Genomic DNA, 144,179 nt, shown 5'->3' with positions numbered 1-144,179 from the left:
TCCCCTTTCCCTAAGTGAATAAACAGGGCAAATCATTTAATTTACTTCTTGCTTTGGAACAAAATTTTCCTGCTTAAGAATTATCCCTTCCTGCCATTTTTACTCATTACCTGAAGTCATACGTTTCTGTTTGACATCTCTTAATTGGTTTTGGAAATAATTATGTCACAGATGGAGACATCTGTGACTTCAGCTCTGAAGCAGAGAGTAGGACAAATGGAATTCTGAGTCATATAGACTAGCAACTCATGTAGATGGCCTCTAGTTCCAGTGTCTTTCAGAAAAACAAACTACTGCTTTTGATAGCCATGAAAGTTGGCAGTGTTGACCTCATATTTATACTCCCCAGCAGCATATGGTCATTTGCAAATGTTAAATTGGTCCCCCTTTTTAAGTTTGCATCTCATTTTGAAACCAACAATACTGTAAAATAAAGCCAGGAACTAAAGAGGCTTGTTGATAATCAAAGAAGTTCTGGAATATAGACATCAAAAGTAAACCTGACAACAGATTTACGACCTAACTTTTTAAAAATGTAGTACCTGCAAGATACATTCACAGTGGTTAACAGGACGTTTAATTTAAGTCAATGGACTTTGCTCCAATTTGCATAGTCGTTGAGAACCAGTTAGACTGAAAAATGAATTAAAGTACTACTCTACTTAACGATGGTATAAATAAATATTGAATGTCATAAGTTCAGTTGTTTTAAAGACTTGTAAAGGTTTTATAGTACAGTTTAAGATTAATGTACATCTTTAACTATTTTCATGAGTGATTTCCTTGATGGTATATGTGTGTTCTCTAACCTAGTTGAGAAAAGCTATTTCTGTGTGTGTGTGTGTGTGTGTGTGTGTGTGTGTGTGTGTGTGTGTGTGTGTGCACCTGTCCATGGGATTTTTCAGGCAAGAATACTGGAGTGGGTTGCCATTCCCTATACCAGAGGATCTTCCTGACCCAGGGATGGAACTCGCATTTCCTTGCAGGCAGATTCTTTGTTGCTGAACCATTGGGGAAGCCTCTTTTTTTTGTTGTACACTCTGTCAAAAAATATTTAAGCTAATAATCTCAATATGTGAATATTTATGAATAATATATATGCTGATATACTATACATTTTTAAAACATGTAAACAGTTTAAAAGGATGAGTTAAGATGGAAATTGGAGTGTTTTGATTTTTTTTCCTGCACTCCAGTGACTTCTTGTACCCTGTTTTGGCTATTACTGAGCTAGACCTCCTTAGAAATTTTTTTTCTTTATTCAGCTACTCTGTTTCCACTGATCCCCACCGATTGTATATATTTCCACTTTTAAAAACAGACAATATGACACATTGTTTTAGGTTGTCTTAAATACATCCTTGGGAAAATTTTCCCCAGTTTCCTAGGGTGGAACAAGTTTTCAGGTTCTAAAAAGAGAAAGTTTGGTATTGTACATAAATTCCCTGTTTAAGAAGAAATATCTATTTCATGAGGAGAAATAGTTTCAGAATAATGCTAAAGCACAGTGTCTTTTTCTTTTAGGGGGAGAGTTGTTGGCATTCCCTCTTCCAGGTACTATATTACCTGCCATTTAACTCTGGTAGGTGGTTATCCCCATTTTACAGACATAGAAACTGAGGTGCTAATAGATACCTTGCTCAGGTAGTGGAACTTGGCGGTTAGACCAATTGTTTGATAATGGGGATAAAGTTCTCAATTCTACATTGCTACCTCAGTAAGCATCTTGCTCAGGAAGAATATTTTGGGTCAATTTCAGTCCTAAACGTGATTTAGGATACTGTGTTTCTAATATGCATAGCTTAAAATATCACTGTCCAAATTAATTTACTTAATAAGATTTTGGTGTCCAGAAGGCACAGCATTGTTCTAACATTCTATTATGTCTAACTAGAAATTCGCTATCATTTATAATTCAGAAAGTTAATTTGTTGTATATACATGCTAGCTTTAAAAATTAAACATTGTCATTTTTTTAGACTTTAAGATCCAAATAATAGTTTGTATTAGCTTTGGAACCTTAATTGTTTTACAGATGGGTGGGGAATCCACTGCCTTTTCTTCCTGCCGTATTCAGCTAATGAACTATTTTCATTCACTAAGGAGGAAATGGAAAATAAAGTGGTAATTCAAGGGTGTGTTTTCTGCCCCCTGGTAGAAAATGCTAGTGACCTAAAACTGATGCAGGGAGTCAAGTATTTGAGACCTATAGAGATTTCCTCAAGGGAGATTTCCAGCAATGTCTATGGGTTGGAATTCTAGACCTTAAATCTTACATTTTCAAGGAAAGGTGGAATTTAGTTATAAGATCGTGCTTAGTATTTTGTGGATCTCGTTTTGAATTAATCTAATATTTGCACAGATGGAAAAATTTGTTGCTTGTGTCTTAAACTGAAGACAAAAATTATTTTAGAATATATGTTTTGCTATAAAAATATATGTTGAAAGCTGTCCCAAATTGCCCTTAGCAGTCCTTGCTCAGCTGTGATGTATTGGAAAGAGACAGCAATCAGAAGTTAAACTTCCTAAATTCTGATTACTCTGTGCCAGTAAGTCACTGTGTGGCCTTGGACAAATCACTCCCTAGGATTCAGATTCCTCTTCTTCAGCTGGGTATAGGCGTTATCTACAGTACCTCTAGGGACTGTGAATTGTACACAAATACATTGACATATATGAAACTAAGTGATAAGCACATACTACTGTTCTTAAGTTAAATCTGAAATTAATTGTTAATCTCGTTCACCTTTTCTCTGCTTTAGCAGACAGTTTCACACATTACTGTATCCTTCTAATGTGACAGAACTGAAAGGAACTGATATCTAAATGCCTGTTAAACACATGGCACTTCTATCCAGATAGGCATAAATGATTCTGTAATAACAAAGAACCCCAACATCTCAGTATTAAAATGACCAGTGACTTATTTCTTTTTCACAGGGGCTCTGCTCATTTTGGTCATTCAGGGTCTTAGACCAACAAAGCAGCCACCATCTCAAGTATGGCTGGTCTTCCTCTCTGTGCCTGAAGGATGAGACGGTGGCGTAGCATACACCGGTCTTTAAATGTTAGACCTGAAGTAGCATGGTGATCACATCCACTCATATTTCATTAATCAGAACAAGTTATCTGGCCACTCCTAACTTCAAGTGGGTGAGAAATTGCATTACAATCATGTGTCCACAGGAGAGAGCCAGAATATTCATGAACAGCCATGATGACTATCACAGTATTAAAGTCTATGGGATTGTGGCCAAATTTTTTTAGTGTAATTTCTGCCTTAATAGCATTTGTAATTTGAAATGAAATTACAAAATGAAAAAAAAAGAGATAAAAATGTTCATAAGATACTAAATAGGAAAGGGTGTTTGCAATTTAAAACTCCTTGAGGAACTTCCCTGGCAGACCACTGGTTAAGACTCTGGGCTCCCACTACAGAGGGCTCATCTGATCACACAACCCACATGCTGTGGTCAAAAAAAAAGAAAAAAAACAAACTCCTTTAGGAAACTCCAAAGAGATTATGAATAATCTGTTTTAAAACCTCATTGATCTTCAGGTGATTCTAAAATGATATGTTTAATCAAACTGCATCTTAATCCTTCCCAAATGGCTTATATACCATGATGCATGTTTAGTCTTTAACTCTTCTCCCCATACTACCATTAGGTACTTTATAGACATTTATAGTGATTACATCTGATATTTAAGCTTTTTAAATGATTTTCTAACATTAGTAATACCAAGCCAAACTATACTAAATTGAATATGTACAGCGCAGTGTTATTTTTAATCCTTTTGAGTCTTTATTTCAGTGGTTGATTCTGAGAATTCTAAGTTGCACTGCATAGTTGTACCGCCTCTTTCATGCCAGGGTTCAGGATTTAAGAACAATTCATGTGGGCATGGCTTGTTGCCTTTGTCCAATAAGCAGAAACTGCAGTTCATTGTATGCAGGGAAGCCTGGTTTGACCATAAGTAAAGTGGTAGGTATCATGCAATAAAATAAGACTAGGCCTTAAAATAATAAAGAAAATTATTTAATGAACTGCAGATAGAGTTGAAGATAAGCATAAAGCTTCATCTTAAACACAGTTAGAGAAGAGTGGGGAGGGAATAGTTCCAAACTTCTAGAAGGTTACCAGTGTAAAATGGCCTTTGGGCTGACCTTCTTTCTATACCACTGTCCCCTCGCCTTTGGCTTGCAGTAAGGACATTGAACTTAGAGTTAAACTTGTTAGAGACATGGTTTTACCATTTGTTGCCTGTGACCATGGACAAATCCCTTAACCTCACTGAGTCTCAGTTTCCTCTTGGGGGAAAAACTTGATCCATCCAGTCTATAGTCTGAAAGAGAATCATTTACAGATGAATCTGATTCCATTATATGGTTCCCAAATAGAAGTAATTCTAAGTTTCTATTAACATCCTCTAATGGACATGAACATAATTTTAAAATCCCCAGTTAGGAAAATTGTTCTACCTCTCATCTCTAACACCCACCTCTGGGTGTCACAGGTTTAGTGAAAGGCCAAATGGGGACCCTTTTTTGTTGCGTATGTGGATCCTCTTGTCTAAATTAAGTCAAAAAGGAGGGGGGGGGATTTAAAATTTAGTTTAATCTCTGCTTTTAAAAATACATCATATATTTTGGGAATTCTCCACTTCTAAGAATCAACTGGAAAAAGAAGGCAGGTTGAGAAAGTGGCGTGTTTAGGGAATTGAGGCATTTCAGAGTCGTTAGTTTATAACTTTGGGCAATTATTGGCTTGAGTTTTATCCACAAATAAAGTGAGATTGGACTAGATTATATCACTTGTAACCCTTATATTATCTTTGCCCAAGAAGAGTTCCTAAAATCATGTAAAAGTAAACCAGATTTAAAATTACCAATTAGAATGACTTCAACATATCTCTTCCCAGTTTTGTAAAATTAATATCTTAAACATATTTTTCATAATCTAAATATAAGTTTTATCTTTAGGACTTAAGGGTTTTTTAATGTTTTTAACTTCTAGAGAAAATTGACTCATTTGAGTTTTTCTTTAAAAATAATAACATTTAAATGTGTCAAATAGTATGTCATCTCATTTGATCCATTCTTATTGCAACCATACAGATAAGGAAACAAGTCTATGGAGATGTAAGTAACTTACCCAGGGTCTCAAGCTAATGGAATTAGAGACTTCAGTGCTCCCAACTCTAAGTGGTAGAACAAGCAGACAAAGCAGCAAGGATATAAAAGACTTGAACACCGCCACCAGCCAGTGGTATAAGAAAAGAAAATGATTGATCACTATCTGTACATGAACACCTATAGACAACAAATCCTTTTGATGCTTGAAGTTGGGTACAGGTCAGTGAGGGCAGAACTGAATCTCAGTCTTAATCTTGGTTAAATTACCTGAAACGTAGCAGATACTTGCTGTTTATTTTATTGAACTGAACTGTTGGACTAGAGACTTGCCATTTTAGTATTTATCATTATAGTTTTTATATTGTGAGGTTTTCTTCCCTCTTGCCTTTATCTCTAACCCTTTACCTGAGGAGTCAGTCAACCAAAAGTTGTTTGGATCTGTTTGTTCTAGATGCTACTTGATTTAGGATATTATATGTCTGTATGAATACTGGTAATAAGCAAAACTAAAAAGTCACATAAATGAAACTGTTTGAAGTGTTGACGAAGTGATGTCTAATGTGAAACCATATTCTTAACAAAATTTCAGCGATTTTTGACTGGAGCTGCAAGAAGGACCCTTGAGCAGGGAAAGGAAAGCTATTTCTGTATTGTACATTTAAGAATCTATTACATTGTTAATCTAAACAGTTTATTTAAATGTTGAGTTAAGTTGTGTGTGTGTGAAAAACACTCTTACTGGGTTTATCTGATATTCACCAGTCTTTGAAGCTAATAATACTGAAAAATTGAGTCCCTATAAAATTGTAGGAACTTTTGAATAGTCTGTCGAGATTATTCCAAGAGGAAAGGGTCTTATTTATATGTACAATTATTAAAGAATATGATCCCCCCCTTGTTAATTCTAATATATCATGAAATATACATATAAAATAATGTGTTTCTCTAATGCTTTTAGAGAAAAATAGTATGGAGTAGTGAAAGGAGTGTGGAGACAGCTTGTGTTTGAGGTCGGGCTTTCTAGCTGGGAGACCTTTCCAACCTCTTTCAGTTTGTTTCTTATCCTTCCTAAAGCTGTTAAGCTAGTCACCACTCTGTTACAATGATTAAATGAAAATATAGGAGAGTTTTGAAAACTGAAAAATGCACTACAAGTTTATTATTTCAAAGGCAAGCCTATTGGCTCAGTTTACTTATGAAATACTTGCAGTGGTGGGGGTGGAGTGGGGAGAGGGGCTAGAGAGCTTAAAAAGCTCCTCTTTACTGAGCACCTACTTGAATAACAGGCACTGTGATGAGTATTTTTAAGATGTTATTTCATTTAATCTTTGCAACAACCAAGTGAGAGAAGTAACTTTCATTATAGTTTCTGGGCTTCCCAGGTGACACCCAGGTGGGCTTCAGGGCAGGTGGTAAAGAAAACCCGCCTGCCAATGCAGGAAAGCGTAAGAGATGTAGATTCAATCCTTAGGTCAGAAAGATCCCCTGGAGGAGGGCAGGGCAACCCACTCCAGTACTCTTGCTTGGGACATCCCATGGGCAGAGGTGCCTGGCCTGCTATGGTACATAGGATTGCCAAGAATCAGACATGACTGAAGCAACTCAGCACACACCCTCAAGAAGGAGAGAGAGAGGTTTAGTGACCTGTTCACAAAGGTCACAAAGATGTTCACAAAGATGGTTAGTGATGGTCTGTTCGAAGTCTTGTGCTTCCAGCTGTTATTCAACCTGCTCTTCTTGAGCAAAGGAAGAATAGATGTGTATACATGTGAGATTGTCCCATGTGCTTTGTAGTTTTCAGAAATAAGTGATTTTGTATGTCCCAGGAGAAGAGAGACTTGGTCAAAAATAAAAGCATTGGAAAGGACCTAAAGGTTGAATGACCTAACATTAAAACCACAAGCAAACTGGTGGTAGATTAGAGCCCAGTCCAGCAAATAACTGGTTTTTTGATCCTTATGTTTCCTTTAAACTAGACCTTGGAATAGAATTAGTAAGCTGTAGCTGTGATAATAATAGTCATATCTATATTTGTATTACTCTTGGGTTCATAGAGCCTTCAACACACAGTCTCATCTTTTCCAAATGACTATGTTTATTACTCAGAAGATATGGGGTGAGGGGGCAGCGCTAGGAGGATTTTCCAGGTTATTTAGGGAAATATCTGAGTAGAGACAGGAGGAACCAGGCATGTTTAGGAGATGATGAAGTCTGGGAGAAGGTAAGTGATGGCCATTTAATTAGGAGAAGGATGGGGAAAGGGAGGTGGGATGGGGAGGTAATTTTTAATATCAAGCCCAGCATTCTAATTTTCTTAAAGATAAAAAGAACTACTTCACTCCCCTCCCTGTTTTTATTAAAGCAGGTGTGTTTGTGTATGTGCATGTACACTAACTTCTCTTTGAAAATAAAACCTCTTGGAAGGAATTTCTGAAGAAAGATATACCTGAAGATGACCCAAAGTAAAAATATACAGACCTTAGTTTTGGTGTGTTTATAAGGGTTTTAGCTTTCTTAAATCACCTTATATTTGTAGCTAGTTTATGAAATGAGTGGAAAATATAATGAATTTGATTTCTGGAAAACAAAACCCTCTGTCGAAAATCAGCAATACTTCACATAGCATTTGGGGTTCCTTTCTTTAAAAAACAAAACAAGTTCTTTGCACCTCCCAGATAGAATTTAAACTTCCCTGCCTTTGTTAAACTAAATCATCCCCCACCTGACCTGCTCCCCTGGCATTCTGCCCTCCAGTTACTTAAAGCTCCTGTAGCACTGAGCCAGGTGTGGTATCCAGGCTGCCATCTTGGGCTCTTGATTCCTGCTTTGGCACTTCCAGTTCTCTTGACTCTCCTTTCCACCTGGCAGAACTACTTTCTTCAAACCTAAGTTCAAATGCATCTGAAGCCTTCTTTCACCTTCTGTAAGCAGTAAAGCCCTGCCCTTTTCTGTGCTCCCACTGCTTTGTACGCCTGTTTTCATTAAAGCAGTTACCTTATATCAGTATTGTTTTCATGACTTTCCTTTCTACACTGTCAGCTCCTGGAGAGCAGAAATTATTGTAGTTTCTGTATCACCTGGAATTAGCCACCTGCACCTTTATAGGGAACTCGATACTTGAATTGGTAAGTTGACGCATCAGGCTGGTGGATGTTCTGGGCCGAAGGAGGAGTGGTTTAGCTAGGAACACTTAGTCACATCCCACAGGACAAGTGGAGGCCAGGTTCACTTGTCCATTTCTTACCAAATCACTCATCTCTCGACATAAACACCCTGTCTTCATCAACACCCTGGCTTATATATTTCTTTTCGACCTATTTTGATTTTTATCGCTGGTTTATCCCTTCACCCTACTTCAGTGCCCGTGATCCCCAAACTTTTCTTGTTCTTGTATCTCGCTACTGTTCTGGACAGTGGGTCACTATTCTTGGGTTAGGGTTTAAGATTTTTCTGAATCCAATACTTTCCTTTGCTCAAAAGCCCAGGGGCCTGGAAGAATGGAGAAATAATTGGAGGAGCGGGACATTGGTGTTGTGGTAGGCAGAATAAACCCCCTTTCCCTGAAGATGCCTACACCCTATATCCCCGGACACTCTGACTATGTAGATGTAGAGTATGGACCTTGAGGTGAAAAGGTTATCTGATATCAGCTGGGTGGGTCTGGTGTAATCACATGAATCCTTCAGCGCAGAACAACTTTCCCAGCTGGGTCACATACGAGATTGGGAGGTATTTGAAGTACAAGAAGGGTTCAGTCCCCATTGCTGACTCTGAAGATGGAGAGACAGGGCCACAAGCTATGTTGGAGGCCTCCTGAGGCAGAGAATGGCCTTGAGCGGACAGTCAGCGAGAACACAGGGAGCTCAGTCTTGTGATGATAAGCAACTCAACTCTACCAGTAAGCCAAGTGAGCAGGCTCTTCCCTGAAGCTTCCAGAGAGGAACACAGTCCTGCAAACACCTTGATTTTAGCCCTGTTGAAACCCATGTCAGAACCCATGTCAGAAGTGTAAAATAAAAAATTTGTGACATTGAAAGCACTGTATGAGGTAACTTGTTATGGCAGCATTAGAAAACTAAAGCAGATAATAAAAGTAAAGAACAGAACAAGGTTTCTGGATTGAGGCCTCCATTTTCCTCCTAGCTCTCAGCTCCCAAAGGCCACCTACAGTTCCTTGCCATGAGGCCTCCACAGGCAGGTCAAGCATAGGTTGCTTTCTTCCAGAAAAGCCAGAGCACATCTGACGACTTCTGAAGCCCACCGGAGAAAGCTCTTCCAAAGAACTTGTGATCAGGTCAGGCCCACCCCTGTGATCTGGATAATCTTCCTGTTTTAAGGTGAATTGATTTGGACTGTAATTATATCTACATTGCAGACTGTAATTCTGTATCTGATTCTTCTAAGTATATCATTCCACATTTCATGGAATTAAAAAGCAGCCTTAAAGGTCTGGTCTAGTGCCTTTACGCTTTTCTGTGACACCCCCCCCTTCCCCATCAAAAGAACATTTTATTTTGCAGTCAATGTCCACATATTTCGTCAAAACATTTGGAGCCTATTAAATTGATACTGCAAACCATGGTTTGAGAAACACTGAAGACCATTTCAATTCCTTTTCTTTAAACTCCTCTCCCAGCAACAGAGGCCCTCTCCCTTTTAACTGCTCAGGCAGCTGGTGGGAGAGACTCTTTACCCCGGAGAAGCCAGACCCAACCTTTTACTATACCAGGAAGTGAGAAGACCAGAATTCTGGCTGCAACTAAAGAGTTTTAAGGTGAATCACAGCCCTAGCCATAGTGATACAGAAAGGGGAAATGGGTTCCTACAGGAGGGAGGTAAGTTAGAGACTTTATTGGGGGAATTTACTTCCAAATCAAAATGGTAACCATGAAAGTCATTAGTGCTGTCCTGGTTCTTAATCTCTACACAGTCTGGTATACAGCTTGCCATATATTTATTTGTAGCTATGAGAAAACAATTGCTAGTCCCTACCTCTTAGACTTAAAATGCTTTATTCAACTTTGAGGTTATGAAATCATTTACCCTGCTGTTCATAATTTTTTTTCTTCTAAATCTCACAACTAGTCAAAAGTCTGATTGATGTACTTAATCTAGTAAAATCTGTCACTTCTTCATCTCTAATTTTTAAAATTTTCTAATTTAACAACATTTCTTTAAAAAAATAAATAATGCATTTGTATGGTTCCAAAATTTGTAAGAATTTAAAAGTACCAGGGAAATTAAGTCACCCTCCTACGTATCTCCCTAAGTCTTCCAGTTTTGTGACTGCAGAGTATTCCCTTACATTGCTGTACCAACTCCCACTAATACAGACAGGAATACAGTGGTTATTCGTGCCTGGGCAAGTATTCCTACAGACTTGATTCTGTGAGTGGGATGGCAGGGGCAGAAGGATACAGGAAGTTGTAATTTTGATGGATAGTGCAAACTGCCCTCGAGCAGTTTGTACTCTGCAGCTAAATATGAGGGCTTTCCCCCCATTCTTACTAGCACTGTTTGTTTTTGATATTTGACAGTCTTATAGGTGGGAGATGATAGATGGGAGATGACACCTAAATTCTTGTTCAGAGCTATTTATATGTTTCCTTTTCTATGAGCTATTTTACCTATTTTTTCTGTGGTTTTTGGTGTTTTGAGATATAAGGGCAAGTATATGGGTACCTGCGGAGAAGGCAGTGGCACCCACTCCAGTACACTTGCCTGGAAAATCCCATGGATGGAGGAGCCTGGTGGGCTGCAGTCCATGGGGTCGCTAGGAGTCGGACACGACTGAGCGACTTCACTTTCTCTTTTCACTTTCATGCATTGGAGAAGGAAATGGCAACCAACTCCAGTGTTCTTGCCTGGAGAATCCCAGGGACAGGGGAGCCTGATGTGCTGCCATCTCTGGGGTCACACAGAGTCGGACACGACTGAAGTGACTTAGCATAGCATAGCATATGGGTACCTGTATAAGAGAAATTAGCCATTTGTGATGTGAATTGTAAATAATTTGTTTTTTTAGCTTGTTTTTGGTAAGTAGGCCTTTTGGGCAGGGTAGGCTATCTTACATCCCTATCTCAGAGGTAGTCCACATTCTGTCTTCTCTGTCTTCCTAATGAGACTATCAAACACATACTCATTAGTAACAACCATAGGCTCAGTAGTATCTGATTTAGGCATGTGCATATTTGTCGCTCAGTTGTGTCCAACTCTCTGCAACTCCATGGACTGTAGCCTGCCAGGCTCCTCTGTCCTTAGGGGTTCTCCAGGCAAGAATACTGGAGTGGGTTGCCATGCCCTCCTCCAATATTATATTCTACTGAGGTTCATCTGACAGCTGCTTATTGTCTCAGAAGCATTTTGAGAAGTTTCTTAATTTAGCTTTCTAATGTTCACTATAGTAAGGGTTGAGAAGGGCCAGCCCTAGACCCTCAAGCTAACTCTCCCTTCGTCCTTAACAGAGTTTGCCAAGTGTTTTTCTCTAGGGTGATCAGGACCTTCTCTGTTAGAAATGTGTGATTCTAGCAGACTGCCTTCTTGTTAGGTTATAGTGCAGAGAAGAAGCTCATGTATCCGGATAATGATAGTAACTCTTCTGAGGATGCAATAGGAAGAATTAGACGTTCTCACCACCCCTTCAGACTGTCCTAGGAGTCTCTTCGTCAGTCAGACACTGGCCAATGGAAATGATTGTAGTTCTCAGCCTCAAGCAACACCTCCTCTGCTGCATGAGGGAGTTTCCTAGATTCAGCCTGTGTGAATGATAAGTGGATGTGGAAGATTTATGGTCTTCCAAGTCACTTTCTGTGGTGGAGCAGAGTAGGAATAGATTTTCCTATATTCAGAAGTCACACTGTCAATTTAATCTTGTAGTTCATTGTAGATATAAACTTACAGCAGCACTCTGTAGTAACTTTGTGTTTTACAGTAGCATAAATTAGACTAATTGTAGTAATTTCTTGATAGCCCCCAACCCACCCTGTCACTCTGCCCTTCTCAGCTCCTCCAGTTCCTCCACTGAGTGCATTCCTTGCGGTTTTGCTTTTAGCTGGACCACCCGACCCACCCCCACCCCCCTGGTCTTCTCAGATATAACCTTCAGGTTAAAGTAAACCTGACTCGGAAAGGAACAGAAGCTTCACAGAGAATAAGGCACCTAATAAACTAAGATCTGCAGGGCCATCAGGAATTACGCAGAGCTGGTAGCAGAGGGGCATGGTTAAAGGAACGTTCTGATCGTGGAAGCAAGGAGCATGGAGAGGCGATGAATGTGGTGGAAGCACCCCACAGAGTTTAAGGAGTGAGGAAGAGGAAAGGGAGGGGTATGAGATAAGGCTAGAGAGAGGTAGGTCCAGGCACTGGGCCAGCTTCTGCGTGCAGCACTGTCTGGATTTTATCCTTATGGTAAGAGGGAGTCGTCAAAGCCTTACGTAAAGAGGTGAGCCTTCGATCGGTGCTTTTTTAGAAAGCATCATCTACCTAAAGTGGAGGTAGAGAGCTGATTGGAGGAGGCAAGAATGGAGGAAAGGAGACCTATTTTGTGTGGGGTAGAGGGTACTAGTGCAGTCACACAGGTTAGGAATGATGTCCAGAAAGAATTCGTTTTTGTACATTATGAATTTGTTGAGGGCAGGGAAAAAAAGTTGTAAGAAAATGATCGGCTCAGGTTGTGGCGTGTGTTTTTCAGTAGCATCTAACTGCTTTATTTTGAGAAACTAGGAATAGCACGATACAGTCACGAGAAGAAATCTGTTCTGGCAAGCTTCACATTAAGATCTTTGAAAAGCATAACCCTAGAGTCTTATGCCTTAGCGTATATCTGGCATCTTTACTGTTCGAAACCCTCCAATGTTACACAGTTGGCACTGGTAATGGCTGATTACTCCAAAAAGTAATCTTTGGGTAGTTATACATATGTATCTTAGATATTTTATTTAACTTAAATATACTTAGGATTTAGAACCAAAGCCTTTTATTTGAGAATGGGACTGCCAGCCATTATAGTCCTTCAGTAAAACCATATCCAATGACCATACTCCATACAATTTCCAATATATTTCTTTTGAATTTAGCAAGAACTTCACAATGAATACAAAATTACTCTGGGTTAGTTTGTTTACCCCAGGGTTTTACAGTTGTCTCACCCATAGTTCAACAGCATCTTTTTTTTTTCTTTAAGGTACTCATCATTATTGAAATTTTAAAAAATAATCAATTTTGATACAAGTTCCATGTCTTGGATTTATATATAACTGCTTTATGTAATTATTAATTTAGTTAATGCATGAGTTCAGTTAGCATAAACAGATGGGGATAAAGGCAACTGATTCGTAGTTAAGCCTGAAATCCAACTGATGGAACAGAAATGAGATGATGTGCTAACTTTGAGCACTTTGCTATTGTCATGGAGTTTTACAGAGGAGAGAATGATGTTGAGGTAAAATGACAAGACAGCTAAGTGGAAGTCAGTTGAAGAACTTTTCTCATGCAGTATAGTTCTGTGGAATTTGAGGTTCTAGGACCAACAAAAAAGACCACAGACTACGAAGTCAGCCTAGGTTTAACTCTGGCTCTGCCTCTTACTTGCTGTGTGAACTTAGGCATGTGACACAATATTTCTGCGCTTTGTTTCCCTTAGCAATAAAAGGAGTGTAATAGTCTCGTCCTTAGGGTTGTTAGGTAGATTAAATAAGATGATAGGTATCGTCTCACATTGTACATTCTTTTTCTTTGTCACCAACACCCTGCAAGGTAGTAAACTATTAGTGTTTTGAAAGTCAAATCCACTTATAGTATAGCTGGCCTATTTCATGCATCGTTTGCAATGACTAATAACAAGAGGAAGAAAACTATAAGCCTGTCCTCTGAGTTAAAGGCCTTCAGTGGAGGCGTCACCTCTTTGCTGAGAATGAGAGATCACCAGGAAAGTACCTCTCAGGATCCAGGAGTCATAGTGGAACTAGGAAAGCTTTATCAGCATTTAGTGATAAGTTTTTATGATAAAGAAATACTCTCAAACTTAAAGAGGGAAAGAAAAACTGCCCAAAAACAGACTGTTATCTTGAAAGGAGCTTTCTATAATTTGTCTTTATCAGTATTGTTGAAGTAGATGTTGATACTTAAGAAATATTTTCTTTCTAACAGGTTGTAAAATTAAAGCGCTGAGAGCCAAGACGAACACGTATATCAAAACACCGGTTCGTGGTGAAGAGCCCATTTTTGTTGTCACTGGACGGAAGGAAGATGTTGCCATGGCCAAACGAGAAATCCTGTCAGCTGCAGAGCACTTCTCCATGATTCGTGCATCTCGAAACAAAAATGGCCCTGCCCTGGGAGGGCTGTCATGCAGTCCTAATCTGCCGGGTCAGACCACCGTTCAAGTCCGAGTGCCCTATCGCGTGGTAGGGCTGGTAGTTGGACCCAAAGGAGCGACCATCAAAAGAATCCAGCAGCAGACCCACACGTACATAGTAACTCCGAGCAGAGACAAGGAGCCCGTCTTTGAAGTGACAGGGATGCCCGAGAATGTTGACCGAGCACGAGAAGAAATTGAAATGCATATTGCCATGCGCACGGGAAACTACATTGAGCTCAACGAAGAGAATGACTTCCATTACAACGGTACCGACGTCAGCTTTGAAGGCGGCACTCTGGGCTCTGCGTGGCTCTCCTCCAATCCCGTTCCTCCTAGCCGCGCCAGAATGATCTCCAATTATCGAAATGATAGTTCCAGTTCCCTGGGAAGCGGTTCCACAGATTCCTACTTTGGAAGCAATAGGCTGGCTGACTTTAGTCCAACAAGCCCATTTAGCACAGGAAACTTTTGGTTTGGAGATACACTACCTTCTGTAGGCTCAGAAGACCTTGCAGTTGATTCTCCTGCCTTTGACTCTCTACCAACATCCGCTCAAACTATCTGGACTCCGTTTGAACCAGTTAACCCACTCTCTGGCTTTGGGAGTGATCCTCCTGGTAACATGAAGACTCAGCGTAGAGGAAGTCAGCCATCTACTCCTCGTCTGTCTCCTACCTTTCCTGAGAGCATTGAACACCCACTTGCTCGGAGGGTTAGGAGCGACCCACCTAGTACAGGCAACCATGTTGGCCTTCCAATATACATCCCTGCTTTTTCTAATGGTACCAATAGTTACTCCTCTTCCAATGGTGGTTCCACCTCTAGCTCACCTCCAGAATCAAGACGAAAGCACGACTGTGTGATTTGCTTTGAGAATGAAGTTATTGCTGCCCTAGTTCCATGTGGCCACAACCTCTTCTGCATGGAATGTGCCAACAAGATCTGTGAAAAGAGAACGCCATCATGTCCAGTTTGCCAGACAGCTGTTACTCAGGCAATCCAAATTCACTCTTAACTATATATATATACATAAATACTATATCTCTATATGGACTCGTAAAGGCATGGGTATAATGGTACCCCCAGTAAACTTCCTAATGAATTCTTATGACTGTTATCAGGCTTTATTGGGATTAGGCTAAAGTTGTTAGTAAACTTATAAAAGGCTGCTATGGTAACACTAAACCTAAGTGGTCTCTTGTCTTAGTTTGGTTTGAATTATTAATCTTATCCTGTAGACCCAGAGACATAGCTTGTGTAAGAATTGCTAAAGCTGACGTTCAACTCGGCTGAGTGAAGATAATCATAGGTTGTGTGAACCTATGAGAAAAGTGTATACGTCTAAGATTTCCAAATGATGGGTCCCAAAGCCTAACCACGTTAAGAGTTTATGGAGGGTACGCGGCATTACAGATGACTCAGACACTTCCAGGGCTGCCTTCTTTACACTGCCAGTTTTGACAAAACAGGTCCGTTTGTTTTTTTATTTTACAACAACTTATGCCTAATTCTGCAGGATTGCAAGTAACTTTTTAATGCATTGTGGTTGCTTATTGGTAATAATAGGGCTGATGGCGGTTTACTCAATCACTGGTTATAATTTGGGACAAAAACTGCTACACTGACCTTCATCTCGCCCAGAGTGCTCCCGGCTGGTCTGATCAGTGGAGCAGGAATGCAGTTGTGTTGATCGTGAATTCCTACCCATTGCCTCCCTCAGTGAATGTGGAAATGGCCACCTGGGTTTTTCCATTCCAGGAAAGGCTTTGGGGTGCACCTGCATTGGCTAATAATTGAGGATACGAACATTCCATTCATTAGTCTGATCAAGCTATTGATTAATTTTTAGACTATAGATCAAAATGTGAAACATTTTATGTTCAATCCATATTTGTCTTGCACATTATAAATGTATTTTTATTTTTTAGTCATTTAGGGGAGGGGGAGGGAGAGAGGGGTAACAATGCCCTTAGCATATTTACAGAAGCAGCTGTGACGACCTCCAATCAGTTTACTTCATTTCAAAACCTGTTTCCAATCACAAGGAAAGATTTCTTTACGATACACTTTTTACATTTCACCTGTGGATGTCTGTGACTTTTCATCCTCAGTATGTTCCCAAATCTGCTGGCATTGAACGGATAAAACATTATATTGGTGGGTTTTTCTACTAATTATTTTTTGAAGCATTATTTTCCCAACACAAAAGAGCTTTTTTTCTCAGTATAACAAAAATTGAAATCCTATGTGTATTGAATAGTAAATAGACAAATTTTATTTTTTATTTCCACTTGAAGAGTTACATTTCGTATAAAAGTTTACAAATAACGGTTTTTATTTTGATTTTTTCAGTATAAAAAATTGCCTTGATGGCATATTATGATGTAATGCTAATTGCTTGTAGAATAGTTAAATGTCAGTATTGAAACCTAATCTCTAGCTGCCGTCTTGTAGATACAAACGAATGTTCACCAAGCATGTATTTTGTATTTCGTTGCATTGTACACTGCAACTAATAAGCCAAGGAATCGACATATATTAGGTGCGTGTACTGTTTCTAAAAACCACAAACTAAGAATGATAAATTATCAATATAGTTTAGTATTTGCTAATTTTACTACACTCTTTTGTTATGTATATGTAGGGAAGTCATAGGGATTATAAATTCAATTTGAGTAAAGTTTAAAACCATATATTTTATGATAAAGGGCCTTTAACTTAAGATGGCCAAAGCACTGATATTATATATTTGCTGTAAAGAGAATTATAAGAGTTTTATTTTTCTGATATTAAAAGTTACTTAATAAAGACTTGTTTCCATTAACTTGAATGTATTCTCCTTGGTGTTTTTCATGTATTCATTAGTTTACACCGGAAGACTGCTACTTGCCAGAATTGAAAACGTCCTTTAGCAAGAGTTTCCCCTCTCCCTAGCTAGTGTTCCGTGTTCTAGGTGTGGAATGTGTTGCTTATGCTCCTCCTCTCCAAATGTAGCTTTTTTCTTTAAATAAGTGTCACATTATAGTACATCTAGAGATTTGGCTAGTTTTAGATTATATAATTGCATGTTTATATAGTTGACCACATAGTCACAGTTAATCTAATATGAATAAAATAGTGATTTACACATATTAATGTTAACTAACATCCTGAACTCAACTTAGACTTAGTTTTTATCCTTTGTTACAGATTGTCCTTTTATCACCAAAACTATAAAACTAATTTTTTCTAGTATGAAGGTGCGAGTTTTTAACTTTTAATTCTGAAGTACCTTCTGAAAGACTTTGTGGTTGATTAAAAAAAAAATATATTGCTCCATTAATGAAAATGACTTTGCTGACTAGAATAAATTGTTGCTGTTTGGTAAAAAGCAAGAATAAAGACACTTCTAGATTGTTTTACTAAAACCAAAATTCTGTCCTTAATACTTAGAGGTATTACACAGCCATAGGAAATCTTTCCATTATAAGTTTTGAACAAATTCCCAGGCTGTGCTAGATAACTCTGGAATGTATAGATTTGGTGATGGGCAGGATCATTGCCCTGTGGAATTATTTCACTCATTTTAGGATTAGCCTCCAGAAGTATGAAAGTCAAATTATTCGACTCTGTTGTAGTTTTACAATTCCAGCATAGACTGAGAGGTGAATATGAATTTTAACTTGCACATAGTATAAGGTCAAGATCTTTCAGAGGACCTTGAAAATAATCTCCAAGGCTTTCCTTGCCAGAGGAAGCCAAGACTTTGTCTGAAATTAATATTAGCAAAACTGATAAACACACATCCAAGGTCTCCATCTGAACCTGCCTTCCCTCATATGCCTACATCCGTTTTCTTGTTTAAGGAAGTACCAGGAGAGGGGCTCCATGAACCCCGTGGACCAGTGTTACCAGGGAATTGTTGCACCATACTGGATAATCTGCAGTGTGGATAATCAAGGATTAGACAAACCTGTTGAAAACTTGACATTATTCATTTACACGGCCTTAGAGGCTAGATGCTAAGCTGCAAATGTGAGGATCAGATAGCAGCTTAGTTATAATGATATGTGACTCTTTCTATAAAGGAATTTATCAAAAGTATCCCCTTGCAAAATAGGTTTTTAGCAAGAGTGAGAAAGGCTAGAAGAGTTAGGTTTAGAAAATAGGTACAGGAATGTTATTACACTTCAAATTATTCTTATCAGTGGATGTGTTAGCATAAAAAGACACATTCTCAATCTGCTACCAACCTCCCCTCAAATATTCTCCCTTTCTCGTTCCAAAACTCTGTACAAATAATGCAGGATAGTGATATTTATAATACAGGCATAGCTCTGATATACCGTGAGTTCAGTTCAAGGCCACCACATATAAAAGTTATTTATACTGGACTGTAGTCTGTTCAGCCTGCAATTGCTATTGTATCAAAGGAACAGTGTACATACCTTAATTTTAAAATACTTCATTGCTAAAAAATACTAACCAGTACCTGAGCCTTCAGTGGGTCATTATCTCTTTGCTGGAGGGTCTTGCCTCGATGTGAATAGCTGCTGACCAAGGTGGTGGTTGCTGAAGGTTGTGTCATTTTCTAAAAATACAATAGAGTTTGCCACATCAATTAACTCTTCCTTTCACAAAAGATTTTTCTGTAGCATGTAAGGCTGTTTAGTAGCATTTTACCCCCAGTAGAACTTCCTTCAAATTTGGAGTCAATCTTCTCAAATCCCATGCTGCTCCATCAACTAAATTTATGCCCTATTCTTAATCCTTTGTCGTCATTTCACCAGCCTTAACGTTATCTTCGCCAGGAGTAGGTTCCATCTGAAGAGACCTTTTTATTTGCTCATCCATAAGCATCTCCTGCACTCAAGTCTTTATCATGAGGTTTCAGCAACTGAGTCACATCTCGAGGCTTAACTTCTGATTCTACCCATCTTGCTGTTTCTACCACATCTGCAGGCAGTTCCATCACTAAAATCTTGAACCCCTCAAAATCATCTATGAGGGTTGGATTCACCTGCTTCCAATTTCTTAATGTTGGTGTGTTGACCTGTTCCCATGAATCATGAATGTTTTTGATGGCATCAGGAACTCTTTCTAGGTTTTCAGTCGACTTTGCCCAGATCCATCAGAGAACACACTATCCATGGCAGCTATAGTCCTAATACGTTTGTCAAAAAATTAGACTTGAAAGTCGAAACTCCTTGACATGTGGGCTGCAGAGTGAATGTTGTGTTCATCTCATTGTACAGCTTCCATCAGAGTTCTTGGTTGACCAGATGCGTTTTCAATGAGCAGTAATATTTTGAAAGGAAACCTTTTTTTTTTTTCCCCCTGTCAGTCTCAGTGATGGGCTTAAAATATTTAGTAAACCATGCTGTAAATAGATGTGCTACCATTAGACAGCACAGGCAGAGTAGATGTAGATGATTCTTAAGGACCCTACAATTTTTGGAATGGTAAATGAGTGTTGGCTTCAACTTAAAAGTCACCAACGACATTAGTACCTGAGAGAGTCAGCTTGTCCTTTGAAAATTTTTGAGACCAGGCATTCATTGACTTCTCTTTAGCTAGGAAAGTCCTAGATGGCATCTTCTTCCAATATAGGGCTGTTTACATTGAAAGTCTGTTCAGTATAGCCACCCACATTGGTTACCTTAGCTAGATTTTCTGGATAAACTTGCTATTTAGCTTCTACATCAGCACTTGCTGATCCACCTTGCACTTTCATGTTATGGAGACAGATTCTTTCCTTAAACCCCATGAGCCTACCTTGGCTAGCTTCAGAGTTTTTTTCTGTAACTTTCTTAACCCTCATAGAATTGAAGAAAGTTAGGGCCTTGCTCTGGATTAGGCTTTTTGACTTAAGGAAATGTGACTGGTTGGTTTTCCTTCAAGAACTTTTCGCTCGGAATCACATTTGACTAACTGGCACAAGAGAGCCAGCTTTCAGCCCATCTCTGCTCTTGACGTGCCTTCCGCACTACATCATTTCTAGCTTTTTATGTAAAGTTCAAGTGACTTCCTTTCACTTCAACACTTAAGAGGCCACTGTAGTGATTAATTGGCACAATTTCAAAATTATGTCTCCAGGAACAGGGAGGCCCAAAGAGTGGGAGAGATGGAAGCATTCTTAGTGGTGGAGCAGTCAAAACACATTCATGAGTTAAGTTTGCCATCTGTTATAGGCACAGGCCATGGCACCCCAAAACAATTAGAATAGTAACATCAAGGATTGCAGATCATCATAACGGATAAAATAATGAAACAAATACCACAAGAACTACCAAAAGGAGACATGCAAAGTGAGCAACTGCTGTTGGAAAAATGGTGCTGACAGACAACGCAGGATTGCTACCAACCCTGAACTTATTTTTTAAAAGTGCAGAGAAGTGAGACACAATACAACAAGGTCTGCCTGCATCTTGTGAGCCTCTTTTCCATTGTCAGTATACTTTCATAGCATAGTTTAGTGGTTGCAGTAATACTGTTTTATGGCTATTCCATACCTGAACCATTTTCTATTAGCGGGTAAGTAACTATAGGCAGTGGAGCACTGATGAAATAGGAAAGGACATTGAGAAACCTAATAAGGAGATTCCATGGAATAAAATTAAAAATTGTCCTCTTTAAACTGCCGGCCTTCCTACTTGAGTGTCACAGAGTAATTACTCCCAGTAAGTGTCTTCAGCTGACCACATGAAATAATTGAAAGTTATGAACGTTACATTTTCTTGCCATTTGGGGATTTTCTATACTGTTTCCATATTAATGTTTTATCTGGTTTATAAGAAGCATTTGCACACGAGTGCAAGAGTCCTTCCGTATCTCTTGGCTAGGTATCTTTAACAGTAAACAGAGCTCAGTGATCAGAGCTCAGGATTGGAAGGCAAAAGGGGAAAACAGTTGGAGAGGAACTACTACATTTTTAGGCCCTCGAGGTGTTTTTAGAGGGCTCATGGGAAACGGAGATGTTTGTCACCTGACACCTGAGGGAGTCCTTGCTGCCTTTGTGATTAAAATTATAAATCTTCAATTTTGCAAGAGCGTATGCAAAAATACTTTATTAAGTATGAAAATCTTAAGAGCTATGATACTCAGCTGAAAACACAGCAGTGAAAAGCCGCAAAGAACTGGCTTAATAATCTTGCTCTTTTAAGAAGAGACAGTAACAATACTGTAAATCAACATACTTCAATATTTCAATAAACTAAAAAAAACAGACAGCAAAGGCCAAGAATATATAAATCTTTGTTCAGTGCCTACCAGCAACATTTCAATATTTACCTAAAGCATCTAGCAGTGTCATGCGTAATTTACTGCATGTATTAACTTTGAACACCAAGATGGGAAAAATCACCATCTTAAAGGATGCACAAAACCTCAAAACACAGAGATGACCTATGCCGAGACAGATGAGTTCTGTTAAAGTGGAATATTCTCCTTGGTATATGTGCTGCTGAAGCAACCACAGGATGTTCTTGGAGAAGTCAACAATAGCCTCTATTCAAAATGAAAATATGAGGGTTTTTTTTTAATGTGATCCTGGAACTATATGAATATAACGATTATTTAAAATGAAAATAAATTATAGGTATTTCCCTATTTTAAAACACCGAGGTTCATATCTATTCCATGACATTACGGTGGAATTTTTTACAGGATCTGTTACTGTAATTTCAAGGGAATTACCAAAGGCATTTTAACAAGAGAGCTGAGTAGTGTAGAGGTTTCAAGTCTACTTGAGTCATAGACGGAAAATGCTAACATATGGAAATTAGGCATTGTACTTTAAAGATAAATCTAAAACTGAGAGCTAAGATTTCTACAAAGGTTGAGGGAATACTTGATAGCTTATGGACTTCACTAATGTTAAATATTTGTAAATTACCTAGATATAAAGCCTCTGAGGTTTACTATTGGGTGACAATTTTTAAAATATGAGTAATAAAACTAGTAAAGAGCCAAACCAACTACTCTTAAGAAATTGTTATTGGAATTCTTGGTAAAGTAAGATTTTCTGAAAGCAAGATCACAGAGAAAAACTGGAGACACGGACTGTTTCATTTCTTCCACATTGGTGGAGTCTACTATAAGACCTTACTGTAAATTTTAAAAATTTTGGTGTGAAAGTAATTATGTGGGTTTTCTTTTAAAGTGGCTCTTAAAACTACTTTCTTGCTAGTGGTAAAGAACCCATCAGCCAATGAAGGAGACATAAAAGACAGGGGTTCAACGGGATGATCCCCTGAAGGAGGAAATGGCAACCACCCGCCCACACACTCCAGTATTCTTGCCTGAAAAACCCCACAGGCAGAGGAAGCTGGTGGGCTACAGTCCATGGGGTGGTCCCCAAGAGTCGACGTGACGGAAGCGACTTAGCACACTTAACACCTCAGTTAAGGACTTTTTTCCCTCCTATACTGAGAAAAACCAAGAATGGACTGTGAATGGGTTTTTGGTTGTATATGGATTAAAAAGCAACTTCCCTTTGTTATTCTATACATTGCTGAATGTGAACTTGGAAACTACACATTGTCACCCAATGGCATGGCTGAGAATGTTTCTTTTTAATTCTGGTAGTTGCAGTTATCTTGAAGCCGGACATACCTTCCCAAGTCTGTCTTTTCAGTACACAGATGAAAGTTCTCAGAGAGCCACCATCTCACTGGAAGTGAAAAGAACAAACTCCAAACGTGTCTAATTTTCCTGGCCTGTTCCCTGTGGCTTTTCGTGAGCCACAAGAGAACCAGTGAGATCTTATTTTCATGTGACTGTGGTGAGCACTCTTGAGTCAGAATCATATTTTATGTGTTCTCTTCCCAAGCAAGCGATGTCTAGTGCTTTGGGGAAAATATGCCCTCACTCAAAGATTCTATTTGTGGTCAAGGATGACAGAAATGTTTCCTTTACTTTTACTCTCTTTACTAGTAGACAAGTCTTTCTAAAGGTTCTATTCCATTTTCCTCAACCTTTTCAGTCACCTCCTGTCAGCCCTCGCACCTCCCTTTTTTAACCTTCCCCCAGGAAACGGCATCCTTCTGCGATCCTTTCCACTGCACCTGCCATCTGGGCACCTGTAGGCAAACCCTGCCCAGGTGGCTCAGTAGTGAAGAGTCCGCCTGCCAGTCCCGGAGACCTGGGAAATTCGCTTTCAATCCCAGGGTCGGGAAGATCCTGTGGAGGAGGAAATGGCAACCCGCTCCAGTATTCTTGCCTGGAAAAAAAGTCCCATGAACAGAGGAGCCTGGTGGGCTATAGACCATGGAGTCACAAGAGTTGGATATGACTGAGCGCGCGCGCACACACACACACACACACACAGGTAAACCCTTCCGGCTAAAACATGGAATCAATTGAACTGCGAGTTTCTCTCAGAGGCCTTTAAATCCAAGTTAAAGGACAGAAGGGAATTGGGTGTGCCCCCTTTTAGGGGTGATTTTTGACTGATCATGGCTGATTTTCAGTCATTTCCCATGTTTTCCTGGTCCGTGGGGAATTGCTCCTGGACTGGGCCTACACAGCCTATTTTCCAGCTTTGGACTCTATTTCAATTCCAGTTCTCTTATTTTCTGGCTTCGATAAAGGCCATCTACTGCTATGCTTGACAGATTATGTACTTTGAATCTCATTTTCCTTGTTTCCGTAAAATGGAAATGATTTACCTGTATGAAATTCAAGTAAGAAACTAAGACCTGGAGACACTGCGAAATCATGTTCCCTCCTTGGCAGCATCCTTCTTGTTCTTTCGGCTCTTTGTAACACCCAGCATGACCCTGAAAGAAGATGTTGAGGTGCTGCTGAGAGCAACGTGAAGTAAAAGTAAAGAACCTTCGGATTTGAAAGCTCAACCTTTAATTGAGTGACCCAGTTAATACAGAGTGAACTCAGGTGCGTAATCTTAGTTAATCTTGACCACAGCCCTAGGGGTAGGAACTATTATCTCCATTTTGCAGAAGGAAAAAAAAGCTGAAGCTTAGGAATCTAAGTAACTGACTTAAGATAAAGATAAAAAACCCCAAATCTAAAAGCATTTTCAGGAAGATTTCGTGGGAAATGTCTCATGAGTTTCTTACAACTGCAGCATGAGCATTCTTCACAGAACACAATGGTCCTCTAATTCCTGGGCATGCCAATCAAGAAATTTCAGCAGCACTTCTTAATATAATTGCGTTCATTTGTAAATATTCTCAAACTATCATGAGCATGAAGGACTTGGACTGGATTAAGGCTCCACATTTTCTTTTTTTAATTTTATTTATGGATTTTTTGGCTGTGCTGGGTCTTTGTTGGTACCTGGACTTTCCTCTCACCAGCAAGCAGGGTCTACTTTCTAGATGTGGGGTGAGGGCTGCTCGTGGCAGTGGCTTCGCTTTAGAACATGGGCTCCGGGCTGCATGGGCTTCAGTCATCGTGGCACGTGGGTTCAGTAGTTCCTGGGCTCTAGAACACAGGCTTAGTTGCTCCGCAGCATGTGGGACCTTCCCGGACCAGGGATCGAACCTGTGTCTCCTACGCTGGGGATTCGTCACCACTGAGCCACCAGGGAAGCCCACCGTGTCTTCTTTCAAAACTGATCTGTGGACTCAGGCTGGGCACTAAAGTGCTCTGACAAGCACGTGGAATGTCAAAATTGGCTGAAACTGTAGTCAAACCCAGGGATGGGGGAGCCTGGTGGGCTGCCGTCTGTGGGGTCACACAGAGTCGGACACGACTGAAGTGACTTAGCAGCAGCAGCAGTAGTCAAACCAGGATTTACACTTTAGGTTTTTAATTTCTTCTTTAAGACCATAGCCATGAGCAGATACTGGCCCAATCAGACAACTGTTGACCTTCTGAGGAATTAGTCTTTCCAGAATCATGGAAACTTTCCTTTACTTACAGTCTCTTAGTATGTAATTTGTTTTGTCCTAGAAAGAAAATTTTTAAAAATGGGAGAGAGGTCTCATCTATTTGACTACTGTGTGATGCCTTTTTTTTTTTCCTGGACCACATTTCAATGCCCAGTTGCTTTCCCTTTCTGACCCTCTAATTTTTACTGCTTTTTCACAATTTTCAGCTTCCCAAAAAGCTATTTGAATCAGTCCACTGAGTTTTAATTCTGAATCCAGTTTCTCTGACTTAACCCTGTGAGTGTTAACCACTAAAAGTGTCCTAATTGAGAAGAGGGTTCCATTTTCAGGGATGTGTTCAAGAGATTTCATCTGCTGCCAAATCCGAGACTTGGGGGTCCCATTTGCTTCCCCCACTCCACTCGTCTGAGTGGGCTAGCCTCAGCTTCACCCTTTACATCAGGGGCTTTCAACCTCAGCACTGTTGATATTTGGGGCTGGGTAACTGGGACCAGGGGGTGGGGGTGGGGGTGCTGTCCTGTGTGTTGTTGAGTAGCAGCCCTGCCCCCCGCCAGTCAGATGTCAGTTGTACACACACACACACACACACACACACACACACACAGTTGTGACAATCCAAAATGCAGTCACACATTGCCAGTGGTACTCTGGGGTGCAAAATTGCCCCTGATTGAGAACCACTGCTTTTTGTTGTTGTTGTTGATAATTTGTTCTATTGGAGTATAGTTGATTTACAACACTGAGTTAGTTTCAGGCGTACAGCAAAGTGAGAACCACTACTTTAGGAAAATATTTGAGTTTATTAAACATTCAACCAAGCCCTCATTTAGCCAGTCAACTTGAGCATGACATTCTATGGGCAAGTGACAAAAAAACATTTTTAAATGGCTAAAATACCCACTGAGTTCCATAGGGTAAGCGTGCTACCAAATGTCCCAGGCCAGAATACTAGAGTGGGTAGCCATGCCCTCCTCCAGGGGACTTTCCCAACCCAGGGATTGAACCCAGATCTCCTGCACTGCAGGCGGATTCATTACTGTCTGAGCCACCAGGGAAGCCCCATTTTGTATACAGTCACATTTAATCCTTATACTCTGTCCGGGAAGAAACACCCTCCCCCTTACAGAGAAGACCACCTCAGATGGATGTACTTGCCAAGATCACACGGCGAGGGCCAGAACTGGCATTTGGCCCAGGTTGGTGGGACTCTGACGCCCGCGGTCTTCACCCCTCTCTGTTCTGCGCCCTTGCTGACATTCTAATTGAGACGCCACAGTTGGCCAGCCTTCCTGAGCCTCAGGCCCCCTTCTTACAGGGCTGTCTCCCCCTTTCCCAGTCCTCTGGAGGCCTCTCTGCAGCCAGGCCCCAGACGACTATTCCCTAAGGGCTGGCTTGAGAGCTAACCAGGTCGGCCCTGGACCGCCCTCACCACCGAGCACACGCTGACCATCAACCTGGCAGCTTTGTCAGAAAACTGCCTCAGAAATCTGATGAAAGACACTATATTCTTTGTGGAACAAACAATGAAGAGCTAAGCTGCCTACCTAAGAATCCATGTTCTGGGTGCCAAGAATTTTTTTTGAAAACTTAGGACCTGCACCTCTCTGGGAAATCTCATTTTTCTGTGGTTTTTCCATCTATCCCTGGTCCCGTGAAGGAAGCATCACCTCCAGGCCTCAGTGGGGGACGTAGGGGGGGACTTTGGGAGATGCTGTCTTACCTTTCTTTACCAGGGTTTTGAGAGGTATCCTTAGATCACTCGCTCCCCATTATCGAAAGATGGAAAAAGCCACCCAGGCGTGAGCCCTGGGTCCTCTTCGGCAGACCTGTACCCAGCGTCTTGGGCATGCTGTGCAGCTTCGAGGCCATCTGGAGCTGACCCCGCAGGACATCCTCACCCTCAAGGGTGTGATGTTCACACCGCTTTGATCCGGCAAAGCTTCCCAGTAGACTTGTCAGTGTATCAGTGAGATCTTGAAGAAATCACTAGCTCGTCTGCAAAGAGACCAGAAACTACCACTGAGGGAGTACCTTCCAGACCTTTCCATCGAAGAACAAACACCCTTGAGCTGGCATTGCTAATTCTATCTGAACCTTAAAGCCACCTGAGAGCCCTTTTAGACACACCTCCCCCTTAAAGTCCCGATTCAGTGGCTATGGGGTGGGCCAGGTGAGGCTGCATGGAGTCGACGGAGTCGGGGTGTTCCCCAGGGGTGGGGGTGTTCCACATACTCTCCCATGCCAGCCTTGTTAAACCGCAAGTCCGAAACCTCCCTGAAGCTTTGTTCACAGATCAAGCTTTACTCTTGATCTGTGAACAATCTGCATTTTACAAACATCTTTATTTGATAACTGAGGCTTAGTTGCTCAGTTATGTCCGACTCTTTGCGACCCCATGGACTGTAGCCCCACCAGGCTCCTCTGACCACGGGATTTTCCACGCAAGAATACAGGAGTGGGTTGCCATTTCCTTCTCCAGATATTTGATATTAAAATATCTTAAATTACTAAACTTCTTGCATACACTTCCAAGAGTAAAATCGATGAGCCTGGAAGCTGTTTTATCGCGTATCACATACCTTCCTCTGAGGCAGGTGGGATCCAGGTCTTTACGATCCCTTCACGCTCTTACCATGTGAGAAGTTGCATCATGAGATAAGTGAATGACTGTTGGCCCCCTTCCTTGGGCCTCTGGGAACCCCTTTCCTCATTTGAACCAGTGCCTGGACTTCCCCAGGGCCAGGTTCTTGATTCTTGAGGGCTTCTGAGGCTGCACAGGTAAAAGAGGAACAAGAAGTTCTGCTTGGGTGACAAAAAACATATTTTGACCAAGAAAGATGACACAGATGGGGAAAACCCTGACCGTACAGCAAGGGACACTGAGCCCCAAGCCAGGGAGAGAGGCTTCCTGCTCCATAGTCCACACACGCGGAGCTTCTAGCACCTCATTCAATGCCTCACTTTCCATTCATTCCAGAACGAGTTCCTTATATATTATCTCTGACCCTTCTGCCGGTCCCAGAGGCAGGGTGGAGACCCGGTTCTGCAGAGAAGGAAATGAGACTCAGCGAAGCTTCCAGAACTGGAGAGCTGGAGGCTCCGAGGCCAGAAGCAAAGCTTGGGGAAGCCAAGACCAGGCTGTACATTTGATTGGAACAATCTCGCATGATGCCAACCCAGAGCCTCCCTCTCCTCCGGACATTTGCAGTGTCCAAACACTCTCTGGATTCACAGCTTATATTAATTATGGTAAAACAGAGCCCCTGGGTGGGAAATGTTTTCTTCATTAAAAAAAAATACCTGTCTGTTCTGCAGTGTTCATAGCAATAGACTCTCCTGGACATCCGGACATCCAGACATCGTCACTCCGTGTCACTGGGCCCTGCAGGGACGGGGCGTGTCACACAGGACAGGACGGTCTGTCACCTGCTGGGTTGGGCTGGCCCCCTGGGCAGGTTCAAGCACTAGAGGAGACCCAGGTTTGATCCCTGGGTGGGGAAGAGCCCCTGGAGAAGGAAATGGAGGCTCAGGGCAGACTCCATTCTACACCACAGCCTTCCCACCAGCCCCACGAGAGACCCTGTGCTTTTTGACATCCTGGAGGGCCTGGTGGGGACCCCCCTGTCCTGCCTAGATGCAGTACTGTTCAGAGCTGGGAGGCAGGCTGGGCAGGGTCCTCTGCCCCCAAAATGAAGTGGTGCAGGGGGCTGGGCACGTGGAGCTGTCAGCACACAGGGAGCTTGGCCAGCCCAAGCCCTGTGTGAGTGCAGAGCGGGACTCACACACCATTTCACAAAAGGGGGAGGCCATGAGGAGAGGAAAAATGTATCCATTCTGAGACTCCCCAGGCAGAGACGTCAGAGAAAAAGCCGTCAGAAAAAAGCCGACCTTCAGCGCCACAGTCCAGTTACTTGATGGAAAGAAAGTGCAACTGTTACATGTACCCCAGTGTTCATCACAGCACTGTTTACAATAGCCAGGACATGGAAGCAACCTAGATGTCCATCAGCATGATGGACATCTAGGTTGATGAATGGATGAATGGATATGAAAGACGAATGGATAAGAAAGCTGTGGTACATATACACAATGGAGTATTACTCAGCCATTAAAAAAATGCATTTGAATCAGTTCTAATGAGGTGGATGAAACTGGAGCCTATTATACAGAGTGAAGTAAGTCAGAAAGAAAAACACCAATACAGTATATTAACACATATGTATGGAATTTAGAAAGATGGTAACGATGACCTATATGTGACACAGCAAAAGAGACACAGATGTAAAGAACAGACTTTTGGACTCTGTGGGAGAAGGCAAGAGTGGGATGATTTGCAAGAATAGCATTGAAACATGTATATTACCATATGTGAAATAGATCACCAGTCCAAGTTCGATGCATGAAACCAAGCGCTCAAAGCCGGTGCACTGGGACAACCCTGAGGGATGGGAAGGGAGGGAGGTGGGAGGGGGGTTCAGGATGGAGACACATGTACACCCGTGGCGGATTCATGTCAATGGGCAAAAACCACTACAATATTGTAAAGTAATTAGCCTCCAATTAAACTAATAAATTAGACTTCCCTGGTGGCTCAGATGGTAAAGCATCTGCCTACAATGCAGGAGACCTGCGTTCAATCCCCGGGTCGGGAAGATCTCCTGGAGAAGGAAATGGCAACCCACTCCAGTATTCTTGCCTGGAAAATCCCATGGACAGAGGAGCCTGGTATACTGCAGTCCATGGGGTCGCAAAGAGTCGGACATGACTGAGCAACTTCACCTTCACCTTCAAACTAATAAATTAATTTTTTTAAAAAAGAAAGTGCAAGTGTTAGTCACTTCAGTCCTGTCTGACTCTTTGCAACACTATGGCCCGTAGCCCGCCAGGCTCCTCCGTCCATGGGATTCTCTGGGCAAGAATACTGGAGTGGGTTGCCATTTCCTTCTCCAGGGGATCTTCCCTACCCAGGGATCGAACCTGGGTCTCCTCTATTGCAGGCAGATTCTTTACCATCTGAGCCACCAGGGATCTTGATGGAGGGTCAGATAAAGAGAGCAGCTCAGTTCGATCAGGTTGACCCGGGCTGGGGGGTTCTGGTTAGGGGAGGGGATGACAGGTCCCACCTGCAGCCATGCTCTCAGGGCCCACTGGACAAGGCCAGGCAGACGGACAGGGCTGTGCAGGTGGCAGCTGAAAACTCTGGGCAGGATGAGTCCTCAGGAAGAATGCCTCCACCCACTCCCCGTGCCCACGGCCCTCCCACTAATGTGTGTCAGCTGGGCCTGGCCTTTGGCCTGGGGGAAAGTCACAGAAAACAAACCGTGTCCTACTAGCTGGGTCTTCCCCTCCCGCTCAGGTCTCCCCTAGAATTCAGGAAACAGGACTTCAGTGCATTCTTCTGATGCTGATTGAATTCCTTCCTTCCGGGCAGCTTGGTGCCCCCTCTTGGCACAACGGGAAAAGGAGTAGGAAGGCTTCAAAATAGCACACAACTCGCCAACGGGCCCTGCCAACATGGGCTAACTATTCCAAACCAAAAAATCCAGGTGATACAATTTGTTGCAGCTGTCTCTGGCACAGACTCAGGTGAGGCCTGCATTTTTAAGAGCGCACATGTTCACCGGGTAGAATGGAAAGAAACCAGTGCAAATGCTGCTACAGGCTCTGGGGTCATCGCAGCGTGCGGTTGCAAGTCAGACTGCAACCCCCTTTGGTGTCCAAGGAAAATGTGGCTGTCACCCACTCCTGGCCTCAGGTCCCCTCGGGTGACGTGTGGTCATCGGGTACCATTGGAATCAGCTGTTTCTGGGAACCGGAAACTATGACAGCCATAAAAGGAAGCCTCTTCCTGGGGCTGTTCTTCAAGGCGTGTTGGGCAGCTTCTAGAGATGGCTGTCACAGGCCAGTCTCCTGGTTGCAAACAGTGTACTGGAGACACATGTTCCTCATGAATAATCTCTCCTGAGACTTTTGAGAGGGCCAGTGTCATGAATACAGAACACTTATTTACAAAGAACAGTTTTTAATCACTTTATTAGTTACTCTCTCTGTTATAACAAGAGAATAGTGAGCCATCCTGGACTAGGTCGCCGGACCGTCCACTAGATTCACTCCATAGCAAGTGAGTAACTCAGATCTGTGCCCCTGCAAAATGGCAAATACACCAGTTGAGGACCAGTTGAGGACCTTCCAGGAATGGCTACAAGGCCAGCTGTACAAATGCCAAGGATCTACAACAGTCTTGTCATCAAACCAAGGGTCTCAGTCTGGGATGAGAATAGTGTGGCTACATCTGCACACAATCTGCCTGCAACGCAGGAGGTGCGGGTGCAATCCCTGGGTCAGGAAGATGCCCCTGGAGGAGGAAACGGCAACCCGCTTCAGTATTTTTGTCTGGGAAATATCTTGGATGGAGGAGCTTGGTGGGCTATAACTCAAAGGGCTGCAAAAGAATCGGACGTGACTTAGCAACTTAACAACAACACCTGCACACACCTTCGCTCCCCTTGCCTTGGAGGGAAGCAATGTACCTTCTCAGGATGCACCGGAATTGGCCAATCTTCGTATTTGAGTGACGCCCTCGAAACATTTCACAGCTATTACCTTCCTGCGTGAGGTGGAGAGGGCAGATCTTGGATGGATGAGAAAAGCACCAGAACGTGAAAAGCCTTTTTGCTCAAAATCACATAATTAGGAGTTAGCTGGAGCTGGAATTAGAAGTTCCAGTCTGCTGTCTGACACCCTGCTGCCTCTGCCTTTGTGTTGTGTGGAAGTGTTAGTCTCCCAGTCGTGTCTGACTCTCTGCACCTGGCTCTAATCCCCCTGACACACCCTCCCCTGGAAAGTCCAGCCACAGGAAGCCACCTGTCAGAGAGATGCCTAAATTGCATCATTAGCGCTTCATTTCTTTTGCTTAAGGCATGAGTGTGAATTAAAGTGCAAATGCTCCCGGAAGGAAGGGGTCTCAGGTATCATCAAACACTTTCTGTGAAAGGGCCAGAGTATAAATATTTGAGGTTTTGCAAGCCACACAGTCTTGGTCACAACTTTTCCACTCTGCCACAGCAGCACGGAAAGCGGCTGCAGACTACAGAACAAATGAACAAATTACTATTTATGGACACTAATGTTTGAATTTCATAGGATTATCACATGTCAGAGAACGCTATTCTTCTTTTGAGAAGCATTTTACACTGTTTAAAAATGTGAAAACCATTCTTAGCTCACAAGCATGCAAAAAATAGAGCCAGACCTTTGCTCTAAGGTGTCCCCCAGTCAGGGCTGTGCTTTGTGGGTCAAGGTTCTGCAGAAAGGACTGAGGGCTAGGGGGGCGGGTAGTGAGCAGGAGACCCCCGAGTGCCTCAGGCAAGGAAGGGGGAGGTGTGGACAGGCCGCCGCCGTCTGCAGTCCTGGTGCAGCCCCCTGGGCCCATCTAGAAGGAGGCGGCTGCCCACCAGGCTGGCTGAGCAAGCCCTGCATCTTGATCACCGCTGAAGCTGCGGGGAGCTGACGAGAGTGGTGGTTTTGATGCTGGGGTTGGCTGGCCACCGAGGGGGAGCTGGCTGTTCCTGTCTCTGGCGCACAGCTGCACAGATATTTGGGTTTTTTTTTTTTTCCTCTCCCCACATCCACCTGTAGGATCCGTGCCCCACCAGGAGGAGGCTGAAAGGTCAGATTGCTTCATGGTACTGTTACATTTGAGGGCTTTTGTTACTGATTAAAAAATAATAATAATACAGAAGTCCATCGGAGATCACTGCTGTGGGCTGACACTCTGTCATGCCACCTGGTAGACATTAACTATGAGATGCCATCGTCCTGCAAGCGCTTCCTCTTACAATCCCATCTGGTTCTCCTAAGTGGAACGAACAACGAGATGTAATTACCACCATTTTACAGATGGAAACGCTGAGGCCCAGAGCTCTAAACTGACGTTCCCCAGGCAGAGCAGGGGCGCATGGTTTGCATCCAGGTCTGAGTCCAAAGCCCTGACCCAGTTTCCAGGATGACTTGAGGAGGGATGCGTGCAGACCGGCAGCCTCAACCTGACCCAGAGCAAGGAGGTGCCATTCCAGCCTCCTTGAGTACAGCCTCCAGCCTCGGCCTGCCTCTCACTTGGGCCCCTCTGTGGTTCTTCTGTGGCCTGGGTGCTTCCATCCACCTAGAGGGCCCGCTGCCTGCCTCGACCCCACCCCACCCCACCCAGCACCACAGTCTCCAGGGAGGCCCACGAGAGCCCCAAGACCTGTCTGCCATAGATCCCTTTCACTGCATTTTCTTCTTATATGTTTACTATTTTATTGCCTGACATGCAACCAGCGCTCAATATTGATTTGTGCATGGAGGAGTGAATGAGTTAATACCTCTTACCTTCAGATACCCCAGGAACACCAGGATAAGATTCTCCATGATTAGCTCTCAGTGGAATGATCCACAGGAATTTTCTTTAATTTACTTATTCTGGATCAGCACATAATAAGTATTCAAGGGAGCGGTCGAAAGACCCGGCACTTCACACACATTCGCTTCATCCCCATGGCCATCCGCACTATGCACCCTCATCACCCCACTTCACAGATCAAGGAACTGAGGCTCAGCGTGGGGCCCGAGGGTCTAGACCCTGGTCTCACTGTCTGTCTCCACACTGGTGATTCTGGGCACCAAGCGTGTAGGTCAAGGAGGCTCCATAATCCACCCTGAAGTTCAGGCCCCAAGAGGAAGAGGGCTGGGGAAGGGAGGATCCCGGGGTCCCCATGACCCCATCCCTCTCAGCCCCCCTACCCCCTCACCCAAGCAGGGCAGCACCTGCACAGGTGTGCCGGGGCTGGGCAGGAGCCCAGGGCAGCCTGTTCCCTTCCTTACAGCCTGGGTACCTGAGGCTGGGATGTTAACACTTCTCACTGGCAGCCCATGTAGATGGGTGCAGAAAAGTGACAGCACAGTGAGCTTCCCTCACAAGCAAATGGCATGACTGGGATCCAGTGTCAAAGACCCTGACTCCTAACTGCCCAGCCTGTGCTAGAAATCCTGCCCTGGGTGTGTGACTGCTTCCGACTTCCAAGCATAGAGAAATGGTGTGGGGGAAAAAATGTGGGGGAGAAAAAAGAAAAGAAAGCTGGATGTGAGTATGAGCGGGAGGGGGCAGGTGCTGGGCAGAGGGCTGGGAGGGCTCCACCTTGGGCCGGCCATGGCCGCGGGTGCAGGACCAGCCTCCTGTCCCTGATCCTAGTGCTAACTAAGGGTGTGCAGGGGACACGGAGCAGCGAGTGGCCCGCCCCCCGGCCCCCGGCCCCCGGCCCCCAGGCCCCCTTCTCCCCGCTCCCCCACACTGTCGGGCGCTCCCTCCTCCCGTCCCCCACTCCCTGCCGCCTCCGCCCCGGCCCCTGCCCCGGCCCCCTCCTCATGGGTCAGCTCAGCCCCTCGGGACTCACCAGCCCCCTCCTCACAGGTCAGCTCGGCCCATCGAGCCTTCAGCCAGCGAGACCCACTGTTCTGAGAAGGCAGCCGCAGAAGGAGGTAGGTAGGATGTTTGGGTCCTGTGAAGATCTGAGGTCAAAAGCTAGTGCGAGGCCTCACAGAACCCATCACGTCTCTCTGACAGCAAAGCCCCCAGGCCGGGTCCTCAGGATGAGGCCAGTAGGTGGGCTACAGGGCCCTGCTCCCCCAGGGCCCCAGGCAGCCAGGCGGTCCTCCCCCACTGTTCTTGCCCAGGTCCTCCCCTCCTAGGGTGTGCTCAGTTGCTCAATTGTGTCCAACTCTCTGCGACCCCATGGACTGTAGCCCGCCAGGCTCCTCTGTCCATGGGGATTCTCCAGGCAAGAATACTGGAGTGGGTTGCCATGTCCTTTCTCCAGGAGAACTCCCTGACCCAGGAATTGAACCCACATCTCCTGCATTGGCAGAATTATTTACCGCGGCACCCCCTGGGAAGCCCTTTCTAGAGGCAGCTCCAAAACCTCAGGTGAGGGGATTCTCCTCTGAGGGGGACGTCTGGGCAGTCAGGGGTGTGGCAGGGGGAACGGGGGTGTCACTGGTCTTCGGTGGGCCTTCAGAATGTGTCCCGTCAGGCGGTGGTCATTTCTACAGAACAGAGGGCCCCAGGCCAGGGGCATCATGTGGGAACCTGTAAATTCTCACATCCCACCCCAGACCTCCCCAACCAGACCTTCTGGGGTCTGTGTCTTTTCAAGCCACCCCGTGACTCTGAGGCTCGTGAAGTCTGAGGTCAGCTGTCCTCAAACTCCTGTGTGACCCACTCTTCCCTGGGGGCAAAAAGCTGTTTACAAGTTCTGATTGCCTTATTTTATCAATGATGGTGAGGTACTGTTCTATCATATTACATGTTACATATTACATAGTACAAAGTTAAGCATCCAAAAAAGACTATGTGTGCTCAGTTGAAATTACAGCTGAAATTAACAGAATCTCATGATGCAATATACACTGCAGGCAACATTCTCCATGAACCGTTACGGATGTAAAGTCTTTTAGTCTTCTGGATAATTTCAATTTTGTCCAGCTGTTGGTCAGATCTGCTTAGAGCACGTGGCTGACCATGAACTCCTCCAGGGCTTGGGGATGGGTCAGCTCAACTCTGCCCCCCGGAGCTGTTCCCTGTGATTTCCATGTTAGTGTCAGCTCCAGTCCAAGGTTCCTTTCAACAATGTTTAAAAGGGCTTAGCCACTCAGTCGTGTCTGACTCTTTGCGACCCCATGGACTATAGCTCCTCTGTCCATGGGGATTCTCCAGGCCAGAATACTGGAGTGGGTCGCCATGCCCTCCTCCAGGGGATCTTCCCAACCCAGGGATCGAACCCGGGTCTCTGGCATTGCAGGCAGATTCTTTACCGTCTAAGCCACCAGGGAAGCCCCAGAATACTGGAGTGGGTAGCCTATCCCTTCTCCAGGGGAACTTTCCGACCCAGGAATCAAACTGGGGTCTCCTGCATTACAGGCGGGTTCTTCATCAGCTGAGCTGCCCGGAAAGAGGCCACATGTTATTTTCATGAGAGTTTGTTTACTCCAAAAGAAATAACAGGATCTCTCAGTACCCCTTGGTGGACACATGTAAGTTACAATGTGCTGAGTTACCCCCTTCCCACACAGGGCCCCCTCCTCCCTCCTCCAGGACCTCCTCCCTGCCCCCAATGACAACCCAGGAGGCCACAGTTCATCAGCACTCAGCCTTCCTACTGTTGCCAAACTTTCTCTTTCGCTTTTGACGTAAACCATCAGTCCAAATAAGAGGGACCGTTCTTTTCTTTCCTCCACCCCATAAATCATTTTCCACGCCCTCTGGAGTGCATGTACCCCACTTTGGAGACCCCAGACTGAATATACCAGTCTCCACTTCCCCCCAAAGACTGTGGATGCCCCTAACGAGGCATCGTCTGTCAAGAGAGCCTGCCAGGAGCTGCCCAGGCCCCCAAGGGCAGGTCGGTCGGGTGGTCTCAGGGCCACACACCCCCTTCCCTCCAGCACCCTGTTACCTTCCCGGAGCCGGGAGTCTCCCCGGGACCAGCCTGGCTAGACCGGTTGCTGGCCAGCCTGGTTGGGCACCACTTTCCCCAGAGGGACTACCGCCCAAAGCAGGGGAGACACAAAGGAGGGGCCGCTGCCCCCACCCACCACGGCCCGCCGTGGCATTTCTGAAATCTCATTTCCTGTCACAACTCGGAGGCAGGTGTTTCTGTTTTTAAATCCTTCTCCAGTTGCTATTCTGGTCTGTGTGAGTCGCTCGTTTTTGGTTTTGTTTTTTTTCAGGGACCGAAGTGCTACTTTTTCCCCCTGGGGGAGGCACAGTGAGCAGCCAGCCCCCCACCTTCAACCACCCACCCCCTGGCAGGGTCAGTTGTGTGGAAAAAGCCTCTCCCAGAGACCTGAGGACCCTCCAGGGAGTGCTGGGGGCCCAGCAGAGCGGAGCGGGAGCCAGTCCGACCGGGGTGGTTAAGAGCCATTTGCGTTTTGGTTGAATTTCAGATGTGCAAGCCGTCTGGCTCCAGCCAGGGAAGGCAAAACAAAAACAAGCCGGGCCTGCACCTTAGGGGGAAGCCGGGTCCCACAGGACTCGAGAGAAGCTGGGGACAGTGACAAGAGAGCTTCTCACATGACGTCCAGATCCTCAAATCCAGGAGTTTTCAAACTGGGGTCTGCAAACGACCCGAGAAGCACCCGCCCCATTCAGGGGTTTCCATGACCCCCACTATGAGAATTTTGACTTTCATCTGGATGAAAATCTTAAAAATTAATGTCAACATGTTCCATGTCACATGAAAGATGATTTCATGGCTAAATATTTCTGGAGACTTCAGGACCAATTACTATTTCTAAAAAGAACAGAGAGGCTTTTCCTCATGAACATCATGGCATCCTACCCAAGGGAAAGGTGTGTGGTGAAGACTTCACCTTCCAATGCAGGGGGTAACAGGTTCGATCCCTGGTCGGGAAGCTAAGATCCCAAGGCCCAAAAACCAACACTTAAAACAGAAGTAATACTGTTACAAATTCAATAAAGACTTCAAAAAAAAAAGTGAGCTAAGAGGAATTTCAGCGGCAGCCTCATAGGGACTTTCTGTATTTCATTTGCATGCTGGCTTGGGTTTGAGAGTCATGTAAGAGCTCTTAAGCATACAGAGTTTAAATAATTCTGTGTCCACACTTATTTAAGTAATATTATAAGCAAAATCATTTAAATCAGCCCTGGGGGAGCGTAAGACTTTTGGTTTCATTTGTTTGAAAGAAGTTTGTACCTGACTCAGAATTTAAAATCACCACTTTGGCGTTCGAATCAGATATCCAGAATTACCTAAAGCAAGGGTTTATGCTGGGAGAATTCCGGAACAGTCTCTTAGGGTTTAGGACCGACCAAGAAAATGAGCCTGCAGGAGGTATGTGATCACCTGTGCGTTTCCTGGGTTTAAGCAGGAGCTGTTTATTGCCATCATCATTACTCAGGCCTGAAATCTTAGTTTCTAGCGCTTTGTGGTTAATGAGTAAAGAGTGAATTTTGTGTGTGTGTTGTTGCCAAATGAAGCATGTGCAATGCGATTTGAACACTCACAAATCTCTGGAGAGCAGTTGCAGGCAGGTGAGGTCACCACCCAGGGGTGAAGCCAGCGCCTTGCCTCCGCCCTGGGAACTGAAACCTCAAGGGCTCCCTCCGCCTTCTCCGCTGCTGGGTCGAGGGTTACCAGGTCAGGTCTGGTTGTCAGGGCCAGGAGAGCCAGGGCCACAGCTTGGTTCGGTTCATTCTCAGACTTCCCAAGGGTCCCGGGGTTCACAAGAGCAAAACGAGAAATGCAGCTGTGCAGGGGGTGCTCACGAAGGAGCCCACGAGGCAGCGTGTCACCCCCACTGCGGTGTGGCAACCCCAAGGGCGTCCAACCAGCGGCCCTGCTGGTGCTCCCCGCACAGCCAGGATCTCAGATCCCAGGTCCCCTGGGGGTCGGAAACTCCAGCGATCGGGGCTCTTGGCCCCTGAGACAAGAACTTGATAGAATCTCCTCACTGGGAAGCGGGTGATTGGTAAAGGAAGATGAAATAAGTAGAGGGAAGGAAGCCCAGGACCGCAGGACCAGGTAGGGGTGGGGGTGTTTCCCAGGAGGACAGAGGTTCTCAGCATCACCTTCCCATCAACCAAGAGAGGCTGTGACCCCAAGAATATTTGTTGGCTAAGGCCGCCATATCAAAGACCCACAGCCTGGGGGCTTGTTAGGAATTTGTTCCCAGTCCTGGGGGCTGGAAGTCCAAGATCGAGGCGTGGGCAGGTTTGGGTCTGAGGCCCCTCCCCTTGGCTTGCAGGTGGCTGTCAGCTTGCCTTTCCTCTGTGCATCTGCATCTCTGCTGTCTCTCCACCTTCTCATATGGACCCCAGTCCTACTGGATGAGGGACCACCCATCCGACCCCGTTCACTTAATTACACCTTATCTCCAAATATAATCGCATTCTCGGGTATTGGAGTTCAGACTTCAACATGCAAACTTTGGGGGGACACCATTCAGTTCGTGGGCTTCCCAGATGGTGCTAGTAGTAAAGAACCCTCCTGACAAGGCAGGAGATATAAGAGACACAGCTTCGATCCCTGGGTTGGGAAGATGCCCTGGAGGAGGGCATGGCAACCCGCTCCAGTATTCTTGCCTGGGAAATCCACGGACAGTGGAGCCTGGCGGGCTTCAGTCCATAGGGTCGCAAAGCTTTGGACACGATTCAAGTGACTTAGCATGGACAGATTCAGTTCACACCACCAGGAAATGGCTTTGTGTGAGGTGTGGAGTCAGACCCGAGCTGTGCCCTTGCCAGCAAGAATCCTGCAGAGCGCCCAGATTCATTCAGTCCCGAGAAGATGATGCCAGAGCTCCAGGAATGGCCAGTCCCTCACCTTGCCTCAGCCCCGGCAAGGACGGCCTGACTCTCACCCTCGGCCCAGGTCTTTTAACATGTGCTGAGCGCTCGCTGTTTCCATCTTTGTGAAAGTGGAACAAAGAGTCTATTTTCGTAGTGACCTGTAGAGGCCAGGGAGGCCCCCGTGGCACCGGGCCCTGGGCTCTGAGCCCAAATCTGCTCAGGAGCGCGCTGGCCACCTCGGGTGCCCTTTTGGATTGTGTTTATTCAGGGAGATAAGCATTACGTGCAGCTCCCAGGACCGGCAGACACACACCCCCGCCCCGGAACAGCGTCCCCTGCTGGGCCTGTGAGTCACCTTTTCCAGACACCACAGGTGTCTAAAGCTGCTCTGCAGCCAGTGTGCTGTGCGCTTAGTCAATCAGTCATGTCCGACTCTTGTGACCCCATGGACTTTAGCCCCGCCAGCCTCCTCTGACCATGGGATTCACCCAGGCAAGAATCCTGGGGTGGACTGCCGTGCCCTCCTCTCTATAGGCAACAGATGCCCTCATACTTGCCCAGTGGGTCTTCCTTGAGTACAGTATACTTAACAGCACCACCTCCATGGCCGTTAAGGACAAAACATGTAAATCAGACCAGTTGTTTCATCAAGGACAACTAGAAAAGCAGGATTAGATATAAAAATCAATGAAGGCATCAGAGAGCTAACATGAGAGTGAAAAATTACTGGGCCAAGAGCTCACGGAGACCAGAAACTCCCTGGGTGAGAAGCGTCCAGAGCCTGGGTGCATCTGCTGATCCACAGAGAGCAGATGAGAGACTGAACAAAGCTTTTCAAAACGTATAGGCTGTTGGGCGGGCCACCCTGGTGGCTCAGACAGTAAAGAAACTGCCTGCAGTGCAGGAGACCCAGGCTCAATCCCTGTGCCGGGGGATCCCCTGGAAGAGGGCATGGCAACCCACTCCAGGATTCTTGCCTGGAGAATCCCATGGACAGAGGAATGTGGTGGGCTACAGTCCATGGGGTCACACAGAGTGGGACAGGACTGGAGCGACTTGAACAGCACAGAACAAACTGAAGAGCAGGGATCCATAAAAATAGTGAGTCTCAGAAACGGAATAACTGGAATTAAGGTTTTTCTAAGGTATTTATATTGTCTAAAAAAGGTAAAAGTACTAATTTCTTTTAGAATTTGATAACGCAAAAAAGGTATTGTAATCTCTAAGTTTGACCACTAAAAACCATGTATTATTTTAAAGAACTATACCAAACTAAGAAACGAACAAAAAAATAATAATTTATAAAAAACTAAAGAAGTCAAGAAAGTCAAAGGAAACAGAGACTAACTGGGACAAAGCAAGAGCAAATAATAACATTTAAGCCCAAGTGAATTAGTAATTATATTAAATGGAAATGGACTAAATGCTCCAATTAAAAGGTAGTCTGACTTGATAAAAACAAAACCCAGTTAAAAGCTGCTAATAAGAAGCACACCTAAAATAAAAAATACAGAAAGGTTAAAAGTTAAAGTACTATAAGAGATAGAGCAATCAAAAAACCTAAAGAAAGTCAGAGTACCCATATCAATATCAGAAAAAACAGATTTAAAATCAAGTGACCCAGTGTTTCATAATAATAAAAATGCTGACTCACCAGAAAGATCTATCAGTAACAAATCTAAATTTGTATGTATATGATAAAATAGCCTCAAAATGTAGAAAGAAAATTTGACAAGTTAAAAAAAAAAAGGCAAATCCAAAATTGTAACTACAGTTAGGAGATGGTAACATATTTCTCCCAAAAATTTTGGAGAAGTCTGAAAGGAATTAAAAGGATAACCACTTAAGTGACCCCAAATAACCAATACCAAGACATATTCTAGTAAAATATTGGACTTTAAAAGTAGAAAGGAGAAAATAAAAGGAGTATAATATGTATTAACTATTTGTCGTTGTTGTTCAGTTGCTAAGTTGTGTCCAACTGTTTGCTACCCCCTAGATGGTAACACACCAGGCTCCTCTGTCCTCCACTGTCTCCCAGAGTTTGCTCAAATTCATGTCTATTGAGTCAGGCCAATGATGCTATCTTGTCATATGGGATGGAAAAGAAGCTGCAAAGACTCAGGAGCTTAGTAGAATTCCAAATGGCCAAATATAGGACAATGTGAGCATTCAGGATAATTAATGGATGAAACACATCAACTAGATTTTATTCTCTGAATAGCACTAATCTGATTTATACCTAAATGGTCTAGTGGTTTTCCCTACTTTCTTCTATTTAAGTCTGAATTTGGTAATCAGGAGTTCATGATCTGAGCCACAGTCAGCTCCCGGTCTTGTTTTTGTTGACTGTATAGAGCTTCTCCATCTTTGGCTGCAAAGAATGTAATCAATCTGATTTCGGTGTTGACCATCTGGTGATGTCCGTGTGTAGAGTCTTCTCTTGTGTTGTTGGAAGAGGGTGTTTGCTATGACCAGTGCGTTCTCTTGGCAAAACTCTATTAGTCTGTGCCCCGCTTATTCCGTATTCCAAGGCCAAATTTGCCTGTTACTCCAGGTGTTTCTTGATTTCCTACTTTTGCATTCCAGTCCCCTATAATGAAAAGGACATCTTTTTTGGGTGTTCATTCTAAAAGGTCTTGTAGGTCTTCATAGAACCATTCAACTTCAGCTTCTTCAGCGTTACTGGTTGGGGCATAGACTTGGATTACTGTGATATTGAATGGTTTGCCTTGGAAACGAACAGAGATCATTCTGTTGTTTTTGAGATTGCATCCAAGTACTGCATTTCGGACTCTTTTGTTAGAAATGCAAAAAAGCAAAATGGCTGTCTGGGGAGGCCTTACAAATAGCTGTGAAAAGAAGAGAAGCGAAAAGCAAAGGAGAAAAGGAAAGATATAAGCATCTGAATGCAGAGTTCCAAAGAATAGCAAGAAGAAATAAGAAAGCCTTCCTCAGTGATCAATGCAAAGAAATAGAGGAAAACAACAGAATGGGAAAGACTAGAGATCTCTTCAAGAAAATTAGAGATACCAAGGGAACATTTCATGCAAAGATGGGCTCGATAAAGGACAGAAATGGTATGGACCTAACAGAAGCAGAAGATATTAAGAAGAGGTGGCAAGAATACACAGAAGAATTATACAAAAAAGATCTTCACGACCCAGATAATCATGATGGTGTGATCACTGACCTAGAGCCAGACATCCTGGAATGTGAAGTCAAGTGGGCCTTAGGAAGCATCACTACGAACAAAGCTAGTAGAGGTGATGGAATTCCAGTTGAAAGATGATGCTGTGAAAGTGCTGCACTCAATATGCCAGCAAATTTGGAAAACTCAGCAGTGGCCACAGGACTGGAAAAGGTCAGTTTTCATTCCAATCCCAAGGAAAGGCAATGCCAAAGAATGCTCAAACTACCACACAATTGCACTCATCTCACATGCTAGTAAAGTAATGCTCAAAATTCTCCAAGCCAGGCTTCAGCAATATGTGAACCGTGAACTTCCAGAAGTTCAAGCTGGTTTTAGAAAAGGCAGAGGAACCAGAGACCAAATTGCCAACATCTGCTGGATCATGGAAAAAGTAAGAGAGTTCCAGAAAAACATCTATTTCTGCTTTATTGACTATGCCAAAGCCTTTGTGTGGATCACAATAAACTGTGGAAAATTCTGAAAGAGATGGGAATACCAGACCACCTGACCTGCCTCTTGAGAAATCTGTATGCAGGTCAGGAAGCAACAGTTAGAACTGGACATGGAACAACAGACTGGTTCCAAATCAAGAAAGGAGTACGTCAAGGCTGTATATTGTCACCCTGCTTATTTAACTTCTATGCAGAGTACATCATGAGAAACACTGGACTGGAAGAAGCACAAGCTGGAATCTAGATTGCCAGGAGAAATATCAATAACCTCAGATACGCAGATGACACCACCCTTATGGCAGTAAGTGAAGAAGAACTAAAAGCCTCTTGATGAAAGTGAAAGTGGAGAGTGAAAAAGTTGGCTTAAAGTTCAGCATTCAGAAAACGAAGATCATGGCATCCGGTCCCATCATTTCATGGGAAATAGATGGAGAAACAGTGGAAACAGTGTCAGACTTTATTTTGGGGGGCTCCAAAATCACTGCAGATGGTGACTGCAGCCATGAGATTAAAAGACGCTTACTCCTTGGAAGGAAAGTTATGACCAACCTAGACAGCATATTCAAAAGCAGAGACATTACTTTGCCAACAAAGGTCCGTCTAGTCAAGGGTCTGGTTTTTCCTGTGGTCATGTATGGATGTGAGAGTTGGACTGTGAAGAAGGCTAAGCGCCCAAGAATTGATGCTTTTGAACTGTGGTGTTGGAGAAGACTCTTGAGAGTCCCTTGGACTGCAAGGAGATCCAACCAGTCCATTCTGAAGGAGATCAGCCCTGGGATTTCTTTGGAGGGAATGATGCTGAAGCTGAAACTCCAGTACTTTGGCCACCTCATGCGAAGAGTTGACTCATTGGAAAAGACTCTGATGCTGGGAGGGATTGGGGGCAGGAGGAGAAGGGGCCGACAGAGGATGAGATGGCTGGATGGCATCTCTGACTCGATGGACGTGAGTCTGGGTGAACTCCGGGAGTTGGTGATGGACAGGGAGGCCTGGCGTGCTGCGATTCATGGGGTTGCAAAGAGTCAGACACAACTGAGTGACTGAACTGAACTGAGCACTAATTTATATACACAAATGAGCAACCCCAATATGTGGGGAGCTCTTAATGAGCAAGTCCACATGAGGCACCAGTGAGAAGGAGTTTTTGGAAACGGAAACCTTAGCCTAGACCCCTCCCTAACTGTTAGGGGAGGAGTGGGTGCAAGGGAGTAGCAGGAATTAGGAGATTTAAGGAAAGGTCCTGCCCAGGGACAAGATATACTTTCTGGTTTGGGGGGCTCTGCCTGCTCGCCATGTTCTATTAGTTTGTTTGTTTTATAATATGTTGAGCTGATTCAAAGGGCTCTGAGTTCAGCTGGGGATTATGTTTGTGAATAACGATCTAACAATTCCTCAGTGACAGGTGAATCTTAAACAGACACTAGTGGCAGTAGAATTAGAGAGGATGGGTGACTGGAGTGGAAAGACTCTGGACTCAGACAATTCAGGTTCACATCCTGCTCTGTGGGACCTCGGAGAAGTGCATTCCTCTCTTCTGCATCATCAGCAGGTTGGCAAAGCAAGACTTGGAGGTTTGCATTGAAGGTCCAGGTGAACAGGAAAGCAGGCCCCTGAGAGAGGACTGCCAAGTTTCCAAGAAGCTGGCAGCGGGCAGGGGAAGGCCAGAGGCCATGGGGACCCAGCAGAGGAGGAGAAGAAAGGCCAAAGAACCAAAAGCTCCAAGAAACAAGAAAGCAGCAGATAGGGCTTCCTGCCTCTTGAAAGGGGGCGTCTCTTTGCCCCGGGCTCCCACTGGGAGCCAAGATAATCTTGTGGCTGGCAAGTCACAAGCCCTCCCCACTCCACCCAACTCCCCACTCCACCTACTTCCCCACTTTGATCTTCCTCAGCCTCTAAAGAAGGAGGCCGCAATGAATTCTGTGTTCCTGTGATGGATCTAAGTATTCCAAGAAAATTCCAATTTAATTAGCTCTAAATTATCATCCAGCTGGGCATTGTCTGCCTTTATTGAAATCTGGACCTGGAAGCCTGCTCATCCAGATGGATGCTTGCACAGTCCGATGAATCCAGCTCTCACGCTGGCTTCATTCTCCAAAGTGAGTGACAATAAAGAGTTTTGTGTACTCATCGGCAAGAAGGCCTGGGAGGAGAGGGAAGGTGTATGCTTGACCAGAAACCCTGAAGACACACAGGGCGGTTGTACACAATCCCTTCAGTCTGGCATCTCCTTTCCCATTCCTTTTTCTTCTTTTTTAAACTGGAAAGTCTGATTTTGAATTTGTGGTTTGAGTCCTGGCTATGCTGCCAGGCAGGAACTCTGGCCACCACAGGCTTCTGCTTCCTAATCTCTCTAGAGGGTCTGAAAGGCTGTATCATGGAGAGAGAGGCAAGACAGTGTTAGAAAGCATTTTGTAAACTCAAAAACTGTTAGACATTCTTAGTTCACATATCAGACTTTACGTTATTGGCCTCCAAAATCACTGAACGGTGACTGAAGCCATGAAATTAAAAGCCAAGTGCCCCTTGGAAGAAAAGCTATGACAAACCTAGACAGCATCACTTTGCCAACAAAGGTCCCCATAGTCAAAGCTACGGTTTTTCCAGTAGTTACGTACGGCTGTGAGAGTTGGTCCATAAAGAAAGCTGATTGCTAAAGAATTGATGCTTTTGAACTGTAGTATGCTGGAGAAGATGCTTGAGAATTTATTGAACAGCAAGTAGATCAAACCAGTCAATCCGAAAGGAAATCAACCTTGAATATTTACTGGAAGGACTGAGGCTGAAGTTGAAGCTCCAGTACTTTGGCCACCTGATGCGAAGAGCGATTCACTGGAAAAGACCCTCATGCTGGGAAAATTGAAGGTGAAAGGAGAAGGGGACGACAGAGGATGAGATGGCTGGATGGCATCACCGACTCAGTGGACATGAGTTTGAGCAAACTCCGGGAGATAGTCAACGACAGGGAAGCCTGGCGTGCTGCAGTCCATGGGGTCACAAAGAGTCAGATGGGACTCAGTGACTGAACAACAACAAAGCTCATGTCTCTGATGGACTCTGCAGGGCCACCGAAGGAAAGGTTTGCTAAGCCAACGAAGGGTGTGGCCTCATGGGCCGGGAGGAGAGACGGGTTACACAGAAAAACATCCTCTCCCACTTTGAAAGATATGACCTCATCACAAGTCGTTCTTACTTAGGGCTTCCCTGGAGGTCCAGTGGTTAAAAAATCCACCTGCCAAAAATCCCACATGCTACGGGGCAACTAAGCCCACACGCAACAATTGCTGAGCTGGAGCTCCCTGGGGTCCAGGCTCCACAGCAAAAGAAGCCACTGCTACACTCCTACTATAGAGAAGGGCACATGCAGCAACGAAGAGCTGGCACAGCCAGAAATAAAGAACCAATTTTAAAAAGCAATTAATTAATCCTTAATCAATTCTTCTCTCAGGTCACCCAAGAATCCCTGATTGGCAGGGGTCACACGTCACCGGACATGTATTGGAATGTCCTGTAAGAAACGCCCTGCGACTAAACTCTTCCACAACCTCAGCTGGGAGCCTCACCCCAGAGTCTTCCCACGCATCCGGCACTTTTTGGTTTGTCTGTGTAATGAGCCTGGTTTCCTGACGCTCCCTGGAAGGCGGGCTTCCACAGTGGTTGCTGGGCTGTGTGGTCACAACTCACTCCCTTTTTGTCCTGGGACAAGTCACTCACCAGAAACCTCTGGACGCTCCTATTGGTCATCTATGCAGCGTGCGTGCATGCAAAGTCACTTCAGTCGTGTCTGACTCTTTCTGACCCCAGGGACTGTAGCCAGCCTGGCTCCTCTATCCATGTGATTCTCCAGGCAAGGATCCTGGAGTGGGTTGCCATGCCCTTCTCCAGGGGATCTTCCCGACCCGGGGATCAAACCCGAGGTTTTCACATCTCCTGCATTGGCAGGTGGGTTCTTTACCACTAGTGCCGCCTGGGAAGCAGGGAAATGATAATCCCCTCCTCACAGTGTTCCTCTGCAGATGAAATAATTCACACAAAGCATTGGACAAGGCCTAACACTCAGGATGTCTTCATAAAGTATTAGCTATAACATTCAGGAACAAAAGTCAAACGCTAAGTAAATGGCTTCCTTCTCAGAGAGGCGGAGAAGTCCACAGAGGCCCAGGCTTTGGGTTTCAGGGACAGGGGCTCCAAACGGAGGGAGCTTTGTGTACCAGGCTGCTCACTTTACACGAATTTAGACATTTTCTCAAGTGCTCCAGAGCACTTCAGCTGACCTCTAGCCACCACCTCCCTGCTCCAGGCGTGATTCGGTGTTTGAGCTTATTTATGGGAGAGCGTTGAGTTCATTTCAAAATGTCAAATGCTCCCTGGTGACTAATGGTCCCTGCTGTGCTCAATATCTTCACAGGGGTTGTCCTTCCGTGACCCAAGGGCCTCTGCACTTCAGGAACATCCATCTGAGTGTCTGCCACAGGAACTACTGTGTCACAAAACCATCCAAAATATTGGGGAGCCCAGGCCAGCTGGGGTGAGCACTCAGGGAGTCAGCCAGAAGGCACAACCTCAGGAGTGGGGATGGTTGGAGGGCGAGGACCTATAAATTCCACCAGCCCACTGGACAAGTGGATCTCATGAGATGTGCCCAGAAAACAATTTTATTATTTTACAATTCTGGCTAATGTTTTTCACCCATTGAAACCTGCTCTGATCCGACCCCATTAAGTGAGTCTCCAGTAGATTCTGTGCCTATCCTGTTCATTCCCAATTTCAAAAAGTCCTCTGATCACCTCTAAAAATTTATATTATGGAGGGACTCCCCTGGTGGCCCAGTGATTGAGAATCTGCCTTGCAAGGCAGGGGACTCGGGTTCGATCGCGGCTCAGGGAACTAAGATCCCACATGCTTCAGGGCAATGACGCCCAAGTGTGGCAAGTCCAGAGTCTGTGAGTCACAATGAAAGGATCCCTCATTAGCGCAACTAAGACCCGATACAACCAAATAAATAAATACTTTTTAAAAAATTGTATTTTGGAAATTTTCACACACCTCCCAAACTAAGGAAAATGGTCTTACGAATCCCCATATACCCAATTACCCTGCTTCAACAATTATCAACAGTCCTACTTGCTTTATCAATCCCCATTTCCCTACCGCTCCCCTCCCACTGCCAACGCACACACTTTGTCTTTGCTGAAATATTTAAAGCAAATCCTCTGATTACTTTCAGAAACACAAGTAGCCTTAATTCAAGAAAGAGTACCCCGTGCAGTGGAACAATCAAGGACTTCAAAACTCCATTTCAATTTCAAGCTCACTCTCCTATCCAGTCAATCCTAAGGGAATATCAGTCCTGAATATTCATTGGAAAGACTGATGCTGAAGCTGAAACTCCAGTACTTTGGCCACCTGATGCGAAGAACTGACTCCTTGGAAAAGACCCTGATGCTGGGAAAGATTGAAGGCAGGAGGAGAAGGGGATGACAGAGGATAAGATGGTTGGATGGCATCACCGACTTGATGGACATGAGTTTGAGCAAGCTCTGGGAGTTGGTGATGGACAGGGAGGCCTGGTGTGCTGCAGTCCGTGGGGTCGCAAAGAGTCAGACACAACTGAGCGATTGAATTGAACTGAACTGGACTCCCATCCAGGGTTGCTGCTGGCTGGGAGACTGGTTTTGGGAAGGAGGTGTGGTGGGGGTCTCCTCTGTTCCCCATCTCAAGTTTCTTCTCCTCCCACTCGGAGCTGCCTCTGGCTCCTTCAGGGTTCACATTGGTGGGGTAAGGGCTGGGGGAGAGGTTCCCAGTGGCTCTCAAGGCTAGAGGCGGTGGAAGGCTAAACACCCTGAAGTGGACACTCTCCTCTGCAGGGCTTGCCTTCCCAGAACTAGTCCCAGAGCTGATGGACAGATGGTGGAAACAGACCCCTGCCTGGGTTGCAGAGAACTGCATGCTGGGTAGACTGAACATAGTGTGTCTGCCCGGCACTGTGGAGACTGTTTTTCATTGGGAAGGAAAAATCTTGTCAGAGGAGGGGAGGGTATGCACTGTCTTCCCCCTCCCTTAGGTGACCTGGCATCTCACTTGGGAATGGGGATGAATACTTGGCATGTCTTGCCTCAAAGCCTCACTGTCCAGTATGGCAGCCACTGGTCACGTGTGGCTACCAGGCACATGAGACGTGCCCTAAGCATGAAACACGTACTGGCTCTCCACGACTCAGTATGAAAAAGAATGCAAAATATCTCATTAACAATGTAAAATGACAAAAAATATCTTATTTTCTATATTAATTACATGTTGAACTGACAATATTTTTATATTGCATTAAGTAAAATGTATTATTAAAATTGATTTCAACTCTTTCTTTTTATTTTTTAATGTGGTTATTCAGTTCAGTTCAGTCGCTCAGTCATGTCTGACTCTTTGTGACCCCATGGGCTACAGCCCGCCAGGCTTCCCTATCCATCACCAACTCCAGGAGTTTACTCAAATTCAAGTCCATTGAGTCAGTGATGCTATTAGAAAATGTTAAATTATATCCATGGTTCACCTTATATTTCTGTTAGACGTAGCAGCCTCAAGGACTCAGCTAAAACCGTGAGTGAGATTTGTTGCATTTTAATTTTGTTACTAAAACTCCTACTCCTCCCCCGCCGCACCAAAAAAATTGGTCCTAAAGTGCACAGAGAGGTTTGATCTGGATAAGTCTCTAGGGGAGGGTCTGTCCTTCATTCTGCAGATGGTGAGACTGGGGCCTAGAGGGAAAGACAGGCCTAGCTTGAGGTCACCAAGTGTCACTGCAGAGCACATCTGCCATTTCAAGCGGCTCCTGTGAAACCGTGGGAAAGACAGGCACCAGCCTTCCAGAAAATCCTTTAAACATGTGTGCCTCAAAGGGCTTTCCCCAATGACTCAGCAGGGAAGAGTCTGCCTCCCATGCAGGGGACACAGGAGACTCGGGCTCGATCCCTGGGTTGGGAAGATCCCCTGGAGGAGAGCATGGCAGCCCACTCCAGAATCCTTGCCTGAAAAATCCCATGGACAGAGGAGCCCAGCAGGCTATAGTCTACAGGGTCGCAAAGAGTTGGACACAGCTGAAGTCACTTAGCGCACACGCCTCAGAATGGAGTGTTTCATAAGTCAGACTGAGAAGCACAAACCCTGGGTGATAGTATTTATATGTGGAATCTAAAAATACAACAATTTGGGAATATAACAAATATAACCAAAAAAAAGAGGCAGACTCACAGATACGGAGAATTAATGGTTACCTGCAGGGAGACGGAAGTGGGGAGGGGCAATGCAGTGGTCGGGGATTGAGCAGTACAAACTGTCAGGTGTAACATAAGCCACAGAGAATATTGCCAATACTTTATAATAACTATAAATGGAGCATAGCCTTTAAAAAGTACGAATCACTGTGAAGACCTCACTGTATTGTACACCTGTAGCTTATATAATACTGTACAGCAGCTAGACTTCAACAAAAGTAAATAAATTTTTTTAATAGTAATAAATAAATAAAATGCAATATTTCAGTGTCTCATAGCTCAGAGTGGGGAGCACTAGGCCGCGGACCTTTGCCCACTGCTGGGGGGAGAAGGCTGGGTTCCTGCCCACAGACACGCAGAGCCTGAAGAGGTCTGGGTCTGAGGTCGATGAACTGGCGGCCTGAGGCCTAAATCTGGCCCTCTGACCTGTTTTGATTGGCCTGCAATTTTTGACAATTTTTTAAATCATTTGCCAACGTTCCAACTTTAGGAAACATTAACAGAAATGTGGGTTCCAACGTCACCTAAAAACTTAGATCTGGCGACAGTGGGCTCGTGGTCCTGCTTAGCAGCCGCCTAACCCTTCGGGTGTGGGGTCATACGCTCCGTTCCCCATAGTCTTCATGCCCCCCGGAGGCCCAGCTGTAATCACTGTGACCTCTACTTTCCTGAGGGCAGAGGTAAGAGGCAAGTGGGGCTCCCCAGTAAAGGACTCGCCTGCCAATCCAGGAGACCTAAGAACTGCGGGTTCGATCCCTGGGTTGGGAAGATTCCCTGGAGAAGGGAGTGGCAACCCATGCCAGTATTCTTGCCTGGAGAATCCCATGAACAGAGGAGCCTGATGGGCTCCCGTCCATGGAGTCACACGGAGCCTCACATGACTGAAATGACTTAGCACACCCGCACACAAGACGAAAGTGCTGTGCTGTGCTTAGTCACTCAGTCACGTCCGACTCTTTGTGACCCCATGGACTATAGACCTCCAGGCTCCTCTGTCCATGGGATTCTCCAGACAAGAATACTGGAGTGGGTTGCCATGCCTTCCTCCAGGAAATCTCCCCCAACCCAGGGATCAAACCCAGGTCTCCTACTTTGCAGGTGGATTCTTTACCATCTGAGCCACAGAGGAAGAAATAAAAGCCAGTTCAAGACGGCGTCATGTTTCAGAGGGGAAAATATCTTTTTTTACGGGCTGTTGCCCAATTTGCATCACCTCCCTCCTCAGCGGGAACACATGAGTTTGCCGTCTGATCTGATCTACTTCTGCTGCGCCCCAGGACAAAAGGGAAGGCGACTGTTTCACCCACTTTCCAGGAGGAAACAGAGGAACCATCCACTGAATACGAGGAGCTGGCTGCAGAGCCCAGCCCCTGAGGGGCTTCTTTCCAGCTCGCCAGCATTCCGAGGCCAAGTTATCCGGGTCTACAGCCCCGGGCCGCAGGTGCCTCCTGTCCTGAGAACATATAATGTACCTCTAGGGGCAAATTCTGTATAGTCAGCCTCCCCAGGGCTCCTCCCCAGAGCCAGATCCCGGCACAGGAAAGAGAAAGACACAGCGGAGCTGAGGTCGGGAAACAACAGAGAGGCTGTCCCTGCTGGCATTTCTGCTGCTTTTGGGCAGCAGTATTCTTGCCCGGAGAATCCCCATAGACAGAGGAGCCTGGAGGGCTACAATCCGCGGGGTCGCAAAGAGTCGGACACGATTGAGCGACTAACACCATTCCTGGTATCAGGCCGCCTCCCTCCATTCCTGATGGCATCCTGCCGTAGGTATCGTGGAGCCCACACCTGTCCCAGGGTGTGGGACCAGCCACGCCCAGACTCCCCCAGCGTTCAGAACCTAGATCCAGACAAGGCTTGCGCTGGGGGGGTTGGCACCCTGACCGGAACGGGGCGGCCAGGGGTGCCTCTCAGCTTCCCCACCAGAGGGCTTGGAAGCCCTTACGTGTCCCAGGAGACTGATGGATGGGGATCATTTCCTTACCATGGGCACAGGCAGGAGGGGGCAGGCTGCCTTGGTAGGAGAGGAGAAGCGGGAGAGAAGGGGGTACTAGCTGTAATTAAGGCCGCTTTTGTGGTTCAAAATTTGGGGGGATGGGGGCAAGACAGTAATGACAAGGCCACAGCAGAGAGATGCCCCGGCAGCTGGCAGAAACCCATTCACGTCTGTCCCCAAACCTCACAAACCAACATGGCCACAGTACCTGCCCAGCTCTGTGGACTGGGGCCCAAACCTCCAGGTAAATGGGAGAGAATGGGAGTCCTTCGTTTCCCTAGGAAAGGAGGGGGAGAAAGATGGGGAGTGGAGGGAGGTGGCCTGGACTCTGCCAACCAAGGCGGCCCCTAAGGGCCTGATCCAAGTCTGCTTGCTGTGTTAGCAGTCACAGCAGTGACACTTGTATGCTTGTTTGGGTTTTCCCCTTTGTTCGTTTGTTTGTTTTGAAAAAAAGGTAACATGCAGGGATTCAGAAAGATTGCTAAGTGGAAAAAAAAAAACAGAAACAATTGATTTAGCTCCATTTCTACAGCAGAGGGTAGAAAAATAAGACTCTTCCTCAGGCTTGCTTGGACTGACCCCAGGAAAACATGCAAGGAGACACTAGAAGCAGACAAAAGTGGCTACTGGGGGGGAGGTGCAAGGAATATATCTCAAATCGTATGTTTAGAAAATAAAATGAAATTTAAAATGAATACCACCACAAACAACTTCAGAGTTTAAAAAGCAGATGAAGGACGCGTGCCCTTAATTCACTGCCATCAAAGCACAGACGCATGCGTTCATTTGTGCCTGTCTCCTTCCTGCTGTTATCCACATGCTTTTACGTTTTACGTAAAAGACACAACCACAAGACCCAGAAATTTGTCTCCTAATTATCTCATTGTCCATCATCAGTGTTTTCCAGGTTGCCGGGTAGGATTCATTTGGGTTGGACACGGGAAATTCCATCACCTTGGGACTTCCCTGGCAGTTCAGAGGTTAAGACTCAGGCTTCCACTGGAAGGGGCTTGGGTTCGATCCCTGGTTGGGGAACTAAGAGCCCACACACCTAGTGGTGTGGCAAAAAAAATTATTTTTATTAAAAAAAAAGAAAATTCCATCACCATTCTTGCTTCTAAAGACCCACGGTGTCTATTTCTCTATTTCTACAGCTCGCCAGGTTGATTGGCTGAAGTTCATCACCCGGCACAATTATGGCTGCAAGTAATGGAGCTAGTGGTGAAGAACCCGTCTTCCAATGCAGGAGACATAAAAGACGTAGGTTCGATCCTTGAGTCAGGAGGGTCCCTTGGAGGAGGGCATGTCAACCCTCTCCAATATTCTTGCCTGGAGAATCCCATGGACAGAGGGGTCTGGCGGGCTATAGTCCACATGGTAGCAAAGAGTCAGAAACAACTAAAGCGACAGCATATAATGTTGATGGGAGAGCAAAACAGACACTTCCTTCTCCCAGGACACAGGCAGGAAAACACAGCCAGGACCCATGCCTCCCCCTCAAGGCAACGATGACTGTTCACTGACTTAACACCGGAGGCCCCACAAAGACTGCTTTTGTCCTCTCAAAGCAAAGAGCTCTTTAAGATCTGCTTACTCTTTATTTTGAAATAATTACAGACTCACAGGAAGCTGGAAAAATAAGACAGAGAGGTCCCAGGTACACTTCACCCAGTTCCCCCCAATGGTGATGTCTTACGTAACTACGTGCTAAGTCGCTTCAGTCCTTTCTGACTCTTTGCTACCCAATGGACCATAGCCCACCAGGCTTCACTGTCCATGGGATTCTCCAGGCAAGAATACTGGAGTGGGTTGCCATTTCCTTCTCCAGTGGATCTTCCCAACCCAGGCATTGAACCTGCATCTCTTATGTCTCCTGCATTGGCAGGCGGGTTCTTTACCATGAGCGCCACCTGGGAAGCCCTATACATATCCATACATAGCTATCAGTCAGTTCACTTCAGTTCAGTCGCTCAGTCGTGTCTGACTCTTTTCGACCCCATGGACTGCAGCACGCCAGGCTTCCCTGTCCATCACCAACTCCCAGAGCTTGCTTAAACTCATGTCCATCGAGTCGGTGATGCCATCCAACCATCTCATCCTCTGTTGTCCCCTTCTCCTCCTGCCTTCAATCTTTCCCAACATCAGGGTCTTTTCCAAGGAGTCAGTTCTTCATATCAGGTGGCCAAAGTATTGGAGTTTCAGCTTCCACATCAGTCTTTCCAATGAATATTCAGGACTGATTTCCTTTAGGATGGACTGGTTGGATCTCCTTGCAGTCCAAAGGACTCTCAACAGTCTTCTCCAACACCACAGTTCAAAAGCATCAATTCTTCGGTGCTCAGCTTTCTTTATAGTCCAACTCTCATGTCCATACATGTCTACAGGAAAAGTCATAGCTTTGACTAGGTGGACATTTGTCAGCAAAGGTAATGTCTCTGCTTTTTAATATGTTGTCTAGGTTGGTTATAGCTTTTCTTCCAATGAACAAACATCTTTAAATTTCATGGCTGCAGTCACCATCTGCAGTGATTTCGGAGCCCAAGAAAATAAAGTCTGTGCTATAGCTATAGCAGACCAAATGCATAGCTACAGAAGATCAAATACATCAACGCCAGGAAACTGACATTGAGACAACATGTGTGTAGTGCGATTCCGTTCACCATGTGGACTGGTTCCCATAACCACCACCCCATCAAGATAATGACTCCAGCATCACCGAGGTTTCCCTCGTGGTACCACTCCCACCCACCTTCATCCCTAACCCCAGGCAACCAGCAATCTCTTCTCTATCTCCCTAATTTTCTCATCCAAGAATGTTGTATAAATTGAACAGTCTGTATTTGAGACTGGCTTTTGGGGACTATTCCAAATAAACTGTTGTGAATATTCATGTACAGGTTTGTGTGTGGGCATACACCTTCATTTCTCTAGGATAAATGTCCCTTTGCTGGGTCATAGGCTAAGTGCTTACTTATATGCGTGCTCAGTCATGTCCAACTCTTTGTGACCCCATGGAGCCTGCCAGGCTCTTCTGTCCATGGGATTCTCCAGGCAAGAATTTTAGAATGGGTTGCCATTTACTTCTCCAGGGGATCTTCCCAAACCAGGGTTTGAACCCACGGTTCTTACATCTCCTGCATTGGCAGGCAGATTCTTTACCATTGAACCAACCTGGGAAGCTTAAGTGCTTAGTGTTTTGAGAAATTGCCAAACCATTTTCAGAGCTTCTGTACTATTTTGTATTCCCATCAAGAAAGAATGAGAAACCCAGGTTTTCCATGTCCTTCCCATGCTGTGGGTCTAAGCGCATCACAAGAGTGGGCCAATCAGAAACCCTCCCAGATGCCAGTCAATGATGTTGAGAGAGGCAAGTCCTTTGTGGGGCGGCTAGCTGTCAGCTGTACTCATTAGTTTTTTTTCCTTAACTTTTCATATTTCTGATGCTTTGACATCCGGGGCCTTGCTGACCCTGACATGACTGCCTCTCCCAGGGCTAGCCAGTTCCAAGAGATGGTAAACCGGTGTGCCTTTCATATGCAAATTAACCAGAGCCCACCCCACCCCCACCTCCTTCACTGGCTCTTACACTCCGGGGCCTTGTGGTCCCTCTTTTAATCATCCCAAGGAGAGGCGTCAGACACCAGGGGCAGCCCCTCTGAAGTTATTCAAACTAGCCAGTGCTTGCTTAGCCTGCTCACCCCAGTTACCCATTCGTTCCCACCGACACCGGAATACAGGCTCTTGTTCTCACGTTTGTTTTCCGGCTACAAACAGGGTAGACGCTGCACAGGTGTCTTCCTGACCCACCGTGATTCTTCCCAGGTGGTCCTATATGGCGCAGGAAGCTCCTCTCGGGAGCTGTGAGAAACAGCGTATCTTTTCAACGGTGATTGTGGCGGGATCTGTTGCCTCCCCATATCCAATAATAAATCCTACATAAATCCTATTAAATCCTAAATAAAAATCCTTTATTTTTCTTATTGGCGTATATCTGCTCTACAATGTTGTGTTAGCTTCTGCTGTACATTGAAGTGAATCAGCTCTGTGTATACATACACCCCTTCCCTCCCACGCATACCGCCCTCTCCAGCCCTCTAGGTCACCGCAGAGCATCGAGCTGAGCTTCCTGGGCTTTATGGCAGGTTCCCACTAGCTAGCTATTTTATACACAGGAGTGTATATGTTCAGTCCTAATATCCCAATCCGTCCCACCCTCCCCCACGTCCATGGGTCTGTTGTCTAAAGCTGCATCTCTGTTCCTGCAAATACCTTCATCTGTTCCATTCTTCTAGATTCCACATATATGTGTTAATAGACATGAATGGACCCAGAGTCTGTCATACAGAGTGAAGTAAGTCAGAAAGAAAAAAACAAAGCCTACCTTTTAAACGCAAGGACAATGTGAGATTAGAGTTGCAGGTGGTCCCCCATACCTCCCACATGGAGAGCCCCCTGAGGAGGAAGCCCCCCTGAGGAGAGAGCCCCCCTACAGAAACACAAAGGACAGACAGCGGCCGATGGGATCTCTTCACACCTGGATCCCCCTGTGCCTGAAAGGTACCTCAGACTCCTTGGTACAGGAGCAATCATTTCTTTTTTTTTCCTTAACCTATTTTGAGTTGGATTGTCCATCCCAAGTCTTCCCAGCTGGCTCTAGTGGTAAAGAACCTGCCTGCCAATGCAGGAGATCTAAGAGACTCTTGATTTGAAAACTGGATCAGGAAGACCCCCTAGAGGGGGAAATGGCAACCCACTCCAGTATTCTTGCCTGGAGAATCCCATGGACAGGGTGTCCATCATAAGCAACGTGACTGATTCACAGCAGGCCACGGTGACCCTGCCCAGGTGCTGCGTTTCAGCAAGACCCAGTCCCCCAGAGTGCTGTGGAGGCGAACCTAGCGGTTCAGCAAAGAAGGAGCTGGTGGTGGGCGTGAGGCTGGAGCATCCACACAGGGGCCATGGGGAGAGCAGCTCTCTGGGCTCAGATTGCTCACCTGTAGAAGAGATGGTTAGGCTCGGAGTCTCTGTGGCCACTCTGTTCATGTTCCCTAATTCTCTAAGTTTTCATTCCAAAGGAAAGATAACACTAGATAGTGCTCACAGAGCCCTCAGCACAAGTCAGGCACTGCTCGGCGATTCACACACATGAACTCATTTCATCCTTGTAACAGCTCTCCAAGGGGTATGACCATCCCCAGATGAAGAAACTGAGGCACAGATGCTTGAAGGCCAAGCTTGTAAGTGCAAGAGCTGGGATGAGACCTGGGTTTCCTGATGGCTCAAGAGGTAAAGAATCTGCCCTCAATGCAAGAGACTCAGGAGACTCGGGTTCGATACCTGGAAGATGTCCTGGAGGAGGAATTGGCAACCCACTCCAGTATTCTTGCCTGGGAAATCCCATGGACAGAGGAGCTTAAAAAAAAGTAAAATAGTGGCAAAATATACATAAAATTTAGGGACTTCCCTGGTTGTCCAGGGCTTCCAGGTGGCACTAGTGGTAAAGAACCCACCTGCCAATGCTGGAGACCTAAGAGATGCAGGTTCTATCCCCGTATGGGGAAAATCCCCTGGAGGCGGGCACGGCAACCCACTCTAGTATTCTTGACTGTAGCTTGGTGAGGGCTACAGTCCATAGGGTCACAGAGTCAGACAGGACTGAAGTGACTTAGCACGCACGCACTGGTGGTCCAGTGGTTAAAAGACTTCACCTTAAAAAAATGGTCCACATCAAAATACATATTAAAAAAAAAAAAAAGAGCTGGGATGAGATCCAAGCAGTCTGGCTGCAGAGCTCTTGCTGATGACCACTGCCGAGCGCCTTGACCCCCTCCTCTGATGCTTCGATTCACAGGAAATTCTCCTGTGTCTGACTTGATCTCTCAGTCTCTTTCTTCAGTTCTTCCTAGTCTTTTCCTCCCCAGTCTTAACTGTCTGACTTTTTTTAGATTTCCATCAACTATGTGAGCTGTCATTACTTTAAAATCTTCTTTTCCCTCTAAATTGCCTCCCACGCGGCCCCCTGTGTAAATCCCATACAGCTGAGGGCCTTTGTTCTGGAACCAGGTCAGGCGGAGGCCTGCGGCAATGGGGTATCACAGAGTGTTTCCAAGACCAAAAGCCCTGCAGGGGAGGGGGCTGTTAGGGGGCAGAATCCGAAATCCTGCGGGAGACACCATCCCTGAAGACTCGGACACTTGGATTGCCCCCATCTCCTGTTTGCAAAATCCCACCATGGGTGTTCATTTCATCTTCTCAACGTTCCGTTAGACAGTTTTCATTGCCCCCCATCACCACTGCCACTATTTATAGATGAGGAAACTTGCTCTGATATTCTAGCTGATAAACAGTAAGATTTACAATCACATCTGACTTCAAAGCTCACGCTCTTTCGACTAGGTTACAAATAGACATTTTCAAATACCACCCAGTGCTGGACACTGCACGGCTGATGACTAGCTTCGAGGGTGGGAACTGGCCCCAAACAAGGCAGCTTCTTTGGGCACAAGCTGAAGTCAACATGTGGTGGGTGAGAACCATACCAGGTGGTCTGAATAGAGATTCCCCAACCATTAGGGCAGCAGCATGAGACGGGACCCCTGTGCCCCGGAGCTGGCAATCATACTAGGGGGCCTGCTCTTCTGTAACAACAGCCTTGAACGTCCCTTCATCCTACCACGGGGATACGTCAGTCTCGAGGGCAAGTGCTTGTTGTTTAGTCGTCCGGTTGTGTCCAACTCTTTGTGACCCCATGGACTGCAGCATGCCAGCCCTCCCTGTCCCTCACCATCTCCCGAAGTTTGCCCAAGTTCATGTCCATTGCATTTGTGATGCCGTCCAGTCATCTCACCCTCTGATGCCCTCTTCTCCTTCCGCCCTCAATCTTTCCCGGTAAGTGGACCCAACAGCTCTTTGACAGGGGTGTGAGGACTCCTGAAACAATGCTCCCACGGCCACACCCAAGGCAGGAGCTGGGGAGGGTTTGAGCTCTCACTACAGAGGCAGCTCTGAAACAGGTCAGCACCCCTCTCCGGCTGTCCCAGGGGTCCCCCCAGCCGCACCCTAGAAGGTATCCAATGAGCTCATCCCTCCTGGGGCATTAGATGCCCTCTCTGGGGAAGCAGGGCTCTGGGCCTGCGAGGCAGTTTCTGGGAGGCAAGCCTTGTCTCAGCACCGGGAAGAATTTTCTAGGTTCAAAGGGGGGCAAAATTGGGACCCAGCCTTGTGCCACCTCCAGGGCTGGAGCTTCTGACAGCATTAGCAGCTCTGGGACGGCTGTGGAGCTTCAAGCCGCTGCTTACCACCCCTTCCAGGTCCAGCTCTGCAGGGACATGGCCTCTGCCACATGGTTCACACGCCTCAAATAAGGGGCCCAGTCCTCCGTTCAGCCCCGAGCTGGTTGTCTGTAGCTGCTCCCTCTCAATGGGCCATCAGTCAGCATGGTGACTCAGTGACCGTCCCCTCCAGCTTCACGTCAGCCTGCCCTTTGCCCACACCGGGAGGCTCTCACACTCGGGCAAAACTGGTTACTTCCATCAACATCCCCTCAAGGGCCGACCTCCAAGGAACCTTGTCAAGGTGGTGGCCTTGCCCGCCTTTTTCACCAGGTGGTTGCCTTAAGAGAGAAATTCAGGGGCGGCTCATTTCCAAGCCGTTTCTCCTCTGGGTCCTTCAGCAATTTTTCTAGCCCCATTGTCCCCCAGCAGCGGGTTCAGAAAACACATTCTCCTGGTCTCACCCCTACACTTTGCCACTTACCATGGATTGGCTGCTATTTCAGTAAAAATAATTGATGACTAACCTGGTGGGCCACTTTGTTTCATAAGTGTTGAAGTTTCAGGAAACTGAGACCCAGAGAGATTGAAGATTCAGGGCCTCACTTTCCCCATCTGTAAACCAGTGATGATACTCCCTTGGAAAATGCTTGTCAGGATGAAATGAGTAACTGCAGGTAAGGAGCTCAGAACTTTGCCTGGCATGTAGTAAGTGCTGACTCAGTGTCATTAGCTATTACTATTATTACTGTTGCTGTTATGTTCATGCCTCTGGGGCCTGGCCCTAGAATTTCCTCTTTGGCTCCCTGGGCTGGGGGCAGGGTGGCGGAGGTGGGGGGAGGGGGTGGTGGTTGTGGCGGTCCCTAACCTTTCAGTAACGGGAACGTTTTGGGGGGTGGCGAGTACCAACTTTCCTTCCGATGTCCAAGAGTCCAGCAAGCCATCAGCATGGGGGATGGTGGGGGGTGGGCTCCATTCGGGAAGGGACCGGGGAAGGGAAGGGGCTCAGCCCTCCAAGGTGGCCCGTGCCCTGCGCGCTCAGACCGCAGCTTCCCAGCGAACCAGGGCCTGGTCCAAGCAAGCCCAGCAAGACCAAGGCTCCGGCGGAGGAAAACGAGAGCCATCCCACGCTGGCTCCCACGCTGGCTCCCGGAGTCCCTGCGCCATCGAATTAAAGATTCCTAATACCCGAAACCTAGGGGCGGGCGCGCCGGGGTTCGTCCGGTTCCCGGCTCCGTCGTCGGGCTCGGGTATCGGGCGAGCGGCTCGGGACTGGGACGGGCGCGTCCTCCCCGCGTTCCGCCCGGGAGGAGCCGGGAGGAGCCGGGGCGCTGCGCGGGGCGATGGCGGCCCCTGGCGGTGTCCGAGGGAGGCGGCCTCCCGGCCCCGGGCCCCGGTCCCCGGGTCCCCGCGGCTCCGGCCCGCCTCGGCCCCGCCTTCCCCGAGAATGCGCGCCCCTCCCGGGCCCGGTCCGGACGGCCCGCGGGCCAGGACTCACCGCACCGGGACGCCAGTCCTCCCCCGGGATGCCTGTCCCCGGCCACCTGCCGGCCTCCTGGTGCGCGCGGCTTCTGGTGGCCGTTCTGGGCACGCGGCGCGGGACTGATGGAGAGCCTCCCAGGGGGACCAAAGTGTCCTCGGCCCCACGTCGTCGCCTGGCTTCTGCGGACCCGAAATTCTGCCTCCCCAGACTGTGAACCCCGCTGAGGCCGGAGCAGGGTCACTCCCGGGACACCCCTCGAAATGGCAGGGCATGCGCGGGGGAGGACGGGAGCCCCCCAGGGCCGAATGACGACCCCCAACAGCCCACCTCCCGCGGCACGTTGATAGAGCCGCGCATTTCAATGGTGAGGGGCAGCCCCCAGACACAGGTTTTGCGTCAAGGCTCTGATGATGGTGATGGTGATGGCTAAGCTCCAGCAACCCCTTCCTGGCAGCGGGCGCTCTGTTAAGTACTTCACATGAGTTTTCTCAATGTATCCTCACATCAAACCTAAGACCCTCACTATGCTTGTCAGTGTTTTACCGATAAAGAGACTGACGCTTAAGTTAGAGAAGTTGCCAACGGTGCGATGGTGAGTAACCGCGGGCCTGATGACGCCAAAGACCCTCGAAGCACCACCTCCCGGCCTGCGGGTGTCCGCCAGCCACGAGTGCACCGAGTACCGGGTACCGCTGCCGGAGTATTCTCACCCTCGGCGGGAGATTGGCACGTCCTCCACTCCTGTCTGAGTGCTCCTCTTTGAGGGTCCTCCTCGTACCAAGGAAAGGCGCCTCCAGGACCCCAGGCGGCGATCAGCAGCCCGCCCGCCCCCAGCCCTAACCCTGAACTGGGAGATGCGCAGATGTGCTCTCGTTCAGAGTTTGCCTCTCAGCCTTTGTCCTCCAGACTGAGTCTCCGGTTCTCAGAGGGCCCCCCTAGGGACACCGCTACCTGTCCTGGACTGGCCTCAGGTGACTCCTCCCTGGAGAATCCACTCGTCCTGCGCTGCCCCATCTCACCCATCCGAGAGCCCTGAGGCCCCCCAGCACGGGTCCGTGAGTGGATACTTGTTACCTGTTTCAAGAACCTAGAAATGAATGTTGCCTTGATTTCCTGGACCTGCTCTAATGACGTGCCACAAACCAAGTGGCTTAAAACAGCAGAAACTTCTCTCGCGGCTCTGGGGGCTGGAAGTTTAAAATCCAGGTGTGGGCACAGCCATGCTCCCACCTCCCAAGGAAGAGGGTCCTTCCCCACCTCTTCCAGCTTCTGGTGGTGGAGGGGCAGTCGGGGTGACCCTTGGCTGGTCTCTGCAGATCACCACCCCCTACCTCACCTTAAATGCCCTATTTCCAAATTAGGTCACGTCTACAGGTAAGGGGATTAGAACTTCAGCATATCCTTATGGAAGACACAGTTCAGTTCAGTTCCGTTCAGTTGCTCAGTCGTGTCCGACTCTTTGCGACCCCATGAATCACAGCACGCCAGGCCTCCCTGTCCATCACCAACTCCCGGAGTTCACCCAGACTCACGTCCATCGAGTCAGTGATGCCATCCAGCCATCTCATCCTCTGTCGGCCCCTTCTCCTCCTGCCCCCAATCCCTCCCAGCATCAGAGTCTTTTCCAATGAGTCAACTCTTTGCGTGAGGTGGCCAAAGTACTGGAGTTTCAGCTTTAGCATCATTCCTTCCAAAGAAATCCCAGGGCTGATCTCCTTCAGAATGGACTGGTTGAATCTCCTTGCAGTCCAAGGGACTCTCAAGAGTCTTCTCCAACACCACAGTTAAAAAGCATCAATTCTTCGGTGCTCAGCTTTCTTCACAGTCCAACTCTCACATCCATACATGACCACTGGAAAAACCATAGCCTTGACTAGACGGACCTTTGTTGGCAAAGTAATGTCTCTGGTTTTGAATATGCTGCAACCCCAAACAACTGTGAAGGGCAATTTTCTTGTGGTCTGATTTTCCAGGAAAACTAGAGCTCTTGGGGTTTGGCTTGCCACAGCCAGTAAGAGGCCACCAGTGTCCGTGAGCGGCTGCTGCCTTGCACACTGCCGAGAGGCACTTGTTTCACGAGTGATTCCTTTCCCTTTTGTATTAGTCCGTCTGCGATGCTTTTGTGGTCAAGTGTGACTGTGGTGGGGCTTCCCTGGTGGCTCAGACGGTAAAGAACCCACCTGCAATGTGGGAGACCTCGGTTCGATCCCTGGGTTGGGAAGATCCCCTGCAGGAGGGCATGGCAACCCACTCCAGTATTCTTGCCTGGAGAATCCCATGGACAGAGGAGCCTGGCGGGCCACAGTCCATGGGGTCACAAAAGAGTCAGACACGACTGAGCGACTAAACACACGGCACAGTGACTGTGTTTACTCCAGGCTTAAATGCCTGTTTCACCTTCACGTTAGGTGTTACAATGGAATACTAATTTAGAATATAGCCTCTCCCTCCCCAGCCGTGGCAAGAAGCATTCTGATGTCCAAATAGGTCAGGCTGACCTCAGGCACTCACTGAAGTCCAGAGGCCTCTGCTGGTCCTTAAGGCTCTGTGCAGTCCAGCCCCAGCTCCCCTTTGATGGAGCTCCCTGCACATGGCTGCTCGCCCTTCCCAGAAATGCCTCTCGGGCTTCCACATCCATGGCTTTGCTGTCCTTCCCAGAATCCCCTTCCCATATCCAGCTTTTATGTTGACATTCCCCTGGTCTCTCTTTTATTTAATATTTATTCTTATTTATTTATTTGGCTGCACCAGGTCTTAATTGCAGCATGCAGAATCTTTTTTCAGTTGTGGCAGGTGGGAGCTAGTTCCCTGACCAGGGATTGAACCAGGGCACCCTGCATTGGAAAACAAAGTCTTAGCCAGTGGACCATCAGGGAAGTCCCCTTCCCCCTGGCCTTAAAGGCCAAGTTCAAAGGCGACCTCCTCCAGGAAGCTTTCTTGACCTTCCAGCTCCTCCTCAGTTGGCCTTCAGTTAAGGCACTGCTTTGAAGCAAATTTATGTCTTTCCTTCACTCCCCCTACTTCTACTAAGCAGTCATGGAGAGGCGTCTAGAGACCATTTCATACAAGGAGTAAACTGAAGTTGTTGTTTTCCTTGGAAAAGAGTAGACTTCCCTGGATCATGTGCCCCAAGTTTCTTTCAGCTGCTAAGATTCTATCAGACCATGAGATCCTTGTAGAACCTATACCTGGACTTCTTCAGAGGTCCTTTACACACACACACACACACACACACACACACACACACACACACACCTGTGTCCAGCACAGACCAGTGCTCAAATATAACCTCCTACCCAATATAAAAGGTCTCTCTTTTGTGTCCCCCTTTTTTGGGCTTCCCTTGTGGCTCAGCTGGTAAAGAACCTGCCTGCAATGTGGGAGACATGGGTTTGATCCCTGGGTTGGGAAGATCCCCTGGAGGGGGGAAAGGCTACCCACTCCAGTATTCCGGTCTGGAGAATTCCATGGACTGTATAGTCCATGGGGTTGCAAAGAGCTGGACGTGATTGAACGACTTTCACTTTAGGTGGTGTGGTAAGCAGAGTTCTAAGATGGCCCCCAAGATTTCCTGCACCCCAGGAAATTCCTGCACTGAATATCCACAGGGCTGTGACATGCCGCTTCCACTCCTGTGATGAGGCTGTGTTCTATGGCACAGTTGACCTTAAAATAGGGAAGTTATCTGGGTGGAGGCAGCCCTCATCACATGAGTCCTTTAAACACAGAGTCTTCCTCAGCTGGTCACACAAGAAGTCTGAGAGCTCTCAAAGTGTGAGAGTGATTTGACTTGAGACCAGAGGGGCCCCGTGGCAGGGAGCTGAGAGCAGCCTCTGGGGGCCGAGAGCCGTCCACACCAACCGCTAGCAAGACGGGGGGAGCCTCAGTCCTACAGCCACGAGGGAGTTAGTTCTTTGGAAGCTGGGAAGCCGCTCGTTCCCGCGTGGAGCCTGCAGATGTGGATGCAGCTGGTGAGGCCCTGGTCTCAGCCTCAGAGACCCCAAGCAGAGGGCCAGCTAAAACGTGCTGGACCCGTGGGAACTGTGAGCCAATGAAAGTGTCCTCTGTTCTGGTGAGGTCATCTGTCGCACGGCAGTGGAAAACTGATCCGACCCCTGGGCCCCTCCCAGGGCAGAGCTTCTCGACTCCGCTGCAGGTAGGGAGCGCTAGTGGCTGGAGGCACTTTCTCCTCACAACCTAAAAAAAGAAAAGCAATCAGGAGAAATTTTGCCCTATGAGGTATTTAAAGTATATTTTAAAGCCAGAAGAATCAAAATTGCCTGGCGCTGGGCTCGGGGATAGGGGTAGATTAATCCAATCGTGCAATACAATGGACCCAGAACTAAATATGAAATCTTTTGTTCTTGATAAAAGAGGCATATCAAGAACTAAATTAGTGGATAAATAATGTTTAATTAATGCTGTTGGACCACTGATATATCCATTGAACTAAATTAGCGAATAAATAATATTTAATTAATGGTGTTGGATCACTGATGTATCCACTGAACTAAATTAGCGAATAAATAATATTTAATTAATGGTGTTGGATCACTGATGTATCCACTGAACCAAGTTAGTGAATAAATAATGTTTAATTAATGGTGTTGGACCACTAAGGTATCCATTTGGAAAAATTAAGTTAGATCCTTCAACCACAGATGACATAATTTAAAACTGGATTAAATGACTAAAATAAAGAATTTAACAACCATACAACCTGTAAAATACTACAGTGTTACAAAACTGTAGAAGAATATTTTTATAATCTTTGAGTAAGGAAGGCTTTCCTATGCAAAACATAAAACACAGAAGCTGTAAAGGAAATATCTGAAAAATTTAACTACATCAATTCAAACCCTCATGTAGACTCTGGGACCAGTAATGCAACTAAAAGCAAGAATCAGGCTGAAAGAAATTGTTTCTACGTACGTAACAAAGTAGGGCTTCCCAGCTGGCTCTGTGGTAAAGAATCTGCCTGCCAGTGCAGGAGATGCAGGAGACAGAGGTTTGATCCCTGCGTTGGGAAGATTTCTTGGAAGAGGAAATGGCGACCCACTGCAGTACTCTTGCCTGGACAGTCACACGGACAGAGGAGCTTGGTGGGCTACTGTCCATGAGGTCGCAAAGAATTGGACACAACTGAGTGACTGACCACGCATGCAACAAAGGATAAATATCTAGGTCCAGAATATATAAAAGCTTACACTGATAAATTTAAAAAATTGCAATTCACCAAGGAAGTAAATAAGTCATAAACATATGAAAAGCTTCTAAACTTACTAGTTATCAGGAAAAGCCAAACTTAAATAACAGTGAGACATCACTCTTGACTCAGTGAGACTGGCACGATTTCTAAGTTGATAATATCCAAAGTGGGCAAGGGTGAGGGAATACAGATACGCTAATGCTCATTTGTTGGGACTACAAAATGATAAGGCCGTCTAGGGGACAATTTACAAATTTAAATGGGCAAATTCTTTAATCCAACAATTCTACTCCAAATGTCTATCCTAGAGAAATATTTTAAAAGGCATTTTTATTTATTGTAGTATTTTCATAATATCCAGAAAAGTCAAATATCCAATAATAGAACAGTGGTTGGATAAATTGTGGGACATCCACATGGTGGAATCCTGCAGTTATTATGTTAAAATAAGGCAGGTCTATGCAGACTAACATAAAAAGATGTGTATATATCAGTAGATGAAAACAGGGACTTTCAGAATACTGACATATATTTTCTATTGTTTCTGAGGCCCACATTTTATCACGTTTCAACATCTCTGAAAATGAGAAGTCGCCTCACGATCCACGGCATGTGCAGTGTTACTGACCCAGCGCCTATGCGCCTGAGTACACGCGAGCTCTCAGAGTTTCAGTCACATCATTAAAGGGCCGTTGGGGGAAGAAACAAAAATCGTGTCTGTTGTCTGAAAACTTTGTTAAACATCTCATAAGATTAAAAGAATGACAGCTTCAAAAACTGCAGAATGGGTGTCAACAACTTAGAAGAAACTCCCTGAGACAGTAGTGAGGTGGTCTTTTAAGAAATGCTGCATTTCTTGAAGAAATCAAGAAGACTCTTGATGGTGTGAAGAGGACACAGTATATGTATTGATAGTCATGGGCCATTCAGGTCAGAAGAGATTCCAAAGAGTCAGATTCTGAACATTCAGAAATTTTAGCAGACACCTGAACCGACTTATTTATATTTAAAATATGTATTTCAGGTAAAATATGTATTTCAGGTATTAACATGAAATACAATACCAAAAAAAAAACACCTTTGTGTAAATAAGTCTAAGATTCTTCCAATAAATGTAAAAGAAAAATTATAAAATGAAAAGAAAGCATGTGGTAAAATTTTTGTTTAGACTTACAAAAGGTTTGTGAAGTTAGTTCAAAGAGCTCCCATGTACTCCACCCCAGTTTGCTTTATTATTCAGTCACTCAGTCGTGTCTGACTCTTTGCAACCCCATGGACTGCAGCACACCAGGGCTCCCTGTCCATCACCAACTCCTGGAGCTTGCTCAAATTCACGTCCGTCGCGTCGGTGATGCCATCCAACCATCCCACCCTCCGTCGTCCCCCTCTCCTTTATTATTAGCATCTTATATTAGAATGGTACATTTGTTGCAATTAATGATACTGATGTGTTATTATTAACTAAAGCCCATACTTGATTCAGATTTCCTTTTTTAAAGGTATTTATTTCGGCTATGCTGGGTCTTCGCTGCTCACGTGGGCTTGCTAAGCAGGGGCTGCTCTGTGGTTGCCGTGCACAGGCTTCTTGCTGCAGTGGCTTTTCTTGTTGCGGGGCATGGACTCCAGGGCACGCTGGCTTCAGTAGTTGTGGCCCACGGGCTCAGTTGCTCCAAGGCATGTGGGATCTTCCGGGACCAGGGATTGAACCAGAGTCCCCTGCATCGCAAGGCAGACTGCCAACCACTGGGCTACCAGGGAAAGTGAAATTGCTCAGTCGTGTCCAACTCTTTGTGACCCCATGGACTATACAGTCCCTGGAATCCTCCAGACCAGAATACTGGAGTGGGTAGCCCTTCCCTTCTCCAGGGGATCTTCCCAACCCAGGGATCAAACCCAGGTCTCCCGCATTGCAGGCGGATTCTTCACCAGCTGAGCCATCAGGGCAGTCCTATTCAAATCTCCTTGGTTTTTATCCAATGTCCCTTTTCTGTCCCAGGAGCACACCCAGGCTCCCACCCAGGATCCCACATTCTATTTACTTGTGATGTATCCTTAGGCTCCTCTTGGCTGTGACTTTTTACAGACTTTTCTTGGTTTTGGTGACCTTCGCAGTTTTGCAGAGTACTGGTATTTTGTAGAATGTCCCTCAACTGAGATTTTTGATGTTTTTCTCTTAACAAGACTAGGAAGATCAAAGGTGTAAAGTCCCATTTTCATCACGTTACATCAAGGGCACATGATTTTATCAATATTTATGTGAACTTTGATCATATGGCTGAGGTAAATTTTGTCGAGTTTCTCTATTGTAAAAGTCAATTAATTTTTTACAAAGATGTCAAAATAATTTAATGGGTGAAACAGAAAGACTTTTCAATAAATGGTGCTTGGACAAGTGGATATTCTTATAAGAAAAAACTTTGACCCTTACCTCACAGCACACATAAAAATCAATTTGAAATGGATCCTACACCTTAATGTAAAAACTGCAACTATGACACTTCTGTAAGAAAACACAGGAGAAAATCTTCATGACAAGGTAGGCAAAGAATTCTTAGGACACAAAGAGCATAAATAATAAATGAAAAACTTGATACATTTGACTTAATCAGAATTTTAAAATGCTCTTTGAAAGATACTAGTAAGGACATGGTGGGCTTCCCTGGTGACTCAGTGGTAAAGGATCCACCTGCCAATGCAAGAGACACCAGCTCAGTCCCTGATCCCAGAAGATCCCACATGCCATGGATCAACAAATCCCGTGTGCCACAACTGTTGAGCCTGTGCTCTAGATCCTGAGCCAAAACTACTGAAGCCCATGTGCCCTACAACCCATGCTCTGCAACAAGAAAGCCATCACGAGAAGCCCGAACATGGCAACTAGAGAGTAAGCCCTGCTTGCCGCAACTAGAGAAAAAGCCCGATACAGCAACAAAGACAAACAGCCAAAAATAAATAAATAGATCAAATCATTTTAAAAAATACATTCCCTTTGGGAAAAAAAGAACACGAAAAGGCAAGTCACAGGTTGAGAGAAAATCGTCACCATATGTATATCTGATCTAGATCTTTCTATAGAATGTATTTTAAAATATTATAGTTCAGTCTGAAGGCAAACAATCTGAAGATTTAAACAGACTCATCAAAAAAAGAAAAAAAATATATATATAAATGGCCAATAAGCGCATGAAAAGATGTTCAACATCATTAGTCATCAAGCAAATGCAAACTAAAACCACAATGAGATACCACCCCATACTCACTAGCATGGGTAAAATGAAAAAGACTCACAATACCAAATGTTGATGAGGATGTGAAGCAACTGGAATTTTCATACTTTTCTGGTAGGAAAGTAAAATGATGCAATCACTTTGAAAAAGAGTTTGGTACTTTCTAAAACTATGTATATGGTTGTTGTGGTGGTTCAGTTGCTAAGTCGTGTCCAACTCTTTGCATCTCCATGGACTGCAGCACGCCAGGCTTCCCTGTTCTCCACCATCTCCCGGAGTTTGCTCAGATTCATTTCCACTGAGTTGGTGATGCCATACAACCATCTCATCCTCTGCTGCCCTCTTCTCCTTTTGCCTTCGATCTTTCCCAGCATCAGTGTTTTTTCCAATGAGTTGGCTCTTCCCATCAGGGTTTTCTGGTGTTTTTTTTTTTTTTGGTTTGTTTGTTTTTCTTTTTATAGTACAAAAAGGCAACAAAAAATTATGTATATACAAGCAATCAATTTCACTCTGAGGTGTTCACTTGAGAGAAATAAAAGCAGATATCCATTCAAAAACTTGTACATCAATGGTCGTAGCAGCTGATGCGTAATAGTGAAAAACTAAGACAATCTTGATACTATGCCAAAATATTAGGCTTCTAACATTCTTAAATTCCTCCCGGTGGGCTGGTTCAATTAAGTCAAAAACCACGAATAGTGACAAATGCCCTGCTCCCTCTATTACTTTAGGACTCATTCCTGGGCAAGGGTTTAGTTGAGTCCTGCCCTGATCACAAGTTGGGAACAACCTACTGACTACATATGACAGGTACCATTCTAGGCACAAAGCAGTTCGAGGTAGGGTCCCTGTCTTAGCCTCTAAATGCTCTATCTAGTCTTGGGGAACTCCCACCTGCCAGGCAGAGCCCACCTCCCACTATCGAGTCAGAACCTGACAAATACTTGCTCTCCCAGCTTCTCCTGCAGCCAAGACATGGACACAGTGATCTAGGCTCTCCAACCATGTGATCTCGATGCAGACTTGGTGGGCCACCCACAGTAGACGTGGGAAAGGTGCAGGATCCATGCCGGCGAGGGGGGCTGTGGCAGGGGCAGATTGCTCCAGGATCCAGGGCCAGCGACGTTAGAGGCCAGCGTGTGCAGTACAGGCAAAGCTCGCTGCCCTTTCAGGACCCAGCGACCAGATCTGCCATGTGACACGGGCAGTGCCTGGCTCCGTGGGCTCCAAGCTCGCATCTCCTGCTCTAGTGCTAAGTCATTTCTGTCGTGTCCGACTCCTTACGACCCCATGGACTGTAGCTCACCAGGTTCCTCTGCCCATGGGACTTCCCTGGCAATAATACTAAAGAGGGTTGCCATTCCCTGCTCCAGGGGATCTTCCCAACCCAGGCATCCAGGTCTCCCGCATTGCAGGCAGATTCTTTATGGATCTGAGCCACCAGGGAAGCCTTCTCTAGCTAGGATTCTACTTACTAAGCCACATCTTTTTAATACATTCATTTTCTACTCAGCCAGAGTTGGTTTATTTGCTTGCTAGATAAACCAGGTCCTTAAGAATTTCACGCTCTAGACAAGACGTTTACACCGTCTTCCTGAAACAAGAGGGAACAAAGACAGTGAAACAAAGACAGTATTACACAAGTGTTAAACTGAGTAGAATAAGCTAGAAGCTCAGAGCCAGGGCGATTGCTCAGGGATTGGGAAGGGCATGGATGACGGCATAGAAGAGCCACCATAATGTGGGAAGTGAGGGGTGCCCTGCCCCAGGGCCTCAGGGCTGTGAGACCTGCGGGTTCCGGAATGCTCTGTTCCCCAGGATTGTTTCCAGTCTGGAGGGATGGATCAGAGCACCCCTTTCTCTTAGAGCCAGACCCCTGGGCAGCACAGTGATGAGCTGGGGTTGACTTCAAGAGCGTTTCTCTGGGCTCACTCCCGAGTAGTCCTAGGGTGTCCTGGAGAACCCGCTGACGACATCATCTGGGGAGAACAGCCCAATGGGAGCAAGTCCTAGCTCCTAGAGATCAGCCTCCACTGTAAGCGGCACAGAGCAGACGGGGACGTGGCTGGTTTCCAGTCCTCCCATCGGCACATCGGATTGAGCATCTAAAACAAGAGATTTCGTGTGCGGAACCCAGCATAAGCTGTGAGGACCTGGAGAGACTGCCGGCTCGCAGGACGACAGTCTCCTCTAGCAGACGGGAGGGCTGAAGGGCCCCTCCCAGCCTACGTGGGCTCCCCTGAGCTGTATCCTACGGGAACCCCAGAGGGGACAGCGGTGCTCACAGGTGTCCTGGCCCCCCTCACCCTGCGTTTCTGTGACCCACGCTGTCTAGGGTGGCAGCTGTGTGCCACAGCCGTTCTGCGGGGTTGTCTCAATGAAGAAAGGTTTCCCCCAAGGTCCCAGCAGCTCTGGGCGTTCAAACCCACGTGAGACGTGTAAAAGGTTGTTCCTGCCACAAGTGTGCTGGTTCTGAAGGGGGGAAGTGAGTTTGTGGGTGTTCATTTTCTCATTATAATCCATACATCCTGTGTATTATGGTCATTTATTTTCATTGGGTTTAATTTGGTTAAAAGTTTTACAGGCAAACACTATAGCAAATAGAGCTTCCCACGCAGCCCTGGTGGTAAAGGATCCACCTGCTAATGCAGGAGATGTGGCTTCAATCCCCGGGAGAAGGAAGTGGCAACCCACTCCAGTATTCTTGCCTGCCAAGTCCCATGGACAGAGGAGTGTGGGACAGTCCATCGGGTTGCAAAGAGTCGGACATGACTGAAGCAACTTAGCACACACGCACTAGAGCAAATGGGATGTCTGCAAAGTTCTAAGGTATCTTGGGACACACACGAGTCAAAGGCACTGGACAGTGTGCTCTTGACTCCTGGAGAGATTCCCCAACAGTAACATCTTGCTAAATGATACAGCAATTCCACACCAAGTTGTCCACATTAATACAGCTGACCGTTGAGCAACACAGGTTGACCTGTGCTGGTCCACTTATATGCAGTTGATTGAAACCACAGATGTGGAACCCAGGGGAACAATAATGTGATACACAAATCTTCCACTGCTCAAGGGTCGTAACCCCTCACCCCCGGGTTGTTCAAGGTCCACTGTACAGTCAGCGTACGCATTTCCATCACTACAAGGATCCCTCTGTTACCTTCGACTTTCTACCCCTTAACCTCCCACCTTGGCCTCTGGAAACCACTCCTCTGCTCTCCATTTCTGTAATTTTGTCATTTCAGGAATGTTCTACAATTGGAATAATTTGTAATTTGGGGGAATTGTCTTTTTTCACTCAGCAGCATGCTCTGGAGTTTCCCCCAGATGTGCATGTATCAACTGTTTGCTCCCTTTTATGGCTGAGTTGGGGCTTCCCAGGTGGCGCTAGCGGTAAAGAACCCGCCTGCCACTGCAGGAGACATAAGAGATATGGGTTCCATCCCTGGGGCAGAAAGACCCCCTGGAGGAGGACACAGCAATACACTCCAGAATTCATGCCTAGAAAATCCCATGGACAGAGGAGCCTAGCAGGCTGCAGTCCATAGGGTCACACAGAGTTGGACACAACTGAAGCGACTTAGCACGCACGCACAGTATTCCATGATGTAGCTACATCCGTTTGCTTAACCTGTTCGTCTGTTGAAGGACATCTGGGTTGTTTCCAGTTTTCATCTATTACAAATAAAGCTGCTATAAACGTTCAGGTACGACAGGTTTTGTGTGTGAACATAAGTTTTCAGTTCTCTGAGATAAATCCCCAGGAGTGCAGTTGGTGAGCTGTGATCAGTTCATATTTTTTGTTTGTTTAAGAAACTGCCCAAGTGTTTTTCAGAGCCAGCCGTAACATTTTACATCCCCACCAGCAATGTATGCGTGGCCGTTCTCTGCATTCCCTTAGCATGTGATGTCACTGTTTTTATTTTACCATTACAGGTATATAATGAGATCTCATTGTGGTTTTAATTTAGATCTAGTGATATTGAATATGTTTTCATGTATTAATACTTAAATGCCACCTTTAATGGCATTCTTTAGTGAAATGTCTCTTCATGTCTTATGCCCATTTTCTAATGGGATTATTTGTGGGGTTTTTTTGTTTTTTTTTTTTACTCTTTTGAGACTTCTTTATCTATTCTAGATATTGTCATTTCATTCTCTTAACAGGGTCTTTCAAAGAGCAAATATTTTTAATTTTGACAGAATCAAATGTATCAAATTTTCCGCTTATGGATCTTGATTTTGGTGCCAAGTCTAAGAACTTCTTTTAGGGGAAAAAAAAACTTTAGGATTTAAGAACTTGCTTGATCTTAAATCCTAAATTTTCTTTCCTAAAAGTTTTATAACTTAAGGTTCCACATGTAAGTCTATGATTCATCTTAATTTATGTGTAAAGGGTAAAACTTAGGTCAAAGTTTCTTTCTTTGTGTGTATCAAACTTCTCCATCACCACGTGGTAAAAAAAAACTATCATTTCTCCATTGAATGGCTTTTGCACCTTCATCAAAAGTCAGTTGCGCATATTTCTATGGGTCTATCTCGGGGTTCTTTGCATGTGTACTATGTTACTTCAGTCATGTCCAACTCTGTGCGACCCTATGGACTGCAGCCCACCAGGCTCCTCCGTCCACGGGATTCTCCAGGCAAGAACACTTGCCTGCAGCCGGTTGCCATGCCCGCCTCCAGGGATCTTTCCGACCTAGGGACCGAACTCATGTCTCTTACATCTACCTGCATTGACAGGCAGGTTCTTTACCGCTAGTGCTACCTGGAAATCCCCATCCATCATATTGATTTGTGTGTCTGTCCTCCAATACCACAGTCTCGATTACAGTAATCATGTCCGACTCTTTGTGACCCCATAGACTGTAGCCCGTCAGGCTCCTCTGTCCATGGAATTCTTCAGGCAACAGTACTAGAGTGGGTGGCCATTTCCTTCTACAGGGGATCTTCCCGGCCCAGAGATGGAACCGAGGGCTCCTGTATTGCAGGTAGATTCTTTACCACCTGAGCCAGCAGGGAAGCCCTCTCTCTCTGTGTCTCTCTCTATACACACACACACACACACACACACACACACACACACCAGGGAAGCCCTCTCTCTATATATACACACACACACATTCAGTACACACACACACATATATATGCTATGTTTATATTATCTTGATTTGAGTAAACTAACTCTTCCTACTTCTTTGTCAAAACTGTCTTACCTTCTGTTTGCCTTCCCATGTACATTTTAGAATAATCTTGTCTATATATACAAAAAACAATCTTGCTTGGATTTTGACAGGATGTGTATTAAATCTCTACCAGTCTAGGGAGAATTGACATGTTTACTATGTACAGCGTTCCAATCCATGAACACACAGCATGTTTTTCCATTTATTAATATTTAGATGTTCTTCGATTTATTTCATCAGCATTTGTAGTTTTCACCATACAAGTCCTTTACATGTTTTGTTAGATTATATCTGTGTTTCTTTTTCAAGTGATTGTAAATAGTATTGTATTTTAAATTCAGTGTCAACATGTTCATTGTTTATGATAAAACTACAGTTGACTTTTGTATGTAAGTCTTATATTCAGTGACCTCACTGGACTCACTTATTAGTTGCGAGAATTTTTAAATACATCCCTTGGGAATCTCTACATAGACAATCATGTCATTTACATATAAGGACTGTTTTACTCCCTCCTTTCCAGTCTGTAGGGCTTCCCTGATAGCTCAGTTGGTACAGAATCCGCCTGCAATGCCGGAGACCCCTGTTCGGTTTCTGGGTCAGGAAGATCTGCGGGAAAAGGGATAGGCTACCCACTCCAGTATACTTGAGCTTCTCTTGTGGCTCAGGTGGTAAAGAAACTGCCTGCAATGCAGGAGACCTGGTTCAATCCCTGGGTTGGGAAGATCCCCTGGAGAAGGGAAAGGCTACCCACTCCACATTTCACGGAATGTATAGTCCATGGGGTCACAAAGAGTCGGACACGACTGAATGACTTTCACTTTCACTTTTCCAATCTGTATGCCTTTTATTTCCTTTTCTTGCTTTATTACACTGGCAAAAACTTTCAGCACTCTATTGAATAAGTAGTGAGAGTAGACATCCTTGACTTGTTCCTGATCTAAGATGGACAACATTCATTTTTTCACCATTAAATATTGTTAGTTGTAGGTTTTCTATAGATGTGCTTTATTGCATTGAGGAATTTCCCCTCTATGCTTATTTTCTGAGTTTACTGTGAATGGGTGTAGAATTTTGTCACATGCTTTGTCTGCATCAATTGCTAGAACAATGAGACTTTTTTTCCTTTAGTCTGATAATGTGGCAGTTAGACTAATTGACTTTCAAATACTGAACCAGTCTGGAATTCCTAGAAAAAACTCTACTTGGTTGTGTATAATTTTTTGTATATTTCTGAATTCTATTTGCTAATATTTTGTTAAGGATTATTGTATATCTATTCATGAAGGTTATTGGTCTATTATTTTCTTTTTCTTTTGGTATTGTCTTTGGTTTTGTATCAGGGTAATACTTGCTTCATAAGATGAATTAGAAAGCGTTCTCTTCTATTTTCTGGATAAGACTGTGTAATTGGTATTAATTCTTCTGTAGTAGAATCTTCAGTGAAACTCTGGGGATTGGAGATTTCTTTTCAGGGATTTTAAAATTAATCTTATTTCCTTAATAGCTGTCAAATAACCTATCTCATATTGGGTGAGTTCTAATAATTTGTGACTTCAGCAAATTGGTCAGTTTCATCTAAGTTGTCGAACTTATAAGTGTAAAGTTGTTTGCAGTATTCACTTGTTATCCTTTTGATGTCTATAGTGGCTGCAGTAATATCCCATTTTATTCCCTAAAAAAGAGCTTTCGAACTGTGGTGTTGGAGAAGACTCTTGAGACTCCCTTGGACAGCAAGGAGATCAAACCAGTCAGTCCTAAAGGAAATCAACCTGAATATTTATTGGAGGGACTGATGCTGAGGCTCTAATGCTTTGGCCACCTGACGCGAAGAGCCAACTCACTGGAAAAGACCCTGATGCTGGGAAAGACTGAAGGCAGGAGAAGGGGAAGACAGAGGACGAGATGGTTGGATGGCATCACCAACACAATGGACATGAGTTTGAGCAAACCCCGGGAAATGGTGAAGGACAGGGAAGCTTGGCATGCTGCAGTCCATGGGGTTGAAAAGAGTCGGACACGACTGAGTGAGTGAACAATTCCCTATATTGGTAATTTGTGTCTTGTCTTTTTCTGTCAGTCTTGCTAGAGGTTTGTTGATTTTACTGACTTTTCCAAAGAATCAGCTTTTGTTTCATTGATTTTTCTCTGTTGGTTTTGTTTCAACTTTATTGATTCCTGCTCTAACTTTATTTTCTTCCTCTGCTTGCTTTGAGTTTTTCTAGGTATTTGATGTGGAAGCTTTAGAGTATTGAGATTTTTTTCCTCTTCTTCTCTAATGTTTGCATTTAGTGCTATAAATTTCCCCTTCAGTATTGCTTTAGCTGAATCCTACAGACATAAACATTCTAGTTTCATTTCTCATTCAGTTCAGTGTTGTTGGTGAGTCACTAAGTCATGTCCAACTCTTTGCAACCCTATGAATTACAGCACACCAGGCTTCCCTGTCCTTCACTATCTCCTGGAGTTTGCTCAAACTCATGTCCATTGAGTCAGTGATGCCGTCCAACCATTTCATCCTCTGTTGTCCCCTTCTCCTCCTGCCTTCAATCTTTCCCAGCATCAGGGTCTTTTCCAATGAGTTGGTTCTTCACATGAGATGGCCAAAGTATTGGAGTTTCAGCATCAGTCATTCCAATGAACACCCAGGACTGATTTCCTTTAGGATTGCCTGGTTTCATCTCCTTGCTGTCCACAGGACTCTCAAGAGTCTTCTCCAACACCACAGTTCAAAGTATCAATTCTTCAGTGCTCAGCTTTCTTTATAGTCCAACTCTCACATCCATACATGACTACTGGAAAAACCACAGCTTTGACTACATAGACCTTTGTTGGCAAAGTGATGTCTCTTAATAGGTTGTCTGGGTTTGTAATAGCTTTTCTTCCAAAGAGCAAGCATCTTTTAACTTCATGGCTGCAGTCACCATCCACAGTGATTTTGGAGCCGAAGAAAATAAAATCTGTCACTGCTTCTACTTTTTCCCCTTCTATTTGCATGAAGTGATGGGACCGTATACCACGATCTTAGTTTTTTGAATGTTGAGTTTTAAGCCAGTTTTTTCCCCCTCTCCTCTTTCACCCTCATCAAGATGTTCTTTAGTTCCTCTTTGCTTTCTGCCATTAGAGTGGTATCACCTGCATATCTGAGGTTGGTATTTCTTCCAGCAATCCTGATTCCAGCTTTTGATTCATCCAGCCTGGCATTTTGCATAATATCCTCTGCATAGAAGTTAAGTAAGCAAGGTGACAATACAGCTTTTATGTACTCCTTTCCCAATTTTGAACTAGTCTGTTATTTCATGTTTGGTTCTGTTGCTTCTTGACCTGCATACAGGTTTCTCAGGAGACAAGGTGGTCTGGTATTCCCATCTCTTAAAGAATTTTCCACAATTTGTTGTGATCCACACAGTCAAAGACTTCCACATAGCCAACAAAGTAGAAGTAGATGGTTTTTTGGAATTCCCTTGCTTTATGATCCAGTGGATGTTGGCGATTTGATCTCTGGATTCTCTGCCTTTTCTAAATCCAGCTTGGACTTCTGGAATTTCTCAAGCCTAGCTTAAAGCATATTGAGCATTACCTTGTTAACATGTAAAATGAGCACAAGTGTACGGTAGTTTGAGCATACTTTGGCATTGCCTTTCTTTGGGATTGGCATGAAAACTGATCTTTTCCAGTCCTGTGACCACTGCTGTGTTTTCCAAATTTGCTGGCATATTGAGAGCAGCACGTTAATAGTATCATCTTTTGGATTTGCAAGATCTCAGCTGGAATTTCATCACCTCCACTAACTCTGTTCGTAATAATGCTGCCTAAGGCCCTCTTGCGGAGAAGGCAATGGCATCCTACTCCAGTACTCTTGCCTGGAAAATCCCATGGACGGAGGAGCCTGGTGGGCTGCAGTCCATGGGGTCGAGAAGAGTTGGACATGACTGAGTGACTTCACTTTCACTTTTCACTTTCCTGCATTGGAGAAGGAAATGGCAACCCACTCTAGTGTTCTTGCCTGGAGAATCCCAGGGACGGCAGAGCCTGGTGGGCTACCGTCTATGGGGTTGCACAGAGTTGGACACGACTGAAGTGACTTAGCAGCAGCAGCAGCAGCAGCAAGACCCTCTTGACTTCACACTCTAGCATGTCTGGCTCTAGGTGAGTGACCACACTATCGTGGTTATCTGGGTCATTAAGATCTTTTTCGTACAGTTCTGTGTACCCTGCCACCTCTTCGTAATCTCTTCTGCTTCTGTTAGGTCTTTGCTGTTTCTGTCCTTTATTGTGGAGAAGGCAATGGCACCCCACTCCAGTACTCTTGCCTGAAAAATCCCATGGACAGAGGAGCCTGGTAGGCTGCAGTCCATGGGGTCGCTAAGAGTCGGACACAACTGATCGACTTCGGCTTTTCACTTTCATGCACTGGAGAGAAAATGGCAACCCGCTCCAGTGTTCTTGCCTGGAGAATCCCAGGGACAGGGGAGCCTGGTGGGCTGCCGTCTATGGGGTCGCACGGAGTCGGACATGACTGAAGCGACTTAGCAGCAGCAGCAGTCCTTTATTGCGCTCATCTTTGCATGAAATGTTTCCTTGGTATCTCCAATTTTCTTGAAGCGATCTATAGTCTTTCCCATTTTATTGTTTCCCTCTATTTCTTTGCATTGTTCACTTAAGAAGGCTTTCCTATTTCTCCTTGCTATTCTCTGGAACTCTGCACTCAGTTGGGTATATTTTTCCCTTTCTCCTTTGCCTTTCGCTTCTCTTTTCTCAGCTATTTGTAAGGCCACCTCAGACAACCACTGTTTTGTTCAGTTCAGTGCGTTAATTTCCCTCAGGACTTGCTCTTAATCCCATGGTTTAGAAATATTTTGTTTAGTTTATAAGGGCTTGGAGATTTTCCTGTTATCTACTATTGATTTCCAGTTTGATTCCCTTGTGGTTGGAGAACATTCATGATTTAATTTTTGCTGGGCTTTGAGTCTATCCAGGATATGGTTTGTATATGTTCTGTTTGCATTAAAAAAGCAAAATAGTATATTTGGGTACTATGTTGTTGGATGACTTGTTCTATAAATCATATTGGTTGATGGTGGTGTTCACTTCTTCTATACCCTCGATGATTTTATGTTTGGCTGTTCTATCAATTGTTTAAAAAGCTGTGTTGAAGTCCCCAACTATGGTAGTGGCTATATTTCTCCATTCAATTCTTTAAAATTTGCTTCTCATATCTTCCTCACACTTAGGATTAACTGTCTTGATGAATCAAACTCTTTTTATCATTATATAATGTCCCTATCTCTGGTATTTTTCTTTGCTCTGATATCTCCTTTATCTGATATTAATATAGCCATTCCTGCTTTTGTTTACCTAATATGTATTTTCCTATAAACTTTCTTTCAGATTTTGTTTCAGATATTATTATATTTGAAGTTTCTTGTAGATACATAGTTTGGTCATGTTTCTCAATACATGCTACTAATATCTGCCTTTTAATTGGTGTATTTAGACCATTTATTAATATGTTAGAGCTTGTCTGATTTTTTAAAAAGTATTTCTTTGTTCTGTTTTTGCTTGTTTTATTCCACCTGACCACCCCCTTCACCTGCCTCATTGTGAGTTACCTGAACATACTTTAGAGTTCCATCTTGATTTATCTATTAGTACTCTGAGTTCATCTGTTTCATTTTTTCAGCAGTTTTAAATATTTACTCTGTATACATTTAGAATCACCTTAGGTAGTGTTACAATTTTGCTTCAACTATCAAACTCAAGATTTACACATTTTTCCTTACTGTATGTATTTTTTGCTTACCATATTTTAAATTTCTTCTTTTATAATTTCCTGTTTAAAGAAACTCTTTTGCCATTCTTTTAGGGTAGATCTGCTGATGAAAATTCCCTGAACCCATTCTGTGCATCTGTCTGAGCCTGAGCAATGGCCCAAAAGGACCACATCAAAATCCCATCCCCACAGCAGGGCCAGAACAAAAAGAATTGCTCATTTTGAACAGAAAGGGCTGAGGGGTAAAGAGCACTACAATTCATCACAGAAGATGGAGTGAGAAGGGTTTGAGAGGAGCTGGGACTTTTCAGGTTGTCATTTTTGGGGAGCCGTGGTAAGGAATAAAGCACAAAGAGTCAAGGGTCAAAAGCACGGGGCAGAAAGAGACAAATACATAAAACTGCCCTTTCTCCTGAAGTATTCCACAGAGAAAGGCTTTTCTTGCCCTCAAGAGAATGCCAACTGACAACCCTCTTCAAGTTCTGGCTTAAAATACTATGAACTTTAGGTCAGGTGAGGACAAGTCTCTTGCCCTGATAAACACCTCTAGAACTTACATCAGCAAGATCAGAAAGAAAATCCTAATTTGGTCATACTTTTTTTTTTTTTTACAAGTCACTGCCAAAGGATCACCTTACCTGACCACCCCCTGCCCCACACGGACCCTTCATTTCATAGAGGAGGCAGCTAGAGGGGAATAGCTTTCCTTGCCTTTAGATAGGCAATGATAGGGTTCCCAATTTCCGTCTCTCCTTTAAGCATCTTGGGTTTCCCTTGTGGCTCAGCTGGAAAAGAATCCATCTGCGATGCAGGAGACCATTGGGAAGATCCCCTGGAGAAGGGAAAGGCTACCCACTCCAGTATTCTGGCCTGGAGAATTCCATGGACTATAGCCCATGGGGTCACAAAGAGTCACACACAGCTGAGCGACTTTCACTTTAAGTATCTTGGTTCTAATTCCCTAGCAGCCACCTCTTCAAGCACCACCACTTCACTCTCTCCTTTTAGAAATAAGAATGGGGTTTCCTCTCCCATGGTCTTATTTGAAATGCTTCAGTTTCCATTTCAATGGTCACAAAGCAATAAAGCAAAATGTTGTCCTCAAGTCTAAGAATTCACTCAGTGATTAGGAATTATTTTTAGATCTAAAACACCCACAAACTTAAGAAAAAGAATGAGCACATAATGATTTAATTGGCTTTCTCTTTTAATCAAAAACATACTTTGTTACAGAGTTCTCAGGAAAGGTTCAACTGTTTTTTAGCCACAGACTTCAACCAGGCAAAAGCATACAGAAAGCCACAAAGGACCTACCAGAGCCCTTAGCTGATCAGTTTTCCCCAAAGCAGAAGCTAAGTGTGGCTCGTCTCTTGAGTTACGGCATGGCTCCTCTGACTTCAGGAGAGGAGACAGAATTGGCAGATACTACCGCCAAATCTGTCCCCAACCCCTAGTCGCCTCTTCCAAATGGTTCTGCAGCCCACCAGGTTTTCATCATCTACAAGCTTTCACACTTTTCCCTTAAATCACACGTCCAAGGCAGTGGCCAGAACCCAATACTTGGAAGAAGTTTGTTGAATCCGTGTTTAGCCTTTTAACCGATCCAAGCCGAGTCCTTCTATCAATGACAAGCAGCCATAGCAACAGCAGCTGGTTTCATCCCTTCCTTTCCAGCTACCACTGAGCTGGCCTCTACCAGGACTCCCCAACCCCCCTACCCTTGACCCACCCCCAAAGAAGGCTTGATCCTTGAAAAAGCCAAGTCCATTAATTATACTAATCCAAGGATGGGCTGGAAGAGAACTCTGAAAGGAATGCTCCAGCCAAGTTTTCTGATCAAAATGGACCTAACAAGAGCCAAAAATAAAGTGAATAATCATCCACTGGTATTGTTTTCTTGAGTCATATAAACCATTTTAATTGATACAGTTTAAGGGAATTTCCCTATTTTGAGAGGAGTTAAGAAACCAAAGACCCAAAGCAATGACCTCTAATATCACTAGGCATTTACAGTAAGTTTTCAACTCATTTTAGTTTAAAAAATTTTTACCAGCACACAGCACTAAGATGATGGTGTCACAAACATACCCAAAAGGTAAAAATATCATGACTCAAAAGAAGCCTTAATACACCATGAAAACAGATGATGGGAAAATAAAATGAAGGCTTTTCTCCCTCTTTTTTAAGTATTTATTGCAGCCCCCAAGGTGGTGCTAGGCCTTTGGTTGAATTTAAGTCTTAAGGACATATTATGTAACTTCTTGTCCACAGAACAGTAATAAAATATCAAGCCTAGTCTCATTTGAATAACATGGAAATAAGTAAAAAGCCCCCTCAAACAGCAGACCAAAGTAAGGAAGAACTCCCAAACTGCTGCAAGGTAGGCAAGGTCACTTAAACTTCAGAGCTGGAAGAACTCATCTAGTCCAACTCCCTCATTTTACAGATGAGGCAACTGAGGCCCAAGGAAGGGAAATGACTTGCCCAAGGTCATATACATCAAGTTTCAGTGGCAGAGCGCAAACTAGAGCGTGCAGCTTCTGGCCCCAGCCCAGAGCCACCAGTTTCAGGCTGAGCAAGAACACTGGTTCTGAGACCTATTTGAGAAAGCATCTGAGATAAACTGAAAATTATCCACATCAGTAGAGAGAAATGATTGTCTTCACCAGTTTTCTCCTTAGTTCTTCCTACATTAAAAAAAAAAAATGATGAAAGGGGAAGAAAAAAGGTTCATTCACTCATTCAAGGCTGATGTTAAAATCCCTGAAAACATCAGCAATCACTTTAGCTACTCCTTGGGGCAGGTTATCAGACCCTCAATTCTCATAAAGGCACCTAAAGGTCAAAAATATCTGTGAGGAGGAAGGCCAGAAGATAGGACTCAAAAAGGGACAGCAAAACAAAACAAAAATAACCCTCTCATTTTCCAAGCTTTCGTTTTTTGCTGTTTTTTTTCTTTTTTTGCTGGTGTCCTCTAGGCAGTGATGCTGCCTTTGACTATTGATGCTCATTTCATAACCAACCAACACTTGTAACCCCAGTTTTTGTTTTGAGCAGCACTCAAGTGGAAGCAACAAAACCTGTCAAAGGGGAAAAAATATATGAATATGACTCACTTCTCTCTATTCTCAACTACCTGAAACTCAGCAAGGATCAGGAAGCACACTCAGTGTCAAACTGATATCAAATGCCGAAGCCCTGAAGTCCTTTCAGCACTTTACAGGAAAGTTTCTTGGGTCCTGTCCCAGTTGCCCGTGTTTTAAAGAAAGTTCTAATAAGTATGGTTATCGGGTTTTCTTGCCTAAGCAGTCCGGAAAATCAATCAGAAAGGGGAGAAGGAAGAAAGGGGAGGTATACTGACAACACACAGGAAGTGGCTGCTGTCATTAACTGGCGGGAGGAAGGGGTCTGTGTATAACAAAACCAAACACTCCAAACCACAGCAGCCTGTGACCATTTAGTGAAGGTAAAACTGTCCCACATGTCTCAGCAGCCCCTCAAGTCTACAAGCCAGGAGGCACAAGAGAAACACCGTATCCAATATGTTCTCTGACACACATATCAAATAACTCCACCCCAGAAAATGAGCACAGTAAAAAAAGTTTTACTGCTTAAACAAGGTAAATTTGGATTATGCAAAAATTTCCATTCTGTGGTGATAGCAGAAGAGTAAGATAAACACTCTGGCAACACTGGGGCAAGTGCTTAGGGACAAGGCTGGGCTTGAGGATGCTATGAATAAGGTCACTAGCTTTTTATGTCCTTCCTAATGTATCTTAGGAGAAAAGAAATTACCTAGTTGTCCAAAGGAAAAAATGGAAAGGTTGCACACAAGGTTCTCATATCCCATTTTCTATCATATTGCAAAGGAGGGTTCAGGCAATTATTTTACAGATAGCTATCTGCAACAAGAGGGGTCCTGCCTTTAGGAAGGAAAAAAAGCATTTCTTCCATCTGCAAGTCTTAGCCAAGCCCATCCACAGGAGTTGTTAACTGACTTTACAGGTAATTACTTTCATATACTCATCTACCCCAGTAACTTAAACACTCCATTTTCCCAATCTGCTGTCATTAAACATAAAGCCAGTAAAATGACTCAGTGATGGTGAGAACAACCTTTAGAAACTATCAACAAAAAGGATTCTGCCTTACTCAGAATACCACTGTTTCTTCCAAAAGGCTCTCAAAAAGGTTCAAAACTAATCTGATTTTGTATAATCGCTAGTAACTATTAACTAGTTAATACCAAATCAAGAATAGAAATACTTCACCATATATTCTTTAACCTTCACAGATACTTAAGGAGCACCATGGGAAAAATGCAAAATTTCCCTTCTTTAGGTGGGCATGGTCAAGAAGACAACTGCAATTAAGCTTTTAAAATAAGATATTTATCATCTGGAAGACAGGACATTTTATTCTGCCGTCAAATGTTCTATCACAAATACCCGTTCTTTACACTACACCCTTCCTCATGAAAGCGGATTTTTGACTTTGAAATGCAACACAACTAATACGTGTTCAGTTTATCTGGATATTTTGAGTATGGTTCTCCTTAAGCCAGGTCACCTAAACTGTAAACCTACAATGTTTACAAGAGGAATGGGATAGGCAACCTATTTAGTGGTTAGGTCAATACAAATGAGCCATGCTTCTAGAAAAACAAGGTTATATGGCAGTGATTTACTATCATTATCTTTGTATAACAGGGGTAGTATACTATAAAAAATGAGATAAGACTATATCCCACAAAAGAACCTACCCCCTGGAAAATAAAGGCAACAACACCATTTTGGATTTAAGGATTTCCTTTTGATAATGCACTGAAAGGCACTAGACAAAGTGGAAGGGGCCTCGTACTGGATTATAAAGGTACATACTTGGTTCAACTCTCACTCAGTTCTCACCGAAACTCAACATTCTGAGCATTTTTGAGATATAAACTAGCTAGAGAAAACCCACCCAGAACCCTATCCTCATAACAATCAGATTCCAAGAAATGTGGAAACTATTCTACTCTTAAAATAGCCATAAAATCTTAAACCTAGTGGTTCTTTTAGTCTTACTCATCAAAGATGACTACCTCTAAGAAATGTAAATACTGTTCAACAACTAAGACCTCAGAAATAACTGATTATAATATACTAAATGTTTTCTTAAAAGCATGTGACTGAACCTAGGCACAAATATAAAGCAATTAATAACTAGAAGTACTTCTATGTACTTGTAGGATTTTTATGGCTCTTTGTAAAAAGCAATCAAGGTGGGTGGCCTGGCCTCAAAGACAGACTGCTGCTGCTGCTGCTAAGTCGCTTCAGTCATGTCTGACTCTGTGCGACCCCATGGACGGCAGCCCACCAGGCTCCCCCGTCCCCGGGATTCTCCAGGCAAGAACACTGGAGTGGGTTGCCATTTCCTTCTCCAATGCATGAAAGTGAAAAGTGAAAGTGAAGTCACTCAGTCATGTCTGACTCTTAGCGACCCCATGGACTGCAGCCCACCAGGCCCTCCGTCCATGGGATTTTCCAGGCAAGAGTACTGGAGCGGGGTGCCATTGCCTTCTCCGCAAAGACAGACTACTTAGCAAATATTTTCCACAATACTTCCCCCAGATGATTAAACACGCAAACTTTCTTTAAAGTAGAAAAGGAGGCAATGTATTATATCATAGCATGCTTATAGTTCTAATCAAATAAACTGTTTTTAAAATCTGTTACTCTAAAACTCTCTCCTCTCGCTCCTACTCTTCATTCACAGTAAAACAGACCTAAAGTCAAAAATTCCCAGAGAATGAAGATACCTTTCTAGACAATCTGCCAATAAAGCATAAAATCACCACATTTTTACAGCTTAGAACTAGGTCTTTAACAGAAGTGTTTGTAAGAACTCAAGAATATAAATGAGTTGGTAGAAACGTTATTTTAAAAAAGCAAAAGACATGTAGCTTGGATCAAGATATGTTTAAATCACAGAAATAAGCAAACTCAGTGGTTTCTAGGATGGTCTTATTAAGAAGACCTAAGCAAGGAAGTAGAAGATTTGTTGATTTAAGCTGATATAAGGATGACTATCATGCGTAAGTATTTCTCAAGTCTCAAACTTATAACACACCTGAAATAATCTTATTACACTAAGAAAGGCCCTCCACGAAAAAAGCAAAAACACCTGAAAGATCATCTTTGATTTCACACTATTTATCCTGCAGATAACCTATTTATCTTATAGACAATCAGGGCTAGCTTTGCTACAGTAAAATAAAAGTGAAAAAAATAACCAACCCTACACTTGATACGTAACGTCCGTGGGGAGTCCTAGTAGAGTGGAGAAGAAAGCCAGAGCTGCCCGAGAGCACCAGCTGTTGCCTGTCATTTAGTAGAAGGTGTCTCACCACTAAGGCTGGACTCAAAAGTGCAAAAGAAAAAAAAATTAAAAATCAAACCTAGAATTCAACTTTGCATGTTGAGATTCAGTTTTATTTATGCTACTAGCTAAGTAAAAAGCATACATATTGTGTCTGTGGTACAGTCAATACATTTGCAACTTTTCTACTTAAATTCTCTATACAAAGTCACTGCCAATTGATATGATCATTGATGGCAAAGGGCTTAGAATAACCAAAAGGTATAAAAAAGTTTGCAGTCTTGCCCCAAGATACAAAAACTGAATTTTAAACATTGGCATAACATACATGATTTAAACAGTATACGAAAAAAAAAAAGTCACACATCAAATCAAGTACAAAAATATCCAAACTACCTATCAATGAATGGTAATGTTTCTATTATTCTGCACAGTACTTAACACAGAATTTAGCAGTTTCCAAAATACTCATTATTTAGCTTAGCATTGCCACCTGTGCAGAACGGTAAGATATTAGATGGAGTGACACTGCTTTTAGTGTTTTTAAAAATATAAAATCTTTCCCTATGTTAAGGAAGGAAAGAAATTCCTCTTCTAGGCTCCTTAGTAACCAACCCTGTGCCTAGAAATACAGAATACATCTACTGTTTAACAGGGCAAAAGTATATTTATTGATAAATAGTTATCCAACAAAAATAACAAATGTAATTTTAAACGATACTCCTTTGTCTGGTAATTTTAAGGAATTCTCAATATACACAGATTAGTGTTTTGCCTTGGCAAAAGAAAAATTGGGTCGCAAGACAATCTGAGTTAAAATCATCTTCACTAGTTTAACTTGAAAAAAAAATATTTTGGATAAAAGGTTATAATACATTACTATCTTTTTTAAACACAGAGTAAAGTTGCTCTTGGTAAAATTAACTCACCCACATGGCACAATATTTCGGAGTAAAGTATGTTCAACAGTAACAACTCACACACAAGATAACATAGGTGAATTAACTTTGAGAACTTCTCTGCCTTTAAAATCAGCAATATTAAATTTATTCTGTAGAGTAACACACATATTGATGTTCTGCATATAAAAGGCTCTAAAACATTTCAAAGGGCTAAATTTTCCAGCATTGGAATGATTCCTTCAAACAAAACTGGTGAAGATTTAATAAGAATGTATTTGTCCCAATCTTCAAGCTCTGAGCCATGCCTGAAAAGTTCTAAGTAGGAAAAAGAAAATTATTTTAATCCAGTTTCTGTCTGCTAGGAGCAAGGCAGCAAACACATTTTCCAACCCTTTATGAAAAGATAAAGCAGAACAAAAGTGAAATATATCTTCAGATTATAAACAGGATTGCATCTTATAGTCCACCATCCTGATAATGGTAAGGGCCCCAACGTTAAGTTAAAAGACCTCAGTCTAAAGGCTGTGGGTCGGCAATAGGCATGGTGTGAAGGACTTCATCGAGGAGCTGGAGGGCCCGGTGTAAGTGAATCTCAATCCAACAAGGTGTTTCCTTGATGCTCTGTCTTGGGTAATCAGGTCCCCAGCCTTTCACAAAACTCATCCTGAGTATGCATAAACGACGGAGGTCATCCACACCGATCCCGGCGGCAGCCGACAAACCTATCAGAAAAGATTTGGAAGACGTCAGCGGGACAGGCTGACCCCTTCCATCCCCCCTAAATCTTACATTAACAAGGTGACCAGCTTTCTTTACTGCATTCTCCCCAGCACAAGACTTCTCTGCCAAAGTGCCAAAAAGTAAGCATAGATCTATACTTTGTCAACAGGGACTGAAAACTTTTGGTTAAGACAATGTATATTCCACATGGGTCTTCTAGCTACCATCAATTATAAATTACCACAATCCACCAACACCCCATCTGTTTTTTCTCTTTAGAAGTGGAGGTGAAGGGATAAGAAATAACTTGTTTTTAAGAGGCAGTGCATGTCTACATTTTGTTGGTTCTAAGAACTTTACTCTCTGTCTAAACTATCTAGTTCAAGGTAAAACATGACTAACAATGAGACAGAAAATAGTCCTGGTTCCACTAAGACTTCTTGGATGACCTAGACGATGTCTGTCTCTCAGTTTCACAATGTAACAGAGATAGTATGTAATTACTCGATGGGGTGGGGATGGGCAGTAGACGAGGAGAAATTTAGTAACAGCTCTGGATTCTTCAGTAAAAGCATATTTGTAACATCAAAACTAGCAAATTAATGGTTTAGATGCCCAAATTTAAAAAAAAAAATCAAATTCTATAAATGAGTATGCCTTATCTACCTCGAAATTGTAAACTCCTGAGCATAAGTCACAACGGAGACTCTGCATCTAATTCTCCAGTCAGAACATACAGTCATATAGTCAATCTGCATTCATCAATATTACAATGAAACTAATGGGAGGAATTTGCATGTACTGTAGAGAAACCTGCAGGGCCACTGCAGTTTTCTTAGCCAGTGTGATTTGCTTACCACACTGAAGAGGTTAAGAACAGGGGTTGAATGAATCACTAGTTATGCCTTCAGACGTGGAAGATGGGTGCCACGTGTTTCCATCATAAAAGTCTATAGTCAGGAGTTTAACTCTGCAGTAAAAAATTCCCCATCAGTGTGAAACCTGGCACACAGTTCAATTTTACCCCAAAATTAAACACAAGTCTACACGCTATCCAAACGCCACCCTCGCTTGGTTTTCTCTCCATGCTCAGTACACTTAAAAAAAAGTTGGAGAGACGTCTAATTCTGAAATTGAAATATGCTTTCCTTCTAGAATGAAGCAAAGCACACTGGTGATTACAACCCACCCTAGCTGGTGAAGCAAGAATTAAAAGCATCAACAAAAATAGGGGAGACTGATCAATATAATAATAACAACCCCCTTTCTTCTTTATCCCACAGTCCCTTTTTTGATACAAAAAGAATGAACACAGGGCCATAAACAAAGGGCAACTATTATAGATGAACAGGCTTTTTTATTTTTTTTTGTACAAATTCAAAAATGTTATTATCCCAGTAAAAAGAACTTCACTTTCTATTACTGGTTAAAGTAACTAATTAACTGAGTCAATCAAGATAAAGCACCAACTACTACACTTGAAAAAACAAAAAAAATCAAAAGCATACTTACTGATGGCTGGGGCTATTCCACCTACTGACCCTGGGCCGGGGATGTTTCCTGCCACGGCCGCTGCCTGGGCAGCTGCTGCAGCTTGTGCCGTGGCTGCCTGCTGCTGCATCTGACGGTGACACTGACGCAAATCAAAGACCTTAAAGAAAAAATTAAGTGTAAGTTTCATGCCGTGAGTCCAGCAGAAATATTCCGTATGTCAAAAACCAATGCACAATCTACTTAAAACTCACAGCCTGACTTAGCTCTCAGGATTAAAGAATTAATTCAATTGTTTAATTTTTTTATGTAGATGGTAAGTTCTTAGGAAAGCTGGCTTGAATGAAGCTCACCAAAGAGGCACAGCTCACTATTAGGACAGTTTTGGTTGCCACTGGCCTCTGTATCCTTCATCTGAGTTCAGTGTGGGTCAGCCATTAGTGCCTTTGTGAAAAACCACACCACTGTGTGAAATGAAGTTAAGAAATCATGCCACCCTTTCATAACTAAATGAAGAGTTTTCTGTAGGTTGAATTGACGGCCTAGGTCATACGGTCAGCTTCTTTTCTTTATCATTCTAACTACTTGGAGGAATGAATAAAAGGCATTGTCACTATGTGACGAAACAAGGGCATATCTCAGAGCTGCACAGAAGCATCTAACAGGATATTTAGGTCTTGTTTAAATAGAAACAAAGGAAAAAGAACTGATCACGTAAATGTAAAATCTTAACTACTGAATCTCAGTGATGGATACATGGGATTCCATTAACTAGTTTCTCATCAATTTAAGAAATGTTCATGATTTTTAAAAAATTGCTTAGCTTTGAATCCTATCATTGATATCTGCTACTTACATGGGTTAAATTTCTTAACCTTTCTGAAGCCTCAACTTTCGTATCTATAAAACGGGAATGCTAAGTATGCAATGCTTTTTCATATTGTTGTAAACTTGGCATAGTATATAGGAAGCTCTCAATAAACGTCATTTATTCTTTTTTATTTTGTTTTGGTCTCCCAGGTAGCCACCAACCTTGCAAGATGAGTTAAGGAGCTTATAAGTAATTTCAATGCTCTTTACCAACCATGCCAAGGGCTGGCATTTTTTAAAGCATTGGAAGGTTACACAAGCAGAGTGGTCACCTTGAGAAGTTAGTTGTAGGAAAGGAAGACAAGGACAGAGTAGAAGCTCAAGACTGCTCAACGCACATTTTAAACAGCATTTTAATTTCTGAACCATGTGACTATACTCCTTCAACAAAAGTAAAGTACAATTTAAAACAATCCAAGTATGCACAAAACCCAAATATGAGTGAGGATAATTATCGTTAACAATAAAAGAAATAGAAGAATGCGTAACACAGAACTTTATCAGATAAAGAACAGGTTTGAAACCCATGCCAGTAATTTTCAGATTCCTGAAAAAATTCTGATTGTCTTTAGTCACAGTCTTTACATGAACCATAAGAGCATACAACAATAATAAACAAAAGAATCCTCTCCAAATGGCAAACCAAATTCCTATTTATTATTTTTCTACTCAGTGCCTATCCTCTAGCACCAACAATGGACAAAACTTAGACTACCTCAGTCTCTGGATCACAGTTTGTCAAATATGGATGTACTTATTACCTAACCAAGCTACTGGTCCTAAAAGGGACAGGAAGCATGATGAAGGTCTGGAAATCAGAAATCCCACAACACCCAGAACAAAAACCGCTGTTTTTTCAAGAGTCCATTAGATTCTGAATTTTTCCACTGTGCTCTGACCTCTCAGAATGCCTTACCCAGCACAGCACAAAATAGGGATGCAAACATCTGAAAAGCCAATCAGCTCCACAATGACTTTTTTTTTTAAAGAAGGAAACTGACAAACTTTATCTTTTAGAGGAGTTTTAGGTTCATGATAAAATTAAGCAAAAAAGTAAAGAGTTCTCTATTTCTACCCAGATACAGCCTCTCCCACTGCCACATTCCACACCACAGACGCACACCTGTTATCAATGAGCCTACACTGACACAACATTATCACCAAAAGTCACAGTTTACATTAGGTCTCACTCTTGGTTTTATGATTCTATGGGTTTAGACAAATGTATAGTGATATGTGGGCTTCTCTGGTGGCTCAGATGGTAAAGAAGCTGCTTGCAATGCAGGAGAGTCAGGTTTGAACCTTGCGTCAGGAAGATCCCTTGGAGAAGAGAATGGCAACCTGCTCCCGTATTCTTGCCTGGAGAATTCCATGGACAGATGAACCTGGTGGGCTACAGCCATGGGGCTGTAAAGTAGACACGACTGAGTGGCACACACACACCCACACCCACACCCACACACACCCACACCCACCCACCCACCCACCATAGTGATATAGTATTTTCGCTGCCCTAAAAATCCTCTGAAAACTACCTATCCATCCGTTTTCTCCCTCCTCTCTATGCCTGTAAACAACTCATCTTCTGTGTCCATAGTTTTACCTCTTTCAGAATGTCAGTTAGAATCATATAGAATATATGTAGCCTTTTCAGATTGGCTTCTTCCACTTAGTAATATGCATTTAAGGTTGCTCGGTGTCTTTTCATGACTTAATAGTTCATTTCTTTTCAGTGCTGAGTAACATTCCACTCTGTGATGTGTTGGTTGCTTCTAAGTTTTTGGCAGCTGTGAATAAAGCTGCTATAAACATCCAGGTGCAGGTTTTTCTGTGGACATAAACTTTCAGATCATTTGGGTAAATGTTAAGGAGTGTTGACGGATGGATCATATGGTTAGAAAATGTTTGGGAATATAAGAAACTACCAAACTGTCTTCCAAAGTGTCCCACCAGTAACGAATCAGTGTCTGATGCTCCCCACCCTGGCCAGCACCTGGTGGTGTCAGTTTTCTGGATTTGGGCCATTCTTCAAGTATGCAGTGGTGTCCCAGTGCTGTTTTAATTCACAATTCCATAATGGCATATGAAGCTGAAAGTCTATTCATATGCTTACTTGCTATCATTATATCCTCTTTCCTGAAGCACCGATTTGGGTCTTTTGCCCCTTTTTAAATTAGGTTTGTTTGTTTTCTTATTGCTAAATTTAAGTATTTTCTATACTTTTGATAACAGTCCTTTATCAGATGTGTCTTTTGCAAATATATTCTCCCAGTCTGTGGCTAATCTTCTCATTCTCTTGACACCATCTTTCATGGAGCAGACTAAATCTTAATGAAGTCTAGTCTATCAACTGTTTCTTTCATGGATTCTGCCTTTGATGTTATGTCTAAAAAGTCATTGCCATACCCCAGGTCATGTACATTTTCTCCTATATTATCCTCTAGGAGTTTTACATTTTACATTTACATTTTACATTTACATTTTACATTTACATTTAACAACCACTTAAAAAAATTTTTTTTTAACCATCATTAACCTGTTGCTGTTAAGTCACTTTAGTCGTGTCCAACTCTGTGTGACCCCATAGAAAGCAGCCCACCAGGCTTCCTCGTCCCTGGGATTCTCCAGGCAAGAACACTGGAATGGGCTGCCATTTCCTTCTCCAATGCATGAAAGTGAAAAGTGAAAGTGAAGTTGCTCAGTCGTGTCCGACTCTGTCTGACCCCATGGACTACAGCCTACCAGGCTCCTCCGTCCATGGGATTTTCCACGCAAGAGTACTGGAGTGGGGTGCCATTGCCTTCTCCATCATTAACCTAGTATGGCCCATATATAATCTTATATCTTCTGGGAGGAGGGAATACAACTTATAATTTCCTGGGTTCAAATATGTTCTCAACATACCCCCAACTCCACCAAGAGTAATTAAAAATTAACCAAGGGTTCTTTACAATATGTTATAAACAATCGTAATTATGATGGTCTTTAGATCTATGCTAACACCAGGAGCACATATCACAGATAACCACAAAGATGAAACTTTAAAACACTGCGACTCTTATCTACAGACGTAGTAAACACGATTCATTAAACACCTCAGCAAATCTCCTTTCCACATGGATTATTTATGTAATTACAGCACTCACACCAAAAGACTTAACTGTTGACTATACTGCTAAACTGAAACCCGGGCTGCCTCCTCACTGTGCACTGTCTACACCATAACAGGTTTCATCTGTTATACTGGATGATAAAATTAAGGCTTCCACTGAAAAGGAAACATCTTCCTTTCAGAATCTGAGCTGTTGATAAAGACAATTCAAAGTAACCAAAGGTTTTAAATATTCTTTTTGTCTCAGATCCAAATGATACTCCTGATCTCCATCCCTGGGTTAATCAACAATTTACCTCTGATTTCATCTGTTTAAACATATTTCCTTACTCTCTTCTAAGTTTATTACAAACCCATTACTTAACAAAGGTGTCTTATAAAGATCACTGTCAACACCTTCAGGATATTCTCTTTCACCCAGTAGTCAAATTTTGGCATTCTTTTTTCATAAGGCTCAATTATAGTACACTGTTTATATCAACACCAAGAAACAGTAATCCAGGAAGAGAAACAGGTCACTGTGTTGATGGTATATTGGACATTTGAACAGAAGACTGCACTAAAGACCTGCTAAGTTATCTGACCTGGGGATGTAAGACACATAATATCTAGTGACTGGGAATAAATTTAAGTGGATCATCAGATCACATCAGTCGCTCAGTCGTGTCCGACTCTTTGCGACCCCATGAATCACAGCACGCCGGGCCTCCCTGTCCATCACCAACTCCCGGAGTTCACTCAGACTCACGTCCATCAAGTCAGTGATGCCATCTAGCCATCTCATCCTCTGTCATCCCCTTCTCCTCCTGTCCCCAACCCCTCCCAGCATCAGAGTCTCTTCCAATGAGTCAACTCTTCGCATGAGATGGCCAAACTACTGCTGTGATTTAGAAGCACTGCCTGCCCCGTCCCTTACATATATGTGTGCAACAACAAACCTGACACGGCATCAGAGAATACAAATCAAAACCCACCATAAATGAGATACCACGTCACATGCCCTTAGGAAGGCTAACATGGAAAAGACAGATAATAATAAATATTCATGAGACTGTAAAGAAATCAGAAATTTCATACACTGCTGCTGGAAATATCAAATGGTACAGCCACTTTGGAAAACAGTTTGGCGGTCTCTTAAAAAGTTACACATAGTTACATTATGATCCAGAAATTCCACTCCTTGGTATTTGTAAGAGAAATGAAGATGTACATTCACACAAAAATCTGAACATGAATGTTCACAGTGGTATTATTCGTAATACAGCCAAAACTCAGATGTCCATCAACTGATGAACGAATAAACAAAATGCAATGCTTGGAATGTTATTCAGCCCTAAAAAGAATGAAGTACAGATATATGCTACATGAATGAAGCCTGAAAACATGAGGCTTAGTGAAAGAAGTCACAGAAGACCAAATTGGATGATTCCATTTACAAAAACTGTTCTGAGTAGGCAAATCCATAAAGAGAAAAAGTAGATTAGTAGCTGGCTAGGGCTGGAGGGTACAGGGGGTTGGGAGGTAGCACATAACGGGTGCAAGATTTCTTTCTAGGGTAATGAAAATGTTCTAAAACTGACTGTGGTGATGGCTGTAGCTCTGTGAATATACTAAAAGTCACTGTACTGTACACGTCTAACGGGAGAATTATATGGTATGTGAATTATTTCTGTATCTCAATAAAGCTCTTAACCTGAGTGTCCAGTGCTTAAGCAACACAAAGGAACAGACCTTACTTTTGAAAGCAAAAGAGCAATGACACTTGAAAAGAATTCAAACATCTGCTCCATTTAAAGCTTGTAAAATGCTATTTTATTACATCAAATTTTCATAAATATAAGGTGACTGCTATGTCATGAGAGAAGTAGGGGAAAAAATCAGTATCATAGAAGAAAAAAAAATGCAATTTAGTCCTAGCTTCTTAAGTTTATAAAATGAAAGAATGGCTCTCCAAATCTATGTTTTCCTCATTTTAACTGAAAAGATAAAAAATATGTTTGTGTATATGTGTGTGATTGGGCCTGGGCTGGATTCCCCCATGTAAAGGCACTCTTTCCACAGGTTCATATATATGCACTCACCCCAGTAACATCACCTCTGGTAAAAGTCTATGTGACAATCTAAAACACTAAAATACACATCCTTTAGGTTACTGCTACTGCTGCTGCTGCTAAGTCGCTTCAGTCGTGTCCGACTCTGTGTGACCCCATGGATGGCAGCCCACCAGGCTCCTCCGTCCAAGGGATTTTCCAGGCAAGAGTACTGGAGTGGGGTGCCATTGCCTTCTCCGCTTTAGGTTACTGGTGCCCCCTAAATTAGTAACTGAAGAAAATGCCAAGGGCCAGATTTAGGATATACTTGAATCTCCTTCTGGCTAATAAGACTCTTCTAAAGAATAATATACTTAATAAACAGTAAATTAAAAATAATTATTTCAAAATCTTAGTTAAGAAAACAAAATTGGGATTTCTTTTACGCCACGAAAATATTCCAGAAGATAATTTATTGTTCAAGGCAAAAGTCTGAGTTTTCTATTAAAATCTATCCACGATATAGTGGTTTATCAAGTGATGACAAGTCTCGTATTTGGGGGACTTTTCAAGCACCATTTGTACCAGAATAGAGATATTACATTATTTGACAATCCTAAAAATTAAATTATACAAGATACCACATTTTTAAAGCTTAAATGTTTTAAATACTACCTCATATCTGATAAGTTCATAATTACTGTCTGGCACAAAGTATATATTCAACACTGTAGCCCTCTGTCCATCGACTTCTAATTGTACAAATAATCTAGAGACTTCTAGTCAAGATGGATACACAGGTACAAACACGTTAAAAGGCTAAAAAAAACTATTAAAAATAAGTATCTTCCAAACCAATCATAAAATTCACATGGAAATCCAAGGGGATGGCAATAGCCAAAAGAATCCTGAAAAGTAACAAAGCTGGAGGGCTAACACTCACCAATTTCAAAACTCCCTACAAAGCTACAGCAATCAAGACAGGGTAGTGCTATCCCAAGGACAGATATATAGATCAATGAAATAAACTGATGACCCAGAAATAAATCTTTACCATTTAAGGTCAACTGAATTTTCAACAAGGGTGTCAAAATAATTCAGTAAGGGGGAAAAAACAGTCTTTTAGATAAATGGTTACTCAAACAACTGGTTCTCATGACAAAAAACAGAGTGGGATCCTTTCCTCATAGCACACACAAAAATGCACTCAAAATGGATCACAGAACTAAATGCAAAACCTAAAACTATACAATGCTTAGAAGAAAAAAAATAATAATAAAATAAAATGCTTAGAAGAAAACACAGGTGTAAATCTTCATAACCTTGGATTAGGCAACAGTTTCTTAGACATGACACAAAAAACACAAGCAACCAAAGAATAGACTACAACAAAATTTAGAACTTTTGTGCTGCAGTATCTGATATAGGACTGATACCCAGAATATACAAAGAACTCTCACAACAATAATAAAAAGACAAAAAAATCCAATTAAAAAATGGGAAAAGATGGGAACAGACCTTCTCCAAAGAAGACACACAAATGGCCAAAAAAGAAGTGCAATGTTATTAGCCACTGGGGAAATGCAAATCAAAACCACAATGAGGTAGATACCACTTCACATCCAATAGGATGGCTAAAATAAAAAAGACATGAGAACAAGTGTTGACGAGTATATAGAGAAACTGAAGCCCTCCGTGTACATTGCTGGTGGTAAGGTAAAACGGCACTGCCTTTACAAAACAAGTCCGGCAGTCCCTCAAGTAGACAGATGTAGAGTCATCTTTTGATTCAGGAATTCCACTCCTAGGTATACATTCCCGAAGATAGAAACATACATCTACCTAAAAACTTATGAATATTCACAGCTGCATTATTCATAATAGCCAAAAAAAGTAGAGCAACAACCCGTGGATCCCTTAACTGATGATGGACAAACACAATCCCCAGGGGACAGCAGGGTCTAAAGACAGAAGCTACTTAAGGTACCAGCACCAAACAGAAGGTGTACAGGACAGGAAGTGACATGGAAAGAGAAAACAGGCAGGCTCTATGAGGGCTGCACTGGATACCTGACCATGAATCAAGTGCTGGTGAAACAGTCTGACAGTTAATTCAGAAATGCATCCAGGAATAAAATTCTTGTCCATGGCACGGGTAAGCATCAGAGAAATCTATGCAACAGGATTTAGCCCTGAGCATACCTGGGGATTTTAACTCAATTTTCTCAAGGGACAAAATCCCTCTACCTTGTAAATATAAGAATTGGTTCTGAGATGTGTATCTCAATGCGTGCCAGACTAAGGCAGAACTGCCCTACAGGGAGAAACAATGACAAGGAGGAAAAAACAAAACCTCTTGAGACAAACTTGCCAACAAATACTAAATAGATTACAAAGTATATGAGGAAATCCAGCACCACTTAAAAATAATAACAAAGCACAAATAACTAAAATTCCTTGTGGAAAAATTAGAAAATGCAAATAAAGATAATTTTATTTGTGTGCTAAGCAATTTCCTAAGGACTAAGTAGTAAGAGTTAAATCTACTAACTTACAACTGCTTTTTAACTAACCTTAAAGACACTTTAGGACTTTAAAAAAATGTGAAAAGTCTAAATTAGAAATACAGGACTTCCCTAGTGGCCCAGGGGTTAAGAATCCACCATGTAATGAGAGAACACTGGTTGGATCCCTGGTCCAGGAAGTTCCCACATGCCATGGGACAACAAAGCCTGTGTGCCACAGCTACTGAACCTGTGCTCAGAGCCCGGGGGGCCGGACCCCCTCAGCCTATGTGCTATAACAACCGAAGCCCGCCCGTCTAGAGTCCGCGCTCCGCAACGAGAGAAGCCGCCACAATGAGAAGCCTGCACACTGCGACTGGAGAGCAGCCCCCACTCCCCACAACGAGAAAGCCAGCTCGCAGCAACAAAGACCCAGCACGGTCAAATACATACATGAAGTTTTTTATTGAAAAGAAAAGAAAATGTTTTTGTTTTCTTTAAAGAAATATATTTAGGCTATCTAATTACAACTATCTTTCTCTTTCAAAAACAGTGTATGTTATAAATTCAAACCGAAATGGGTTGAACATCAAACAAGTAATGAAAACTACCTCAGGTTTAATTTGCAAAATGATATAGCAAATAAAACTCATTCAAAGAACAAAATAACTAACCTTTAAAAAAACACAGTTTTGAAGAATTTTTCATTTCTCAGTTCTTAAGTCAAAAAGCTTTTACTTTTAGAATTTTCTTCCATAAAATCCTGAAGATTGGCTAAGATGAAATTTCAGAGGCTGATTTTTACATATTTTAAACATCAAAGGAACACAAATTTGGAGGTTTCACTCAGTATTTCCAAGAACTTGTGTATTTCTCTAAAACATTTAACAAATTTTCTAATACAAACATAATTTCTTTAATACATAAGACATTTTTACATCTCTCCCACATCCATCTCAATTCCTTAAATAACAAACAGAGCTTTCCAAATCTAAAATGTTTGGGTAAAATTACAACTAACCTTTATATATGCACTTGGGTAGATCTTATGAACAGCATCTCCAGGTGCACGCCCAGCTTCTCTGTCTAAGTAGTAGCTCTGTACAAAGACTGCGTGGTCACTAAGGCACCTGACCCAAACATCACCTTCACCTTTACATTCCAACTGCACACCTTTGCCTATGTGCAACCTTAGGAAGAAAAAGTGAGTCATATTTCATTTTGATAGGTATTTAAAAATAAATTTTAGTTCAGACTATACAGCATACCCAATACTGAAAATTTTTAAAGAATAAAGGACATTTTATTTTGGTTATAAACCATAGCCAAAAGATAGATAGCCACTGTTAACATTTTTCTGTTTCTTTTTTTAGTATCCTAGTCACATGTAATAATGATGAGCATTCACATAATGCTTACTATGTGTCAGAAACATTTAATATAAATTCTCATTTAACCTTCACATTCAATTAAAATTAATTTTACAATCCAGTTCATCATATGAACCAAATGCTCAATAGCTATGTGTGGCCAGTAGTTACTATACTGGACAATACAGGTAAACCACTTCCTTTGTCACAGAAAACTCTACTCGACAGCACTGGCTTGGAGAGTAGATAATTTGCCAAAGGCACACAAATAGTGACAGAGTCAAGACTGTCTGCTTACACACACACGTATTTCCTTAAAGAGTTGAGATCACACAATACTTAAAATTGTGTAAGTTTTCCTGTAATATTTCATAAGTATTTGATTATATAAATTTTTAATATTTTAATGACTGCATAAAAACAAAGGTTTATTAACATTTACTTAAGCATTTTTCTTTTTTTATCACTTTCATTATAAATAACACTTGCAGAAACATGTCTTCATTTTATGTTATTTCCTCTCCGTAAATTTGTAGAAATACTATACAATCAGAGGAAATAAAAACTAGTTTTCAAACTGGGTTCCATAGGGTCCAGTTACTATTCAAAACATAGAAACCTCATGAACTTTTAAAAAGAGACTGCATTTTATCAAATAAACATCTACGCTTAAAATGAAATGCTTACAAGTTCTAAATGTTTAAAATTATCTTTATTCCTTTATATTCAAAAACATAATTTACACTGAAAAATATAGCTTCAAATAGAAGTTCAGTTTTTAATTTTTTTTTTTCTTTTTTTTAAATAGGGGAAAGCGCAAACGTAGTCCCCTACCACCACAAATTATGCAGTCGGGTTTCCCACATCTGGGGAAATTGCAGGGGTCAGCACATCTGGAGTGCAACGGATAAGCCTCACCCTGGGAAAACCACCTTTGTGATCATGGTATCTCCCCTGCCAGTTAAGTATTAGAAGTTCAGTATTTAAAATGAACTAACTATACTGCAATACCTTGCTCTCTCAATGGCTTCTGTCCTGTGGACATTGGAGAGTTGACCCAAGCAAAAGCGATCTCCTCCAGAAGGGTCTACATATCCATCAACAGTAACAATAGGACAGCTTGAAGGAACCTTAAATGTCTCTCCTACTTGAACATCCATCTCAAAGTAAGCAATGGAACACCAATACTCAGGAGCTACAGGAGACAAATGGGAGAAGACAGTCACTCATGTGAGAAAGGTACAAGGCTCTCACTTTCACTCCATATGACAAAGCTTTTCTTAAAGGCTAAAGGAAGGGGAGAGCATCCAGGAGAACTGACAATGCATTACAAAGTAAGCACGGCCAGGTCTTCTATTTTTCAGCTTATTACTTAGCATTCTTAAAGTTAAAAAAATATATCATTTTTAAAATCCTTAATTTTGTTCTTACTTCAAAGTACTCAATCAACAGGGAATTTAAAGAATGGAAACAATTAGAATCATAAAATTTTTCCCATGATGTTTCATCTGACTGCACATAATATTTTCTATGTAGTCTGAACTTTAAAAAAAACAAACAACACACAGATTCTAATACGTATTTCAAAGAAGTGTTCTTGAGTAACATCAGTCTATGGTATATATTTATAGATCCCTAAATGAGAGAAAGTACATAACCAAGTTAGACATTCAACGCTACAGAGTCAAAGTTAATTACACTCCAACTACATAGCTTCTGTGAGCACGAATTTTCAACCGTCTCTGGGATGAAAGGTCATTTGTCCCATCTGTATTTTTGGTGAAGTCCATTTATAACTACTACAATTTTACCTTTGAGAATGTGTGTAGTGTATTCATTTAACAACAATAAATGATTTTAAATAATTTTAAATGATTGGGGGGAAAGAAAGCCACTATCTAGTTTGGTATGTAAATATAGCTAACCAAGTATTTCTAATTTTTGTTAGAATACAATTATTACATAGATCCCACATATATGGAAATTATTTGATTTTCCTTTTTGAAATAACAAGTATTTATGGGGTACATGGGAATTGTTGTAGGCACTACATATACAGCAGTGAACAAGGCAGCTACTGTTAGCTACTGTCCTTATTTTCATGGAGGTGCAGCAGACAAATAAGTGAATAAATTAGCAAGATAACTCAGGTAATGACAAACACTATGAAGGAAATTTAAAAGGGTATGGGACAGAAGAGTGGGAAGGTCCTTCAAACTAGACGGCAGGGCTGCACCCTATCTGAAGAAGTCAGACCTGGAAGGCCATGCGCGTATGTGGAGACTGCAAATGTAACTCTCAGGAGGAAAGCCAAAGTCTAGAGAGTAGAAAGGAGTCTGACACAGGCGGGAAAAGGCCAGTGCCACCAACGAGAGGATTAACGTTTTCTATGACGATTAACGTTTTCTATGATGAACCAATTATTTATCTGCATATTACTGTGCCATTTATGAACTTTGGCTGAACTAGAATATGAATAAAACTTTCAACAAGATGAAAAGATACTCAGTATGACCAAAAAAAAAAAAAACCATTTTAAAACCTCCCAAAAGATCTAAAAATGAAATATGATAAATGCTTAAAATGTATTAAAAACAAAGTTCTTATCAAGTCTATAAGTATCTAATTGCTTTTCAAAATGTTGTCAAGGAAAAAAGGACTTCCCAATGAAGTATTAATAAAAAAGACCATATGAAAACTGGGTGATTCAAAATCTGAATAATGCAAATGTTCTGCCATACAGAAGAACCAACTAGTCACAAACACTCCTTTAATTATTTTTTATTATAATAACATGAAAACTAGCAATATATTAAAGTGTCTTCTTAAAAAGCTAGCTTTGAAATATTTATAAAGTTGAAACTTTATAAATATTTATATAGTAAAACTTTATAAATATTTATATAGTAAATATTTACTGATGTATAGAACAGTCTTTTGGACTCAGTGGGAGAGGGAGAGGGTGGGATGATTTGGGAGAATGGCATTGAAACATGTATAATATCATATATGAAACGAGTCGCCAGTCCAGGTTCGATGCACGATACTGGATGCTTGGAGTTGGTGCACTGGGACGACCCAGAGGGATGGTATGGGGAGGGAGGAGGGAGGAGGGTTCAGGATGAGGAACACACGTATACCGGTGGTGGATTCATTTTGATATATGGCAAAACCAATACAATATTGTAAAGTTAAAAAATAAAATTAAATTAAAAAAAAAAACGATTAAAAGCATTATATTATGCTCTAGACAAAGAAGCTTCATCAAACATAACAGGTGATATATTGGTTGAAGCTAAAACTAAAGAGGTAGTCTAAGACAACATAAAAATTACCCAATGTTTTGGCAGCAAAAAATGGTAATAGCACTTAAAAAAGATCTTTAAATAATCAGCTCAAAGAGTAAATTTTGTTACAAATAATATCCTGAAGTCAAGAATGTTTTCAATGGTACTTAAAAAAATGAGATCCAAGAACATGCATTTCCTAGTTCATACTAAAGAACACTATTTCAAGGAAAGTGCCATAGCAAGCAGTCTTTTTTCCATGAGAGCCAACTGGGGGAGAAAAAGAGAGTTGTATTATCTTCATGTTTAAATAAGAAAAACATACTTTCATCATCATAAATTACAACATTTGCAACTACACTTAAACCTTACTTTACTATTTCCAAGTCACCAAAGGGATTTTTGTTTGCTTAATATTTCACAACACACATTTCCCAGTGGCTCAGCAGTAAAGAACCTGCCTGCCAACGCAGGAGACATGGGTTTGATCCCTGGGTTGGGAAGATCCCCTGGAGAAGGGCATGGCAACCCACTCCAGTATTCTTGCCTGTAGAATCCCATGAGCCTGGTGGGCTATGGTCCGCGGGGTCGCAAATAGATGGACAAAACTGAAGCGACCGAGCTCAACACAACAATGACACCATACAATAAAGCTGCATTTTGGTGGTTGTGAGGATCAAACGAAACTGACATCAGAGTTGTACCATAGACCAGGGATAAAAACAACCATCTAATTAACAGGATTATTAAGGCCCAGGAAAGCAAGAGCAAAGGGGTTATCTGTGAGGAGGGAGGGTGCTAGAGGTAACCTAAAAGGCAATCCAGAGAATTTGGTGGTGTGGGGATATAAAATACCATGTGAAAACATTTTCTAGTCCACTTAAACCTACTATACAACTAGGAGGGAACATTCTTATTTTTAAAACAGGAGAAGGTAATAGGAAACACGCATTCAGCCTTTCTGGATCTCTCTGTGCTCTTTTGCTCCAAGAACCAAATGCCATATAGGTGATAAGCCTGCAGCCTCTCAAAGCTAACAGCAATTGCAAGACAGAATTTAATCAACTCCAAGAGAGCATTCTTAATGTCCCAACTCACCTAAAAAGGAGAGAGACTGTTAGTATCTGCTGACATAGCTATTTTTAGTTTCTTGTTCCTTAAATTAGTGAGGCTGAACTGGTCTCGTGAAGTCTACGGGCTGCTCATCACTGACCAGGGGAAAGGTTTTGAAAGACTGACTTAACAACATGAATTTCTTTAACACTATATTAAAAACTCAGCTAAGTATTTTTTTGTAATGGGGAAATGTATTACAAAGCACAGCTTTATCAAAAAAATGTTGTTCAATTATAATAGAAAATATAAGTCTCCAAGGCATTATCTTTAATTTCTTAAACAAAAGTTTAAGAATTCTCTTATTTCTCTTTATTCTCTTGAATAAAGAGAAAGTTAATCATTTGGTTAAAGAACCTACGTGGCTCATTATGAATTACTCTTTTTGTTATTTAGATCTGAATGAGATGTCCTGTGAGAATCTTTTATGAACACATAAAATCACTCTCTTAAATGGTAGTTCCAGAGTACTAGAATACAATCTGGATTTGCAAATCTGTGAATTCTGTATCCATGTATCAATGACTAAGACCACCTCAAGACACTGAAGAAAACTCTTCACTTTAATTTGCAATCAATATTTAATGAGTATTATCTCAGTTTCATAAAAAAGGAAAAGAGCATCAGTCAAAAGAAATTAGAAATGAAAGATCAGCTTTTTCCAAAAATATTCTTCAACTTAGCCATCCAAGTCAAAGCACATAACTCACCAAGCAGATGTCCTGTTTGAAACCCTTTACACCAAGGTAAAGACCAATACTAATTGGTCATTTCCCATTCTACTCATAAAATAGAAGCTTTAATGCCAGTGCATGGCACTACAGATGCGTATCCTAGTAACTAATGAATGTTATTCCCTAATCATCAGGAGGTGTTAAGTCTCAACATCAGTTCTACAATGAGAAAAATGAAGTAAATCCATCAAGAGGCCAAAGCAATTGATGAATCCAAAATTGAACCCAAATAACTAGCTCCATGCCACCATTCCCAGCTCCCTGCCACTGCTCCTCCAGGGTAGGCTCTGTTCAGGGCCCTCGTTACCCTTCCCCCTGTAGACCGCCGGTCACCAAGCCCTGAGAACACTGAGACCCCCCAAGCTGCTGCGGCCACGACTGACTCTCAGTGATGCTGCCTGAAACCAGCAACATTCTCATTCTTAAGCCTCTAGATTTTCCTGGCTTCTCACAATATATTTATTAACATGAAGTAAGATTCTGATACAATGATTCCATTTATGTAATTTCAAAAAGTGGTAAAAATCAAACTACTAAACTGGATTGTCTAGGCATGCATTCATCGTAAATGAAATACAAGTCCATAAAAAGCAAGACAGCAGTTACCTCCAGAGGAGGGGAGAAGAAGCCTTTGGCTGAGGCAACGGTAGGGGAGGGAGGCTTCTGGTAGTGCTGCAGTGTGTTAATTTTCAGTCTGGGTGCTGGTGACACAGGTGCTGGCTTCCACACTATTCACTAGACTGTATGTATACTGGTTTTACGTGCTTCTGTTTATTACATTTCTTAATTAAATGTTTATAGAAAGGCAAGACCCCTTGACTCACAAAAATGTGAAAATAAGATTAGAAATCCACTAAAAAGGATAATTCAGTAAATATATATGGTTTAAAAATGTATACATGTAACTACTAAATCATTGCTGTTGTTCAGTCACTATTTGTGACTGACTGTTTGCGACCCCATGGACTACAGCACGCCAAGCTCCCCTGTCCTCCACCATCTCCTGGAGTTTGCTCAACTAGTAAATACGTATGTTTAAAAAATACTTCTGTCCCGCCAGCAGCGTTCTTCTCCTTATCAAAACAAACATTTGCCTCTCAAATCAGTAAAAGTTAATGAAAGTATCACATCTACTATTGGTGAGCATCGTAAAATGGTTCTCATACTCTGATGTGATCACTAAAGCAACGTGACCTTTTGAGATAGAAATTCTTTAAATCTCCTAAACTGAAATATGAGACTAATTAAAGAATAAAGAGCCTACCCTCAATGCTTTTTTTTAACAGCTAGAAGTCAGAACCAACAAAAAAATAGATAACTGAACACTATTTAAGAAAATAATGTAGATTTATTTGAGGAACTATGAGTTATCCTTTAATTTGATCTTATGGTTACTGTAGTTATATTTTTAAAAAACCTTCACTGAAAATAAATATGGAAATATTTATGTATCAAATGATTATATAGGATTTCTACCCTAATAACAGGTAAGGGTATGAAAAGTAGGTGAGGGTATGAAAGAAACAAGACTGGCCAGTAGTTAATAACAGCTGAAACTGAGGAATGAGAATTTTCTATACTGGTATTTGGTATATGTTGAAATTCTTCATAATTAAACAAACTGGGGAAAAACTAAGGTGATGAAATTATGTATCTGCATCTTTCTAAGCAAAGAAAAACAGATACAATAGGATGGAGGGAAGAAAAACAAATCAAAATCCTATGTTTATGTTAAGAAGCCTTCAGTATTTTATTTCCAAACTTTCTGTTTTATTATGTTTATAGTTGAAATCTACTGAGCTATTTAATCTACTATTTTGAACATAATTTAATGCAAATAGTTTCTAAATTCCAATTAAGAAGAGATTCCTGAACCTACCTAAGACAGATACAGTGAATTATTTTTCTGTTCAGCATCTACTTAAGAGTCTTCCTGGCTTTTTAAGCTACAGTGTTACAGATGTTCTATTTTGAAACCTGGTTTCTTCCACTGCACATTTATGTATCAAATCTTAAAAGCAGAATTTTGGTACTTTATATTTTAGCCAAAAACAGGAATCTTGTCATTTCTTTCAGACAGTTAAAAAAAATCAAATGTGAACAGTTTATGTGTGATTATATCTGTTACTCATAAACTGTTAGTTAACTAATGCCATAATGAATATCATACTTATCTGAAAAGTTATTCTGCAGTTATATTAAAATCTGTGTGCATATATGTCTCATTGTCATTAAGAAAAACTAAATGTAGGTAATTTATTCTGAAATACACTTACCAGGATGATTAGAAATAGGAGGCTGGAATGCAAGCTCATTGTGAACTGGTGGCCCTAAAGAAAAGACAGTAAAAAAAAAATCCCATTTTTATTTATTAAAAGTTTTCCAGTGCCAAAACTTTTAATAAACCTTTAAATATAACTATTATACCTTAGGAATTGTTTAGATCAAGTTTATACAATGTCTAAGAACTTAAAAACTTGATTTTAAAATTATAGTATGCAAATACTCTTGAATCACTTTTTTCTTGAATTGCTTTTGTAGACATTTAATAGCCAACATTTTAATGCCATATGCCAACTATTAATTTATAATACCTATACATGCAGTTTAAATATATGCAAACTTCAATGCAAATTATTAAGTAAATTATTCATGTAACATGTAATACAGTATATTTCATACTGTAAGATATAATTATAATCCAAACCGTTAGATCCATTTTAAAATAAGTGTTTATGATTTATTAAATTAAGAATATTTACAAACTGGCAATAACTGTGAGATCATTATGTGTTAAGACATTGTGTTAAATGAATCACATGAATTAATACATTTACTTCTTACAGCGTCCCTTGAGACATATACTACTGTTAATACCCTTAAGGCTTAGGGAGGTTAAATAACTTGCCAATGGTCACACAGGTAGTTAAGCATCCACACTCAGCACCCTTAACAACTATGCTGGCCACGCAGCCAGTAAAAGTTACACTCTCATAAGACAGGGAAACATAGTAACATAACTGTAAAAAAGCAAGGTACAGTAACATATTCACAGTCTGATAGCCTCCTCCCCCCAAATTAACACATATACCAATTATATGACTGGAAAGAAAAATGTGACAAAATATTAGGAGTAGATATCTCTGGGTAGTAGAATTCTGGGTAATTTTTATTTTCTTATTCACTCCTCTGTGTTATTTTCCAAGTTTCCTTTGGTACTACTGCTCTTATAATTGAGGAAAAGGGTTTAATATATATGAAAGATTTATACTCTTGATTTTATTAAGCCAAATGAACAATGTTCCTATTCTGCCTGAAACTACAAGCTACGGTTGGTTATCAGTAGGGTACCCCAATCAAGCCTGCACAGAATAATGACAGATTTAACATCCGTGTGTCTACGGTATGCTGAGCTCCACAGTGAGAGAAACCTTGAGACCGTGACTCTCAAGGAGTTTCAGTCCACTTAGGATGGATATACAAATACACATGAGATCTAAGAACATATACAAAACAAACAAATGAATGGCAATCAATGTGGTGTTAATGAAACATCAGCAAGGAAGAAATAAAAGTGTTTTGTAAATATCAATCCTCTAAAACAAAGGTATGATAACATAACTATGAAAAACTGAAAAGCACTAATCATTTAATGAAACTAAATTGTAAGATGAATAAAAGATGTAAAAACATTTTTTTAAAAACAGAAAGAAAACAAACTTCAAAAAAGAAAAGGCCCTTACAACAAAAACAAGAGCTTACAGTAATGTCCGGGATGGGGCGGCATAGGCGGGTGGTGCTGGAGATGGCCGTTTTGGTGGTGAGGCAAATTAGGTGTGTATGGTGCAGTCCTACTTCCCGTCCAGGTGGTAGTGCTGTCTAAAAATTAAGGCCCACATGGATTAATTTGCTTTTATATAAAGTCTGCCTATTTTTTCTCAACTACTTAAAAGATTTTAAAAAGCATGTACATACTATGATGATAAGTAGCTGGCTGACCAGTAAATCCATTCTGCTGCTGTCCTGGCTGAGGCCCTGAAGCTATCTGCAACAATCCTTCACTATGGCTGCCTGCCAGTATACTGGCGGGCTGACCTAGAGGAACAAGAAGACATTAATATGGTACATTTATAGATGCAATCCTATGGCTTATACAGTAAATGAAGGATTAATTACACCTGAAAGTCACAACTATAAAGATGAGCAAAGAGTGGAACTCGCCCATGGCCTATCAAATAAAAACCCTACAGTCATCCATAAAGGCAAATCTTCACTTGAAGAAGTTCAAAATTATTCTAATATCTAGCTGATTTTAGTGGCCCACTCTTCACAAATATTCTCCAAATGCCAGCAAAACCCCAGTACAGGTCCAGCCTATCTTAATAACTTCTTCAGAAGTACATTAGCTCACCCACAGCCACTCCATCTAGCTTTTGCATCTTTCTGTTAGGATTCCAAAAGTCCAGGCTCAAGGAAATGTTGAAAATTGGACAGTTCATTAGTATCAGCAATGGTACTAGTAATGGCAGAATGCTAAAGTTCAATAAAAAAGGAGAGCAGGCAAGTATTTTAAATGGAATGTAATGGGTAAGGTGAGAAAGTTAAAAGGAAAAAAGGTAAGCTCCACTGTCCAGTCAACGCAGCATTTGCGAGTTTTAATAAATAAAACAAACCAAAAAAAAAAAAAAATTCAGTCTATTTTGAAATTTTCTCATGTACTTTTAAAAATCAAGAATTGCCTCTAAGAACACTATCATATTCCTGGATTTACAGGAAATTAGTTGCCCTCTTATATGTAATGAAACAGGAAAACTATTCTATTCAAAACCATTCTATGAAATTGCTTACATTTTTAAGGCTTTATCTTTCGTGTGGAAAAAGCTAAATTTCTTCAAGCAAGTATTAAGTCAACTGTGCACCTCACTTGGAAAGCACTAAAATTCCATAATTATTGTTACTGGCATTACCTCAATCTTTTCTCATCCATATGGGAGTATAATCAGATAGAAGAGAGTAAATGACACCATTGCCCAAATATGCAACAAACAGCTCAAAGTATGAAGAAAAAGAAAATTTTTCTTCCTGCTACAAATCAGATTTCTGTAAGGCTAAGGTTATAAAATTAAAAGCTAAAGAGACTATTTCAATACTCCCTAAACTATTAATTTTTTAAAGATGATGTTTTCAGCAACCTCCCTTCCTACTCATCCCCCTCAAATTTTTACAGGTTATCTTTAAAGGTTAATTACATATTTGCTCTTATTTTTAACAACTGTACATGTTATATACTCTTAGCTATCTTATAAAAATTGTCACTACACAGGAGAAATTGAACTGTTTTAATTTAGAAAGAATCCCTGAAGATATTCAGGTTCCAAGTGAACCTAACGCCCACTACAGTTATCTATACTGAATACGTTCATTACACAATTCCAAGTATAGAAAATGAAATTAAACAACTCATGAAGTCTTTCAATTCCTCTATTTTAGTCATTTCTTTTCCTTTTTCTAATTTTATCAGTATACTTTTTAAGATCTAAGGAAACATTCTGCAACAAATTCTAAAACTTACAGTTAATTACTACTCATTGTGAAAATACATCCAAAAAACACCAAGACAAAATTACCCATATTTCATTCATACCACTTTTTCTGATCTTGACTAGGACTTGGTCCCAGGGAACATTAATGGTTAAAATGAAGTTGCATGAGCAATCATCAATAAAGGCATGCCAATTCAATCCTCAGATAGGATCAACAGAGGTAAGTGGCACTCATCTATGCTCAAGTGGCTATAATGTACCTTCTTTTATTTTCTTTCCTTACCCACTCGTTTATCAACTATATTCCCAAACTGGTTAATACAGAAATAACAGAAGCACCAAGTGATTAAAGGTTCAGGCTCTAAAGTATGTGTTTAACCTATATGGTCCAATCTATTTGGAATATACTGTCTGTATGAAGACTGTCATCTTGTGTAGGAAATACAAAGGATATTATTTGAAAAGGTAAAATAAATTAAACCAGGGGAAATTTGGTATACTCTATCTGAAATTCAACTGTAGAAATAAATCCTCCATTTGTTCCAAAGATCGAATTTCTATGTTGAACTTGATCTGATACTAAAATAAACAGAATGTGCTTTCTTTGATATCAATGTACAAAGTATCAGTCCAGATGCATCAACAATTCACTGCTGTTGTGGGCTGAGATACAATCTCCTTAGCACCGACGTACAAATAACACAGTAATACAAATGCCAATACCCTGTTCTGTGATTAATTAAAAAAAGGAACGATGCGGGGTGGGGACAAATTGGGAGACTGGGACTAACACACATGCACTACAATGTATAAAACTGAGAACCAGTGAGAACCTACTGTGCAGCACAGGGACCTCCGCTCAGTGCTCTGCGGTGACTTCAATGGGAAGCAAATCCAAGGAAGAGGAGACAGACATACATACGGCTGACTCACTCTGCTACACAGCAGAAACTGACGCAGCGGCGTAAAGCAACTATACCCCCATTTTTTTTTTTTTTAAAAAGGCCACTCCACTTGCCAAGCTGAAAACTGTCCAACATAAGGTCATTATTGCCTTGACCAGGCCCCAAGAAAAGCTGAACCTAATAGCCCTCTGCTTCCATGACACGGCAGAGAAGGCAGTACCTCTAAACTGGAAACAATCTTTTTAAAATACACTTCTTGTTAGGAAAAAAAAAGATACATATAATTTAGCTTTATTCCAAAATTGACCAGAACACTTAACATCTATCTTGAGGGTCCTATGTTACAAACAAATTTGTCAAGATCCTTTTTTCTAATAAGCTTGTACAACTGGAGACTGAGATGACAATTATAAAGTAATCTGCCAGATAAAGCAAAATAAAACACTGATTAGAGGAAAGTTTGCAATTCCATTAATACAGATTTCTATAAACATCTTGGTTCAAAACTATTTGTTCTCTACTTAAACATTTCTCTAAAATTTATGTGAAAGCTCAAAAGACTTCTTCTGCATGTAATAAAGTACAAATTAGACCACTAATTTAAAGCATTACTTAAATTCCAAGGGACTATACATCAACATAAGACGGTTTATGTCCTGTTACATTAATATAAATTTAAATTTTTTTTAATTACAAATATCTTTTTTTTTCCAGGACAACTCAAAAACCTATCTGATGCTTGTTAACCCATGAAAGATAACCACAGTACTTTTAATATTCACTTACTCGGAGGTCCCCTCCAAGTGACTACCTATAAATATTCAATGGTTAGGAAAATTCATGTTGCTGACTACATCTGACTCTACAACTCACTTGTGGAAGCCACAGGAATGTTGGGAAAATTGGTGGTGCTGGTAGCATTAGACTCAGATGGAGCTAAGAGAGCTGGGGTGCTGTATGTCTCCGTCGATGCACGATTACTTGGTGGATGCTGGATGGTTTGAATTGAATGCCCTTCAGTGGATAATGATGGCTGTCCCTCAAAGTCATGAACATATTCATCCTTCACCAACATACTTGGTGGAGCTACACAGAAAAACAAACATATTTTAAAATCTTACAAGCTTTTATTCCCAGGAAAAAAAAATTTTGTAAGTAACATTAACAACACCTAAAATCAACTAGAGTGTAACTCAGAATTTTCTCATACAACTTTAAAAGCATTCTACTTTATCAGCGAAAGCTATTTATTTAGAGATAGTGGCATCAGATCAATCTGATTAATGCCTTGAAATTTGAAGGCTACTGAATTCCAACAACCTCCAGCTATGGTCCTGAAAAGGTATTTCTGAGCTTCCCAATTAATAATCTAAACGTAATTATCACCTTAAATATATAACATAGGCAAAAATCAAGTGGCTGGAGAAAGTGTTTACCTCATTAAGAAGACCAAATTTGAGATCGAGTAATTAATTTTTTTCATCTTTTTGCTAATTTCACAGTGTAAAAATATGAGTGGGATCTGACAGCTATCCAATGCCAGGATCCAGCATTATTAAGTAATGTATTCTTTGAAAGTGAAGTATACTAAATGTCCCCTAAAAAATTAGAAGGAGCAGAAAAATCTCAAATGGTTAAGTCAAACTGAAATTTCCTTCTAGAAACCCAACCCAAATTATGATGCTTTATAAATATGTAGTGTGGAAACTCAACAAACAACATCTCTCTCCTACATAGTTACACCTTAATGTAACCCTGTAAACTGACCCTACTTGATACAACATCTTTTTCTTGAACAAACCAGGAATAGTTAGTCGGCTTTACTGTGAGGAAAAAAAGAAAACTGAAATTGCATTTATAGTATCAGTGGCTCTGCCCAGAACTTCCCACTTCTTTTTAGGTAATAGTTTTGGGGTTTGCTTTTTATCTTTAGCAAGCAACCCTTTACTGCACCTGAACACTACCCTAGAATTTTACAATCTACTGAACTCTTAACACTAGGTTCTGTTCCTAGAGCAGTCAACAGTCCACAAATAGCCCTTCTCTTTTCCATTAAGAATCAGCATGTAATGCTCCTTATCTTTCTCTATGTCAATCTTTGATAAAATCTATTACACATAAATACTAATTCATTACAACGTGGCTATTTTTATTAAATTAGAACATTTCAAAGAGGTAAGAATAATCTATTGTTCAAATGTTGACATATAATCTCTTAAAGGACTTTGTCATGCATCATAATGAAGACATTGATATTTTTAAGACCCATAAATTCCACTCCAAAGGGTTTCTGTTTAGAAAATTCTATGGAAACAAAAAGACAACCAAAAGGAGCTTAACATATCATTGTATGTCAGTTAAAAAAAAAAAGAGTGGATCTAACCATTCATCACTAATGTTGGCTAAATTATAAAAATGCAAAGAAAAAACCATGTGGATATGACTGTATTTATTCAATTTTTTAAAAATTACACTTGTCAACAAAGTCCTATAATTTTCTCCATAAGATCCTAATATCTCTATTTAATTTTTGGAAATTTTAGGGCTTTTGTTGTTTATAGTGACTGGAATCTTTTTATCAAGATATTGTTATTGCTAGTACCTAAGGAGAAAGTTACTAATTTGAAGATACAGCTGGTTAACTTGATATTCATCGCTTCTGCTTTCCAACTGACACTTTGGCTTACTGTGTAATTTTAACACTTGAATTACGGGAATTCCCTGATGGTCCACTGGTTGGGACTAGGTGCTCTCACTGCCATAGCCCAGGTTCAATTCCTGGTTGGGGAACTAAGAGCCTGCAAGCCACACAGCGCAGCCAAAAAAAAAAAGATATGAAAATAATTGAATTCTGCTTTTAAAAAGTTACGTCTCATAACTTCTTCTTGCCTAACACATTGACTAAACCTTTCCAAGTGTAAGTTTGGAACTTCTACCAGTCTACAAGACTCTTTAATCAAGTAATTTAAAACAAGTTTCTTAGGTAAAACTGGGGTATCAACAAGGAGCGATGTCTGTAAGACATTTTTTCAAAGAGCAAAAAAGTTGGTTAAAAAACACTACTGTACACTATAATCATACTTACGTTTCAAAAAATCATATACTCTAAGTAAAAAAGCAAGGTCCAGAAAAGTGCACAATATGTTTTTGTGTAAGAAAGGAGGGAAATAAAACATGTATTTTTGCGCAAAGAAACCCTGGAAGGAAACACCAGAAACTAATAAAAGTGATTACCTGAGGTAGGGGGGAATGGGGACAGGGGTGGGAGCACTTCTTTTCACTGTATACCTTTTTATAGTATTTTGATTTTATGGACCATGTATTGCCTATTCAAAAAAAAATTAAAAAAAACATATAGTATATATTTTTAAAGTCCAGGAAACAGATATCAAACTATTAAGTATTTCTCTTTATGGACTAGCAGTCAACAAATTAATTCATTGAAAAAAATATCTACTGAGCACCTATGTTCCAGGTAGTGTTCTAATACTTGGGATACATTAATAAACAAAAAAAGCTCACTGCCTTAGCAGGGCTTACAGTCTTTTATGACACTTAGGTATTTAAACAATAGTGAGCCCCTCCCAGCTGCCTTAATCTTGGGCAAGTTCCCTGACCTCTCCAGGAACCAGTTTCTTCGTATCTGATAAATGTGGATAATGCCACCTACCATGTAGGAGTATTATGACAATGATGACACAATATCTGTAGATCATTTTGACACAGAATAAGTACCTAGCAAGTGTTAGCTATTATGATTTAACCGTATTTTTAGAGCAGTCATACACGTATATAGATTGTAAAATGCTCTGTGAGGAGTAAAGAACTCACAGCGGACAGAAGAGCTGAAGACACTGAGCTCATCCTAGGCCTCTGCTCTTTAACACCACTAGCAAGCAGGGCACAGCCCGTCTGATGGAACTGCCACTGTCTTATTTACCTTTTCTTTCCTCCATTAGACTATGTGCTTCCTCGAGTGGAAAAAACATACCTATTTATCCTATCGTCCCTGGAACCTAACACAGTACCAGGCAATACATGCTCATTAAATATTTGTTAAAATCAATACACGAGTGGATGTGGTCATGGAAAGTTTCATATAAGAGATGAGACAGGCTGGAAATAATTACCACCAAGATCCCAACTCAAAAGTGAAGGAATTATCCCATTTGCTTAACTTTTAGCTACATGGCCTTATAAACTTTGTCCAAATCTAAAAGGACCTTGTGAGAAACACCTGTCGTTTTCTGAGGAAAGTCACTGAGGCCAGCCTTTTTTTATAGACAGCCACCACTAGGGGGATCCATAAGGCTGATTACAGGGCTAGAGCACCTGAAAAGGGGCTATCGACCCACACAAGTCCATCAATGACAAGGACTCATAACAGCAATAGTTTAGGACAGGAAGCAGTGTAATGAGTCTTCAGAATTAGATCGCATCACAACCGCTCCCTAGGGGGATTCTAATACAGTTATCACCGCTAACACCCACTGAGTTAAAAGCTTTCATTCTCCAAAAATGCAGACAGAGAATAGTGAATATCTAAAGGGTGTTTACTTTCAAAAAGAGGTGACATGATATCAATGTCTGGGTGATGAATAAGCTGGGCTTTACCCAATTAATCTTAAAGCTACCCTTTCAGACCACAACAGCTTCCATTATTAACCCACTGTTCTCAGAAACCAACTAACCCTTAACAAATACCAAAAGGCACTAGTCTTCCTTTATTATTATTGACATGGAAGAGAAGTGGAGAATAAAAACAAATAGGCTTTCATGCTCTTCCCAAATTTTAAGGTCAGGGATACTTCTGACACATTTCTAGGATTCTGTAGCAAAAGTACTGCTGAATCACTAATTCCACTTCAGAACAACAGCACACCTTTCTACGGTGATAGTACTGGTTTAGTTGCTCAGTCTTGTCTGACTCTTTGCGACCCCAGACTGTAGCCCACCAGGCTCCTCTGTCCATGGGATTTTCCAGGCAAGAACACTGGAGTGGTTTGCCATTTCCTCCTCCAGGGGATCTTCCTGACCCAGGGGGTTCAAACCCAGGTCTCCCATATTCCAGACAGATTCTTTACCATTTGAGTCACCAGGGAAGCCTTCTAAGGTGATGGTGGCTTTTTATCAGTTGCTGTTCAATGTAACTAGTTCTTACAGAAATTTTAGCTCCTTAACATGTTCCAAGAAACAGAGCTAAAGTTTTAACAGATCTCTGTTCTCAAATACTACACAAAAAATAAAAAACACCCTCTTATTTGTTTCATTTTCCTATCTCAAAACTTTCTCCTTTTAAAAATAGGCTTAGAACATCTGTGATTGCCATATACTTTAAAGTAGCCTTGTTTTATTTACTCAAAATATAACAAGACTGAAAAAAATTTAATACAGTATACAGTTTTAAGTCACTCACAAAATTATCAATCATAAAAATAAGTTCGGCTGAAATGAAGAAAAATGAGAATTTGGGTGTTTTTAAACTATGTTACACATGATTCTAAATTATCAAACACATTATTTATACCCACTGAAACTGGTTCTGTGAGACTTACTTCTAAAATAGCCAGTTTTTACCAATTCAAAACTTACTCTTTCTGTGTATGTTTTATGTTCCCCATCACATTTTTTAGACTACTTGCAGTCATAAATAGCAGTTCAAATTCAAAGAGTCAACAGCCTACTAAATCCAGTTTTAAATCCTGATGCATGCCCCCCACCCCTGCAAAATGTACATTTTCAAAGCAGTAAGTACTTTTCTTGTAAATGTTACCAGCACTCACCCATACAGACTAGTTCTAGGTCAATAAAAATTAAAGGGGATGGAATAAAAGAAGAGAGAAAGTTAAAAGAAAGGGATTACCTACCATTACTCTGCAGTGTTAATCCTGAGAGATCTTAAATTTTTAAAGGGGGAAAAAAATAAAATATTAATCATTATCATGAAAATAATTTCCATCATATTTAAAATTACAGAATATAAATTTAAGCCAGGGATTCAAAACTTCCATGAACCATTTCAATTCAAGCATAGTAATATAAATGCTATCTAACAATGCAAAAGTGCTTTCCATCTTATTTTTCAAGAACAGTGTTCTAAGCAGGCAAAATACCAAGTATGTATACTTAGTTTTAGTAGTCAAAATATAAGCTTGCTCAGAATTCAAATTTAAATAAACATATTTCATTAAAAATGTCCGACTTTTAACATTAGTTGAAATCCTGGGCTATCTCCAAATTTACAATTTAACTTAGAAAAATTAAAACACTATTGATATCTTTTCCCTTTATTTTATGCTTCTAAGCATAAAAGTCAAGTTTACTTACCAATTCCAGGTGACACAACTCGTTCATAGTGATATGGATTCACACAGACACTATCACATTTTAAGTCAAATGCATACTGACAATATTTAACATGTTTTAGTTCATTTTTGTGAAGGTCAGGCCACCTCCAGAGACGGGCATAGATCACATGAGGAAATCCCTTGCGACCAGCCACCTAAGAAAAGTAAACGACCATTTAATGAGCATCACACATTATGCAAGTCACTTGATACATTCTCATTTAATCCTTGCAATACTACAAAGTCAGTACCATAATTCCTATTTCTTAAACGAGAAAACTAAAGTTCAAAATAACTTAATTGGACAAGGTCACAAAGTAGTAAACTTAAGCATGATTTCAAGGCTTAGGCTCAGGTTTTAAAAATAAACAAAAAAGTATGCATTTAATGAAGAAACAATACCCAAAATCTAGCAATAAAAAATTTTAAACATAACAATATGTTTTCTATGTGTTTCTTTAAAAATATCAAACACATGAAATTATGTAATTCTACATGAAAAATCTGATCCCTGAAAACAAAAGGTAAAGACTTGTAAATTTAAGTTAACTCCATAAGTTTTCAAAATATTGTTGAATTCTTCTGGATTTTTTTTCACATAAAAGTACCAGACATACAATATCAGATTTCTAAATTACAAAAAAAAAAAAAGAAAAAAAAAAAGCTGAGTGGTACATATAATACCAAAAAAGAAAAAAAAGGCTACAAGGAGGAATACCAAAGGGCTAAAGATGTAGGTTTTCTTCTGATTTTTATTTTCCAAATTTTCTATACTGAACATTTTTTTTAGTCAAAACATTTAAAAAAATTTTTAAGCTATACCTCTATTGTAAAGAAGATACATTCTTCCATTTATTTCCACATAGTGTATCAGTACAGGATCCTGTATTGATAATATCTGTGCTATAGGATGTACTACAGTATCTAAAGAGACGGAGCAAGCATAAAACTTCCGTAGTAACTTGAGAGGAAACAAGAATCTGTAGAAACCTGCCACTACAGAGTACAGAAGAGACCCTGGAACAAGACTAACCTGAAGCCTTCCATCCAATGTTCTCTGTATGGTAACACACTTGCTAGGGTGAGCTCCATTTGTAGTTATAGCTGTTATTAAAGAATCCAATTCATCTTTTTTCTCCTTCAGCTTTTTAACTAAACTTTCAATTGCTCTTTTGGCGAATGTTTCACTCTCTCCACCTTGTCTATGGCACATCAAACTATGTACAATGCTCAGACAGGCATCATTACTTGTTGGTGTATTCGTAATAGACATATTGTCCATTTGTTAAAGTTATTTCTTTTAAATCAAATATGTCTCCAATTTCCGGAGCAATTTTGATCTTTCGGAGGCAGCGAAAAACAACAGTTAACGTTGCAAGGAAAATTGTTAGACATGTAGTATTCAGGATAATCTAAAAAAAAAAAAAGAGAGAGAGACAGATATCAGAACACATTTCATAAAGCAGATTCAATTACCTTGGAAAAGATGGAATTGCTTCAGTTGAGTCAAAGACTCAATGCACATAATTAAACGTGGTGCTTAGAGTTTTAAATGACTTAATTAAAATGTTGCCATTTTTGACATTCCCAAAATATTAAAGTTAGACCTTATTATTATAGAGGCATGTTCAATCAAGTCTTGTTGACTGTACTAGTCACCCTAAAGTAAAATCTTAACAGAACTTTCAAAATGGATTACTTCTGAAGAGCAGCACTTTAAAACATTCTTGATTAACAACTAGCTAAAGCTAAAAGTCAACCACTAATACACATGAAAAATTCGCCATCACCTGGCACCAAACGCTGTTTATCCATCAGCAACAGCCATCTTTGTTATGAGCCCACCGACAACAACAAAGAGATGAATAATTTTTAAATGGGCAAAGGATTCTAATACTCATTTCTCCAAAGAAGAATGGCCAATAAGCACGTGAAAGATACTCAATATCATTCATCATTACTGAACTGCAAATCAAAACTACGAAGAGATACCACTTAACATTCATTAGGCTGGATAACTCTAAAGAATAGACAAAAAGCATTCATGAGAAAATGGAACCCTCATACACTGCCCGTGGGATTGCAAAATGGTACAGCCACCTTGGAAAAGGACTCTGACCATTCCTCAAAATGTTAAACACAAAGTTACCATATAATCCAGCAATCATACCCTCAGCAATTCCATCCAAAATTACCAAAAACCTATGTCCACACAAAAATATGTACATAAATGTTCATAGCAGTATCATTTCTAATAGCCAAAACAACTCAAATGCCCATCAACTGATGAATGTATAAATACATACAATGTAATATTATCTAGTCATAAAAAAGAATGAAGTACTGGTACATGCTTCAACATGGATGAACCTGGAAAACATGCTAAGCGAAAGTCACAGAAGGCCACTTGCTATATAACCCCATTTACATGAAACATCCAGAACAGGCAAAGCACCAAAAAAAAAAAAAAAAAAGTGGATAGGGGGGAAGAGTGAGGAGTGATTGCTAATATGTATGGAGCTTCCTTTGTGTCAGTCGCTCAGCCCTGACTCTTTTCGACTCCATGAACTATATAGCATGCCAGGCTCCTCTGTCCATGGAATTCTCCAGCAAGAATACTGGAGTGAGTAACCATGCCCTTCTCCAGATCTTCCGAACCCAGGGATCGAACCCACATCTCCGGTGTCTCCTACACTGCAGGCAGATTCTTTACCACTGAGCCACTAGTCTTTTAGGAGTAATGAAAATGTTCTAAAATTGATACTTGTGGTGGCTGCATAACTCTGTCACTACAGGGAAAACCATCAAATCATACACCTTAAAAGGGAGACTTTTATAGTATGTGAATTAACACATCAACAAAGTTATTATTAAAAGAGACACCACTAAACTCCTCAGAAGATTTTACCCATAAAAGCAACAAGGTAAATTCCTTTCAAAAGAAATTAAAATATAGGAAATTAATATTCATTAAAAATCCGTTCAACATCTATAACACAAACTAAGTTATCTAACCTCAAAATCTCACGTGAAATAAAGAAAAGGCCATCAGCCTAAGAACAAAGGCAACGAAGCAGGAGCAGAGGCTGTTCTCATGCCGGGTTGTTCTGCACGCGTTTGCTAATGTTGCTGTGTCCCATGCTTGTTTTACTTTTATTTTCTTTGGCTGTTTACTTGAATTTTAAAAACTCATTCTCCACTACCAAATTAATAAAACTAACTCATCAGTCTGCCAAAATCGATTCCTCTTCTGACAACCTTTACTTGCACAGCTTGCTGATGTGCTCAGTCGTGGCCGACTCTGCGATCCCCTGGACTGTAGCCTGCCAGGTTCCTCTGTCCGTGCAATTTTCCAGGCAAGAATACGGGAGTGGGTTGCCATTTCCTTCTCCATGTACAGCTTGACCACCACTCAATTACCCAGCTCTGGAAAGCCTGGTAAATCATCTCTGACCTATCTGTCTCTGACCTCCACTACATTCTCTCATAAAGTTACATGATTCTTTACCTTGGTCGTTTCCACCAATTCCTATTCTATCAGACACTGATGTAGTTCTGGGCTTCCTTTAAATTTATATTACTTGATATTTAAAACATACTCCCTCTTTTTGTTATCTATTTTATATAAACACCTAACCCAGGCAAACAGAAACACATTTTTCATGTATCTTTGATTACTGAGCTACTTGCCCACATTCAATAAATACATGCTGAAGGTGTACTTTTCAGATAACCAGAGATTACCTGCCTGGTGGGTTCTGAAGTTGAGAGATATGGATTAGAATCCCAAGTCTTACACTAAATAGTGGGACAGATTAAGTTACTTCAACTCTCTCTCCGAACCTGGATTAAAAGGAGAATATACAGAGCTCAAAGTGGAAAAATCTATATAAAGGTGTCTAGCACGTAACGCTGAGTAAAAAGGAGAACTTTCTGAATACCAAAATGTTTAATTGTTTTAAAGAGATTTTCCTACATTACGCATTTTTCTGCATTTTCTCTTATTAAAATTTGTCCAAGAAAATTTAGTAGGGCAGGAACAGCAGTAAACCACCCATCCAGGACTCATAACCCAAAGGCATACAGGAGTCAGGCAAATTATATAAATGAATAAAATGTGGCAGGTGTAAAGAAAAGTACTAGGCAAGCAAGTGCGCGTCCATCTAAAGTGAGCAGCCGATACTCCCAGCAGAAGTAGCATTTGAGCTGCCACATTTTCAAAGCCCATCTGTATGTCAAAAATAAGTACTGGCAACTTACTTGCAGGGAAAGGGGAGGAAGGAATGAGAAAGAGAAACTACTGTGGATGCCAAACCAAACACACCTTCAACTCAAATCTGTCCCAAGAGAACCATCAGTTTGAAAACTCAGAAAACCAACCTCATAACAATTTTAATTTCTAGACTGAAAGCTCTCAGGGACAGGGAGTAATACTTGTCTTACTAATCATTATGTGCCCACAGGACATATAAGTGCTTCTTCTTATTAAACGAATGCAGTCATGTCCAGGCTATTTCTTTTGCCTAACAGTCCCATATCCAGTTCCACTTTATCTACTCGGTAAATTCCTAGCCACCTTTCAAAGTGCAGTGTAAATGTCTCAATGCCTCCAAGAGTTTCCCCTAACACACTGTCTCCTCTCACCGCAATCCTGAAGGAGAACTACTTCCCTGGTATGTTTACTGTGTGCCCTATTATATCACTTCACACCACTCTCAAAACCACACCCCAATTACAACTCAACACATTATATTGTAGTTATATGATTATGTATTTGCTTCACACCGTGTTGCCAAAGTTTAGAAAATGGCAGTACTTTCTCATCTTAGAAATTCCCAGTACAATGCCCTGTTCCTTTCATATACTAGGTAAATGCTTACAAGCTGACTATAGTTTTTTAATTCAGTATCATTACCTTGCAACAAATTTGGAAGAATGCAAACACTTATGTCGCTGAATTCATTCTGACATTACATCCAAAAGACTTGTTCCACCTTATAATGTAATTAAGGATAAATTAAATTCAGATGACCATCATATCTACTACTGTGGGCAAGAATCCCTTAGAAGAAATGGAATAGCCCTCAGTCAACAAAAGTCCAAAATGCAGTGTGTGCATCTTGTGTGCGATCTCAAAAACGACAGAATGATCTCGATTCATTTCCAAGGCAAACCATTCAACATCACAGTAATCCAAGTCTATGCCTCAATCACTTATGCCAAAGAATCTGAAGTTGAAAGATTCTATGAAGACCTACAAGACATTTCGCAACCAACACCAAAAAAAAAGTTGTTCTTTTCATCACACTGGAGTGCAAAAGTAGGAAGTCAAGAGACACCTGGAGTAGCAGGCAAGTTTGGCCTTGGAGTACAGAGTGAAGCAGGGCAAAGGATAACAGAGCTTTGCCAAGAGAACACACTGGTCATAGCAAACACCCTCTTTCAACAACATAAGAGAAAGCTCTACACATGGACATCACCAGATGGTCAATATCAAAACCAGACTGATTATATTCTTTTCAGCCAAAGATGGAGAAGCTCTACACAGTAAGGAAAAAACAAGACCTGGAGTTGACTACGGCTCAGATCATGAGCTCCTTATTGCAAAATTCAGACCTAAACTGAAGAAAGTGGAGAAAACCACTAGGCCATTCAGGTATGATGTAAATCAAATCCCTGATAATTACAGTGGAGGTTGACCAACAGATTCAAGGGATTAGATCCGGTAGACAGAGTGCCTAAAGAACTATGGGTGGAGGTTTGTAACACTGTACAGGAGGTGATGACCAAAACCACCCCAAAGAAAAAGAAATGAAAGAAGGCAAAGTGGTTGTCTGACAAGGCTTTACAAACAGTTGAGAAAAGAACAGAGGTGAAAGGTAGAGGACAAAGGGAAAGATATACCCAACTGATTGCAGAGTTTCAGAGAACAGCAAGGAAAGATCAGAAAGTCTTAAGTGAACAATGCAAAGAAATAGAGGGAAACAATAGAATGGGAAAGACAAGAGATCTCAAGAAAACTGGAGATAGCAAGGGAACATTTCATGCAAAGATGGGCACAATAAAGGACAGAAACAGCAAAGACCTAACAAAAGCAGAAGAGATTAAGAAGAGGTAGCAAGAATACACAGAAAAACTATACAAAAAAGATCTTAATGACCCAGATAACCACAATAGTGTGGTCAATCACCTAGAGTCAAACATTCTGGAGTGTGAAGTCAAGTGGGCCCTTCTAAGAAGTATTACTACAAATAAAGTTAGTGCAGGTGATGAAATGGCAGCTGAGCTATTTCAAATTCTAAAAAATGATGCTGTTAAAATGCTACACTCAATATGTCAGCAAATTTGGAAAACTCAGCCTTGGCCACAGGACTGGAAAAGGTCCGTGTTCATTCCAATCCTAAAGAACATTCTAACTATCATACAATTGCACTCATTTCACATGCTATGAAGGTAATTCTCCAAATCCTTTAAGCTAGGCTTCAGCATCACATGAACTGAGAACTTACAGACGCACAAGCTGGATTTAGAAAAGACAGAGGAACCAGAGATCAAATTGCTAACATCTGTCGGATCATAGAAAGAGGAAGGGAATTCCAGAAAAATATCTACTACTGCTTCATTGACTATGCTGAAGTCTTTGACTATGTGGATCACAACAAACTGTGGAAAAATTCTTAAAGAGGTGAGAATATCACACCACTTTATCTGTCTCCAGAGAAACCTGAATTGAGGTCAAGAAGCAACAATTAGAACTGGACATGGAACAACAGACCAGTTCAAAATTGGGAAAGGAGTACATCAAGGATATACAATGTCACCCTGCTTATTTAACTTATATGCAGAATACATCATGCAAAATGCCGAGGTGGATGAAGCACAAGCTGGAATCAAGACTGCCGGGAGAAATATCAATAACCTCAGATATGCAGATGATACCACTCTAACGGTAGGAAGTGAAGGGGAACTAAAGAGTCCCTTGATGAGAGTGAAAGAGGAGTAAAAAGCTGGCTTAAAATTCAACACTCAAAAACTAAGATCATAGCATCTGGTCCCATCAGTTCAGTTCAGTCGCTCAGTCGTGTCCGACTCTCTGCGACCCCATGAATCGCAGCACGCCAGGCCTCCCTGTCCATCACCAACTCCCGGAGTTCACTGAGATTCACGTCCATCGAGTCAGTGATGCCATCCAGCCATCTCATCCTCTGTCATCCCCTTCTCCTCCTGCTCCCAATCCCTGCCAGCATCAGTCTTTTCCAATGAGTCAACTCTTCCCATGAGGTGGCCTAAGTACTGGAGTTTCAGCTTTAGCATCATTCCTTCCAAAGAACACCCAGGGCTAATCTCCTTTAGAATGGACTGGTTGGATTTCCTTGCAGTCCAAGGGACTCTCAAGAGTCTTCTCCAACAGCAAATAGATGGGGGAAAGTGAAAACAGTGACAGATTTTATTTTCTCAGGCTCCAAAATCACTGTGGACAGTGACTGCAGCCATGAAATTAAAAGATGCATGTTTCTTAGTGGGGGGGTGGGGCGGGGGGTGGTGTTAGCTATGATAAACCTAGACAGTGGATTAAAAAGCAGAGACATCACTTTGCCAAGAAAGGTCTGTATAGTCAAAGCTACGGTTTTTCCAGCAGTCATGTACAGATGTGAGAGCTGGACCATAAAGAAGGCTGAGCGCCAAGAATTGATGTTTTTGAACTGTGGTGCTGGAGAAAACACTTGAGAGTCCCTTGGACTGCAAGGAGACCAAACCAGTCAACCCTAAAGGAAATCAACCCCGAGTAGTCACTGCAAGGACAGATGCTAAAACTGAAGCACTAATAATCTGGCCACCTGATGTGAAGAGCGGACTCACTGGAAAAGACCCTGATGCTGGAAGATTGAGGGCAGGAGGAGAAGGAACAGAGAATGACATGGTTGGATGGCATGACTGACTCAATGGACATGAATTTGAGCAAATTCAGGGATATAGTGAACAACACGGAAGTGATCAACCTGGTGTGATGCAGTCAATGGGGCAGCAGCGTCAGATACACTGAAAAACAACAACCAAGCACCTGAGTGCAACTATTTCATCACAATCTCACTATCAGATGTAACCACCTCTAAAATTTAAGCTATTTTTGGCCCTAACAGTATCTCAGAAAACGTTTTAATTGCACATTTCTCTGAAAAGTAGTAGAAATATTCCTATGACCACAAGTGTCTGAAATATAATAGGGGCATACAGGTGTTTTCCTAAATTAAACAGTTCTAGATTACAATTTTTTAAAGAGTGATATGGAATGACAGTAGACAAGAGCATTTAAGTGGTATAAACAAATGCACAGATTTTAACCAAAGTTCTAGTAGCATGACTGTAAGTTAACATCTCTCTAAATTCTCTAGTCTATAAAATGGAAACAGTATCTGCCTTGCCAAGTTTACAGACTGGCTATGGTAATCAAATGCAACAGTGTATACATCAAAGCAACCTGGGGACCATAAATTGGCCAATTCAACAAACACTGTATCCCCTCTGAACAAAGCACTGAGATTCAGAAACAAGTAACAGGTAGTCAGAAAATGGTGCTCTAGGAGAACACCCCATTTTTGTAACAATTTATATCACCTCATTAGCTATCCTGAAACAAATTTCTAACCTACTTAGGATTTTTAAAATAAACAATACCCTAATATAAAGGGGGGAAAAGATTAATATATAACGCAGTATATATTTCAGTAAAAATGCTCAAGCATATCAACAAAATTAGAAAGTATAATCAAGAGGTTAGATGCTAGGACATATATGGTAAATCACCATAAATATGACAGCTATGAATTTAGACCTTCCAAGACAGGTATGTTGTTTTGACACAATGGCATTGTAGTCAGTGACATGGATTTTCCAAAATGTTAACTGCTGATAAAGTTCCAACAACTTCAGTTAAGAAACTGAATTAACAGGACTGACATGTATACACTACTTTATATAAAATAGATAACTAGTAAGAACTGACTGTTCAGCACAGGGAACTCTATACAACACTCTGTAATGATCTATATGGGAAAAGAATCTAAAATAGAGTGTACATATGTATAACTGATTCACTTTGCTCTATAGCAGAAACATGACATTGTAAACCAACAATACTCCAATAAAAAGTAAACAAAAACATAGAAACTTAATTCCCCAAAACTGAATATATATTAAGATGGAGCTAGGGTCCAGACTATTTGTTTTCCTTCTGCATGAATATTCTGGGCATTTGAAAGCACTGTGGAAAGCAAAGGATTCTTTACAGTCTCTCCCATGCAGGATGTCATGCTCATTCCCCATGCACCAAAGTTCCTCCCACTAACTTCCACAACATCTCTTAAACAACAGTTGTTGTTGTTCAGTCCTTCAGTCATGTCCAACTCTTTGTGACCCCATGGACTGCAGCACACCAGGCTTCCCTGTCCTTCACCATCTCCCAGAGTTTGCTCAAACTCATGTCCATGGAGTCAGTGATGCCATCCAATGATGTCATCTTCTGTCACCCCCTTCTCCTCCTGCCCTCAATCTTTCTCAACATCAGGGTCTTTTAAAATGAGTCAGCTCTTTGCATCAGGTGGCCAAAGTGTTGGAGTTTCAGCATTTATTCCACTGAGAACCACTGACTGAGACAATCCAAACATATCATTATACTAAGTAACAGATGCCTAAAAGAGGTAGAAATTAAAGTGATCCGGAAATAGGAAAGCATGGAAAATCCACAAGTTAGCTAAGTCTTAGCATGATGTATCAGTCAAGCGAGGCTAGTCTATGTCACAGTGACACAGACTCCCCAAAATCAGCAGCCTAAAACAAAGCTTTGTTTTCTGCATAAACTAAACGTCAATCACAAATATATGCCCAGAATAGCAATGTTCATCTCTCACAGATTAGGCTAAGAAAGCTCCATTTCTACATGTCCTTAAATGACAGGGGGAAAGATCAGTTCAGTTCAGTTCGGTCGCTCAGTTGTGTCCAACTCTTTGCAACCCCATGGAGTGCAGCACGCCAGGCCTCCCTGTCCATCATCAACTCCCGGAGTTTACCCAAACTCATGTCCATTGAGTCGGTGATGCCATCCAACCATCTCATCCTCTGTTGTCCCCCTCTCCTCCCAACTTCAATCTTTCCCAGCATCAGGGTCTTTTTTAATGAGTCGGTTCTTCACGTCAGGTGGCCAAAGTATTGGAGTTTCAGCTTCAGCATCAGTCCTTCCAATGAACATTCAAGACTGATTTCCTTTAGGATGGACTGACTGACTGGATATCCTTGCAGTCCAAGGGACTCTCAAGAGTCTTCTCCAACAACACAGTTCAAAAGCATCAATTCTTCGGCGCTCAGCTTTCTTTATAGTCCAACTCTCACATCCATACATGACTACTGGAAAGACCACAGCCTTGACTAGATGGACCTTTGTTGGCAAAGTAATGTCTCTGCTTTTTAATATGCTGTCTAGGTTGTTCATAACTTTTCCTCCAAGGAGTAAGCGTCTTTTAATTTCAAGGCTGCAGTCACCATCTGCAGTGATTTTTGGAGCCCAAAAGAATAAAGTCAGTCACTGTTTCCCCATCTATTTCCCATGAAGTGATGGGACCAGATGCCATGATCTTTGTTTTCTGAATGTTGAGCTTTAAGCCAACTTTTTCACTCTCCTCTTTCACTTTCATCAAGAGGCTCTTTAGTTCTTCTTCACTTTCTGCCATAAGGGTGGTGTGTCACCTGCATACCTGAGGTTACTGATATTTCTCCCGGCAATCTTGATTCCAGCTTGCACTTCATCCAGCCCAGCGTTTCTCATGATGTACTCTTCATATAAGTTAAATAAGCAGGAGGAAAGATAGTATAACTCATACTCTGGCTTTTATTTATTTATTTTTTTATACTCTGGCTTTTAAAGGCTGACTATTGCTTCTGCTCACACTTGATGGGCAGTCATATGGCCGTGCCAGTGCTTCTCAACCAGAGCAACTCTGTCCTTCTAGGAACATTTGGAAATGTCTAGAGACATTTTTGACTGCCACAACTGGAATGGGGGAGATGGGGGCAGTGGCGGTGGTGGAGGGCAGAGTACTACTGGGTATCTAGTGGGTCGAGACCAGGGCTACTGCTAAACATCGTGCAATGCACAGTACAGCACCCCGTAAGAAAAATTTACCAAGCCCAAAATGTCAATAGGGCTGACAAACCCAGGCTGACAAACCCAGGACCAAGGCTAATTTCAAGGTCGGGGAGGGAGATAAAGAGAAATACAATATTATCAGGCACCAGAAGAGCCATGAGAATATTGATGAAATAGTACTACCACATGTGAGTAAGAATTTGCCAAGCTGAAGGAAAACCATAGGAAAAAGCAGAGGGACAGGAGTGTAGATGTTTCACCTTGAGCAGGTTTACAGTAGGAAGGGTAGGGGGAGGAGAAACAGCATTGGATCTGCATTAAAGAAAACCTTCGTGGCAGCAAGAAGATAGCTTTGCAAAGAGGAAAAGAAAACCAGTTAGGAGACAGTGATGAGTGGGCCTAGACTAGGGGCATGGGCAATGAAAACCAACAGGACACTTCTAGGCAGAACAAACGAGAATTTTTTTAGTCAACTGCATACAAGGAGTGAAAAGAAAACAGTCAAAAGATGGCCCATTTCCTAGATAGGTTTACTGAAAGATGAATAAAAGATTTGAAAGTGGTTAAGTAACAAAATCAGCTTTAAATATGCTGTATTAACAGCCCATTAAAGATGTTAAGCCTATGTGAAAGTCTCTAACACACAGATATTAGATAGAGTCACTGTAATAGAACGACAATCCCATTGCAAAGGGGTGATTAATGGGAAGCAGGAAGTCAGCAAATGGGACAGAGGTATGTTCTTACATCTACCTATTTTCTGTTTTGTCCGTAGCCTTGCTATTAAACATAAGGTGCCACCTGAAGTTGACCATAGATCTAGAAGCAACTCCATGAAGTATAAACCCACAATAATTAAAATACTCAGTAAAATTAAACAGGCTGAGTGCTGCCTGGAGAGGCTCTCATGGAGATTCATGAACTGTGATTAATGAATGCTGCCATTTTTTAATTTCTCAGAAGTCTGTTTACTTTTGGATGATTACATTTGTAAAACAAACACAGAGGCATATTTTCTAGAAGTTATACATATCTTAGTCAAGGATCAAGTATGGGAATATTTGAGAAACTGCTTAAGTTTAACAAGAAAAAAAAAAACAGCCTAGCCTGGTGAAGTATCATTAGAAAGAATTCTAAACAAGCGTGCACCAGGGGTGGAGCGGGAGAGGGCGCAAGCTTAATTCAATTACCTGAAGACCCAAGTTACCTGAAGCACAAGTTACAGCCTAGACTGAGCCTCATCAAAATGAGGGCAGCTGGAGGAAAACCTCCAAGAGTACAAGGACTTATATGCACAGTATTAATTGGCTCAGAAGGTAAAGAATCTGCCCGCAATGCAGGAGACCCAGGTTCAATCCCTGCATCCGGAAGATCCCCTGGAAAAGGGCATGACAACCCACTCCATTCTTGCCTGGAAAATCCCATGGACAGAGGAACCTGGCAGGCTACAGTCCATGGGTCACCAAGTGTTGGACACAACTGAGTGACTAACACTTTTCAATGATTATAAAGATTTAAGATAAGAATAATACAAAGAAACAAAAAGAACATTTTTGTGATAACTTTTAAGATGAACTACAAGGGACAAATTTTAAAATGTTTGCTGTTCACCCTCTGGGCTTAGGTTTAAATGTCATACTGGTATACCAATTTCCTAAATAATTTAATAATTAATAATCTTATTGTAAAATTAAGTTTTCTGAATGAATATATTAAAGGTTGCTAAAAGAAGTATCAATAAAGTCCTCTAGTTGACATGTTTTTTGTCTGCCAGCATATATTTTCCTTTCTGTAACAGTACTCTGATTTCCCAAGGAGAATCTACCTGGGAAAGTAGGATAATCCCACTTGTGCCTAACCATAGTCACCTCCATGGCATATCAGCTGTTTCAAAAATGGGAGAGGACCCAAGTCAGGCTAACGACAGCTCTAGGACTTCTGTTGGAACTACAGAAAAAATTTAAAAAGGCCTTTCTTTGCTGGACCTGAACTTGAAGCTGGGAGTAGTCAGTCTGGAGCCTGCCTGCCTGCTAAGTCACTGCAGTCGTGTCTGACTCTTTGAAACCACAAGGACTGTAACCCACCAGGCTCCTCTGTCCTTGGGATTCTCCAGGCAAGAATACTGGAGTGGGTTTCCATTTCCTACTCCAGGGGATCTTCTTGATCCAGGGATCAAACCCACTTTTCTTATGTCTCCTGCACTGGCTGATGGATTCCTTACCACTAGCACCACCTGGGACCCTACCTGAGACTTAAACTAACCGAAAGGGAAGCACAACCAGAAGACAGAATCCTGATGACACTGGCTCCTTGTGATCCCAGATCCAGCACTCTGAGCCCAACTCTGATTCAGACCAAATCAATGAATTCCCTTTTCACTTGACTGCAACGTATTTCCCAAATTAACTGAACAAAAATTGACTTGAGGACCTACTGTACAGCACAGAAAACTATACTCAATATTTTATGATAATTTATAAGTAAAAAAGACCTGAAAAAAAATATATGTATCTGAATCACTGCACTGTCCACTTGAAACTAACACGATATTGTAAATCAACTCTATGCTTCAATTTTTTTTTAAACTGAGTTAATAACATTCTCAGAGATAAGAGTAATATAATACAAACCACATATATCAACAATAATAACCAATAATTTTGTCAGTAACACAGATAACGAGTTACTTTAAAATAGCAGTTGCCAAACTGGTCTCCAGTCCACTTACTTACATGCTTAATTATTGAGAATTCCAAACAACCTTTGTTTACATGAGTTACACCTATTAATATTTACCATATCACAAATTAAAAATGTTTACTCTATCCAATTAACTTAATAAACCCATTACATATTAATATAAATGTTATGAAAAATAAGTATTTTCTTAAACAAAAAAGTCAATATTCAGAATGACATCATTTTTGTTTTGGCAAATTTCTTTAATGTCTAGCTTAAGAGAAGACAGCTGGATTCTCATAAGTGCTGCTGCATTCAATCTATTGTGATGTTTAATGTTTATGAAGAAAATACACCTTACACAGATAAGTAAGTAATTGGAAAAGACACGAATATTTTAATGGCCCTTTTATATAATGATGGCTGTTCATCTTTTATTCAACGCAAAATGCAACAAATGGCAATTCCTAAAAGTTAGTTGCAATGTGGAATCTGAAACTATCAGTGAATTTCTTGGCTCTGTTACACAAAAATCCACTGGTCCATATTACCCTTTGAATGGCTCTCCTACCCACACATGATTTGTAACATCATGCATTGGTCATCCAGAAAATACTGGTTCAATGAGTTATACAGACCTTCCCAGGGTTGACACATTTCTTATAGAATATATTTTTTTAAAATCACATTCTTAAATATCACCACCAATCTCATCAGAAAAATCTTTTAAGTATGGGGAAGCTGGCAAGCCCACGGTGACAGGTACACATTTTCCAGAAATCTAATTTTCACTTAAAAGACTAGATTCTTATCACTGGTAGCAACCAGTTATTATCCTTGAATGGCAGGCTCATTTCACTCACTTTCAAGGAAAATGCCTGCCAAATATCCAAGTCTAAGTACTGACAGTTTATTATTTTTTTAAGTAAAAATAAAAGTGGTGTTCCATTTAAAAAGTGGCGAGTGGTTTTCCTAGAGATGAACTTTGTACATAGATGTGCAGAAAAACTTTATGCACACCTCAATTTTTTAAATATTTATTTATTGTTGTTGTTTAGTGGCTAAATTATGTCCGACTGTTTGCGACCCCATGGACTGTAGCCCCACCAGGCTCCTGTGTCCGTGGGATTTCTCCAACAAGAATACTGGAGTGGGTTGCCATTTCCTTCTGGGGATCTTGCCCATCCAGGGATTGAATTCTATAGTCTCCTACATTGGAAGGCGGATTCTTTATCACTGACCCACCAGGGAAGCTCAATTTATTAACTTATTTAACATTTATGTGGCTGTGTTGGGTCTTAGTTGCATCATGCAGGATCTGCTGCAGTGAACAGACTTGTGGTGCGTGGGCTCAGCAGCCACAGCAGGTGGGTTTTACTTGCTCTGTGCACAGCACGCAGCACGGTGGATTTTAGTTTCCTCTCCAGGGAATCGAACCCGTGTCCCCTGCAGTGCAAGGCAGATTTTTAACCAGTGGACCACCAGGAAGTCTCCACACATTTATTTAATCATACTGAAAAGACATGCACTCCACGGTAGAGATTTTAAAAATTAAAACATTTTACTGCTTTACCAAGGAAATTTTTAAGTGAAATTGGCATTTTTTTTTCAAATGCTTAACATGTGTTTAGTACCACTGCCTTGATTCAAACTAAGGTGCCAGAAGTTTACCCACCACTGCTTCCTCATGATCAGTGCAAATGCCAACACAGCAACAGTGCACATAATGTCTGTTTTATTATAAGAATGATTTTGGTTTCATGAGCCCCTAGAAGGGACATGGAGATCCCCGGGAGTCTGTCAATCACACTTTGGAAAACACTGTTTTAAAAGATTGTAAAGTAGGGTGGATTTTAATAACTGGAAACTGAAAAATACATTTCATAAAACCTCATAATTGAAGACTATCAAGTCATCAAGCTTATTCTTTCAAACAGGGGCTATATCAGAATTCCCGCAGGTCACACCAGCCCTACTAAATCTATACTGAGTGGGGCCCTAACTTTAAAAGCACCCAGAGTCTGAGGTGCTATCAATTTCACAAAGCACTGATGTCGTCTGTACTAGTCTACATGTTTCACTTTACAAATTACCAGAAAGACAATGGAACAAACTGCAATGTCACGGATATATGAAACTAGTAAAAAGACTAATTACATAGAAATTGTGCCATTTTTCTTATTATTAGCCAGCTGCTTGATTTCAACATCTGTACACATAAAATTCTTCCTTCATCTAGTTTTGGTAGACCTGTATGACATAGATGCACTGAGTGTTACTTTAAACAATAATTTCTCTTTATCTCATCACATTAAGCACTACTTTCAGTTGTCCTCTCATCAGATGATTCAATTATTACAATGACTGGCCACCTACTGATATCGGATGCTCCAGAATTCACTAGTGAATACCATAGATAAACAACCTTAACCCAGTCTTACATTGAGAAATACATTTTGAAAAATGTAAAAGATCTGAATTACACACATTCATCTACATTAAGATTTAAAAAAATTATACCTTACTCATACCAAAGACAAATATTCAGCAGAAGTCCTTTTTTTTTTTTTTTTAACATCATAAAGAAGATTGGGGTTTGATGAATTTTAAGTAAATTACTCCAGTGCATCAAGGACTGCAAAATAAAGCTTATACTGCATCAAAACAGATGAAGCAACGAAGATAAGCATACTAACATATCCAAACACTTTAAAATCAAGAGGTTCTTTTATTTTTTTTTAAACAATATAGACTCCCATGCCTCCTCCACTCCATTCTCATCCTGAATCCGTGTGTTTGGGGGATGGGACGTACAGCAGGGACAGAGAATATCCTGTTTTATTTTTTTAAATAGCTCGTCCAGATGCAACTACTGGCAAACCAGCACTTGTGAACTACTTCAGGTAATGTAAATGGAGAACTGATCATGCTCTCCTGGATGATCTCTAAAAAACTGCTAATGGGGCTTCCCTGATGGCCCAGTAGTTAAATAAGAATCCGCCTTGCAATGCAGGGAACACTGGTTTGACCCCTGATCCAGGAAGATCCCACAAGCTGCAGGGCAACTAAGCCCATGTGCCGCTGCTACTGAAGCCCAGGCCTAGAGCCTGAGCTCAGCCACAAGAGGAGCCCCGGCCACGAGAAGCCCTTGCACTACAACCAGAGAAGGCCTGGGCCCCGCAACAAAGACCCAGCGCAGCCAAAACTAAATAATTCATTTTTTTAAAAGAAGAACTCACTAGTTGGGCTTGTTGAACAACCGTCTCATAGTGTGTAAGTTAACCTCTGACAGTAAAATCTAAATCAATGCAACTCCCTTCTCAGGAACCAATGAAGTGACCAGTTAATTGTTGCCTACAAAATACAATGGTTTCCAAGCAGATCAACCCCCTATGAAGACCAAATTCCCACTGGGAGTTTAGATGCAAAGTTCAGCACCTAACCCAAGTCATTAGTCTTTAAAAGGAGCCCAAGTAAGCATTTTAGAATATGTTAAAATATCAACTTCCTATTTAGGATAGCAATGATAAACCAACTTCTCAGCAGGGGAAATACAGCTTCCTAAAACTTGCTACCAGACAAATCAAATGAATTGAAAAATGAAGAAAGGTTCAAACAGGAGACAGAGGGACAGACTTGGAAGCAAAAGAAATATGGCAATACCTTCAAGGAACCATGTGAATGTGTATATCCCTGTATTAAAGAATGTAAAGCTGACACAGTGAAACAGTTAAAAAATTTAAAAAAGAAGTCAGAGGACCCTGTAGCTCAACCATTTTGGAACTCTGATCTGGCTGCAACCCAAGCCAACTGAGTCACAATTTCTGGAAGTGCGATCCAGCCATCAGTATTTTGCAAAACTCCCCAAGAGACATCAAAACACAACCAAGGTTGAGAATCACTGCCTTAAACCTTAAGAGTAAAAAACAACAACAACAACAAAAAGATGAACGCCACACAGTAACAAGTTTTCCAAAATGCAAACAATTCTCATTTAAAATGTAAACAATGAAGTATAGACTTTAAATTTAAAGGTATTTAGAATTATCACCAACTTTAAATTAAGATGTAAAAACAGACTCTTTACAGTATGTAGTAGCCATCTGACCTATGATATAATTCACAATAGTAAATAATCAAAACTTAAGTTTTAAGATTCTAATGAGCTACCATCTCAGTTCTACATAGGTAAGTGCTACCCTAGTTTTTATCCACTCTCACGGTTAAAACAAATTTTCCTGGATGCCAAGTACACCATGTAATAGTGTCAAGGTGACACAACCTAAAATACTTTGTTCCTGAGAAGCTGGAATTTAGCCACATTTCCTATCACCAAAATTACACATTTTAGGATGAGGGGGAAAAAAATCCAAAAACTCTAAATATGACTCATTACTAAGCATATGTTTTGGCATATTATCTGTGCTAACAGTACTGAAAGTTGCTCAAATGAATAGTATCTAGACATATTTGTCAACTGCTTGAATTTCTCTTTTCTTTTTTGATGTTTTTTTAATTTCTCTTTTTAAAACAATTAAATCTTCATCAACTGTGGAGCAAAAAATCCAAAATTTAATAATTTAACAAAATGGTATTAAATTCTGGTTTAGGTTTATCTAACTCCTTTAACTTTGGTGTAGAAAACAATGAAATCAATTGAAACCATTTCCATCAGATTAGTTTTACACATAATAGTCACTTTTAATCATCACTAAAGCAAAACAAAAATTTCTGCCTAACTACACAATCTTGTAGGGTACAAAAATAAAGGAAATCCAAACATGTACAAAGAGCACTGAAATGACTAACATGTTCACTGAATGAAAAAAACTGGGGGGAAAAAAAAGAAAGAAGCATAAGCTAGAGGGGGACACAATAGAACTAAGTTTACACATAAGAAAAATAATGTATGTTCTCACCAAAATGGACAAAATTTTAGATGAGACTAAATATGCGTTTTACATATAATGAGGCAGATCCTGTAGGGTTAACTGCCCTAGTAGAGGCTTCAGCAATTCACGGCTCAATTAGAACAGTGTCTAATGATGTTACTATAACACCAGCTCAATCAGAAAAAAAACAACTTCCAAGCCAGAGAGCTGGAGTGTGACTGGACAGCATAAATTAGTTTAACACTTGGGCAAGGGGTGGGGGGTGGAGGGGAGGATCTGAAGGGGAATGCAGAAAAATAAATTAACACACAAATAGTGAAACAGCTCAACTAAAATGTAGCTTAAGAAAGTGAAGCACAGGTTTTTTATAAGCAAATAAGACTTGCTGCTTCCCAGTATAAGCAGAATTGCTTCGAACAGCAAAGCCATCGAAAAAGGTCAATGATGCACATAAAACTTATTTCAAAAAACTTCACAGTGACTTTCTCAGCACAGGTTTTCATTAAATCTGAAACCGCCTTGCAGTTTTTTCTAAGCTTAAGATACACAACCAAGGAACTTAACTAAACAAAGAAGTTTCTACACAGGCATTTAATTAAAAAATTAAGATGCAATATCTCTTTAAAGCAAGTTCCCCCCAAACCTGGAAAGCAAAGAAAAAGCCACTTCTATTAACAGATTCACAAAATGTTATATCAATTTTCTCTATAAAGGGTTTTAGTTTTAACTCCAACAACTTAAACCTACACAATTCATCACCACCCTTAGACCTAAACAGACTCCAAATTTTAAACACCTGGCCTACCTTTATTATATTTGTACTGTAACAAACCCAAAGTAAAACCGTAACATTTAAGGAAGAAACATTAATTTAAAAAATCATACTTTAAGATGATAATGGTATTAATCATTTACAACTTGAAATGTCAAATACTACTCAAATCCGAACTTTCCAAAAGAGAAAATAAATCCTTTAGCAGAAAAAGAAAAGCTGCACACTAGCACTCCCCAACTGAAATAAATTTGGTCTAAGCACAACACAGCAAAGACAACGTGTGAAAACTGCAATAAAAATTACTGAAATGCAGTTGACTAAATCTAGTAAAGTTCGTAAAGGTATTTATTTCTGTATTTTCTATTAGGACTAAATAGTTTCTACCAGAAAAAAAGTACTGAACCTTCTTTTTAAGCACTCTGAAACTGAAAGGATGCTAAGTCTTGCAAAAGTCAAAGGTTGTTAAAATCAGCCAAGACAACGTGCTTTTAGAAAGTCAATTCAGACTAATTAAAATGACTCCCCATTATATTTACTATTCCTAAATAAACTAGCAGTTTCACCTTTAAACTACAGCCTAAAAACTAAAGGCATCAAGAAACTAAATTCAAAATAAACTATTTGGAAACAGGCACATATACTTATTTTCAAAAATTTTACTACGGTTTTCTAGGGGGAAATATTAATAATCATCAATTTTCAGTAGAGTTTTATTTTTTTAAACCTCTCTATATTGCACACCCCCCCCCCCGAAAAAAAATCTTTCAAGTTAACGAAACACACCCACTTCTTCGAAAATCTCAAACTCAGCTTGAGAAATCACAAGAGCAGTTTGGGGCTTGAGATGGAGCCACCGCCCTACACAGCCTACACCGATTTCACGCTCGGTACTTGCAGTCGGAGCAATAAAATAAGTTGGCTCTTATTTTTCATTACGAGTGCGGGGCGGGGGGGTGGAAGCGGGCTGGTCAGTTAGGTGCTAATAATGTTTCCTGCACGCCGCCATCACCCACGGTACTCAAAAAAGTAAAGTCAACAAACCAAAGCCAGAAACACGAACTGGAGTGACACAACCAGGAAGAGAAAATAAGGGACAAAGAAAAAAAAACAACTGCTCGAGAAAAGAAATGAAGAGAGACCATTCACAACTTTCATTCAGACCGAAGGCAGCCCGCTCCCGCCCGGGCCGACACGCTCCGCCGTGAGGGACGGGGGAACTACCTCAGAACAACAAAGAGCGGCGACGGCCGCGGCAGCACGCCCAGCGCGGGCTCCACTCGGTTCCGCCGCGGACCCCGCGGGCAGCTCGGGGCCGCAGGACCGACTCCGGAGCCCGAGAGATGCGAGGCGCCGCGGCCCGGCTCGGCCCGGCCCGGCCCGTCAGGCGGCCGCGCCGGCTCTCCGGGCCGGGCCCGCCGGCTTCCCGCGCGCGCTCCCCGCCGCCGCCGGGAGCCCGCCCCGGGGCGGGGAAGCCGCGGGCGGGGGCGCGCGGGCCCAGCCCGGGAGAAGGGGAGGGGGACATGGCGCGTTACCTGGGCCCGGGCGACGGCGAGGGGCTTCCGCTCTCCCGCCGCGGCTCGTCCCTCCGCCCGGCGGGCTCCGGCGCGCTCCTCGCCCCGCGCCCCGAGGCGTCCGGGCCAGGCCGCCCGCTCCTCGGCGCCGCGCCCCTGCCCGCGCGGGCCGGGCCGCCTCCGAGCTCCCGGGCCGCCCCGCGGCAGGGCCGGGGCAGGGGGATTGCCCCTCTCTCGGGGCGCCCGGCTCCCCTCACCCGCTCCCGCCCCTTTGGGCGGCCGCGGAGCCGAGGGGAGGGCGGGAAGGGAGCCTCCGGAGGACAGCGGGCGCCTACGAACGCGGGCTCCGCCACTCGAGCCGCTCCGTTACCGCGGCGGTGGCGGCGGCGACGACGACCAGGGCCGTGTTGTTGCTGCCAACTTGTCGGGAGGACACTGAGCATGCGCGCGCGGAGACCACATCCGGGTAATTTCAGGGTTTGGCCCTCTTCTCCCCCCGCTCCCCGCCTCCCCGCGCTGCTTTCCTTTCTCTTCGCTGCCCCCGCCCCGCACCCCCCGCCGGAGTGTCGGGAGGGTCGCTCTGCGCAGGCGCCCGCTGGCCAGTGCCGGCGGCGGGGAGCTCCGAATCCCGGCCTGGTCCCGGGCCCCGGCGGGGTGCGCTGCCCGCAAAGATCGCGGGAGCGGCTGCGCCCTGGGCGTCCCTTTGCCACAAAGTACCCAAACAGCGCGGGAGAGCTCGGCGTGTTAGTGGGTTTCTAGTAAGTTTATAAACAACGATCAGGAGGGCCTCGTTTTTTTGTTTTGTTTTTGTTTTTGTTTTTGTTTTTGTTTTTTTTGAGGACCTGCGTGGCCGCAAAAAAATGAGACTTTTTAACAGCTTTGCTTTGGGGAGAACGTAGCTGTAGCGGGTTATTTGGGAAAGAAACTGGAGTGACCGTACCTTCCCTCTCCGCCATTCCTGGGTCCCTGGATCCAGAGGTGTTTAAACTCACGAGATGCCTTCTTCGGTTGAGTAGGACAGATCATGGAACCACAGATTTGAGAGCCTGAACAGGTATTGAAATTCCTGAATGGTTCCTGTTGGAAGAGGTATAGGCGAAACCTCGGAGTTGGATGGGACTTTCGGGTCCTACAGCACACCTGTTAAGTAGGTTACCTGCTGGGTAAAGGAAAGATGTAAACTCCACTTTTGACCTTATACTTGTGCTTTTTGAAAAGTTTACAAGATGAATGCATTTACTCGATGTTTTTAAAGTTTCAGAAAACACATACTATTTACATATATATTTTTTTCTCACCAACCAGGAAATATTTCTGTTGAGGGTCCCACCAAGATTACTATCGGAAGGGAAGTCTTGTCGCTCAGAATCTGTCTTCTCCCCCAACCAAGTTTTACTCCCAGGCCCCTAACCCCATCCTGTGCTCTTTCCTTTTCTGCCCAACAGCCTCTAAAACTGTCGTCTTCAAACTGGTGTTCCCTGGGCTTTATGAAGACTTTCCAAGACTAGTTTTAAGGTGTTCATTTCCAGATGCCTCACTAGCGTGTGTTCTATGGTCTAAAACCGCTCAGTTTGGGACTTTCCTGGCCATCCAGTGGTTAAGCCTCCAGGACACAGGTTCAATTCCTGATGAGGGAACTAAGATCCTGCATGCGACCAGATTTTTTTTTATTATTAATTGTTCAGCTTAAGAAAGCACCTGAAGACACAGCATCCCCTTTCAAAACTGTTCAACTCCCACCATACAAACCCAAGTAAAAACTCACCCATTACTCAGACGCATAGATGCAAGATGTAGAAAACCTCTAGGACAATTCAGAGGAACGTTCAGAAAAATTTGTGTCCTGCTGAAAAGTGACTCAGAACAAATGGGTTATAAGTTGTACAAGTCAGGTGGCTTCCAGTTCTTTGCTATCAACAGCATTGAAGGAAAGTTTACGTGACTTGATAACAGATCACCGTGTGACTCTTGGGCAGTATACTTGGAAGAACTTAGAGAACGAGTAATATTGCTAAATCTAAACTTCTTCCATTCCTATCTCTAGTAGTTATCTGTACACACGCATCTTGTCACCTTTGCCGTACTCTATTGGAAGCAAATCACCAGTCCCACCCCCATCCAAGGGAAAGAGACCACACCGGGCATGTATTCCTGGAGGCCAGATCCTGTGGGGCCACATTAGAGTCTGTCTGTTCACTCATGCAAGGGACAGTTCCTATAAGCTCAACCTCCCCAGAATTTCTTCGGATTCCTTTCAGGTCCTGGTTTAAGGAAAACCTGACTTCCCTGGGGCACCATTTCCCCTTCCCCCCTCAATAGTAGGTCCTGTTTTTTCACCCGTGAGCCTCCTAGACTGGCCTTGGAGGTGAGGTAAGCATCCTGCTTGCACTGGCACCGTGTTTCGAGACCATCCTCTCTCTTCCCGATTCACCTGCAGCTTTAAGTCTTGTCATCCAGTGTCCCTCATCCTTGCTCACATTCCCCCTCATTTTTTTCATCATTTGCTCTCATCAGGCCCTCCAACACCATTTCAGTCCTAATCCCAGGCAGTTATCCTATAGCATGTATACTCCGACGATCATCCACCTTCCCTAACCTCTCAGTTCCTTGACCTCTCCTCCGAGGATCTAGTCCTACCCTCACTGTGCCTCTCGTTCCCTTGGCATAATCACGGGAGCCTCATCAAACTTGGCAACTTTCTTCATCATCACAATTTCAAACACCTCTCTCTGAACACTACCTCCCTTTTCCATATTTCCCTGTAGTACTCTAACCCCAACAGTTCTGCAACCCACTTACCACTCTTTCCCATCCTTAAAAGTGAGTCGCTCAGTCACTCGCTCACTCTTTGAGACCCCATGGACTATACAGTCCATGGAATTCTCCAGGCCAGAATAGTGGAGTGGGTAGCCATTCCCTTCTTCAGGGGGTCTTCCCAACCCAGGGATTGAACCCAGGTCTCCCGCATTGCAGGCAGACTCTTTACCAGCTGAGCCAGTCCCGTCCTTGACCAACTTAAATCCTGGCCAGTCATCCCACAGTCGCTCTCTTGCACACACTCTCAACCCTCTCCCCTCTTCCCACCTCATCGTGCTTACTGGGCAAAACCACAGCCCTGAATCAAGCCCGCTCTCCATCTGTTTCATGTCGGCCCTGTGCATCTGACTGTGGCTAAAGAACACAGTCACTAACCGGCTTCACTTTGATTTCTTCACCGTGAACTGCACATGGGCCTTTAGTGCTTGCTGCCCAGGAATCCTCCTTCCCTCCTCCGTTCTTCTAGATGTCAGACCTTCTCTGTCCTCCAACCTGTACCCTCTTCCCTCCCATCCTCACTGATTCACGACCTTGCTTCCTATTCCACTGAGAACGTTGAACCAATGACACAAAAACTTCCACAGAATCTCGCTGTCTCATCTACCCATAAACCTCATGCTAGCCTCTGTAACCTCTTCTCCACCCTCCCTTCCATTATACAGGTGAATTTTCCATGCTCCGAACTAAAGCTAGTGCCCTCGCTAAAGGCAGGAGACCTCAATATTTGTCTTGTTTGATCAAGATTATCACCATGACTCCACCATTGTCCCCCCTCCTCTTTTATCAATGTTTCCCTCTCTACTGGCTGATTCCCATAAGCTTATAAACAGCTCTTATTTCTCCAGTCCTACAAAATCTTCTATTTGATTCACTTCCACTAGCAATAACCTTCCCATTTTTCTGCTTCCTTTACAACAAAACTCCTAAGAGTTTCCTGTGCTTTCTCTTGTTCTTCTCCCACTCTAGAGCAATATAACATATACCATATGGTACAATTAATATAAAGATCAAAAGCATGCCAAATATAATGTGTATGTTACGACTGTACACATGTGTAATAGATTCACATCAACACACATGAGATTACGTATGTGTGTATTTTATGTTTTGAGCCAAGAGGGTCTCCCACACGCTCTTAAACCCCCTCCATTCATGCTTTCATCCTTATCACCGTATCAAAACTGTTCTTATTGAGGTCAACAGTGAACTTCACATTGCCTAAGTCCAATGACCTGTTCTCAACTATCATCTTAAATTGACCTGTCTGTAACAGCTGACACACCTAACCACTTGATTCACCTTTAAAAAAAAAAAAAACAAAACCTGCCCCCTCTTGCTTCTCCTCATCACTTCATCAGATCCTTCATTCCCTGACTTCTTTCTTTTTTGTTGATTCTGTCTCTTCTCCCAGACCTCATAATGGCCCAGGGCTCATTCTTTGGATTTCTTTTGTTTTATCTACTCACATTTCACTGGTGATCTAATCGGGTCTCCTGACTTGCAGTACCCTGTAAGATATATGGTATCATCATATAGGATGACAACTCCCAAATTTATACCTTTATCTCCAACTCCTCATCTGAACTCCAGATGATGATACCAGCAGCCTGCTACAGGTCTTCTCCCTCAGATCTCTTCAGCCCAACAACTTCCCTATCTCTGCTGATGACACGTCCATCCTTGAAGTTGCTTAGACCAAAAGCCCTGGAGTCATGCTAGACGTCCCTCTTTCTTATCCATCCCATGTCCAGTCCAGAGCCAAAGTATCCCTTACCACCTCCATTGGCCCCTGGTCTGTTCCACCATCACCTGATGCTACAGTTAGTCTTCTCAAAGTTCTCCCTGCTCTCATGCTTGCCCCTTAGAGTCTATTCTCAGCATAACAGCCAGAGTGATCCTCCTAAAATATACGTCTGCTTAAATCCCTTCTGTGGCTCCTCATTTTGTTCAGCCTAAAAGTCTATATCCTGTACCACGGCCACGCTTCTGATCCTTACCTCTCTGATCTCATCTTCTGTTCCTCCTCTCCTGGATGACTCTGCTGTGGACTTACTGACCTCCTACCTGACCTCAGAAGACACCAGCCAAGCTCTTAAGATAGGACCTCTGCATTAACTGTCCCCTCTTCTTGCCACCCACTTCCCCAGATATCTGCACTGCTAACTCTCTCACCTACTTTAGTCAAATGCCATCTTCTCCCTGAGGCCCACCCTGACCTTTTTAAAATCACAACCTATTCTGAACCCTCATCCTAAACCCCACGTCCCCCTTCCCCTGCTCTGTCCCCCCATAGCTCTTATCTTCTCACAGACTGTACTGTCTACTTATGTGTTCCATGTACT

General features: G+C 42.4%; 2 protein-coding genes and 1 non-coding gene across 5 annotated transcripts in view; 1 reads left to right on the top strand and 2 right to left on the bottom strand.

Moving 5' to 3' along the window:
• Window positions 1–17,325, top strand: part of MEX3C (mex-3 RNA binding family member C) — a 20,917-nt gene extending 3,592 nt beyond the window's left edge. Inside the window, exon 2 of the mRNA XM_019986842.2 lies at window positions 14,285–17,325. Coding sequence (XP_019842401.2) covers window positions 14,285–15,510 — 1,226 coding nt within the window. The 3' untranslated portion in view covers window positions 15,511–17,325. The remainder of the gene's footprint in view (window positions 1–14,284) is intronic.
• A 64,599-nt stretch (window positions 17,326–81,924) lies between these two features.
• Window positions 81,925–139,181, bottom strand: SMAD4 (SMAD family member 4). Of its 3 annotated transcripts, XR_011563847.1 has the most exons (13): window positions 139,042–139,181; window positions 119,057–119,435; window positions 118,004–118,178; window positions 117,544–117,573; window positions 112,550–112,762; window positions 109,204–109,323; window positions 108,991–109,107; window positions 107,505–107,558; window positions 101,106–101,289; window positions 99,746–99,914; window positions 90,230–90,368; window positions 89,575–89,687; window positions 88,583–88,719 (listed from the first exon to the last, which is right to left on the bottom strand). XR_011563847.1 is itself a non-coding variant. In XM_019986710.2 (12 exons), the coding sequence occupies exons 2-12, from the start codon at window positions 119,303–119,305 to the stop codon at window positions 88,508–88,510; spliced, it is 1,662 nt and encodes a 553-aa protein (XP_019842269.2). In that variant the 5' UTR covers window positions 119,306–119,435; window positions 139,042–139,181; the 3' UTR covers window positions 81,925–88,507. The 3 variants fall into 3 exon arrangements, 2 of the variants coding, with proteins under 2 accessions (XP_019842269.2, XP_070635185.1); XM_019986710.2 differs by lacking the exon at window positions 89,575–89,687 and having other exon boundaries at window positions 81,925–88,719; XM_070779084.1 differs by lacking the exons at window positions 89,575–89,687; window positions 139,042–139,181 and adding an exon at window positions 138,731–138,747 and having other exon boundaries at window positions 81,925–88,719.
• LOC139179521 (U1 spliceosomal RNA) lies at window positions 100,900–101,063 on the bottom strand. Its single transcript, XR_011563893.1, has one exon. It is a non-coding gene; the product is annotated as a U1 spliceosomal RNA (small nuclear RNA).
• Window positions 139,182–144,179: the final 4,998 nt, after the last annotated feature.

This window comes from Bos indicus, chromosome 24 (genome assembly GCF_029378745.1).
Source record: "Bos indicus isolate NIAB-ARS_2022 breed Sahiwal x Tharparkar chromosome 24, NIAB-ARS_B.indTharparkar_mat_pri_1.0, whole genome shotgun sequence".
In the NCBI taxonomy this organism is placed as follows: Eukaryota; Metazoa; Chordata; class Mammalia; order Artiodactyla; family Bovidae; genus Bos; species Bos indicus.
Note: the sequence above shows the minus strand (reverse complement) of the source record. Positions and strands in the feature narration are given on the sequence as shown.

Bases quoted from the DNA above. Each gene is read 5' to 3' on its own strand.
- SMAD4 (XM_019986710.2), bottom strand. From the start codon at position 119,305: ATGGACAATATGTCTATTACGAATACACCAACAAGTAATGATGCCTGT. The intron at 118,179-119,056 runs GTTAGTCTTGTT...TACTTTTCTTAG, and splicing joins CATTGGATGGAAGGCTTCAG to GTGGCTGGTCGCAAGGGATT. The intron at 112,763-117,543 runs GTAGGTAATCCC...TTTTCTGTGTAG, and splicing joins ATTAACACTGCAGAGTAATG to CTCCACCAAGTATGTTGGTG.